This window comes from Astyanax mexicanus, chromosome 1, assembly GCF_023375975.1.
Source record: "Astyanax mexicanus isolate ESR-SI-001 chromosome 1, AstMex3_surface, whole genome shotgun sequence".
NCBI lineage: Eukaryota > Metazoa > Chordata > Actinopteri > Characiformes > Acestrorhamphidae > Astyanax > Astyanax mexicanus.
In genome coordinates, this window is record NC_064408.1 from 51,779,869 (window position 1) to 51,924,047 (window position 144,179).

At 37.7% G+C, this 144,179-nt stretch overlaps 5 protein-coding genes and 1 pseudogene across 6 annotated transcripts; 3 read left to right on the top strand and 3 right to left on the bottom strand.

The window, feature by feature from the left end:
• Positions 1-1,397: 1,397 nt before the first annotated feature.
• On the bottom strand, positions 1,398-5,926 carry kcnf1a (potassium voltage-gated channel, subfamily F, member 1a). The gene has a single exon (XM_007240735.4). It carries the CDS (start codon positions 4,833-4,835, stop codon positions 3,387-3,389), a length of 1,449 nt encoding a protein of 482 aa, XP_007240797.3. The 5' UTR covers positions 4,836-5,926; the 3' UTR covers positions 1,398-3,386.
• Positions 5,927-6,487: 561 nt separating this feature from the next.
• Positions 6,488-14,978, bottom strand: drc1 (dynein regulatory complex subunit 1 homolog (Chlamydomonas)). Of its 2 annotated transcripts, XM_007240737.4 has the most exons (16): positions 14,715-14,977; positions 14,516-14,603; positions 13,866-13,978; positions 13,588-13,771; positions 12,779-12,916; positions 12,346-12,432; positions 12,103-12,225; positions 10,531-10,670; positions 10,160-10,294; positions 8,827-9,166; positions 8,573-8,662; positions 7,875-7,961; positions 7,510-7,628; positions 7,066-7,218; positions 6,787-6,889; positions 6,488-6,679 (listed from the first exon to the last, which is right to left on the bottom strand). In XM_007240737.4, exons 1-16 carry the CDS (start codon positions 14,825-14,827, stop codon positions 6,623-6,625), a joined length of 2,070 nt encoding a protein of 689 aa, XP_007240799.3. In that variant the 5' UTR covers positions 14,828-14,977; the 3' UTR covers positions 6,488-6,622. The 2 variants fall into 2 exon arrangements, with proteins under 2 accessions (XP_007240799.3, XP_049335745.1); XM_049479788.1 differs by lacking the exon at positions 8,573-8,662 and having other exon boundaries at positions 14,715-14,978.
• Positions 14,979-33,385: 18,407 nt separating this feature from the next.
• On the top strand, positions 33,386-50,070 carry paplnb (papilin b, proteoglycan-like sulfated glycoprotein). Its single transcript, XM_015601389.3, has 15 exons — positions 33,386-33,472; positions 38,076-38,167; positions 38,667-38,723; positions 40,071-40,180; positions 40,268-40,328; positions 42,356-42,458; positions 42,966-43,096; positions 43,242-43,333; positions 44,071-44,266; positions 47,252-47,428; positions 47,557-47,707; positions 48,035-48,115; positions 48,279-48,417; positions 49,072-49,147; positions 49,363-50,070. The coding sequence occupies exons 3-15, from the start codon at positions 38,667-38,669 to the stop codon at positions 49,633-49,635; spliced, it is 1,647 nt and encodes a 548-aa protein (XP_015456875.3). The 5' UTR covers positions 33,386-33,472; positions 38,076-38,167; the 3' UTR covers positions 49,636-50,070.
• A 999-nt stretch (positions 50,071-51,069) lies between these two features.
• erh (ERH mRNA splicing and mitosis factor) lies at positions 51,070-55,244 on the top strand. Its single transcript, XM_007233635.4, has 4 exons — positions 51,070-51,185; positions 53,080-53,167; positions 53,253-53,373; positions 54,164-55,244. Exons 1-4 carry the CDS (start codon positions 51,183-51,185, stop codon positions 54,264-54,266), a joined length of 315 nt encoding a protein of 104 aa, XP_007233697.1. The 5' UTR covers positions 51,070-51,182; the 3' UTR covers positions 54,267-55,244.
• A 952-nt stretch (positions 55,245-56,196) lies between these two features.
• Positions 56,197-79,159, top strand: smek1 (SMEK homolog 1, suppressor of mek1 (Dictyostelium)). Its single transcript, XM_007233636.4, has 15 exons — positions 56,197-57,258; positions 57,357-57,412; positions 57,988-58,086; positions 58,293-58,910; positions 64,143-64,220; positions 64,507-64,623; positions 71,717-71,833; positions 71,975-72,106; positions 73,127-73,229; positions 73,456-73,614; positions 73,873-74,042; positions 76,245-76,387; positions 76,702-76,892; positions 77,083-77,294; positions 78,014-79,159. Exons 1-15 carry the CDS (start codon positions 57,117-57,119, stop codon positions 78,131-78,133), a joined length of 2,457 nt encoding a protein of 818 aa, XP_007233698.2. The 5' UTR covers positions 56,197-57,116; the 3' UTR covers positions 78,134-79,159.
• A 44,780-nt stretch (positions 79,160-123,939) lies between these two features.
• LOC103036906 (annexin A1-like) lies at positions 123,940-124,551 on the bottom strand (annotated as a pseudogene).
• Between the last annotated feature and the right edge of the window lie 19,628 nt (positions 124,552-144,179).

Sequence of the window (144,179 nt, forward strand, 5' to 3'; positions counted from 1 at the left end):
TATATATATCGGCTTTCATTATATATATATCAGCTTTTATTATATATTTCCTGTTTGGCTTGCCATAACATACATATATATATATATATGTATGTATATATATATATATATATATATATATATATATATATATATATATACATATATATATATATGTATATATATATATATATATATGTATACAAATATTCTGGATCCCAGGTTTTGCATCTATCAGGATCCTTCGCTGGTCCTGTTGTGGCTCCCTCTTCCCCCTCCTGTCCATCAGTTGGTTGTGGCAATGTCAGTCCTGTCACTATCTGTCTGCCTACCACGGACTCTAATGCTCCAGAAAAAGATTCCCTTTCCCATGATGCACCTGTGCTCAACCCTGATGCTGGATCACGTGACACATCTGCATTCCAGTTCGCCATCCTATTGATTGTACACACCTGGACTCCTTACTATAAATAGCTCTCACTTGCACCCATTCCCTGCCTGGTATTGAACCTATTATGATTTCTTTTGTGTTTTAGCTTAGCCCTTTTTTGTTAGCCTTTTTCGGTTCTGACTCATTTTTGTATATTGACCATCCCTTTGCCTTGCCCTTTATTTATGCTGCCATTTTGTTACTGACTCTGCCTGCCCTGACCATTCTTATCTGCCTTATCCCTTATTTAATAAATGATCTATATTGTATCCACGCTTGTCTGTCCCGTGTTTGGCTCCTGTGACAGAAAAGGCTTAGTCATGCATGACGCCAATCAAGACAACTGAAAAGAAAGGGCTGGAGTTGGCTTCAGATATAATAAATAATAAAAAGTAATAATAAAAATACATAACTTTTGCCTTTAGGCTTTTTAGAAATTTACAAGTAATCATTACATTAGAAGTTTGTCAAATAACCAATCAAATCTGGAAAGCAAATAAGTAAATTTTCTCAACACATACTGTAGTTCTTCCCTATATTCTATTTCAAGCATAATGTATCATCAATAGTATCAGAAGTTTAGTGTCTATTGTTAACTGCACTACTTTTGTCTGCTCTGTCTAGTTCAACTGATTCAACTGATTCAACAATTCTGGCAACTGGTCATAAACCTCCACACTCATTTTACCCATCACTTTGTCTGCTAGGTGGCACTAGGTTACAAACCTGAACCAGGAGGAAAACAGAGCACTTTGGGAGGCCAACTAAAAAAACAAACAAACAAAACAACATCCTCACAAACTGGAAATCAATGAAAAACATCACACTCGATGTTTGTGAGCCTAATGTGGGTTTTCTTTTTACTAAAACCTTTTAAGGAATATAAGGAAAAAACTTAATGTGGGTTATTTTACTAAAACAATGAGTCAGAAACACCAAACTTCTCTCATTTATTTTACTGCATTATAAACTTAATTCGAATTAAATTAAACTGTAATTTTATTTGTTTAGATCTTAGAACTTGTTTAATAACAGATATTTTTTTATAAATCAGCATTACAGAAAAACAGCACCTAAATGAAGAAAAACACAATAAAAGCCTGAAGAAGAAACACTGAGAGTAACCCAGACTCAGACATGAACTCTCTTTGCCTCTGTAAGATCACGATGATTGAGCTGTAATAGTCACATCACAGAGTATGACAAGTTTTTTTTACATTTATATTAATTTGTGTTTTCATAAGTCTTAAGCCCTGGTCTTCCTGGAATTTATCGGATTTTATCTGTTCTGGAATTTATCTGTTCATATGCAGAAAACAACAAATATAGCAATTCTGGCTTGTATCAAGTTATGATTAAACCATCTGAACCTGAATCATCATTTGATCATGTGAACATGGCTTAAACCTGACATTTACATCTAAAATGTCTTTAAAGCAGCATTTCATTTAGCCTATATGATTTAAAAAAAACGATGACACCAACTTGATTCCTGCTGTTATCAGAAGAAAGTTCTAGATTGGACATCTTTCAGAAAAAATCAGTTGAATGAATTGAATCCAATCATTTAACAAAACACACCCCAGTGGGTTCTTTGAGTGATACCACAAAAGCAATAATTATATAAACAAACAGGGAATAGTTAAATCTATGTGTAAATTAAAGTAATTAACTGTACTGAATAAGATATTGATAAGGCAGAGGTTAACAAACTGGTGCTTGATAATAATTATTCTTTCAATACTGCATACAGTTGTTGATTAGGGGTATACACTGTATCTTTCCAAAGTTTTGTGGACACCTTTTCTAATGAATTCACCTATTTTAGGTTTTTCCTGCTACTTATACAGATGTGAAACTGCACATACACAGCTTGTCTAGTCCCTGTAAATAACTACCCCAATAGACTAGAACTCTGCAGTAAATATACACGTAGATAAACCTGTTGGCACCATGACCATTATATGCATGGAATTAATGGGTATAAAGGTCCCCAGCATAGAGGAGTATAACTGTTTTATGTGAGATGATGGCGATCATGTTGCTGAATGCAATCAAATGCTCACAGAAGTGTCACAAATCTAGTCTTCCCAAGACAGTAAAGACAGCAGCATTTTAAATACTTTTGAATTCTGAGTATACGATGGAGGAGCATACTTTGTTAATATTTGAACTAGTCTATACCTCATTATTGGTACATCCCTACATTTTGCAGTGTGATATTGAATAGCCAGTGGAATCGGCCAATACTTAAGATGTCAATATTGGTATGAGCAGATATGTACAAAAGCACCAGATTTATTTGCATTGACTCACAGTTCTCACATCATCACTACATTTTAAAGCGTATATACACTCTTCAAAAAATGGTATAATATTGTCACCGGGTTGGTACCCTCGAGGATATGTCTTCAGTAACTTTCGTTGAAGGAGCATATGAGCCCAGACCTATTTTTGAATACTGATACTAATTTTAAGATTTAATCCGATAAACTCAGTGAGCAACTTTTTTCTTATTGTGGGAAGATGACTGTAAATATTTTAAGGCTAAACCATTCATTCATTTATGTGTTTGAATTGTTAGGTGGTTGGAACAGAGCTGTACACAGGAAATTTGGCAGTGTTAAATCAACACTGTTAGTTTTAATTTAACACTGAGAGTGTAAAGTTTTGATTTAACACTGCCAAATTTCCTGTGTAGAAGCTTTAGAAGACTTATCTCCAGCATTTCTACATTCTGTAGCTAGATAAGGTCAGATGAACGAACACACACATTCATACACTGTCCGATAGTGATGCGCTCAGGATGTATAGTATAGGTCACTTATAAACTTCATGAGTTAAAGTAAAAGACCTTTAGACCCTAAAGAACTTTACACAGCTTTTAAAGGGTCTGTGACACACACATCACCCTGGGGCTCTTCTTTTGGGTTAAAATCTCTCAATCAGTAAATCTCATTCAGCATTCGGGGTGAAGTTAATAAGTTTCAGAGAAGCTCTGGCAGGGATCCTCCAGTAAGGGAATGTTAGCGTAGCTGTGAGAGGTGCAGACTGGCCCGTGCGTCGCCCTCTGGCCTTTGCCCTCTCGCTTCTCCTCCTCCTGGGAGCGCAGCGCCATGAGCTCGATCTCGTGCTTGGCGGCGCTCTCCAGGGCGCGCTGCTTGTTGTAGAAGGTGACGAAGTTGTTGATGATGGGGTGGATGGGCAGAGCGATGGCCACCACGCCGCACAGAAAGCTGACGGCGGCGTTGCAGCGGCCCAGCGTGGTCTTGGGGTAAACGTCGCCGTAGCCCACCGTGGTCATGGTGATGATGGCCCACCAGAAGGACTGCGGCATGCTGGTGAACATGGTGTCCGGGTGGCTCTGCTCCAGCGTGTAGGCGAGCGCGGCGAACAGGAAGATGCCCACGCCCATGTAGGTGAGCAGCAGGCCCAGCTCCTTGGCGCTGCTGCTGAGCGCGTGCGTGAGCGTGCGCAGGCCCGACGAGTGGCGCGCCAGTTTGAGCACGCGCGCCACGCGCAGTACGCGCAGCGCCTGCACGCATTGCTGCGCGTTGGCCAGCTCCAAAGCGCCGAGGCGCGCTCCCACGTGCGTGAGCGCTAGGAGCACGTAGAAGGGCACGATGGCCAGCACGTCCACCACGTTCATGAAGGAGAGGGCGAAGCGCGCGCGGTCGGGCGCCGCAGCCAGGCGCAGCACGTACTCCAGGGTGAACCAGGCCATGCACGCCATCTCCACGGCCTCGAGGACCGGGTGCTCGCGCGCGTTGCCCGCCTCGTCGCAGCACACGTGCAGCTCGGGCACGGTACCCGCGCACATGGCCGCGGACGACAGCACCACGAAGAAGAAGGAGGTGACGGCCACGGCGCGCGCGGCCACGGACGACTCGGGCTTCTCCATCAGCTTCCAGAGGAAGGCGCGGCACCGCTCGCGCCAGGACAACGCCGCCGCCTCGTCCTCCTCCGTGCGCTCCAGCATGGCGCGCACCTTCTCGCTGATCTCCTCTAGCTCGTCGCGCGCCTCGCTCACGCAGCTCTGGCAGCACTCGTCCAGCAGCTCGGCGTCCACGCGCCAGAACTCCATCTCGTGCATGAAGCACACGGGGCACATGCCCCTGCGCATGTGCACCTCTCCGTAGATGTACACCTCCGCGATGCAGCGGAACGCGTCTGGGTCCCGGTCGAAGAACAGCTCGCCGCTCGCGGGGTCGTAGTCGTCGCACAGCTCGGACAGCTCGTCGGGTCTGCGCGCGCACAGCTCTGCCAGCTCGCCCAGGCGCGTGTCCGGGTAGCGCTTCAACAAGTCCGCGTGCAGCACCTGCTTCACCCCGCCGATGTTGAGCAGCAGCTCCGCGTCCTCCCCGCTCTCCTCCTCCCAGGAGGAGCCGCTCCAGTCCCCCAGCCGCGCCCTCAGCGGCCCCCACATCGCAGCTCCGCCGCGCGACACTCAGCAATACTCGCGCGCCTCCGGACACCGGAGCGCACCAACCAACACTGCGCCAAGAACCAGCGCTGAAGCGAATTTAGCCAAGAGCGTGTGCGCGAGAATGTATGGAGAGAGAGGGAGACTGAGAGAGAAGAGAGGAAAAAGACAGAGAAGAGAGAGAGAGAGAGTGACAGACAGACTATGTAAGGAGAGAGTGCGGGTGATGTTGAGACTAAGTGAGGTGAAAAAAGATGGAGAAAAAGCGAGTGAGGGAGAGAGAGGTGGGACTGAGGAGAGAGAGGAAAAAAGGAGAAAGATGATTGGCAATGAGAGTGGAGAGATAGACAGAAAAAGAGACAACGTAAAAGAAACTTAAATAAGGAGAGATAAACAGACAGAGAAGAGAGAGTGTGTGTGAGAGATTGATGAATAAGAGACAGAGAGAGTGTGTAAGAAGAAAAGGGGAAAGAGATTGGGTGGGAGATTGAGACTAAGGGAGAAAATGTGGAGAAAGAGGGGATGAGAGAGGGGGAGACTGAGGAAAAAGTGGAGGGAAGAAAAAGAGAGGCATGATTGGCAATGAGTGAGAGTGTAAGGAGAAATATACATAAAGAGACTAAAAGAAAAAAATACAGAAGAGAGAGAGAGAAAGAGAAATAGACGAAGAAAGGATAGGACATGGAGTTAAACTAAGTGAGAAGATAGGGGGCAAGGGAGGCAGAAAAGAAAGAGTGAGACTAACTGAAGAGTGAGAATGTGAGAGAAAGAAGAAACAGAAAAAGAAGAGAGAAAGAGAATGTGTAAGCAGAGAAAGAGGAAAAAAGAGGACAGAGTGAGACTCAGTGAGAAGAGAGACGGAGAGAGAAAGTGATACAGAGAGGACGGAGAGTAAGTAAAGAGTGAGAGAGAGACTACATAAGGAGAGAACGACTGAGTCTTAGTGAGGAGATTGTAAACGAGGTAGAGGGGAGTGAGGAAGAGGGGGAGACCAAGTAAGTTAATTTTGCCCTCTTCCCAATTGGTGCGACAGGCTCTGCTGCAGTTTCAGATGGCGAGACCTCCCTCTAGCGTCCACCAGATTCCAGTACACCACTCTCCCACACTGAGCAGACTTTAACACAAGCAAACTCACAATTTACCTACTTTAAGAGACCTGATTAAAGCTCAAGATGATCTTGGTCTCCTAATTCCTCCCAGCACAAACAATATTGGTAAATGGTAGAGAAAGCAACACAGAGAACACTCTATCTATCAATCAGGGTGATCTTGACTAGACTCAAGATTAACTGGGCCTTAAACATTAGCCACATGACAACTAGAAAACTAGACTAGAATATCAAAAAACTGGACTAGGATACTCTACTGCTGTTTGTTATCTGTTGTGCCATCTAATTCAGCCAGAGGAGGAACCTTTTGAGTCTAAGGGAGTCTCAGACCCAGATCTGTGTAAAGCTGCTTTACAATTGAAACAGGAATTGTGAAGTGGACAAAATCAGAAATGGATATAGTTATTTAATTCAGCCTTTCCCCCAAAAACATATATTGTCTCAAAAGCTGGAAGTTGTATAATGAAATTATGGCATTTCCAGTACAAATAAGAACTTAAATATAAATAAGAAAATGATAATATAACACACATACTGAGAATACAGTGAAATTCAAGCTCACATTTATTTATTGCTGTTTTCAAACATATACAGAGAACTTGATAGTTAAAGTGATAATTAATTTATGCACAAATACTGGAGTTTAATATTTTTTTGTGATCTGAGGAAGGACAGGCTGCATCACTCTGAGGTCAGCTGCATCACCAGTGTGGGTGGAATCTTCAGTTCAGTGTTGCCCTTTAAGGAGAATTAAAGAGGTTTAGAGACTGTCAGCAGAGCACAAAAGGTATTTCAACATATCTCACATTTACACAGACTACAGAATACCTCACACTCACACACACCTTTTGGCTTAAGTATTGGTGCAGAAGTGCCGTGAGCTCTGCATTCTGCTGTTTAAGATGGTGGGTATCAGTCAGAATCTTGGATCTCTCAGTCAGCACAGTGCTGCGAAAGAAGTACCATTTATTTAACACAACAGCAAAGACATGAAGCAAATCCTTAACATTACACATAAAGTGCAGCTGAGGTGCCTAATTCACCCATACGTGACAATGCCAGAAATGTTTTGATATTGCTGTAACTGTAAAGAGTTAGTCTCTAGTGGAAGTATTCTCACTCACTGATATTTACTGAGAGCATCCTCCAGAGCATTCCATACTTTGAGTTTGGACTCAGGGATGACGTTGGCCATGCTCTCCCAGTACGCAGCGTCCTCAGAGTCATCTCGCTCCTCCAGTGAGAGCACACTGCTCTGCTTCTGGGACTGGAGATCTCTGTCACAGAGCAATCACTCTTATTGTCAAAGTCTGCCCACGGAGGTGTATGCTCTTAATGGCTGACATGGTGAAAATCTGATCATATCATTTAATACTGATGACTATTATAGGGAGGTCATTAACTTTAATGCTGAGTAGTAATCTTGAATTCTGGATAAAATGCTGGTATAAATTGTGACATAAGCTATGTAACACCATGAGGGAGCATGATGTAAAACAAAAATGTTTTTCTAAATACCATTACTGCTCTATTGTCTATATCTTGTGTACTCACACATAGCAACATACCTGGGCCTGCAGTATTGAGCTGTGAAGGCATGGAGAGCCTTTACTACATGATTAGGATGGACGAGTTCAGAGTCCATCTCTCGCACCAGCTCATTCTCATTACTGACAGAAATACCCTCCTAGTAAGCAGCAGTTAAGAACAAGAGTTTTAGTGCTTGAATCTCTTTCTATATTAGAGATTAATTTTAATAAGTCACATACATTTATTCATTTATCAGACAATGCCAGGTTAAATCAAGTCAGGCTAAACTGCAGTATCAATGGTGAAACCCCATTTAAAAGATATTTTAGACTAGGCTTAGGTTCCTTCTGGGTCTGAAAAACAAATCCTTTTAGTATTAGGTGAAATAAAAATGCACTCTTACCTCTGGCTGATCCTTCTGCTGCTGCTTATATTTCTCAAAGAACTCTGCCATTTTATAAACATCCTCTTCATTCTCAATCCCCAATGCCTGCAATCATTTTGCAAATTCTGAATACATTTTTCACTATCGACTATGGCTTTTAACACAGATCACAGTGCTTTAGGGTGTTACAGTACCGAGGGTGGACAACTGAGGTCAATAACTGATACATTTTAATATTTTTATTGGCACACTTTTATTGTGATGATAAAGTGGTTTGATAAAGATGGGCCTGTCACAAATGTTAACATGAGTAATTAAAACTGTAATGGATCCTGGTCCACCAGTCTGTTACTGTGTGTGCATGCATGCATATGTGTGTGTGTGTGTGTGTGTGCTCATGCTCATGTGTGGGCTTGTGCTTGTGCTGTAGATGACTGAGCGCAGTTGGCCGTATTACAGAGTGCGTTTCCCTGAGTTCATATGCAAATTATCTACTATTCCACTGTTTTGCGGAAACTTTCACTGGTTCTCAAACCATTTAAAGTATTAAAAGCTGAACCACCAAGATGTTTTTAGTGCAGAAAATTAAAATAGGATATAATTTGGTCACACTGGGTGCATTTGTGTTGGTTTTATATGGATCTGGATTATGATTGTGAACAATTTATGAACATAATTCTGCAGATGAGGCTGATGAGAAGTTTTGCTCTACTTACAGAAAAGATTAAGTGTAGCTTTATAAAAGACTGCGGATCTTTCTCCAGAGGTGAGAGCAGCTTCAGAAGCTTGCTCTCTATCAAAAAGCCCTGACAACAGAGAAAATCAGAACGTTTCTGTCATCTAAAATGTGGTCATCACAGACAGAACATAGGAATAATATAACAAAATTTTACTCAATTTTACACAGAGACATAAAACACATTCACTGTACAAACACTCCATAACTCAAGCAAATATACACATTCCTCACCGTCTCATCACACAGCAGCTCCAGCAGTTTCTTTACTGTCCTTCGGTCCAGTCCTGCGACCTCTGCGGTGCTGCTTTCTCCTTCCATCTCTCTTTTTTCCTCCACTTCTCCAAGGGCTTGCATAGCAAACTGCTGTGCTGTCCTCTGGGCCTGATGCTGGGGCTGGATGGGGCCTGAGTTCTCCATAAACGGCATGTGAGGGGGAGCCCATGCCAGACCCAAAAACTGTTCATAGATCACCCGGTCTGTCTCTAAAACTTTGTGCACCAGAGCTTTGGCCTCATTTTCATTCATCAGCCAGATCTCCTCGAAACGCTCGGCATCAACTGCTGCAAAGTGTCTAAAAACAAGAAAATCATTTATAGGAACAGTTTAGAGTGAGACTGTTCAGTATTGTGCATATCCTGCCAGTGCTGGTAGATGGAAAAGTATCGCATTTTAATAATGTAAGTTCAAGGTTCAATAAGTGGTTGAAAGTTTTAAAAAAGTGGTTATACTAGCATACATAGATTTGTTAAGACTGTTGACTGTGCCCACTATATTGTTATTGCTGCACAAAACCTTCACCAAAATTTTAAATAAAAGCTTTTAACGGAAGTCAATATGAAAGGTTTATACTAATTTTGAAGCATTTTATTGGTACATTTATTCAAAGAACAACAACAGAATAAAATTAAGACAAAAAGTGAAAACAACAAAAATGGAGATAAAAGCTTTGTGTGAAATTAATTTTATATATTTGAAAACATTTGGCATGTTTAACTCTTCTGTAAATTCAACTGTCATTTTTCAATGTAGCATTGTGCATTAGGAGACTCCTAGCAAGTGTAGGGAAAGTAAACGTCACAAAATTGAGAAGATGATTAGTGAAAAGAAAAATGAAAACGTTCTAATTATGAATGTGAAGGTTTTTCTAATTAGTAAAACAAGTAAATATTACTGTAAACAAATTATATTTTTCAAGGGAAATTATTATTTGGTTAGATCAGCTAGATGCTGATTCACAGGCTGTGTTGTCTTAGAAGTTACAAAATTGGACAAAATTGCTTGGATCCATACAATCACTGGCAGAGTGAGTGGGGCAGAGTCATGGTTAAAAAAAGCATCACTAACATGCCCTCTACAAAGGCCAAAAAGAGACAAAAACCCCTTTTGGTTGCCATTCTTGTGTCCACTATGTCTCTCTTTTTGGAATATGTACTCTCTAAATAAAAAAATGACATGTAAGGATGCCCCAATTGATAAGGGTGACATTATAATATTTTCTGATCTTTTTGACCCATACCTCTCACATGTAGTGTATGTGTCTATATACATAGGTCTAAGTGTTTACCTTAAGTGCTTCTGCATGTCTTTGTACTCCAGCATGGAGCGCTTGTAGCCATCAGTCAGCGACTGGTTTTCTTCCTGAGCCTGCTTCTCCTGACTGGCACACTTTACCTTCAGGTTTTTGAGACTATCCTGTAATCTGGAAGAAATATGTTTGAAGAATAAAGTAGCAGTGCAGTAAGCTAACCATGGATGTAAGAGTTTATAGACCATCTGTAGACGACAAATGCATTACTGACTCTGTTTGTTTAATGAAGTGGCTTTAGTCTTTAAAAGTGGGATCATGTGTGCTTCTGCTCAGTCAGATCAAAAACTAGCAGTCACACCAATCTACTACAGATAACACTAAGCCCCCGGTACAGATATTAAATTCACCTTAGGATCCTTTTTCTCTGCAGGGACTCGATGTGGATGGTCTCCATCTTGCGATGTGTAATCACATGGCGACTGTATTCTAATTTCTCTTGATTGAGCTGGTTGGTAGCCTTTGTCTTTTGAATGTTCTGCTGTAAAATCTATACATAAAAAAAACACAAACATAGCAGACCTAAAATGATTAGTAGCAGACCTACTAATGGATGGAGGCATGGCCTACACTCTCAAGCGACACTCACACTGTGGGATGATTATTTTCAAATTCCTTTTCAGAACTGAACTTTCCAGTTCAAGGTCTGTTCGGTCTAGCCATAGCCCTGTGGGTTTTCACCAGATGAATTCATGCTGCCCTACCCCCCGGTGGTGTCAGGGACTTTTAGAGCATGATGGGTCTTAAATACACCCATCACATGTGTGTGTGCTTGGGTAGCCATTGACAACAAATGTTAACATACATTTATCTTTGCATATCTACTTAGGTGCACACAAGCTGATCTGCAGCTTCCTTGGAGGTGCCATTTTGGTACAAAATACCTTTTAGTCCACAGCAGGACTTACACACTGTGTTGGACTTTTTTCTGTGGTCCAAGGTTTAGGTCTTTTTCCCAGAAGAAGCTGAAATAGATTTGGTCTATTACGCACTTATTTTTATTAAATATGGTATCGGCCAAACGGGTCAGAAAACGTCATAAGCCCAGTTTATCTGTGGTGATGGCCTGACTCTTCCGGTCTCACACTCTGGCCTTAATTGACCTTCTTACATCAGGTCTTGACTTGATGACCTTTTGTGAGTCTGATGGGCAGCCTTACATTCCGTCACAGATATTATATGATGGCAATGAAGCCTTACCTGCATTTAAAAACAGCTGTTTCCCTTATTTTGTCACTGCAATATGGCCGGTCCATTCTCTAAACAGCGACTTTCCCACTGATTGGATAAATTCATTAGCCATTTGGCTTACATTAGGCTATGATAGTGGGTTACTCCTGTAGGGGAATCTCAGCCTCTTGAGCTGATTTACAAGGGGTCTTGCTGGTTGACATATGCACAGTGACAATGTGGGCATCCCCTTCAACCTTTACACAGTCCTACAGGATGAACGTCGCCCAATCTTTAGGCCTGACTGCTTCCGACCTATCAGAGGCTTTGCTGAAGTTGTGGTGTGCCTGCCTTCATGACTTTGTTGGTATTCATCACGCATAAACCTAACCGCTCTGGAGGTCAGGAAGCATGAAATAAGTTGAGTTGCAAGTCACTCCGGCAGACCTCCATAGTTTCCCATTTGACTTTGTTTGTATTCAAAGTCTCTAGATACATGCTACGCATAGGTATGACATCCACTACCTAGCTGACCTGGTAATTGTCCAGTATTATATACCCATACACATGCATAACTAACATTTTATATGCTGTAAAATAGAACCATCTGGGACATCATAAAATATGCAAATTCAAACTTTTACTTAACATTTCCAAATAGTTTGTGCATTAGGACAAAATTTTATAATAAACATAGGGTTTAATGAATCAAACTTCCTTCTCTATAACAGTTGAAGCGTAATATAGTATACCTCGCTTTGAGTCTCTAGATTGAGTTTCATCATGTTGTACTCCTTTATATTTGCAACTCTTAGTCGATGCAGCAGAACCTCATTCTCCTCCTTCTGTTTAATCCTCTGCAGTAGGTGCTCCAGCTTCTCTCATACATAGAATCAGAGGGTAGACACGTATATTAGCACCAATAGCATTATTGAATCTCTGATGTATGCATTGTGTAGTAAAATAATGGCTGTTGAAGTCTTTTTGCCTTTTACCTCTCTGTCGCTCCGCTCTTTCCTCTGCTGCTCCCACTTTTTCAAGTTGCTTGTGAGCAGAGTCTTTCGTTCATCATCAAATGAATTCTGTAACATCACCAGGCAAAAAGATAAGTGAGTCCAAGAGTCCTGGATAACTACATATTTGGTGTAATGATATAATGTAGGGCATTATCTTCACAAATATAAGTATCAAAAGAACATTTTCTGCATTCTGACCACAAAAATAGCATAGTGTTGTATTTTCCATAACCTTTAAATCTATACTGTGTTGTGTGTTTTAATATAGAAAATATTGAAAGAATTAATATATCAAGTGATTCCTGTAGATTCCTGTGTTACTGTTGGATACCAAGCTACTAGATGTATGAACTATGCTGACTTATGAATATGCTTGTTGCTGAACTCCCAACAGCAGAAAGTATTACCACACCTCGATCAGATCCAGCTCTTGTCTATACAACTTCATCAGAGACGTCATCTGCTCTTGCATTTTCTCTCTCATGAGATCCACGTCTTCTGCCTGCTTTTTCAGCTCTTTCACATAACGGTCATCACTTGATTTTAGTTCCTTCACAAACACAAATGTATTTATGATATCTTTTGAATCTGTGATGTTATACGCCATGGTATAAAAACACAACATTTAGAAACAAAACATAACATTAAAACATGCTCTTGTCACATCTAGTCACATTTTGAGACACAATATTTTAGGTTGAGGATTTATGAATTTTGTGAACTATAACACTCTTTGTAGTTCTTGTAAAGTACCTACTTTGATTAATCACTGCTCTATTAAGTTATATCAGGTGAACTGCTGCTGCTGGTGAATTTTAAATCATAGCATTGAGAAGAAATCTGGAAGCAAACCAGTGTCCTTTTAATAAGCTCACAATTGTTAATGTAACACTGTGTTTTAAAAATGCATAAACACATTGTTGTGCAGAATAATGATTGTAAGAATTTTCTTAGGCACTTAATGGTATATGCCAAATGCATTATATATACGTATTTGCACATTTTAAAACTTAACTTCAGGACAAACTTAAAAAGAAAACAAACAAAAGTCTTTTACAAGAGCATTATTTTACTAATTCCAATGTAGCTAAGATTTTTTTCCTTCTCTTAATATTAGTCTAATTTCTGTCATTTCTGTATTACTCCCATTGTACTGTATAATCCAAAAAATGTTCTCAAAAACATGGTTATATCTATGTGTGTGTGCATTTGTTTTCTTACGTGCTGCAGTTCATTGATGAGTTTATTCTTGTCTTCAGTGATCAGCATGCAGAGCTGCTGCTGGCTTTTCAGAGCATCTCTCAGATCCTGAGGAATTTCCTTTGCTTTGGCCACAGGCCAATTTTGAGTGACCTCCTCGAACTTCTCAAGGCTGGATTTTGCCTCGTTCTCCAACTTTTCATTTCTGTGCAGTATTATTAACATAAGATGTGTTATCATGAGACACGCATTTATATGAGTATGTGGAATCATCTCTGGATGTGTGTTTGAGTGTTTACCTTAATCTACGTGCTTCCGCTAGCTGTGCTCTCCTCTTTGTCTCTCTGGCATCTGCTGCCACCAAGATGTTGGTCACTAACTCTGTGCCATCAGTTTGCAGTTTAAGCATACGCTGCAGAGATTTACAGATATGTAAATAAGCACAAAGGTTCTGTACACTTGATAAGAGATTCACATCTAGACAAGCCAGATAAGTAAAAAAAAAACAAGTGCTGTAAAGTTAAGTCAGAACTCTGCAACTGAACATTCAGCAACAAAAAAGAAGAAGAGAAAAAAACACCTTTTACGGGTCTCTTCCAACCAGTTTAACCATTCAAACACTTTAATTAAATATTTTACGTTTCATACTGCCATTTGGCGTTTACAAAAGGCCAAAAAGATTTAATTTAAATAGGTGCTTTTTGCATAAGGCTGAATATGGCTGTGTACTGTATAATGTTTTCTGCAACATGAAGGACACCTTGTGGTTTTTTGATGATGCTACATCGTAGTGTTCTTAAAAAAACGGAGAGATAACTTTGTGTGGGAGATATCTGCACGAATCAGCTAGGTTAACTGATGTAATAACAGATATAATCAGATAATCAGAAAAAAACCCTCCTGAGGGTTAATAAACCTCTTAGTCATCAGGTTGTTCTGATCTAATTACCTTCTCACTCTGATCCACTTGTTTCTGGCTGGTCCGGGGCTCCTCTGTGTTCTCCTCCTGCTCCTGAGCCTCTTCCCCGAGCTCCAGTCTGTCAGACACAGTTCAGAGAGGATCAGAGAGGAGATCTCTGGAGAAGACAGTTAGTTATGTTAAGGTTATTCAGTTTAAGAAGAGTCAGTGAAGGTCAGGCTGGACTCACCGGGTCCTGGCCTCGGTCCGCGCGGCTATCCGGAGGCGGCGCGCCGCTATCCGCTCCTCCGGACTGTCGGACTCCACAGCGGGGCTCAGCTCGCCCGGGCCCGCCCGTGACATCTCCCCTGTAACTCAGCGGAGCAGAAGAAAAGAGGAAATGAGGGAGAGGACAGGTGAGTTTCACAGAGTTGGGCTGAATTCACTGTTGTTACCCGCGTTGCTATGAAACAGTCAGAGCCCCCCTCTATCAAAACATTACTGAGGCCCGCTAGAGGGAGCCCGCGAGAGAGAACTCAGTGAAGGGGGGGCTGTGGGCTGTGACCAAACTGGCTCCCTACTCCCTTAAAAGTGTCGCACTACATAGGGGTACACAGGAGTGAATTCGGACACTCAGTTTCATTATCAGGCGCCAGCACCGGTAGCATTAACACACACAGGTGGGGGTTGAGCCATGTTTAAAACTCCATAAACTCACTGAACTGAATTAAGTTAAGTGAAGCTCTGAGCTGATCATGGAGTAATCTCTGCTATATTTACACTGTTTACAAACATTAATCCTCATTAATTAACTACATGGAGAGACACCTCAAATTAACAGCGCACACCGGCTCGCAGTGTTGCCAGATTGGGTGGTTTCATGCTAAATGTCGAGTGTAATGTCCGTATATGCACTCTCTAAAAGTGACAGTGTTCAATTTCTGTATGCCACACATTACATCGAGTGTGCTTTGACGGGTGAACAAAACTACCAAGTGTTAAGAGTTTGTAAATTTAACTCAGCAGTGTTATAGATAGATATCTAACCTTGCAGGAACAGAGCCTTTAGTCCTGCTGATGGATATTTGAATAAACAACAGTTTGTTATTGTTTGAGTATTTATTTCTTTTATTTCTTTCACGTTTATTTTTTATGTTCTGTAAATACTTTTCTTTGGTTCCTACGTATCATATAATCAGTGATGGTATAGTTACTTTGAAAAAGTAACCCGATTACTGATTACTCCTTTAAAAAGTAACTTAGTTACTTCATGGATTACTTGATTTTAAAAGTAACTAAGTTACTTTAGAAGTTACTTTATTAGTTACTTTCAGCAGCTGCAGACACCACCTCCTGCCGCCTTAACATAAAAATTATAACCAGTTTTGCCAATACTCCCTTTAATAGAAATGCATTTTTAACAGCAACAATGTATCTCTAGACATTTAAAGTTGAACTATTTCCTGAAAAAATAAGTTTTTTTTTATAAAAATAAAAAGACCATTTATCTTGAATTAACTTAATATATATATATATATATATATATATATATATATATATATATATATATATATATATATTTAATAAAATATGGTCTTTCTTGATTTAACTTTCTTGATTTAACTTAACATAAATACTTGCTTTATAAAAAAATATTAAATAAATGAAGTCTTTCTTGACCTGCAATATTTAACACGGTAAAACTGAACATTGAACCTGTTTCTCTGCAGGGCAGCAAGGAGTGGTTTTATAAAACAAAACCGTATATGATCTAGGCCACATATATGCGGACTGCGGTCCGGGTCTGGACCCAGACGTTGTACAATGCGGACCCAAACCGATAAACTACTGAGAAGGATTTAATTCTGACAGCGTTTATTTAAAGCGGTGGAACGTTTATTGTCTTATTATAGTCTTTTAGAACAACGTTTGTGGAATTACCTTTAATAACAAATAAACCATTATTTTCTGTACTTCTGTTTATTATTAGTTACATCCAAGTAAAGGTCACTTTACAAACTAAACATGTTACTCCACTTTACATTTACAGTTGTTAGAAAACAATATGCGTGCAATGTCTGAATTAAATACATATATGAGAAAAAAAACTGATGAGGTATCACCTAATGTTTAAAATAATATAATAGATTTTAGTTTAGTAGCTAATGAGCTGGATCTGGTGAAAACACACAATTTTAGTCCAGTGATCAGGGATAAGAAACTGCTTCAAACTACCAACATAAAGTATTGTACTGAAGTCTGGCTGTCCACTAAATCCAGTTTTTAGCTAAGTAGTTAAGCTAGCTAAAATAATTGTTCTTCATTAAAATTTACAGTAATCCTGCAATCCTAATCTACAAATCACAATGACTATCACAAGCTCACAGAGGGTATGATCTGTGGGTTTTGATTCGTTTATTTTTAACCATCTATCAGAAATAATCTCAACACAGTTTACATGGTTAGATCCGTTACTTTTCTTTTAGAAAAATAGCTGTATATCCAGATATGTTTTATCGTCAGCCCCGCTGCACCCCTTAAAAAGAAAACATTACAAATCCTCCACAGCAATCCTCCGCGCTTCGCAAAACCAGCGAGCTGATTGGCTGTTTCTCTTAAGAGGAGTGACTTTCTTTCTGAACCGGCGGCTCCGTGATTAGCGCTAAGAGATTTTCCATTTACACAGCATTCTGTCTACTCATTAAAAACACAGCTGAGCTGAGAGAAACGATTCGCTCCTGGCGACGCCATTGTTCTGCGGTATAATGTTTGGGGGAGGACAAATCCACCTGTTTCTGATATTGGGTGGGACATGTCCCCCGTTCCTACGCCTATGGTCTTTATGGTTTACGTGCTTTACAGCGCAGTAAATTTACTGACCAATCACGTGTGCTGTAAAAAACGCTCTCCTTTGCCAATCCTATGCTACGGTGGCCGAGAAAGCCCAGCGCAGTGCAAATTGAAAAGCGCTGCAAAAGCACAAAACACATCCATCAAAATTACAACACAGGCGCAGCAAATAGAAAAACGCGCTGCAAATAGAAAAACGCGCTGCAAAAAGAAAAACGCGCTGCAAATAGAACCACAACACAACGGAAGTGAGTCACAACACAACGGAATTTTCCCGGGGGACCTTAAAAGATGCTGTACCAGCTGTATACAAAGGACAATAAGTGGCAAACAAGCTTCTGAAAAGTAAGTTATGTTTATTAAAAGTTCTGCTTCACAAAACGCCTTGTTTGCCACTTATTGTCCTTTGTACACATAGTGAAGTCCGAGACATTACTGAAGACGCAGCTTAGCTGGTACAGTACCTGGTACAGGTCCCCCGGGAATATTCCCTTGTGTTGTGACTCACTTCCGTTGTGTTGTGGTTCTATTTGCAGCGCGTTTTTCTATTTGCAGCGCGTTTTTCTAGTTGCAGCGCGTTTTTCTAGTTGCAGCGCGTTTTTCTAGTTGCAGCGCGTTTTTCTAGTTGCTGCGCGTTTTTCTAGTTGCTGCGCCTGTGTTGTAATTTTGATGGATGTGTTTTGTGCTTTTGCAGCGCTTTTCCATTTGCACTGCGTTGGGCTTTCTCGGCCACCGTACCAATCAGATCTGTGCAGATATGAGCGCGCGGAGCCACACAGGCGAAGCAGGCGGTGAGAAGTGGGAGAATAAAGCGAGAAAAGATGAGAATACAGATGGTGCGCACCAGAAAAATACATTAAGATACTACCTTTATAAAACATATTAGCAGTAATGTAATAGAGCGGTGTTACTTGGAGGAATTAAAGAGAAACAACCGAGACAAGAGTCCAAAATATTCCACTTTACTCCACCTGATCAGAACTCCTCAGAAAGAAAAAAACTCCCTCGCTCGCAGGCGCGCTCTCTCTACTCCCAAAACAACCCTACCTCAAAACTACGGCAACGCCCAGGGTACAAAAAGCATTGGCAACTTCCCCCATCAGTTTTACCCACAACATAATTAAGTCTGATACAGTAATAATATTAAATAAAATAAAACTACTGTTTTTTTTTAAGCTGATATTTTGGCCAAGTTCAGCAAACATTTCTTCATATATTGTATGATTTGCCATTCACGTAATTATAATGACAGGCAGGCCTAAATCTAATATAAATACAATCAAATTGAATAAATATAGCATTTTTAAACAAAGTTAACATACAGATTCACATTCTCGATAAATTTAGGGTGTTTCCATTAATTTTATGATAGGGTGATAATGTAATTATTGTGACAGGTCTATTTAAAACAATACATATTGTTGAAATATACTAGTATGTGTAATTTGTTTTGTCTTTCAGTTGTTGATGACATAAAACACTGACAGAAGTACTAGGCTTCTTCAGTATACAGTATACAATACTAAATCATAACACAAGTTAAAAATGGCGACGGTCCGGACCTCAGCCTGGCGTAACTGGACCAAACTGAATCCTAATTAAATACCCCTGCTGTAGTAGATCAGTCCAGATCATGACAGTGCACTGATTTATGCTGAATTTTACTTCAGAAACATTTGCTAGATGTAAAGCATTACCCTGCTCATGTCAGACTGTGACTACTGTACAAAAAAACAACAACAATTTCAAAAGATGGAATGGACTTCAGCCATGTGTGTGTGTTTGCGTGTGTAATTTGGAAAATAAAAACCACTGGAGAGTGTCTTCTGTGTATTGCTAATTAAAAATTGCATATTAGGAAGTGCAGTATGGTTTTGCAAATGGAAAACAGAGTGGAGAATAGTCATTTTAGTACATTTTAGTTATTTTCTGTTTCTTTGCCAGGGTTTTTGTTCAATGTCTAACACTGACATCAAGTGCATGTAAGTGGAATAGCAGACCTGATACATTATCAGAATATTGTGCCTTGTGACCCTTACAAATATGAAAAATAATTACTTAAGGAAAATTACCATGCAATTAAAACGTGCTTGATCTAGAGGTGCAGCAAACGATTTTAATTATAGTGACATTGTTTATTTTATTTGCCATGATATTTGACCAAATTTTGCCTTGACAAGATGCAAGGTAAGTATGGAGACAATATGACAAATATTAGGTGAGTTAAATATTATTCATTACTGAACATTTAGTACGTGTCTTCAGTCACTTGAAAATAAAACAGTGTGAAGGTTGTGATTTCACTGGGATGTCTTTATGGGGTGAGTTTTCCCAGATGTGCACATGAAATTTTCACACACTTTTAAATAAATTATTTTGATATCCCGAGAGCTGTGAATTCTTAGACATGGTTTAATAAATTGCTTGATATTTTTATGAATATAGCTATATTCAGTATACATACATATTATAGTAATAATATTTTATAATATTATATAATCTTCATCATCATTTATTATTATTAGATTATTATTATTAGTAGTAGTAGGAGTAGAAGTAGTAGGAGTAATATATAAGGCTATAAACTATATTTCTTACTAAAAAAAATATTTATATCTTCCATTTAAAAAAAACATACGGGACTTTAGTGATGTCACTAAAGTCCGTGGCGTCACAATATATATTTTTAAGGCTATAAACTATTTTCATATGAATATTATACATATATCTTCTATAATAACAATATATAATGTTTTTTTATTATTATCATTGTTATTATTAATAATAATATTATTGGGAAAAACATACGGGTCTTTTAGCCGCGGGAGCGCGCACGGTGTATAAGATTCGATTTAATTGTTTTTATTTAAACTGTTTCTGAGCTTTTACGGCCACAGCAGCAGTTTTTCCGCTCCTGAGAGAGATTTCACTACTACTACTGACCCACCGCCTGATTAATCCTTTATACTGTTTAATTATCTCTATATTTCTTTAATTATTCTGTAATTGTTGTGTTTTCTGTGTTGTTGTTGTTTTTTTGTTTGTTTTTTTGTTGTGTTTTTTTTCTCTTTCAGGTAACCGGATCCGTTGTGAGGACCGACGCCCCGCGGTCGGACATGGACTGTCGGCGGACATTTAGCGTCCATCCACCTGAGGTCAGTAAGCTCGAAATCTCCCGCGTTTTAGACCAAACTCACCATCAGGAACTAAACTGAATAAAACTGAATAAAAGTCAGAAATAAAGCTGGAGATGGATCAGCATGAATTAAAGTGAGTATCTGTTCTGCAGGCGGAGTCTGGAGCTCCAGAGGCTTCATCTCATCAGACTTCGCCTCTTTCTGTAAGTATCTATTCAACTGCTACACCTCTATCAGACCCAGTATAACCTCACTTTAACACTTTCAGACTCGCTTATAGAATCCAGCTCAGTTTATTAATATCAGAACCACAGATTTACTGATATGGATGAATTATAAACCATTAAACCTAAACGGGTTGTTATTGAGTTGTGATAGTTTAGCTGCAGGGTCATAGCGGTTTATCTCAGTAACGAGTGTGCACTAAGTGGAGCTGACTAGTGTAACACATTATTTAGCATTTATTTTATTTAATAACGGTAGCAGACTGTGTAATTGTCCCTGCTTGGGTTTATGTGCTCAAACATCATCAAATAAGCTCATAAAATATCTACTGGGCAGTTCAAAACATCCGTGTTAGCAGGGTCATACCCAGCTTTGCATAAAAAATACATTTTAATAGAAATACTTCAAACTGACTTGACATAAAAGGTTTTTACTTTGTCTTGTAATTTCTTTTTTTTTCTTTTTTTACATAAGAACACAGTGGCAGTTTTATAACAAATATTGTTAAATATATAGTAAACTAACTAAGTAAAGTATATTTATAGAGTACATTTTAATACAAACAAAAAATGGCTGAAAAACAATTTGTGTCATTTGTGTCAATTGCAGGTGGATTCTGCGATGGACAGCTCAGATGACTGCAGCGTTCTGTCGCTGGGTGAGGTGCCAATCTCCTGGGTGGAACCGAATGCCTGCATTAAGGAGGTGAGAAAAACACAATGAAAGATTAAATTACAGTGAAGCATCACTGTCACACAGCTACATCCAAAACCACATACCACCTAAAGTACTTAAAGATTACAGTACCGTATATAGTATTAATTACAGTCATACAGTATATATAAAATGGTAAAGTTGAGATGCCTGCATCCCTCTCCTACAGGTCTGTGTTCAGTATTATTTAAAACAACACACACCAGCTTGGATGTAAACTCTTGTATATGTTAATATTTTTTTGGGTGTTTGTATTAGAAAATGGTTAGTATACATTTTCCTATGTTTCAATTACAGGTGGTTTCTGATCCGGAGATCAGCCCACAGCAAGTCGACGTTCTTCTGCCGTTTTGCGTGAGTCTCTATCAGACTGTTATTGTTGAGCAGCCTGAATTTGAATAGATGATTAGTCTACATTGCAACATTATAGCGCTATAGAGTTATTTTTTCTTGGGGAAGGGCCCAGTGTGTAGATATAAACTGCCTGGTGCACATGATGTTGGGATAGTGGTATAGTTGGGCGTAGTGAGCTTGGAGGGGAGTGAGTCTGGGACGCCAGAATTCACTGCTGAGCCTTCTGGAGGTGTCGTAGGCCTAATTCAGCAAAACACTGATGAAGGGAGGTGCCTACCTGATGACCCCTGTGAAGAGCTTGCAGCATAGTGATTAGTGATTTATTGTATGGGTAAAGGGAAGGTAAGATATTTGATGGTTGGGTTAAATGTTGCAAGGGAAGGTAAGATATTTGATGGTTGGGTTAAATGTTGCTAATTGGATCATAAACAGCCACAGCAACTTAGTTGTCAGGTGTAGGTGCTTGTCATTTTTGTGTTGTTAAATTTAAATGAATGGGAGTGTAGAGTATACAGGAAAAGGACTGGACTGGGTGTTGTTAGGTGCAGTATTATGCCATCCTCCTGTATTATAACAGACACAAACAAACAGAAATAGATAGATGCATTGTGTATAGTGTAGAGCAAGTGCAGGGTTTAAATATTAGTGTCGATTGGTTGTTGATTGGACGATTGTTGTTGGCAGGTGTAGGTAGTGAACTATAGGTGATATCTTATGTAGCGAGCTTGGAGGGGAGTGAGTCTGGGACGCCAGACTTCACTGCTGAGCCTTCCGGAGGGGTTGTAGGCTTAATTCAGAGAAACTCTGATGAAGGGAGGTGCCTACCTGATGACCCCTGTGAAGAGCTTGCTGCATAAAGGGTGATTAGTGTATGGGTAAAGATTAGATGATTGATGAATATTACTGATCTGACCATAAACAACCAAAGTAACTTAGCTGATCAGCGCTAGATAGATAGATACATATATAAATATATGAGAGAAATGAAGATATATGATAGATTGATATATATATATATATATATATATATATATATATATATATATAGATAGATAGATAGATAGATAGATAGATAGATAGATAGATAGATAGATAGATAGATATAGATATAGATAAACAGATACATAGATAGATAGATAGATAGATAGATACATGATAGATAGATAAATAGACATGATAGATAGATAGATATAGATAAATAGATACATGATAGATAGATAAATAGACATGATAGATAGATAGATAGACATAGATAGATAGATAGTTAGATAGATATAAATAAATAGATAGATATAGATAGGGGACAAAAAGCATTGGCAACTTCCCCCATCAGTTTTATCCACAACATAATTAAGTCTGATACAGTAATAATATTAAATAAAATAAAACTACTGTTTTTTTTTTAAAGCTGATATTTTGGCCAAGTTCAGCAAACATTTCTTCATATATTGTATGATTTGTCATTCATGTTATTTTCATGACAGGCAGGCCTAAATCTAATATAAATACAATCAAATAGAATAAATATAACATTTTTAAACAAAGTTAACATACAGATTCACATTCTCGATAAATTTAGGGTGTTTCCATTAATTTTATGATAGGGTGATAATGTAATTATTGTGACAGGTCTATTTAAAACAATACATATTGTTGAAATATACTAGTATGTGTAATTTGTTTTGTCTTTCAGTTGTTGATGACATAAAACACTGACAGAAGTACTAGGCTTCTTCAGTATACAGTATATAATACTAAATCATAACACAAGTTAAAAATAGACATGATAGATAGATAGATATAGATAAATAGATACATGATAGATAGATAAATAGACATGATAGATAGATAGATAGACATAGATAGATAGATAGTTAGATAGATATAAATAAATAGATAGATATAGATAAATAGATACATGATAGATAGATAGATAGATAGATAGATAGACAGACATAGATATATAGACATACCGTAGATATATAGATACATATATAGATATATGATAGAACTGAGGATATATATAGATAGATAGATAGATAGATAGATAGATAGATAGATAGATACATGATAGATAGATAGATATAAATAGATAGATATAGATACATGATAGATAGATAGATAGACATAGATATATAGGTACATATAGATAGATAGATAGATAGATAGATAGATATAAATAGATAGATATAGATACATGATAGATAGATAGATAGATAGATAGATAGATAGATAGATAGATAGATAGATAGCTTGATAGATAGATAGATAAATAGATACATGATAGATAGATAGATAGATAGATAGATAGATATAGATAAATAGATAGATACATATATAGATATATGTTAGAAATTAAGATATAAAGATATAGATAAATAGACATGATAGATAGATAGATAGATAGATATAGATAAATAGATATAGATAAATAGATAGATACATATATAGATATATGTTAGAAATTAAGATATATAGATATAGATAAATAGACATGATAGATAGATAGATATAGATAAATAGATACATGATAGATAGATAGATACAGTTGTGGTCAAAAGTTTACATACACTTGTAAAAAAACATAATGTTATGGCTGTCTTGAGTTTTCAATAAGTTCTACAACTCTTATTTTTCTGTGATAGAGTGATCGGAACACATACATGTTTGTCACAAAAAACAGTCATAAAATTTGGTTCTTTCATAAATTTATTATGGGTCTGCTGAAAATGTCACCAAATCTGCTGGGTCAAAAATATACATACAGCAACATTAGTATTTGGTTACATGTCCCTTGGCCATTTTCACGGCAACTAGGCGCTTTTGGTAGCCATCCAGAAGGTCCTGGCAAGCTTCAGGTCGAATGTTTGACCACTCTTCTTGACAGAATTGGTGCAGTTCAGCTAAATGTGATGGTTTTCTTGCATGAACCCGTTTCTTTAGCACTGTCCACATGTTCTCAATGGGGTTTAAGTCAGGACTTTGGGAAGGCCATTCTAAAACCTTAATTCTAGCCTGGTTTAGCCATTCCTTTACCACTTTTGATGTGTGTTTTGGGTCATTGTCTTGTTGGAACACCCAACTGCGCCCAAGACCCAACCTTCGGGCTGATGTTTTTAAGTTTTCCTGCAGAATTTGGAGGTAATCCTCCTTCTTCATTATCCCATTTACTTTCTGCAAAGAACCAGTTCCACTGGCAGCAAAACATCCCCAGAGCATAATACTACCACCACCATGCTTGACAGTAGGCATGGTGTTCCTGGGATTAAATCTCCTCTCGGCAGCATGTGATAGCTTGCGTTTTCTTCCTGATCGTGGCAGTGACACAACTGTTCCATGCACTTTATACTTGCGTATAATTGTCTGCACAGTTGCTCTTGGGACCTGTAGCTGCTTTGAAATGGCTCCAAGTGACTTCCCTGACTTGTTCAAGTCAATAATTCGCTTTTTCAGATCCACACTGAGTTCCTTTGACTTTCCCATTGTAGCTTTTGTAGCTGAGTCTAATCACTGGGTCAAATGAGCCCTATTTAAATGGGCTCATGAGAAGTCAACAGCTGTAGTCAATCAGAATCACTTACAAGAAGTGAAGAGGCCATGACATGAAGCTAATTTGATTGACACAACTCGCTACATCACCAAAATTGACAAATTTTGTTGCTGTATGTATATTTTTGACCCAGCAGATTTGGTGACATTTTCAGCAGACCCATAATAAATTTATGAAAGAACCAAATTTTATGACTGTTTTTTGTGACAAACATGTATGTGTTTCGATCACTCTATCACAGAAAAATAAGAGTTGTAGAACTTATTGAAAACTAAAGACAGCCATAACATTATGTTTTTTTACAAGTGTATGTAAACTTTTGACCACAACTGTAGATAGATATATACATATATAGAGATAGATCTATATATGTATATATCTATCAATATATTTATATCTCTATCTATATATGTATCTATATATATGTATATATACACATATATATATAAATATATATACACACACATATATATGTATGTATATGTATATATATATATATGTAGGTACATGTATAGATAGATAGATAATACATTTTATTTGTAACGCACTTTACATATAAAACAAATGTCAAAGTGCTACATCGCAGAAGCATCATTATAGGAACATCACTCTAAACCTAGATAGATAGATAGATAGATAGATATTGATATAAATATATATATATATATATATATATATATATATATATATATATATATGTATCTATCTATGTATCTATCTAAATAGATAGATAGATAGATAGATAGATAGATAGACAGATAGATAGATATGGATAGATAGATAAATAGTTATATAGATATATAGATATATTGATAGATATATAAATAGATAGAAAGAAAGATAGATAGATATATTGATAGATATATACATAGATATACAGATATAGATATATCTATCTATGTATCTTTCTATGTATCTATCTATCTTTCTATGTATCTATCTATCAATATATTTATATCTCTATCTATCTATATGTATCTATACAGTGCTGCTTGAAATTTTGTGAACCACCCAAACATGGTCATTGTTTTCTAAAGAAAAATTATGATAAGCATATGAAATGAACATCCAAATGCCAAATTGTAAAGCAGACCTTCCAAATAATGGGCATGAAGAAAAAATATATATATTGTTATTATTTATTCAACAAAAGTATTTTATGAAAAAAAAAGAATCTGCCAAGTGCAAAAGTATGTGAACTATTTCAGTTAGTAGCTATATATATATATATATATATATATGTATGTGTATATATACATCTATATATACATATATATAGATACATATATACAGATATATAGATAGATAGATAGATAGATAGATAGATAGATAGATAGATATATAGATATAATACATTTTATTTGTAACTCACTTTACATTTAAAACAAATGTCAAAGTGCTACATTGCAGAAGCATCATTATAGGGACATCACTCTAAACCTAGATAGATAGATAGATAGATCGATAGATACATACATATATATATATATATATATATATATAGATATGTATAGATGTAGATAGATAGATAGATAAGGCACAGAAGAACACATTTAACTAAAACACAACGATGCAAAATAGAAGATGCAACTTAAAAAAGCAATGTTTGTCATATTTACATTGACTTTTCATTTAACTGCAGACAGTAATAACCCAAAATATTTCATGTTTTGTCTGTTCAATATCTCTTTGTCATGTGTGTGCAGCATGTGGTTTTGCATTATCTTGTTGCAAAAACATGAAGTTTGTAGGTTTGTAGGCCTGAACTGCAGGGACTGATGTAAATGACAAATTAAATTGCTGCTTTTTTAAACTGCATTTTTTATATTGTTCTAACTTTTTATTAATTTCAGTTGTAATTTAAACTCTTTCAAGCGAGACAGTGAATGAGTTTGTGTCTACAAGCTTTTAAACATATACTAAATAAAAAAACATTAAAAGATTAAAAGATATTACTTTTTTCATTAATTGCAATGTAATATAATTTTTTTTTTGACTGGACCAAACACAGAATTTTGCACAGAACTGTAGCTACATTTTTCTGTATCATTTGTATCATTCGGTTCATTTTGCACAGTGCCCTGATGATGATTTATCATCTTTTCCTTATGTGATGCATACTGTTTCTAAATTAGCAGCTTTACATAAACACACATAATCCACAGCTCACAAACTGTATATCTCAAGTTCCTTTGTACTTTGAGAAGATTTTTAGATTCAAGCTCATAAGAAATGGAAAGAGGTGCATATTTCTGGGAGTAATTAATAAAATACAATTGTGCAGTGTGGCTGGTGAGCTCTTGTCTGGAAAGGACAATAACTTATAACTCAATGGAACTTCAGATGAGACCGTTACTTTGTCAGTGCAGTACATACTGTAGTATTATGGCTTTTGCGGCTCCAGTAAGTCAGTTGGTGCATCCACAGACACAGAAACGTATGGTTTTACTTCATCATTATCCTAAGAAACGCTGTCTCAGTACTGTGTTGCCATGTTGGTGCTGGCTGTAACACCTCAGCACAGCCTAATGTATGCTGTAGTACAGGGGTCACTAATAGGCGGACCACGGTCCGGATCCGGACCCAGACGTTGTCCAATCCGGACCCAAACCGATAAACTACTGAGAAGGATTTAATTCTGACAGCGTTTATTTAAAGCGGCAGAACGTTTATTGTATTTAAGGTTTACGTGCTTTACAGCGCAGTAAATTTACTGACCAATCACGTATGCTGTAAAAAAGCGCTCTCCTTTGCCAATCAGATCAGTGCAGATGCGAGCGCGCGGAGCCACACAGGCGAAGCAGGCGGTGAGAAGTGGGAGAATAAAGCGAGAAAAGATGAGAATACAGATGGTGCGCACCAGAAAAATACATTAAGATACTACCTTTATGAAACATACTAACAGTAATGTAACCAAGCGGTGTTACTTGGAGGAATTAAAGAGAAACAACCGAGACAAGAGTCCAAAATATTCCACTTTACTCCACCTGATCAGAACTCCTCAGAAAGAAAGAAAAAAAAAACTCCCTCGCTCGCAGGCGCGCTCTCTCTACTCCCAAAACAACCCTACCTCAAAACTATGGCAACGCCCAGGGGACAAAAAGCATTGGCAACTTCCCCCATCAGTTTTATCCACAACATAATTAAGTCTGATACAGTAATAATATTAAATAAAATAAAACTACTGTTTTTTTTTTAAAGCTGATATTTTGGCCAAGTTCAGCAAACATTTCTTCATATATTGTATGATTTGTCATTCATGTTATTTTCATGACAGGCAGGCCTAAATCTAATATAAATACAATCAAATAGAATAAATATAACATTTTTAAACAAAGTTAACATACAGATTCACATTCTCGATAAATTTAGGGTGTTTCCATTAATTTTATGATAGGGTGATAATGTAATTATTGTGACAGGTCTATTTAAAACAATACATATTGTTGAAATATACTAGTATGTGTAATTTGTTTTGTCTTTCAGTTGTTGATGACATAAAACACTGACAGAAGTACTAGGCTTCTTCAGTATACAGTATATAATACTAAATCATAACACAAGTTAAAAATGGCGACGGTCTGGACCTCGGCCTGGCATATTATTCTCTAACTGGGCCGAACTGAATTCTAATTAAATACCCCAGATTTAAAGCGTCAGAACTTTTCTTGTCTTTACGGTATACGCGCTCTGCTGCACAGTAAACTTGCAGACCAATCACATGTGGTATAAAATCTTCAAACGCTCTTCTCTGCCAATCAGATCTGTGCAGACCGCTGCCCTTTAGATAAAATTATTTAAATATTGTTTTATTTAGTAATAATTAAAATGTTTAAGGTATGTTATTTAAGGTCATGTTGGAATGAACCCTGTAACATTGTTGATATGCTGAAAATGTTTTGGCCGGTTTTCTCAGCATTTTGGCGGATTTGAAACACGTTTTACCCAGTGAATTTTATAAGAATCCCACTGTAACAATCTGGCAACCCTCGTGGCTCGGTGTCCGCTCCGTTCCGCTCCGTTAGAATAGATAGTTGCCAGAAAAGTAAAGAAAACTTACCAAAATAATTCAGTTTTTCTACAGCAAACAATTTTTGGACATCAGAGACGCCAACAGGTTTGTCAGACCACCAGAGGGTTGTCCAGAGTCCAGTATGAATAGGTTAATATGGAACATCTGAGCAAAAACAGAATTTATAAATATTTAATAATTTTTATACTGAAATAAATCACAAATTTCCTCAACGCAAAACTATATATAAATAGCTCTCTATCTAATACATTATTTTAAAAGCTTTAAAACTCCAGTTATAAACATTTCATACTCTGGCTGTATCTACAGCCTCAGTTTACTAACAAGTTGTTAGTAAAATACTCAGTTTGTATTTTAGAACTTTTTTTTTTTTATTTTTTTTTTTTTATAATTTTATTTCTAATTTTTCCCATTTTTCTCCCCAATTTACACGGCCAATTACCCAACCCACTCATTAGGACTCCCCCTATCACTAGTAATGCCACAACACACCAGGAGGGCGAAGACTAACACATGCTTCCTCCGATACATGTGAAGCCAGCCACCGCTTCTTTTCGAGCTGCTGCTGATGCAGCATTGCCGAGCAGCCAGCGCGCTTGGAGGAAAGCACAGCGGCTCGGCTCCGGTACATCAGCTCACAGACGCCCTGGGCTGCAGACATTACCCTAGGAGTGATGTGGGGAGAGAGCGCCATCTACCCACCCAGAGGGAGCAGGGCCAATTGTGCTCCCTCTGAGCACCGGCAGCTTGATGGCAAAGCTGCATGAGCTGGGGTTCGAACCTGCGACCTCCTGCTCATAGTGGCAGCGCCTTAGACCGCTGGACCACTCGGCGCCCCCCTGTATTTTAGAACTTATACAAACTAACACACAATATATAAATCCATAATATTAGGAATGATTGTGAATTTCAGCAGAAAATTGGAAATATACAGACACATTTTCTTTCCCTTGAGCTACATACTTTATTTTTCTTTCGTTTATTTTTGTAATACATTTATGGAATGTCCTGTACACGTGATTAGTTACTATTTATAATTAGAGTTTTTATCTGTAGAGCTCCATTTATCCCATTCACTGAGGACTCACTCGCGGGCTTCCTCTAGTGGTGAGCTGTCACTTTCTGGTGCTTTCTGGGTGAAATAGCTAGTGGGAAGGCTAGAAATAACACTGCAACTGCATTCTCTGGCAATTAAAAAAAAAGTACTGGTACTATGGGTGGTGGATCCATTATTCGCTCAAGCAAAAAAAATAAATAAAATACAATAAAAAGCTACACATGGATTGACCTCCACAATCTTTGGGGTGTGCTGGAGAGGGCTTTATGCAGCAGACTCTTTACTATCATCAATGAATCAAAATTAATTCTACTCTGGATTGAAATAAATCTTGTGACATTGCAGAAAGCTTATCGAAACAATGCCACAGAGTGCAGAATTCAGCACCCCTGCCAGTAAAGGCACCCCCTTTTCGGAGCGTATTTCTAAGTAAAGTTAAAGCATAGCTTTTATCAAGAAGACAGTGTGTACATGGTCCTGAGATGGGGTGCTTTTCAAGCCAAGTGGACGTACATGTGCGCTCCAGAGAGGGGGTGCCTTTTCTGGCGGGGGTGCTGAATTTGGCACAACACCCAGCAAAATCACAACAGGGGGGAAATTAAATAAAATTTCCATAATTTAATGCAATTAGTTATCATCAATTTTAATTGAAATGAGTGTAATAGAGAACCATTTGTCAGTTTCAGGCAGTTATATGAAAGATGCACTACCTTAATGCTCTGCTGGTCGTTAAAGAACCACAGTAACATGTGTAACTACTGTTTTACAGTGTATTATCCAGAGAAAAGAGAAAAGAACTGCAGAAATGAGCATAAGTGGATCTGTATTCCTGTCCTCTTCAGAAAATTTGTTTATAATTGTTATTTAATTGACAAGTAAAATGCTGCCTTATAGTATACTATAGCAATGCTTTTAGATATAGGTTAAAATGGAATTTGTTTTCATGAGTTAGAAGGGTGTATATTAAGCTGACACATTCGATGGTCTGAGTCTGAATGAGTGAAAAGCTTAATCATCATCACGTCAAAAAAAGAGATAGCTGGACAGACATAACTCATAAAGAAATCACCACACGCCAAAGATAGCTCTGGATCCATTGAGTTCCTGAACAAGGGAGTTTAGACAATGTGGTAATTTGGAAGAAACTGTCTCTCCTCCAGCTCAGCTTTTTGTCTCTCATTGTGGTTTTGATAGAGGAGTCCACACAGACAACAATGACCAGTATCGTGCGCTGCTGTTAGACTGGTAAGTGCACATGGCTTACAAACAAATCTCCAGACTGCCTTGGTACCACGCTTATCTTGCTGTTGTACTGGACAGTTACCCTGCTGTTTTTTTTTTTTTTTCTACCTGCTCAACCATAATCACCACTATTCTTCAATAAAACAGTAGTATATAAAATCAAGTATTGTTTTTAAACTGTAATTTTTCTGGGAAAATTTTACTGAATTAGGAACCTGTTTGTATTCAAGCACTTTTGTTCTAGTTTAGAGTGAACTTAAGTTGCACATAGTGTCCTATTTTTTTGTCTGTTTAAATTTTTTTTCCTATATGTGCAACATTTGTTTTGGTTCATGCACCAAAACCATTCATTTTTTAATAAAAAGATATATTCCATAAAAAGAATGTTGAGGTTAAAATTTATTCATGTTAAAATAAAACAAGAACCAATTATAACAATTACAACTTTTTGAGATACTAATTTAGCAACATTTGTTTTTTAAATAATTATTTATTATTCTAGTTACCACAGAGGTGTTCATCCTCACAGTGATTTGTAAAGAATGAGTGCCAATTTTTTTGGGCCAAATTACAATATACAATGTTTTATACCATTCTAACTGAAATTATCTACACATGACAATAATATATAGTTTGTATGTAACAAATATGAATAAATAAAAATAAGATAAATAGAAAATATTTTATAGTAGTCCCCAGAAGTCACTGGTGTTACCACATAGGCAAAGGTCTCTTTTTTTAAATTAAAACCACACTAATAGCATTACTTCCATGTACCTATTTCTAAACATTTACCAAGCACTGTTAGTATCTCTTTGTTAATGTAAAATGTTCTCATTTAGCTCATGATTTAATATGAAGCTTTTAACTGAAGTCACTGATGTGACCTAGTTTAAACATTACATATAACTTCAGTGGGTGGAAATAAAGCTGACCAAAGGTGAGGCAAAAACATAATGTATGTTTTTGTAACATCACAACTATGAAGGTCTACAAAATGGGCTATTTTTAACAGCTTGATTACCCTGATTACCCCATGATCTGGAGAGTCAGTGGCAAGAAGGTTAAACTCTTATTAGTACTAAGTCAAAAGAAAGAGATGACTTAATGTTTGAATCTAAATTCTTTTATTTGCTCAAATCCCTAAACTGACTGTTTTACTGACTGTGAATGTTTCTGCTGGGCAACATGACACACATGGAATGTAGCAAAGAATAGCCATGGTCTCGGAAAGCTTTACTAAGCAGATTAACGATTAGAATGTCAGGACGTAACTAAAAGAGAGACCGTTTGGAGGAGGCAGGGAGGAGGATGGGATTAAGTAAACTAGCTTAATGTCCAGTCTTCTAAGTGTTCTGAACAGGTGTGCTGCTTTTCTCTATCCCTGTTACTGTTCTTGTTTGGTTATACTGATTATTGTTTGTTTACACTGCTGTTTTTGATTACTCTCTGGAATTTCCTGACAGAAGCAGTATCACTGGTCACATGCAAAAATCCTTTGAAGCTTTGTCAAAGTGAGATTGATTGGAGAAGAGGACGACCATGGAGCAGAGGCAAGGAGAGATGAGTGCAGCAAGGGAGAGGTTGGAGACGCTGATGAGGAGCATGGAGGTGCTTTTGTCCGAGGTGGAGCAGCTGAGGTCTCACTGCACCCACTGGAACCTGGAGCTAAGTAGACATATTACAGAGCTACGCCTGGAGAACCGGGAGCTGACTATAAAATATGACGCCCTGGCCAAGGAGTTTCAGGAAGCTTTGGAGATTATTGAGGACCTGCAGGACACCAAATATGCTCTCGATGCCAAAGAAAGGCAGGCAGAGAAGCTAAACAGGCAGCTCTGAGGAGGTACTAAGCAATCACAGGCCATCTAGCATAAATTGTGAACCCAGTGGAGATGAGAAGGATTTAAAAATCCAGTATAGTAAGGTCTATAATTACAAATATGGAGAACAGAACAAAAACTGTCAATGTCAAAACTCTAGAGGACCCGATCAGGCAGTTTTTGAACATCACAAATAAGCAGGAAGATTAGCTTGATTTAAATCTTCTGGAATGGAATACAATGGTGCTATATGTGTATCCATTTTGGATCCATACCCTATAAATACTTTAACAAAGCAATTGAAAACAATTAAAACTGGTCATCATTGTAATTGACGCTGACAGAAAGAGTCCAGAAGTTGACTCAGGTCACAGAATTAGTAGGCACAAAAGTGGGACATGTGGAAAGCACCTGGAAAAGATTGGAAGATTTTATTGTACTGATTTTCCTCTTTCTGGTCTCATGTTCTCATTTGATTCCTTCATGTTAAAGGCCTACACTGTTTCTTAAATTTAGCAGCTATTAGATCCAGTGTTTTTGGGAAATTCAAGAGTATATTAGTGTTATTTTTAATACCTGGATTGTGTAAGTAACTGTTTATCTGCATATCATATGTAGCAGAAAGAAAGGTGCCATCAGGAAATACAGCAAAAAAGCTCCCTGATGTAGTAAGTAGACTGCTAATTAGGAGCAAATACCAAAAATTAAGTAAATAGTGAAGTGAATAATGTGTAGTCCAAATTGTTTTTTTTTTACTTACTGACTTAAACCTGGTAGGTTTAATGTATTTTTGGCTATTTACTAGTCATTAATTACAAATCACTACAATAATGTACCAAGAAGTAGTTGAAAATGGAAATAAATGAATAAATGAAAGGTTATATGTTTAAGGATATGTTTACTTAAGGAAACTGTACACTTGATTGGAGGCTGTAGTTCCCCTATTGTAAGTCGCTTTGGACAAAAGCATCTGCCAAATGTAATGTAATGTACTGTAATGTAATGAACTGTACCCTATTGTGCGCCTCTAGCCTGTGATACCCACAGATGTTGCAGCTGAACTTGTACATCCTGCAATCAAAGGTTGCTGAAGCTGGCACACTAGCTGGTCCCATGAGTGCTTGAATGATGACAGGACAGGCCGAAAAAGTGTTGCAATCTGGAGAAGACATTCCTGGGAAACCTTTGCTTTGTATGGCTCAGCATTATCTTGTTAAAAATGCTGAGATGAGCAGGGTGTCTTGCGCATTTCACTGAGCTGTTAGTGTCTTTCGTGTCACTGCTAAGGGTTACTGACTTCCGTATGCGTTGGCTCCAAAGATCACGACTATTGTCCCAAACAGAACCTGGATTTGTTGCTAGAGGTATGGTTCTAGTTCATAGCAGTCCAGGTTCACAACACCATTGCAAATGAAAGCAACTGTAGCTGCTTGACAGATGACAAGGATCATGGGCAAGTGGACTCTAGAAGTATGTCTTATCAGTCAACAATCTCGCATGAGACTATTACCAAACAAAATATCTGAGAAGCATTTTATTCTCCCTTCTGTCAAGATTAGTCTTTAATCAGACTACATATATAATAATTTATATATCTAGATTATTGTTTTTGTCAATGAGTGTATTTTATCCCAAATTGATTTATGTATTTATAGCAGTGCTATATTAAAACACTACATGAAAACCAAATAAAAACATGTTATTGATTTTTGATTGTATTCGTTTGGTACTACTCCAAAAACAAGTAATAAGTAATATCTATCATGAGATTTTCTTCAGGCATCATGATATATATATTTTGACGGAAAGCCTTTTGTTTCCAATCAAAACTGTATCTTGAATATCTTCAAGATTGCAATGATTCCAGAAAGGTTAATTTTAAGTTGTACTGTGGAGGATTCTGAACACTGAGACAAGTCTATTTACCAGAATAAATCTGATTGGCTGGTTCATGGGATTACATCCTGCATCCTAAAACCTTCACTGCTACACAGATATGTAAATAAAAAAGCAATGAGGGAGTCAGATTGTTTATTATAAGAAAGTTTATATCTCTTCTAATGCTTGGAATAAAGCAAATATTTTGTTTGTCTTTAGCTCTGTGTAATTACTTAGAAGGTGAAAAGAAACCATGTGTGTTTGGGCTAAGGCTGGCACAGGGAACATGGTCCCAATCAATGCCCTCCTTTCCAATCCCCAAATGAGTACCTGCATCTGTTTTTCTAGCTGTTGAAAAGTGAGAGAACCCAAAATAGCGCCTTAAAACCATGGAGCCTGAAGAGCCACTAACACCCAGTGATTTAATACGTTGTGTTTAGTGGCAATGAGTCTTGCTATAAGAAACATTTGTGGTGAGAACATTGAAAAACTCCTGACTGCATGAAGACCACATTTTCTCTGAGATCTTTCTTTCATAAACACGTATGCAGGCAGCGTGTGCATATTCTCTACACTTTTCAGCAAAAAGCTCCTAGAGTCCTGAGGATGCTTTAATGGATTTTCTTAAATGGGTGAGCAGCTCTCATTTAGCATATCAACTAGAAAAGTGATTTGGAAATATTTTTATCTACATAACATATACACATTCATATACTAATGCATCTAAAAATATATATATATAATTCAAAAGTTCAGTAATTCAGTTCAAAATGTGAAACTCATATATTATGTAAATGTATTACACACAGAGTGATCTATTTTAACCATTTATTTTTTATTGTTGATAATTATGGCTTACAGCCAATGAAAAACCGAAAGTCAATATCTCAGAAAATTAGAATATTAAATAAGATAACGATGTCATCTGCTGGTGATCCACTGTGTTATATCAAGTCCAAAGTCAGTGCAGTGTTTTCCCCCAAAATCTTACAGCACTTCATGCTTCCCTCTGCTGACTTGGCACATTGCCCACACTGATAAAAATACCAATTTGATACCAAATTGATCACTCTGTGTGTAATACATCTATATAATATATGAGTTTCACGTTCTGAACTGAATTACTGAAATAAAGTAACTTTTTAATGATATTCTATTTTTTTGAGATACGCTAGTACTTTATATATATCTCAGAAACAGAAATAAAAAAAACATTGGTTAATTAATATTGAATTAAGCTTTTATTTGAACCTCATCAATGTCACCCTGCATATTATATGAAATATTCGTCCTCATTATTACATCTACTCTGGGCAATGTTCCAGGTCCACTGGGCAAAAGGCAGTTAAAGAGCATAATGCTACCACCATCGTGCTTAACACTCTGTAAGGTGTTGTTGTAGAATGTCTAACCTGTAATCTTCTGCACATACAGTACCTCTGGTCATTGTGGCCAAAAATCTTTCTCTAATCTGAACATAAAATCCTAAAGGAACCGTTGAACCATGACCAACCAATTTCCACTCAACTTTTTTTCTGGTTAACTTTATTTTATTTATTAATCAAGAATGCTACAGTATGACAATTAAAACTTTACTGTGCTAAACAGAAGCCTTACGTTAACCATGCTCAGAAGTGGCCTTACTTCTTTGGGCACAAAGGCATCTGGGCTTAGCATTGTGGTTATACAAACTGGTTATTTTCAGAAAAAATGGAACCATGCATACTGTTAACTGCAACAAGCTCAAAGGGTCTCTAATGGTACGTGGTTGTGTCAGTACACTTTTTTTTGTACTGTGATGGCACCATTAATGCAGAAAAGTACATTGACAGCTAATCCAGACACGTCAGTAAATCTTCAAACAAGACAATGCAAAACCACACACTACCACACATATGAATGGCATGGCTGCAGAAGAAAGTACAGGTACTAGACTAGCCTGCATGCAGTCCTGACCTGTCCCCAATATAGAATGTTTAGAGATTTTATAACCAGTAAATGGGATAATGTTTACCCAGTACTCTGACACACCTTAAAATGTGTTGCAGGGGAAATGGGCTAAAATAAATTTTAAATAAATAAATAAATAATAATTTAATAAACAATAAAAAAATAAATAATTAATCATTGGGTATCCTTTGTGCTTAAACATGGTTTAAGAGAAGAAATGGTAACATTAAAAAGTGGTATATGCTTTACAGTCTAATGCTTTAGGATCCTTTAAGTTTATTCCATTAAGAAATGTACTGGTCATGCCAGTAAGTTCTGGCAAATAAACTGTTTTAATGTGAGCACAGAGAAGCTAACAGCTGTAGTAAATCATGGTCATTAAAAATGTTTATATATGTTGGCACATTAAGTACCATTAAATTGACTACGAGTTGATTTGAGAACCTACACCCCAACTTAAACATGTTAACTAAATTCTTGTTTAAAAATTTTCCAGGATAAAAAAATAGCGTAACTTTGTATATGTGCATTTTACAACTTTCCTACTTTTAATTTCTAAATGTTAGGTAGCCTCTGTATCCTCTTTATGCTGCTCTGTGTGAAGCTCATGACATGGCAGAATAAAACACCTTTTTTCCCTTTTTTTTTTGGGAGGGGTTAATTATATTTTACTATGTGTGGTGTTTGTGTGTGTGTGTGTGTGTGTGTGTGTGTGTGTATGTGTGTTGGGTGGAGGGGTGGGGGGGTGTTGGGCTGGGTTGGGGAGGCGGGTGCTTACGTATGTATGTATGTGTGCAGAAGGTATATGCAGCCCAGACAGAACAAAATCATCAGTCCATTCCTGCAGTGACTGGATTAACGTCTGACGCAGACTGAGACAGACGGACAAGGTAAGAGCCACTTCTCCCACACATTCAGTCTATTCATTAAACTAAATCTGAAATGTAGAATATTATATATCGTATGAGAACATTATACATATACATCTTGATGACTGGACCAATAGGGATATTTAATAAAATTAGGGTATAAGTGTTTTACTTCTATAAAGAGAATATCTGGTTGAGTGTATTTTTAATTATTTCTTTTTAAATAAATACCTTTACATATAACACATGCATTTGGCTTCTTAATTTTTAACTGGATTATGCATAAATATTTATATATAATATTTATGAATAATATAATGTTTATTTTTGTCACCCCCCCCCAAAAAAAAACAACAACAACAAAAAAAAAGATTTATGCATGTAAACATTTTTCAGTTTTTGCACCAATACTGTGTATGATTAATTAATACAGGTTATATAATACCTATACACTATATACATATACACTATATGTATTAACATTAATACACGTGTGTATATGTGTTCCTCCCTTGTGCAGATGATTCTCCTGTCACTCCTGGGGGTCCTGTACCTATTCACAGCTCCAGTGTTCTCTGTAAGTATATATTAAAAGTATATAAATTTTAGTGGTTATGTGTCTGATAGCTTTCTGCTCTACTGCTCCTGTTTGTGTTTTGTTATGCAATGTGTGTTTGTTTGTATGTTCTGATGGGACTCTCCAGTTCCCCAGAGAGCCTGATGGCTGACTGTGCAAATGTCAGTGTTTGCTGGTGGCTTTCTGCAGTGTGTCATTATGAGGTAAACCGCAGTGGAACTGTGGGAGATTATAAAGTTGCTTTTGGGGATGTGGACAGGGTGTTTTGCACTGTGTGGCATGGAGAAGGATGTGGAATCTGAGATGTTTTTTTATATATATATGTGTGTGGCGGTTAAACCTTTACCTCTGCATTGTGCTAAATGTGCCCAATGTTTGCTGAATATGCAAAAGGGATGATAGCACTTTTTGTAAAGCAGACTGATAGAAACCTACACTGATCAGTGCATTGTGTGGTTAAAAAGAGAAATCCTTATTCATAAAAAAAAATATGAAATTTGAGACAATGTAAAGAACAGCTGCCAGATTTACACTCTTTCAAAAATTGAAAAAGAAAGTAACAAATTATATGTCTTTATATTTATAGGTTTATTAGGCTTATTTTAACAAGTATTATTTATTTTTTATTAGATTTTTTTTAAATTGACAACAAATCAGCTACATGCACTTAAGTACTTAGGATTTAATGGATTTGTACATTTCTAATATTATGCAAAATCTTTTGTATGTATGATATGTAATTTCATAATTTTACATTGGTAAGAACATCTGTGCTGCTTCATGATTGGTCATTGGACTCTGGAGTTGTACTGGTTATTATTTTAAACTATTAGTGAAAGATAATAAAATGAAAGAGGAAGATAACATTTTATACTGACAGATATTTCCTCAGTAAATAGGTAGTTTTTGACCCCACATATTTGTACTTTTAAGGTAAAAATGCATTTTAGATGTAAAGTCACCTCACTCATTCACTCATGTTTAGCAGGCTCTTATAGTGCTCAGATAGTTTTAGTGCATCACACTAGTGACTCTGTGGCCATGTTAATGCCTTAATGCCCACTAGCCTTGATTGATCAGATCACCAGGCAGAACCATGTTTCAGTGTCAGTGTTCAGTTTTCAATCTTCTAGTGATGAGGAGACACACAAAGAATCTAAAACAAAACGTTTGTCCAGGCTAAAGAAATCTATCACTGGTGCAAATAAAGGACTAGAAATTTTAATTCAGTCATAATTAATTTAGGTTTAATTAACAGGCTTTTTATTCTGTCTCTAAGAATGTATGCCGAAGAGTTCAGAATGGGCATCACTTTTAGCAGTGTGTATGTTTATATTTTTGCTGTAGTTAAGGCAGCCGAGTGATGACCACTGGGGAGAATACGGCCCGTATGGAGAGTGCAGCCGAACCTGTGGCACTGGAGTAGCTGTAAGGACCAGGGTTTGCAACACTATGAGGTGTGTATATGTGTGTGCATGGATGTGTATGTGCATGCGTGCTCTCCTTTTTGAACTTTGTAACTTCTTTTCTATTGTTATTTACAGGACTGATGGTGGACATAATTGTGTGGGACCTTCTAAGTCTTACAAAACCTGCAACACTCAGGTATTGTACAATACAGAAAGAAAATAACCCGTTCAGGACAATTTATTTACAACACTGATACTTTACTTCACTGTTAGTCTACAAAATATTGCTGTAATCCAAATATAGAGGATGTTTTGTTATTTTTATTCACTCTAGTCCTTTGTACTGAGTGCAACGTTTTTTGCAGAAACCCTTTTACACTTTTAAATGACTGTTTATTATATCTTTCATACAGCTTTTAATCAAATGTACTGTTTCCATATGGCTACAGATAATAATTTTAATATAATCTTAAATATTCCATAGGAATGAATGCAAAGTGGAGTGCAAAAGTTTGAAATCATGTCACTCTTAGATAGCATTACCCTACAGACACTAGGAAACACTGTAGCAACTACACTAAATACTATACTAAGCACCTGGCACTATTACATTCATGTACCAACCATTCAGCAGCCCTATTGGACCCTTTTTACAGATTTAAATTATATTTTCGCTTTTCAATTTAATATTTCAGATTAATTTTAACGGAAAAAATGTATATCAATCAAATTCAGAACATACTGTAAATACATGTGGGAATTTCCTAATTACAGTAATTAACTGCACATAGCAATTGATGCTGGGAGATCAGCTTAGTGAGGCACACTTGTTCATAAAGAGGTAGTTTTCAAATTACACTGTATATTTATAGAGTTTCTAAAGTAATTTTTCTTACCTACCTTCCCCTGGGTAGTCAGTTATATTTTATTTATTGATTGACTGCCTGCTTGATCACAGTGTTGTAGGCTATAAGAGCAAGTTACCGTTTCTTTGCAGCAAATTCTTACTTAATTCTGACCTGCAATAAAGTATGTAAAAGGCAGAAGGGATGCAGGGCCATCTATTATTTACTAAGAAACAAACACTCAAGCTAATCTTTCCATGTTGAGTGATTCATAAAAATATGATGAAGCTAAAGAATTGCCTACGGGCAATAACATTTCTCCCTGTTTTTGAGTATTAACTGAATCCCCTAGGGATGGTAGCAAAACTACACACTGATGATGAGTTACGGGTGAAAAGGTAATATGCTGGAATTCAATAGACAGTAAAATACTTCAGAAGAAATATTACTTCAGAAACTCAATCAATATAATTTAAAATAAAAACGACTTATTTAGGAACAAATTATTAACTGCTCATCAAATGACCTGTGTTCCTCACTAACCAGCTACTCTCACTCAGGAAATTCTTACATGGGGCACTGTATTAATGTTTTGTTGATTGAAGCAGTGCTTTACTGGTAAAATTTCCCTGTAATATTACATCAGTTTGTTACAATTTGTTACAGTTTTCCCATACTGAAATAAATACTGAAAAAAATTGAATATGATGTCATATTTATTCAAATGTGTTTTTAAACCCTTAATATGGCAAGAATAAAAATGTACCCAATATTTTCTCCCCATTGCCAGTTTTCAACAACTAGCTAAGTCTCTCCCTAACATTTATGCTGCCAACTGGGAGGTGAAAGCAAGCACAGGTTTCCTCCAAGACACGTGAAGTCAGCCTTTATAAACTCTTGCTGACGCAACATCACTGGACAGCTGAACAGGCTTGTAGGCTTATAATAACTGCCAATTATGTTACGTCGGCTTACAACTGGCTAGCAGCATGCTGAGTGATTGGTGAGAGGGCTTTTACCCATTCACACTGGCCACAGATAGCTCTGGCATCACTGGAAACTAAACTTGCAATTTACCACATGAACAAAAGTAGATCCCTTTAAAACTTTAATTACTCAATATAACATAACTGAGATTAGCCAAGCTGCTCCCAGAATACACACACACACACACACACACAACAAAATAAACAGTATATAAAGTAAATATTATATTGTGGTCTGCAGTATCAGTATGAAGTTTTAATACGCTGATATCAAATTGCATTAAATTAAATTCAGTTTTTGAGATACATTTTTAAACCAATGAGTATAGACCCAAATGCTTTTAATCCAATAAAAATAAGCTGTTCAGTAATGTGTCTGTGTTCTGAAATAGGAATGTCCCTCTGGATCTCGTGATTTCCGTGAGGAGCAGTGCTCCCAGTTTGACAGGATGGATTTCCAGGGCAAACGCTACACCTGGCAGCCATACTATGGAGGTACTAATTGGCCAGACGTTTTTCATGCAGACAAAAATGCAGGCATTTTAAGAGGACAGTCACTCACTGTCAGCTGTAGAGAATGACCTCAAGAACATTGTCGCTGTCCAATAAAAAAGTATCTCAGTTTTTTGTTGAATTTCAGTTTTAGTACTAGATCATTTAAACTCACAAACTGTCCCTTACACTGTGTCAAAATGTCTTGATGAATGGACCAATAGAAATTCTCCAAATTTACCTGAAATAAACTCTTTTTACATTGAGTTAAGAAGTTTTTATTTCTCTTCTGTAAAGTTGCTGATTTGGTGAAACATTTGTACCACAGGGGCTCAGAGTCTTTGCCCCACTTTCCCCTCCCTTAACTTCCATTAACTTGTTCGCTTCAGTGCAAAATTGATGCAGACTGATTAACTATATTTTGGATAAAGAAATATTATGTCAATTATATTTTTCTATCTATTCCTTTTGTGTGTGTGTGTGTGTGTGTGTGTGTGTTTAATGGTATAGCTTCAAACCCTTGTGAGCTGGTGTGTGTACCCAGGGGAGAGAATTTCTACTATCGCCATCGTCCAACTGTGGTTGACGGCACTATGTGTTACGTGGGCCGCAATGACATCTGTGTGGAGGGTGTCTGCAGGGTAACTACGCACACAAGCACTTCAGCCACACACACACACACACATCCATATATGTAACAGAGGCAAAGGCTGATGCTATTACCCTAATTTACAGACAGTTAGTCATTAGACAGACACATGCTGATGCTGATGTCTTGATTTACAGGCGGTGAGTCATGGTGAAATTGTGGGCTTTGACCACACAACCCCTACTCGAGTCCAAAGACCTGGAATAACTCACTCTACAGAGGCTTACAGGTGAACACTATGTGTGTGTTTGTATTGCTTTTTAGATACGACTTTACATTAGAAGCTGTGAGTTTAGAGTAGCAGTGATTATACACTACACTGTAGTCATATGTAAATTTATCTGAGAGGCTCCTTTAACACCGTCTGAACCAGACAAACTTTTGAGGCTACATATATGTACAAATACACTTTACTTACCATAAATAGTGGAACATCTGATCATTCGTTGTTTCTTCTAAAATCAAAGGTACTAAGAGCAAGTTTATTCTGCTTTTATTGGAGTAACTGTGTTTACTATCAAGGGAAGATTTTCCAATAGATTTTAGAGAATAAGAGGGGTTTTGATTTAATTTAGCCACAATAGCTTTAGTAAGGAATGTTGGATAGTTATCACTTTATCTCATTCCCAACTTCCCAATTCATCCCAAAAATACTGGATAGAACGCCATCGTTCGACGTTCAATGCTGGGAGGGCTTTTTACCTTTCTAGCCCACCTGTGTCATTATGTTCATGTTTATCTGTTTCAAAGAGTCCTATTTTATTGACAGTACTTTTCTACAAAGACTAGACAAGCAGTGTGTGTGCATTTGTTCATTAGTGTAAGCAATGGGTGCAACTTAATGTAGATAATGTAGTCATTAAAAAGGAGTGTCCACCAGTATTTGGACATATAGTGTATCTGCCTCAAATCAAGTGGGCTGTGTGCTGTTGTGTATGTGATTTCTGTATGTTGGTATGTGTCCAGGTACTCTTTCGGTACATATTCTGAGTGCTCTGCACCATGTGGTGGGGGCATGCAGACTCGCAGTGTGAACTGCGCACTCAACGGACATGTAGTGGACGACTCATATTGTACCGCTCAGGGTCTACAGAGGCCAGCCGCCCAGAGAGCCTGCAACCAGCATGCTTGCGCTGAGTACAGTGTCGGCAGCTTCAGCTCGGTAATGTTCATATAAAAATCCATGCTGTAATACACAGAAAAATACTGTACTGCCTACTTCATTTCATTTATAGAGTGAATTAATTATTTGATCATATTGTCTAAATATGCTGATGGGCGTACATTTTTATCCTTTTGAGTGATTTATATGTAACCATGGGTAAAAATTCATATGTTCTGTGTTCAGTATTTTGTGGATTAAATGAGATATATGTAAGCTTCATGAGGGCTGACTATGACTGGTGTCAGCTTGATCGATTAGCCTGCTCTAGACTGTTAAGATACATACATCTCGCAAACATCTCAGATAGTCAGCAAAATACTGATTAAAATATATACATTTTCATACTAACTCTGAGAAGAGGCCATGAAGGCTATCTCACATATATTCATGGTTACATATAAATCATTTAAAAGAACAAGATATCAAAAAAGTAGAACTGGATAACATATTAATCTTGATAATTATTGATTAAGATAAAATACTGACTATTAATTAATCAAATAACACAATATACTATAGGAAGAAACTCCTCCATATTATTTCAGACCCCCCCTGTGATGTTTTGTTGACTCTAATGTTAATAAATTATCAAGAAACATCATGTATCTACTAAGGAGTTTTGTCAAAAACAAAAAAAAAACGTTGAGAAATGTAGTTAAACTTAACTCAAACATTAACCCTTCCTCTTGCTTGATCAATCACTTCAGATAACAAAACAAGACCACGGTGAGACATAACGGCAATATGAAAAGGACAGTGAAAATACATAATAAATAATCCCACGCTGTTCCCTGCCACAGTAGCGGCATGAAACTCACACATATCTCAGATAGTCCACAAAATACTGACTAATCGTACAGTTTTTGTACCAACTTCGAGAAGAGGCCTTGAAGTCTATTTCAGCCAAAGTAAATCACAGCATATATTTTTACTTATTGTTACATATTAATCACTGGAAAGGTCATAAAGTAAAACTAGATAACATACTGATCATGCAAAATATTGATTAAGATAAAATACTAATTATTACACAATATACTATAGGACATAAGACAAAACTCCTCAATATTCTTTTAAATACTACATTAAATACATATGATCATGGAAGAACAGGGTGAACAGAGGATATTAAAGTATGCGGAGAAACAGATGTAGCCTGTAACAGCCTGTAATTATAAACTACAAAGATTCCTATTTGATCAATGGAGCTGAAAAAAAGGATAATTGGTGTAGAAACAAGAAGGTGGTGGTCCTAATATTATGTTTGATCATTGTATTAGGGCTGGACCCGAATATTCGGGTATTCGGATATTCGTTCGTTGAGTAGGTATTCGGTTTTTAATTTTGGTATTCGGATATTCGTTTTTTTTCTCCTTTCCAGAGTTCCACCTCACTCTAACCACTTCTGTTCTCGCGGGTCCCGTCAGAATATCTTGCGCGCGGGACAGAACTGAACTGTTATTGGCTGGAGCGGGAGTTTAATCCAGACGATGCGGGAGCAAATTAATAAATAGTTAAGAAAACTGTAATAATTGTAAAAAAAAAAAAAAACCTAAAGAAAACTCTCAACGCGCAGGATGGACCGACACACACACGCACACACCGATGGTGTTTGGACTGGGGTAAGGAACGGGACCGCACTTTTCAGCGCTGCTGTTTTAATAAATATATAAGTAAATTTGAAGCATTAAATGTAGTTTATTTAATTTATATTAGGAACGTGGGGCGGGAGCGGCAGAAATGTGTATGTGGCGGGCGGGCGCGGGATTAAAAGAAGCAATTTTTTTGCGGAGCGGTAACGAGACAGAAACGCGGAGCGTGGAAGAGTGGGTTTAAAAATCAGTCTCGCGCAGACCTCTATTATACAGGATAAAAAAAAATGCAGGCTCTTCGAAACTGATTTATATAATAAAACGTAAGGGGTAATGTGGCAACAGTAGGGGCTAAATCGGTTACAAAAGCCTGGCCTACAAAAATGATGTCTGAACGAATTTCCTCTTATCTAATATAATTTAAAATGGTTTAAAAATATAAAATAATTTCTAAGCAAACGAAATATTTAATATTGAGCTTATAGCCCAAGTGCAAAAATACAAAATCAGTAATACGGCTATGCCCTGCACAATCCTTAAACCGAAATAGACCAAGTACAATAACGTCATTAACAATGACTTTCCTCTACTCTAATATAATTTAACATGGTTTAAAAATATAAAATAATTTCTAAACAAACGAAATATTTAATATTGAGCTTATAGCCCAAGTGCAAAAATACAAAATCAGTAATATGCCCTGCACAATCCTTTAACCGAAATAGACCAAGTACAGTTTACAATGACTGTCCTCTAATATAATTAACAATGTTTAAGAATATAAAATACTTCCTGAACAAACGTTTTTTTGTTTGTTTTTTTAAGCAAATAGCCTAAGTGTGAAAACACAAACAGCAATTTACTGGGCTGGCTTGCGCAGCGGAGAAACCGTGCAGCAGCAGCCTCCTAGCCTGCTTACGCAGCGGATAAGCCGCGGTGTGGGGCACCAGAAATTCCGGGATGAAAACACAAAGAAATCTGGGCTAAAAACACAGAAAAAATATGGGGTGAAAACACAAAAATATGGGGGATAAAAACACCAAAAATCCGCGGTGAATATGTCTCGTCGGTCAGAGCAAATTGAACATTTTTCAGTGGATTAAAGGGGCCGTGATTAGCTTTTTTTTATTATTTTTTTTACCTCTTTTTTTAAAAACGAATATTCGAATATTCGCTTCGAATCAGTGCCGAATATCCGGAGCTCAAAAAACGCTATTCGGGCCAGCCCTACATTGTATACAGAAATACATTTTAAAGGACAATTAATTAAATTACATCTTAACATAATCTTAAACGCCTGTGGAGTTTAATTTAATTTCAGTTTGTGCTCTCTTTAAAGTATTAATGGGGTAATATCTAATGGTACACCTTTTTCTGCACATTCTTCCAGTGCTCAGTGACATGTGGGGAAGGTCAGCAGGTGAGGGAGGTTTTCTGCGTCGGTGGCCGAGGGGAGCGTCTCCCTGAGCATGATTGCAGGGGTCTCTCACGTCCAGCGGAGGTCAGAACCTGTCAGAAACCTGCCTGCCACCAGGTCTTCCGTTACTTCGTCAATGACTGGAGTCTGGTAAGAAGAATGGACTCATGGTCCACCCTGATATTTAATACTTGTTGATATGTTTTCCTTGTAAATATTGAAGTAAAGTTTTGTATAGAGTTGGAGATACTGTACATTAACATGTTTCTGGCTCTCAGTGCACTCAGAGCTGTGGAACAGGGACACGGACCCGCAGAGTGGTGTGTATGGATCCGGATCGGAACCAGTATGGAGATGAGAGATGCTCCTCTCAGAGCAAACCTCGTACGGTGGAGAACTGCAACACACAGGCCTGCCCTGGAGCACAGCGTGAGTACTAGTGCAGTCTACTGTTAGTGCATTTACATATTTATATATTTAAATTAACTTATAGAATTAACTATGGCTCTAAGTATATATACACAAGTACATAAGTAAGTTGAAGGTAGATACTTTTACTTTTACTGCATCATCACAATGCTAGGTGAGGACAAAAAGAATTATAAAAGACAAAAAGACTCATTTGAAAATGTACTAATCCTGAGGTTGTTTTTATTGGGTAATGTGTGAATGGTCAAGAAATAAATTTCAGTGGACATGTTTTTGTGTGATATACATGTGTTGTGTTCCTGTGTGTGTGTGTGTGTGTGTGTGTAGAGGTGCCCAGTGTTCAAGACTCCAGGGGCCATGAGAGCACTCTGCGGGGATTTGTTCCCCATACCCACAGTGAACCCTCAGGTACACGCCTTCCTTCTAGACACAACTGTGGCACCACATACAGTACAACTGATCCCATGTATTTAAGTTTGATATTACTTTCACTGTAAAGACAGTTACAGAATAGAAATCAGCCACTTTAAGTGTTCATCTGCTAATTCCTAAGTCTTTCAATGCTCTATAGTTCATACACCATACGATCCATACGCAACTGTAGTCGGCCCACACTGTGCTCAGTCTTACTACGGTTGCTGTCCTGATGGCCACACCGCCGCTTCAGGACCACGAGGAGAGGGCTGCACAGATGACTGTGTCAGAAGCAGGTACTAATGCAGATTTCACATCAACTCATGCTTTCCAACACACAGGGCCTACTTATGTTAGTACATTTTTTTGATCATGTTAATTTTGTTAATCTTGTTGGTAGATGCTAGACTAACACTAATAAAAAAAATGGACTTCACTAATGTTACCAGTCTTGTGCCTCTATATGCATGTCAGAAATCTATCAAAAGTGACAGTATGAAAACTGGTTCATTTAAACTGGACAAAAAATGGTGTGTTGTATGATTTTTCAAATACATTAGCTGTGGTATTTCATGCCAGAATGGAATAAAATAAATGCTTTTTACAGTAATGTGGTATCCATAGAAAATAACTGTAGTAACTCATATTCATCAAAGAATTCACTTTTTTCACTAATTTAGTTCACTGACTGCTATTAGGATTTAATATATATTTCAAATACTCTTTTTCATACAAATCACCCAGTATACCTTTAAAAGCAGAGTATATTTTGTGTTCTCGGTTTTGCACGACAGCACTGGTAATTGCTAACATTTTGTCTCTTGTCCTATACTTCACAAGACTGCACTATGAAAACTACACGCTTTATGATTTATAGCTTTGTAATAGTCTAGCTTTATTCATAATGTACTGCATCTTGTGGCATGTGAATGTTTGTGTGCATTTGACAGATACGGCTGCTGTCTGGATGGAGTAACTACTGCTCAGGGCTTTGCCAGAGCAGGATGTCCCGAGTATACCCACAGGGTAACACCCTCTTCTATGAAAATACTACAAAATACATATGAAATATTTAAGTTGGTTTATCTGTTTATAGATGCTCATGCTCAAGTTTTCTGTCTCAAGATTACAAATATTCAAATGACATTGTAGTCGCATCACATCACAATGCCATCACATTAAAATCAATTTATACTCTGTTCTATTTCTTATTATGACCCCTCTTTCTCCCCTGTTGGTAGGATCATCCCTCTGTGCACGCTGAGGTGTGCTCTTTGCCCCGAGATGTTGGTTCATGTTATGAGTATAAGTCTCGTTTCTACTTTGACTCTTCTGCCCGTACCTGCACACAATTTTGGTATGGTGGCTGCCAGGGCAATGGCAACAACTTTGCCACTGTTGAGGAGTGCAGAAGAATGTGTGGAGAGTCAACCAGAGTCTCCACTTCTGCTCATGCCTACAGAGACCAGGCACCAAGAAGAGTCTATAGAGGAAGATATCGTGCCCGTGCTTGAAGAGGAACAAAAAATTTGAGTCAGAATCACATACACAAATGTATCCATGTGTAAAAAAAACAAAACAAAACAAAATAAAAATAAATCATCATTCATCCATTCAGAAAACATGTGGTCCTTTAAATATGAAGATGCTATTGGGAACTAAAGAATAATAAATAAAAATAGTTCTTTTAAAGCCTTTTAAGAATGTGTATCAAATGTAACATAAATGAACGTAACTTAATAGAGACTTCAGTCCTCTTTAATGCTTAGGCCATATTGTTCTCCTGTCTGTAATCTCCCTGCTAAAAATCCAGCTATAACCAGCTGGTCATTCAGAGACCATATCCTATGCAGCTGTTACTTAGCTGGATTTTTATTAGCAGGGCTACAGTATGTGCTTTTCCTGTATCTTCATCTAAAAGATTAAATGGATTAAGCTGGTCAAATCTGCTTCTGTTTTACTTGTGTTATTAATTTATTACCATAAGTGGCTATGTCTTTAGTGTTTACACAGCACCATTACACATGACAAATATCATAGAAAGGTTACGTGTTATCAGAAGGTTTGGTAGGTTCATGTTTATTTTATATTTTCATCATAATTTCTGCAGTTTTGTAACCTGGTTAGCATAGTTTTTTTCCTGCTATTTTTTGAGTTAATGAAAGCAACACATAGTAAACAACATCAAGCACGTAAAAGATATATATTATAAGTACATAGTGGTCATTGTGCATTAATATTGTATTAATATCATATTGCTGCATTTATGTATATAAAACTTTATAAAGAAATGTCTAAGATTGATTTTATATACACTGTGTTTATCAGTGTAATTTTCCTAAAGATCAAATAAAACATGATCTTGAAGAAATGGACCGTCGAGTCAGTTTAACACTTATTAATTAAAATTTCCATATCAAGCTAAATTCGAAAATAGAAAATTGGGTATAAAACTTTTTTTTTATCCAGTACAGTGAAGAAAAAAGGGGATTCATTCAAATTACTAATTATTTCGCTTTTCATTTTTAGCTTTTTGCAAACAGAATTTAAGAAAACTGACTGTTTCGATTTTCAAATTTGTCCATTTTTGTATCTTGCAACACAAATCTGCTGGTATAATCCATTTTGCAAAATGCAAAAATGGAAAAATCAGAAAACAACTTTTTTTTGTTTTGTTTTTCCTGACATTTCGATTGTGAGGGGCAGAAATGAAAAAAAAATGGATGAAAACTTTTTTTCTTCTACACTAAACTAAGTCACATTTTAAGAAATGAAAGTGTTTTACATCCAATTTTCCAATATTTGCAGTTATCCTCAGAAAAAAAAAACGGTCAGAAAAATTACTTAACAAGCGTTACACTGACCGTCTCTGGGTATTTGCTACAGAATGAGATTTTTTTACAATCTTTTTGTGACTTTTATTTTGACAGTGAGGGCGAAAAATAATGTCACTATAGGAAAAAGACTTTTATTTTGGAGCAGTCATTCATGCTTTAGCTGGTGTTGGAGCAGCGCTCTCGCCGTGTTTCCCCGCAGCTCTGCTATACTATTAGAGGTGGAGATGGTATGTACTGAAACTGCAAGTTAATCAGTGGTTTATGTTTAACAGTGAGGAGCTGGACGGATTTTAGCGCTTCAACATCAGGAAACACCTCCTGGCTAATGTTTGTGTTTAGCGTCGTATCTCAATTACTCACCACGGAGGCGGCGCTAGCTAACTGAGTAGCTTAGCTTCGCTAGCTTATGTTGCTAGTTTAAATGTAGCCAAATGTATCAATAACGTGGTTAAGGAAACATCATTTAACTAGATGTTAAAATGTGTTCACTAAAAAGCTTTATTTTCAATGTTTATTAAGGAGCTGGGTGTTCCAGTTCGCGGTTCAGTAATCCTGGTTTATAAGAGGGCAGAAGGTTAGCTGGGTTAACAGAGGAAACTAGTGTAGAGTGAGCTGTATTTAGACTCCACTGCTTTCTGGCAAAATGTTTACTAACATTAGGAAATCTCTCTGGTTCAGGTAGATAAAGTAGATAATTGACTGTGTGAGCTGCTTTTACCTTTACGAGCAATTCAAGCTTCAGAAAGTCAAGATGTGTGTCCATGAAAACCTCTTTCTCCCTCTCCATGCAGCTGTCGGTGTGTGGAGTGTTAACTGTGACTAGTGCTGGACGATATGGCCAAAATTTATATCACGATATATTTCTTAAATTTCGGTCGATACGATATAATTTCGATATTGATATAAATACTTTGAAGGCCTCAGAAAACTGCTAAGAAGCCCTGCAATCCCTGCAGCACTGCGAATTTAAATTATTATATAACTGTGTATTTGCACTTTTTGTATGGCTGGCATCACATACCCTCATTATATGCCTATCTATCTATCTATCTATCTATCTATCTATCTATCTATCTATCTATCTATCTATCTATCTATCTATCTATCGGAAACCTGTACCTACTACTGTCTGAAAATTTAATTTAAGCCTTTGAAACCTCCTTTCACAAAAGCTTTAATACTTTAGAAATAAAAGTAGTCAAAATAAATCAATGCTCAATTTTATTTGCATATAGCAAAATAATAACATGACATCCCTGTCAAACATAAGCCTATATAACTATTACCAATAAAAATAACTTTAAATTACAACAGAGGCAGAGCTTCTTATTCTTTGTGAACAAATTTAACAGATTAAAACAAAAGTGTTTCAACTAGGATATAGAATACAATAAGCCTTTATAAACATCAAAACAACAAGATTTTCCCGTCAAATAAACAAACCTACAGGCTTTATCAACTATGAATAACTTAGTTACAACATAAGCTGTAAAAGTGCTTCAGTCAGTATAAGAAAAATATTGTATGTAGTGGAGTTGCTTGAAGTGGTGGAACAGTTTAGATGTATTAACATTACCGCTGCTGGTCGGCTGCACTCTCCGGCACAATTTGTAGCAAAGCGGCCGAGCGAGCGGACCCGCGGCCGAGCGAGCGGACCCGCGAGCGGACCCACGGCCGAGCGAGCGGACCCACGGCCGAGCGAGCGGACCCGCGGCCGGCCTCGAGGATCCGGGGCCGACTGAACCGAGTCTACCTTAGCCTTGGATCCGCTCGTCCCGGCTCCGTTTGGCTCCAGCGAGAGACATTTTTGCTGCGTAGCGAAGCGGACCCGAGCCTAGCCATTTTAACCTAGCCTTGCCTAGCCTAGCCTATTTGGCTACGTGCCTGTGTGGTTACGTCATCACGCACTGACGTAGCCCAGCTACAGGGGCTGAATGTGTTGAGCTCTGCAGCGAGCTGACGCCAGTAAAAGACGCCTGTCCGTGATTCTAATACATATCGATATACCACAAAACTGATATCACCGTTATTGAAACATTTCTTATCGCGATAAATACCGATATCGAATTATTGTCCAGGCCTAACTGTGACCCTTCATGATTTCCTGCTTCTCTTTTTCAGTCTCACACAATTCTGCTGGTTCAGCCTACAAAAAGGCCAGAGGGAAGAACTTATGCTGATTATGAGTCTGTGAATGAGTGCATGGAGGGTGAGCTCTATAAAATCAGTCCATGGGTTTATGGGTTTAGGGTGTGTGTGTGTTTTACCTCTTCTTCCTCTTTTTTTCTTTCTAGGGGTGTGTAAAATGTACGAGGAGCATCTAAAAAGAATGAATCCCAACAGCCCCTCCATCACCTATGATATCAGCCAACTGTTTGATTTTGTGGATGACCTCGCTGACCTCAGCTGTCTGGTGTAAGTGTCCACATTAAATGAATCTTGTGTGTAAACAAGGCATGAATGTTAATCGCTGAAAACTTCACTGTTGTTTTCATGAAAGTGAATAAACATATTGCACATCTCCAAAAATTTTTTTAGGATAAGGTAAACAAACAAACCTTTTTGACTTGATCATGTAACAAGATTTAAAGTGACAGTCCATACATTTTGGTTGAGAATGAGTAATTGCACAGAATGTTAAAGTTCTTTAAAAATGTGCATTGTATAAGCACTAATAGCAGCACTGCAAATGCTCAGGTAAACAGCTAAAGCTACCAGACCCCCTGTTTTTAGAACTAATATCTATGGTTTTACAGTAATGTTTGCAGAAACCCATAAAAATAAAAATCTTAAGAACTGCTGCTTTAAACAAATCTGATATTTTGGACTATTCATCATTACATTACATCATTTCTGTAAAACAATTAAAAAGAAAATGTATTGAGCTACAGTGTTTTGCTTAACACTTACTATGAGTTGTTACTTGTTTGGCTGGTTTCTCTAATTAGGTTTGGCCCAAATCTGGATTAATGTACAGTGACATTGCTTATGCAGTTCAGTGCTACAATATGCTTAATCCATGTGATCTGAACTGTACGATGCTTGTGGAAAACTAGCCTACCAATTTGAATAAGCTATTATCTATATCTATACTACCGAACATCTGCAGCCTCTGCGTAAGTTTGACTGTGAGTACAATATTTTTAGGAATACTTAAAGGATAATACATGATTGTGTGGATTTCTCTCTCTGCTGATTTGAACAGGTACCGGGCAGACACACAGACATACCAGCCCTACAATAAAGACTGGATCAAGGAGAAGATCTATGTCTTGCTGAGACGCCAGGCTCAACAAGCAGGGAAATAGAAGATGAAGGGACATTTCACATTGGCTGCAGCAAATCGTCTGTCATTTGTTACCTTAATGAGAATTACACTGCATTATTGGGCAATGTAAACAAAACCCAGGTGGGTTTCCTAAAAGTACTGTAGGGTTAAGACCTTTTTATCTGTTACTAGGAAACTGATTCAGTTAAAACTTGCAGGTCTTTGCCACAGTGTTTTTGGGAAACTCAGTGTTCTTATGTTGATATTATGTTGATAACATTTGTGTACTCTTAATGCCAAGAAAGATTTACCATCAGAATACCTTTATCTGGCTCTAGAGTGCTTGGGGTGGGTGGGGGCATGGGCAGTTGGACCCATTGCAGTGGGGTTTATTAACTGGACAGGAGGGTTCAATTTGAAGGATTTTTTTTAAAGATATATATTTTGTATCATCCTCCCTCAAACTTTTTTAAATATAATTTCAAAAGTTGTTTTCTGTGATTCTCCAGTAGTTTACACTGAATCTGCATTCTGTATAACGATTCTAAAGCTGTCCATGCTTGCCGCTTAATAAACTTGTTTGGAGTGGTTTTAGTTTGGTTCTTTTCTCCTTTGTCCCTAAAGCAGTAGACGTGGTACACAAATTTTATATGGTTACAATAGGACCCACCAATCTGAGCCACTAAAACAACTGACTGATGTGTTTTTCATTGTGTGGGAGATTTTTCCTTGGTTGCCTTTGCATCCCTTTTTAGAACCGGTTTGTGTGTGCTTCCCTTTTTCCACAGTTTATATAAAGGTGAATTTACATTGTTACAGAGATGTTTGTGTTAAACGAAAGCATATTGTGTGAAAGATGTACGTTTAGACTTAATAATTTTCTGTTTTTGTTAACTGCTTGGAATGTTTTTTTTTCCCTTTTTTTAAATCCAATTTGGCTGTTAATGACTGTAACTTTTTAAGTGGCTCACCATTGTTTATTTTGTCATTTACTATAATAAACAGTTAAAATAACAAATTTTAACTTTGTGTGTGTTATTTTGAAACATATTAACAGGTAATCTAGCAAGTACATTTTGGGAACGTGTGGAACAAAACATGTCTCTTGTAAACTGCAAGGTCAGAGTTTCAATTTTTGTTGGACCTCTGTCAATGGAATGTGTATCACTTGAATTTTCTGACTTATGGATTTTATATTTTTATAGTGAACAAGAAATAGGTTATCATCTAGTTTTTTGGCACCTCCCCCTCATATTTTTTTTTTATTTGATTTTTGCATTTTGTAACAAAAGTAGGTCATCATTTGGTACAAGATGTAAAAAAGAACAATTAGAAAATTGGAGTACATCCAATTTCTTGTACATTATATTGAATGAGGAAGCAATATAATTACGTTTTATACCCTATTTTCTATTTTCAAATTTAATGTCATAGGTCAAAATGTTTTGTGTCGAGATTAACCAGTTTTTTTCCAATGTGTTGTACAGTGTGATTGTGAATAGGTTTATACTATGTTGTACAATGTGTTTGTGAAAGGTTAATAGTGTGTTGTACAATGATTGTGAAAAGGTTTATAGTGTGTTCACTGTAATGGTGAATAGGTTTACAGTGTGTTGTACACTGTGATTGTGAACAGTTTTAAAGTGTTGTGTACACTGTAGTTGTAAATATGTCTGTAGTGTATTGTAAAGTGTGATTGTGAGCAGGTTTGTAGTGTTGTACACTGTGATTGTGAATAGGTCTAAAACTGGTTTGTATGTGATTGTGAATAGGTCTATAGTGTGTTGTACACTGTTTGTGAACAGTTTTTTCTGTGTGAGTTTACTTTGTGTATATTGTGTGTTCACTGAGTTGATTTTGTGTGTGTGTGTGTGTTTACTGTGTGAGTTGATTGGGATTGTGTGTGTGTGTGTATTGACTGTTGCTCTGTGCCTTTAAACGGTGGCGGGCCGCCCTGCGCTCGATGCGTAGGAAACCCCGTACATGCTTTCTGAGGGGACCCAAGATGGCCGAACACTTACAGTGGGGCTAATAATTACTCTCGTCCAGACGGCGCGGTTTGATGGTGCTCGGCGGTTTGCCCGGGACGTTTGTTGTAGAGGGGAGTTTGTCGAGCTTGTCTGTTCAGCCGCTCCGGCTTCACACGCTCGTCTGCGTTTGAGGAAAGGCTGGTCCTTCCACGGCCCTCAGCCAGAACATGGCGGAACACTTGGCCAAAATATAAGCGTTAGCTAGCGGGGCTGCGAGCTGCTGCCGCTGCCGCCTACTTATCATGAGCGCACGGAGCTGTGCGGGTTCCTACAGCCGCGTTCACACTTCCACAGGCAGGGCGGGATTATAATGGGGCAGTAGAGGCGTTTCTTTCTCCTAAATCAACTGTGTTATTAGCGCTAGTCGGAAGAATGTTTGGGGAGAGCAGATAGCCCGCTAGCTAACAGCTAGCTCAGCTCGTTAGCAGTGGTGGTGGGCTCGGTTGGAGGAATTAGGGCAGCTGAAAACGAGCCCCCTCTTCTCCTGTGAGCTGTGCGCTCCACCCGCGCAGATATCCCGGGTTCAGAGCCGGAGTCGGAGAGGAGAAACGCGGCTGTGGTCGGCGACTCGGCGATACCGAAGGGCACTGACTAGCTAACTATGCTGCTGCGGACGGAGTCAACACACACACAGACCGCTAGCTTAGCCTAGCCGGCTAAGGCTAGACTGACTGGAGCAGCGCGCTAGCATCGACACCAGACGCAGCCGAGCGCTAGAGAGCTAAATGTCGCGTTTCTACAGAGAAGACTAAACAAGATACGCTTAAAGTAAAAGGGAGGGAGCCGCCTCCAACACCCAGATTTAACCAGGATAGTCTCACACCATCACCTGCTCCAGTGTTTACAAGCGACTCGCAAGAATGACTGACACTCGGCGGCGGGTGAAGGTCTACACTCTGAATGAAGACCGGCAGTGGGATGACCGAGGGACGGGCCATGTGTCCTCCGGATACGTCGAGAGACTCAAAGGCATGTCGCTGTTGGTGCGCGCCGAAAGTGACGGTAAGTTCATCTCAGAGAAACCAGCTGTGTGTCGGATTGTGTGGCACGGTCTGAAGTGATGAGTGGATACTGATCACCCCACCTCTTCAATTTCCCAGGGTCTCTGCTGCTGGAGTCAAAAATTAACCCCAACACCGCCTATCAAAAACAGCAGGTGAGTCCAAGTTTTACAGCTGGGCTATTATAATAATAGAACGACATTCACAATACCACTATAGGGCCGTCCAATAATTGGACTATACAATGTGTATCTCAATACAGTTGTTACTGTTCAACATATCACAGTGTTTTGCTATAATGTTTTGACATGCGGACAGCATGCATCATTCAATGTTTGCTGCACATAATCTAATTAAACATAATTGTTCACTCTCTTTACTGAAATGTAAAATTTAAAGTAGTCTTGAAGTACTGATCACCTCGATATGCTTCAAAAAGCATGTTGTCAATGCAATTAATACAAGTGCACATTTTTAACTGTCACACGAACATGAAATCCAGGACATTATGAGCTTGTGTGCAGTTTGTTTATTTACTTTTCAGTAAGTTAAAACTTTAGACTGCAGCTCTGTATGCAAGCAGACATATCCAGCCAGTAATTCTATCTCTAGCCTGGCATCATACAGCGGAAAAAAGTCAATGCCAGCCAAAGCTACGCATGACTGTTTTGTATCTTGACTTTTTTTTAATGTAAATTATATCTGATTCTTATGTTTTCTCTTCAATTAGGACACATTAATTGTGTGGTCTGAAGCAGAAAACTATGATCTGGCCCTCAGTTTTCAGGAGAAAGCTGGCTGCGATGAGATCTGGGAGAAGATATGTCAGGTGATTTGAACATGCAAACCAAATGTATTTGTCTAGCACTTTTGTAATGTTTACGGCAGTGCTGAGCCCAACATCAGTATTTTTCATATATTTGCTTCTTTCTTATTATTTTTATTTATTTTTCATTATTTTGCTCATATGTTCTATATTTTTGGATCCTCTCTCCCATATATTTTATTCTGCTTATTTGTGTTTGTTTGGTTCAGGTTCAAGGCAAGGACCCCTCAGTGGACATTACCCAGGAGCTCATTGATGAGTCAGAGGAGGAGCGCTTTGAGGACATGTCCTCCCCTGGGCTGGAGCTGCCTCCTTGTGAGCTCTCTCGTCTGGAGGAGGTGGCCGAGCTGGTAGCCTCGTCGCTGCCCTCGCCCCAACGGCGTGAAAAACTGGCCTTGGCACTGGAAAACGAGGGCTACATTCGCAAGCTACTTGAGCTGTTTCGTGTATGTGAAGACCTGGAGAACCGTGAAGGCCTACACCACCTGTATGACATCATCAAGGGCATATTCTTGCTCAACCGCACTGCACTCTTTGAAGTCATGTTCTCAGAAGAGTGCATCATGGACGTGATTGGCTGCTTGGAGTTCGACCCGGCCCTGCCTCAGCCACGGCGCCACCGTGAGTTCCTTACAACTACAGCCAGGTTTAAAGAAGTCATCCCCATCACAGACCCAGAGTTACGTCAGAAGATTCACCAGACATACCGGGTCCAGTACATCCAGGACATGGTGCTGCCCACGCCGTCCGTGTTTGAGGAGAACATGCTTTCCACCCTGCACTCCTTCATCTTCTTTAACAAGGTGGAGATTGTTGGAATGCTCCAGGTGGGTGTCAGTGGAAGGGTTCCTAACAGTGTAAGGTGTCTTGTTGATGCCAAGGTCAACAGTCTAAACCACTGTTTAAGTATTACATCAGATTGACTGTGTGGGATTTTTAAAGCTACGTATACACATTTAATATCAGTATGTTCATAATAAAAAGGCACAAACCTTTATGCATTTATCACACACTCATTCCTAGCAATGCCTGTGTCAGCAACAGAATATTACAATAGATAAATGAAGTTACAGTTTCTTGTGATGTCACATTTAGAGTTTAATAAACCAGGTCACGAGAATGTATTAACATATAGTAGTTGTTTACCACAGATTGGATAGAGAATTGCGTAGGACGAACTCCTCAGGATACTCTCATGGTTGAGTCTCAGGTTTGCATACGCGGGCGAGTGTATGTTCTACAGAACCAGTGTATATCTGAATTGCTTTGCAGCCACATAGACACTGTAAAAACAATACCCCTAAAGTATGTTTTTTTAGCGTCTTACAGTTTACTGTGAAGTCACGTAAGGAGCTTCACATACTGTGGTGATTATTTCTTTGAGTTTACTACTGAACAGAGCATTTGGGAGTCTTTCGTTTTTAAGTGACAAGTCACATAAGCTGTGTTTAAAAGCCTAGACTACTTTTCTTGCCCACTATATCATAAAAGGCTGTTTTAAAGTGATTGACCCTTCATATACAGCCAAGAAATGCAGGTAGTGTTCAGAGCAATTTTGAATATGATGCTGACGTATCCTTCCGGTGCTTGGTTACCCTCAATTTTGTGTTACAGTTACAAGAAATGTGACTTCACCACACAGTTTCGTTAGTGTTCCCTTTCCTGTGCCAATAGGCTGCATAGGACGGTTCTAACGAGAGCCTGCCCTAACTTGACTGCAACCTATACTGACACATTTCCTGTGCTAGGCATTTTAGGAGACTAGACGCAAGGTTCGTATATGTACATGATAAAATGTAACCAGCAAATTCTGCTAATCTAGAGTCCATTGCAAATGTAATGCAATGTGAATAAACAATATCTAAACTGCTACAATGAAATTAAACAAAGCAAAATGAGGTTGCCTTGGTTCGGTGTTCTGGAAGCTGTGTGGGTGTACATGCTGGTTAGCTCAGCCAGAACGATTAAATACTACACAAGGCGTTTTGGGATACTTCTGATAAAAGTGACAAGTTAAATAAGTCACATGGCCTGACCAAGTTTGCTTAACTTCATTTACCTAAATTGAACATTGGTAAGAATACTGCAATTTCAGTCTTTAGCCCTATCCAGACAGGATTAGTTTCTCAGGGGGACATCTGTAAAAAATTATTTCACACTTCTGCTCAGTGATAAAACTCGTGTCCGGACTGCAATTAAAAAAACAGGAGGACCATCGAGGTTTTTTGGCTTTTTCGGTCATGTGACATCGCCTTGTTATTAGTTTTTTTAAGAGCACAATGTTGTGTTTGCATGGATCTCCGTGGAAACACACGCCCAAAGTGTAATTACGGTGCGTGACAGTGGACAAATAGCTATTTTATTAAATGCAAGGTGACAAAACTCACCACAGAGTTCACTAAGAACAGTAGGCAATTCAGCCTGTAATTTTCTCAGAGGATGTCTGTGAAAAACCCGTACATGGTCGATCAAGACAGGAATAAAATCACGGACATGCCCCCCCCCCCCCAATAAAGAGAGAAAATTACCCCAGGACCCCCTGAAAAACTAATCCCGTCTTGATATGGCTTTTAAAACAGTTGATTTGTTTGATCAGTTGCTTCGAGCTTGACAATTTTCAGTTTAATTTGCAGGTTCCAGCGACAGTCCCACATCAGCTGCACTGTAACTATTTTAGCTTTGAAAACCTTACACATCGTAAAAAAATCTAGAGTTCCTTTTGTACTCTCTAATTTCACAGCAGCTGTAGTTCTTCTTTGCATTCACTCCATCTTTTATCACTCCACATTGTCTGTAAACTGGTTCTGGTATCATATGCTGCATCTGCCAAACATGTAGAAAACAAAATTATTTATAATAAGTAACTTGAAGAATCACAACAGCTTTTTCACAGCTCAGTTTTTTTAAAGAAAGAAATTTGCATGCTTATTTTGGCCTAGTTATCTAATCACCTAAATTAATCTTTCTCATTTGAGAAACAGAGAAAATTGAGAAACACTGCCTTTAATTGATGTGCACAAGTTAATGGCTTGCTGCAAACCTGCACTTACACCAGCAAATATTTGGCTCTAAAATAATATCACGATATTTCAGGGTATTTTTGCGATAACGATATACTTGGCGATATAGGAAAACAAAAATAATTCATTCATTTCAGGAATATAGTATAACAGTATAATCATAATGTGGCAAAATAAATAATATAGCATAACATAATATAATGCAGCAAATAATATTTCAGAATATTTAGTGCATTCATATAAACTGCAAACTAAAACAATTATACAATAAATAAACCTAAAGCTTCACAGTAAATAATAGACTACTTTTAAGACAGAACTGCACCATTATCACGATATGAATTTTTAATATCATGATATTTCTGTGTCACGATATATTGTATACGATATAATATTGCCCACCCCTACTGCCCACTAAGTTTTTTTTCCCATGTCTTTCACTGCATCACACATGTTACAAGGCAATTTTGTTCCTTTCTCAGCTTGTAAGAAATAAAGATTTAGTTTTGAAGATGAATATTTTATCACAATCTAGTTTTTACAAATAATTCTTGAATGTATTATGTAATATTTGTAATGCACAAAGTTTCATTCTTTTCTTTATATATATATATATATATATATATATATATATATATATATATATATATATATATATATATATATATATATTTTTTTTTTTTTTTTCCTGACATTTTTTCCTCCGAAATTTAATCGTAGCCAGTTATCAATCAGTAGCTTTGACTCCACCAAACGTGCTACCAGTGGTGTATAGGTGAAGACTAGCCTGTGCTTCCTTTGAGATGCACAAAGCCAGTAAAATACACATTTTTTAACTTCTACTAATGCATTTTTATTTTACAGCCTAATGTATTTGAAGGAGCACGTCAGCCAACAGACAACCAACCACACTGACTAGTGTATTGTTAGTTTATGGAGGTAGGGCTGATACTGTGGGAAATTTGAATTGCGCAGTCCTAAAGTTTTTGTCAGCCATCCCAAACTTTTTGTTGTTTGTCACAAAATATTTGTATATATTTAATATTATGGTTGCATTTATTTGTGTATTTTCCTAGTGCCGTAATGTCATTAGTTGTTTTTCTTTAAGTATCTTATCTCTTTTTTTTGTTGCCCTCTTTAGCTTGTTGACATCCATCCATCCATCCATACATCCATCCACATCTACTCGTTTTAGAAATGCAGTTCTGCCATTACCGGTCACATTTGAAGCTTCACAGTTGACGGACATGATCCATCAAACAGTTATTTCATTTTACCACTAGCAATCCTTCCTGCGGCATTTCCACCAATCCAATTGTCTTTATATTTCAAGGCGGGACTTTATCAGTAAACAGACACTGCTAGGCAATAGGAAAGCTCCAGTCATATTTTAATTAGTAAGCAGTTTCCTCATAAACTGCTTATAGCTGGATGCACAGTGTGTAGATTCTTCATCCCCAAAGCCATTTGTGATTTGTATAGTTCTTGCTTTAAGATTGCGTTGCCCTTTTGCTATAAAAAAAAAAACAAATGTAAAACTTGTCAAGGTGGGGAAATTTGCTCAATTGTAGCTCACTGGGTGAACCTGTATATCTATTTTTCATTGACTTTCTACGTAATATGCTAGTGGTCAGAATGGAAATGTTTTGTTACTAACTGACTTTGTGTGTTAAACACTTTGGTGCTCAAAACTTTTAGTTTGCTTAATGTGTTCTGTGTTTGATTTGAGTATATTGTAAATTCAATACTGTTAGCTTCCCTGATTCCCAGAATTTACTGGGTTTTTTTTGTTGCAGCAGCAGATCTCGTCTTTTTGATCTGTATGAAAACGTTCTTTTTAAAATGACTTTGTACAGCTTTATTTTTCCTTCTAAGAGTTAAAAATTGCTTTTTTTCCTTTAAAAAAATCCTGTCTATTCTGCCAGGTTGTTGGGTTGGTTTACTGCATCACAAATTAAACACTTGGACAATTTTTAGTAATTTTTTCCTATTTTAATAGTGGTATTTTATAATTCTTGATTTGGGATTCAGCCTTTGTGTTTGATTTACCTCGCACACCTTTTTCTTCAGTCACATGGCATAAAATGTATGCATTAATAATTTGGTAGCTGGTAAAACAGTGGCTTTTGAATGTATTAATTTTAACAAGCAGTGCACAAACGACATGCACCTCAAACTGGTTTCTCCTCTCCATCTGTATTTGGCAGCAGTAATGTAGTAATGAGATAATATAATATGTAGAAAATGTATATAGTGGTATACCATATACTGATGAAAATATTTTTACATTTTCCACCCTGTTATGTATGCATAAAAAATAGGTGTAGGTATAATTCCATAATGATTAAGCATGATTGTTTGATCAGGTACTTAATATTGGTATTTGTGCATTGCTTCAAATAATGCTTTTTGTCAAAGCTCACTTTACAGAAATATTGTATTAATATATATGCAGAATAACTACTATGATGAAACCCTGCCGCCGAAAACAGAATCTTCACATAGTAACACATATGGCCCAGGAGATATTGTTGGAACATTTTCTTTACTATTGGTCTGATGAGGCCAGTATATTTAGATGTTGTAGAATGGCTGGTACTTTCCTGCTCAGCTTCTTGCAACGTATAAAGTTTCAGATTGAAGGTTCTTGTTTCCATGGAAACACTGGGAACTTTGAGTGAACCACTTTGCTGGCCAGACTAAGTCAGACATCTTTGTATAAAGTATTTTAGAGTGCTATAGAGAAGCTATTTTACATAAGAAAAAACAAACTATATTACCTGTTTAAGAAAATATTGATAAAAATATACAATTTAACTATTGAGTAATAAATGACCTATGCTTTTCCTGAGAAGTATGTGTTTTTCCAGTATTTGGACTCTTGTAAGACTGTCAGTTTTGGCATTTTACACTAAGATTTTTCTTTTTAGACACCATCTTAATGAAGTGTCATGAACATTACATTCAGGTTTGAACACCTCAGAACAGAACTTATATAAAGGTCTCCTCCAATTAATTTTGCTTTCTGTATTTTGTTAGGATGACGAGAAGTTTCTAACGGAGCTCTTTGCACAGCTAACTGATGAAGCCACAGATGACGACAAACGGCACGAATTGGTATGATGAACACTCACTAGAAAGAGTAACCTCATATTGTTTTGTATGCAAATGGGAAAGTGGATGTTGGAATCTGTAGAAGCCGGTATAATGTGCCAGTTCAAATTAGAAAGTAAAACCTTGATTTTTTTACTGAGTTTGTGTGTGTAAAAAATGCAGTAACTTTTGTAGATTTTTAGAATTTGACAAATCATTTGACTTGTTAGATTGTGATAGTGTATAAGTGTAATACAACTTTATTTTATGCAATATATTTTTTGTTACTGACCTCACATTTTCTGTTTAGGTTAATTTCCTGAAGGAGTTTTGTGCGTTTTCTCAGACTTTACAACCACAAAACAGAGATGCTTTTTTTAAAACGCTCTCAAATATGGGCATTCTACCAGCACTGGAAGTTATCCTGGTGAGTATAAGTATGTTTTGTCAAATGTCAGTGATGGTAAATCCTGCAGACTAAACCAGAATATAGGTAAATACATGTTTGATGGTGCTCTGGATATTATGGGTTGCACACACACCCAGTGTTGTCATATTCAAATATTGTAGCGTATTTTGGTTTGAATATTCAAATAATCTTTTCTCTTGTAGATCGTAGTTCGAACGGGTGCTTGAAATCCTGGAAAATATTGGAATTTAACGTTTTCTAGGCCTAGAAAGTGCTGGAATTTTGGCGAAAGGGCTTGAAAATGCTTGAAATTGTAACTGCGTTTACTTTACAACAAATAACTATCTGACTAAATTAGGGCTGTCCCTAACGATTATTTTTTAAACGATTATTCTAACGATTATTTTTTCGATTAGTCGACTAATCTATTTATTGAGAAACATATTTAAATAATTATTATTTTACGTTTTAAAGCAAACGATAAATTACTATATTTATATATATAATAACAACAACAACAACACAAGCCTACTAAACCAAACCCCACACTTATAATCACTTACATGTACAGCACGTTGTTTAGATCTATAACGCTAAAAATGGATAAGCTCCCATACACCACAACCGTGTGTTGCACTGTTTTCTGTGACCGCTAGATTTTGTGACCACTGGCAAGTAGTTCTCAGCAGACCGTGAGCACTGGCCGATTCGAAACGTGTTCGTTTCTAATGTTTACCCCGACTGGCCAAAACGGTTAAGTTTAGGGCTGAGGGTAAGGTGTAGGTATAGAAAGCTTCCGTTTTGCCAATGAACGCTCATAACCGTGAGCACTGGTCACAAAATTCCGACGGTGACAGAAAACGGTGTAACACCGCAGCGCCGACGGCGCTAGCTAAAATAACTTAAGGCAGCTAGCTTAGCTAAACACCTGAACTTATGAATAATGCTACTGTTTCTGGAAACTGCGAAATGCCATGCACAAATATAAACCAAAAATGTATAATTTCTGCCTGTGGCAGGTTTAAAACCTTTGGTAGACAGTCTTAAGTCTTTTTAAAGACACCCGCGGAGACCCTGATGTAAACGGTAAGTTACTGTGTGACCCTGTTGACATAGTGCTCCTGGATGTTTGCGCTTCAAGTGCTCCTTTTGCACATATGGCAGAGTCAAATCAAATCAAATCAAATTTATTTGTATAGCGCTTTTTACAACAGGTGTTGGCACAAAGCAGCTTTACAGAAACATGATTACAGGACAAAGAATCAGGCAAAACATTACACATAGAAAATACAGAATACAGAACCCCCAGTGAGCGCGGAGGCAAGGAAAAACTCCCTCAGAGCTGCAGGAGGAGGAAGAAACCTTGGGAGGACCAAGACTCACATTAAAGGGGGGACCATCCTACCACTGGTCAAACGGCTTTTAAATAGAAATTTAAAAAGTCTTTTATACATCTATATAGGTTTTATGTACTCAGGAGTGTAATAGCGCCACTAATGGCTTGGATGTAATCTGTAGTGGAGAGTAAGATGGTCGATGAGCAGCTGATCTGTGGTGGTGGTGGAGAAGAGCTGACTTCAGAAACTTCCATCAGTCTGGCCGGACAGGAGACGCGAGAGCCTGAGGGTCCAACATCGGTATCGGGTCAGACAGGTGGGCAGTCAGTAACTCGGAGGAAGGCAGAGAGATGGAATTAGTTTTTACTGGATTTATGCAAAACTGAGAATATTAAAACATTATCAGAGTGTGGCAAATGACTCCGGCAGAACTGAATAAAACAGCCTAACTAAAGGCAGAGAGCCAGAAGGTAACATAGACATGGAGGCACCCTGAAACACCAGCATCCACCCACTCCACCGTCCACAAACCTGAGTGACCGTGTGCAGTGGGAGAACAACAGCACCAGCATCTCAGTTTACCACAAATTCCTCTGTCCATGAACCCCTGAATCTGCAGCCTTATCTAAAGGGAAAAACATTAATTACCAAAAGCTAAACTAAACAAGTAAGTTTTCAGTCTAGACTTAAAGATTGAGACTGTGTCTGAGTCCCGAACATATTCGGGGAGATTATTCCAGAGTTGAGGCGCTTTATAAGAGAAAGCTCTTCCTCCTGCAGAGCTCCTCTGAATTTTAGGCACTACTAATAAACCAGCACCCTGTGATCTGAGTAATCGCGGTGGTTCATAACAGGAGATGAGGTCTTGTAAATACTCAGGAGCGAGTCCGTGTAGGGCTTTATACGTTAACAGGAGAATTTTATAGTCTATGCGGAATTTGACTGGAAGCCAGTGCAGTGCTGATAGTACTGGACTAATATGGTCAAATTTTCTAGTTTTAGTAAGGACCCTGGCTGCAGCATTTTGAACTAGCTGAAGTTTATTTAAGTTACTGCCGGAACATCCAGACAGTAGCGCATTACAATAATCTAGCCTTGAGGTAATAAAGGCATGTACTAATTTTTCTGCGTCATGCAGTGATAGGGCATTTCTTAGCTTGGCGATGTTACGGAGGTGTAGAAAAGCTGTTCTAGTAACATTAGATATGTGTTTATCGAATGCTAGATCTGAATCTATGATAACTCCAAGGTTTTTAGCTGCTGAACCAGGGGTGGCTGAGAAGTCAGCCAGATTTAGCATTAAGTCTGATAATTTATTTCTAGCAGCTTTGGGGCCTAATAGGAGAACTTCTGTTTTATCACTATTTAATAGGAGGAAGTTGTGCGACATCCATGATTTTACATCTTCTACACAATCCTCGATTTTCTTTAATCTCACTCTGTCGTCAGGTTTGGCTGATATGAAGAGCTGCGTGTCATCCGCATAACAATGAAAATTCACATTGTGTTTTCTAATAACTTTGCCCAGTGGGAGCATATATAATGTAAATAATAACGGTCCTAATATAGAGCCTTGTGGAATTCCATATCTTACCTTGGTATAACTGGAAGACACATCATTTATCCTCACAAACTGATAGCGATCGGTTAAGTACGATTTAAACCATGCTAAGGCAGTTCCGGTTACACCGACCATGTTCTCTAGTCTTTCTAAAAGGATAGTATGATCTATTGTATCAAAGGCTGCGCTCAGATCGAGAAGTACGAGTAAGGAAACACAGCCTTGGTCGGCGGCTATAAGTAGATCGTTTGTTATTCTAACTAAAGCTGTCTCAGTGCTATGATAAGGCCTAAATCCAGATTGAAATTTTTCATAGATCTGGTTTCTTTGCAGGTAAGAGCAAAGTTGTTGGGCTACAGCTTTTTCTAAAATCTTAGAAATAAACGGTAAGTTTGAAATAGGTCTATAGTTAGACAGTACACTAGGATCAAGATTTGGTTTCTTGATCAGAGGTTTAATTACAGCTGTTTTAAAGGCTTTGGGTACATGGCCCAGGGTGAGCGATGAGTTTACTATCATTAACAGAGGTTTAATTATATCTGGCAGTATCTGTTTTAATAATTTTGTGGGAACAGCATCAAGTGTGCAGGTTGTGCTGTTTGAAGAGGAGATAATTTTCTCTAGTTCTAGCTGTGGAAGTGGGTTAAAGACTTCCCACCTAACTTCAGTAACAGGGTTTTGTTCTAGATCAGCCAGACCAGATGACAGAGAGGATGTAATATTTATCTGTTTAATTTTATCCCGAATGTTTTCAATTTTACTATTGAAGAAGTCCATAAAATCGTTGCTGGTGTAAATGGCTGGAATCTGAGGTTCAGTACCTGCCTGGTTTTTAGTTAATTTGGAAATAACACTAAAGAGAACTCTAGGATTATTTTTATTTATCTCGATCTGTGAGGCCAGATATGCTGAGCGGGCTTTATTAAGTTCTTTTCTATATTTAACAAGACTGTCTTTCCACGCAGAGTGAAACACTTCCAGTTTAGAGGACCACATTGTTGCCCTTTTGCGTGAAATGCTCCCAAACTTTAGATGCCCGCTGGCGTTTTTTTGTAGCTGGAGATTGCTCTCCGGAGTCCATGCTCTCTAGAGCTTAGATTCTCTGGTCCGAACCCGACATGACCCGAGGCCCGACCGGAAATCCGACCCGGGCTCCAGAAAATAGTCCGAGATGTAGGCGTCTGTTTTTTAATTATATTTTTATTTTAAAAAAAAAAAACGAAAATAATGAAAACTGAAAGTGAAACTAAACTAATTTATTTATAAGCGCTGTTTTCACTACCGCAGTTCTACAGCGGGGGTGTTGTGCCGATTCTGTCCGCGAAGCGGGAGTCAGATTCAGCAGAGAGTCGGATTCGGCACAAGCGCGGCGGCACCTCGCGGTCCGCGGTGTCAGTTGTAAGCTCTCGCGCTAGCCGCAAAATACGACAGAAAACACTGAGGGAGCTGCAGAATTATGAATGGGACTAGAATATGAGCACGAGGAGATCAAAGAGAACCTTCACCTGTGAGTAGCTCTCACCAGAAAACGCAAATCTCTCTCTCTCTCTGTGTCTCTCTCTCTCGCACGTGAACTCCTCCGCGTTTGACCTGCAGCACTGTGTTTAGCTGTTCTTAAAAATCATTTTAATTAAATAATAGTTCTATGCCTCTATGTTACAGTGTAATTTAACATAATTCTGATCATATTTCGCTCATTCAAACAGCCCGAAAACAGCCAGTCGGAATTTTTGGGACCGATCTAACCTCTAATGCTCTCCCCAGGCGCCGCCATGTTTACGACGCGCCGACGCACGTTATGCAAATCGATGTATTTTCGTAATCGATGACGTCGATTATGTCGACGCGTCGCCCCAGCCCTAGACTAAATAGGTTTGCTTAAAAAATTGCAGAGCATAAAATAAAAAGGCTTCGCTCGCGCCTCCATGTATGTGTGACAGTCCGGTTCATTCTCGTAATCCAAGAGGAGTTGGCTCAAGAGGAACCGGCTGTGTTTGCACTTCTGTGTTTTTTTTTATATCAGGGACAGCAGGAGAGTTAGCAAGCTATGCTTTGGATTTATCTAAATAATAAAATAATAAATAATAAAAGTAATAATCCGGGGTTAAACGTACAATTTACTATATGGCTAAACCCAGCCCGGCAATGTTAGCGTGGTGTCTCCGTCCTCCAACGAGCTGCTGTTGGAGCCCCTGTAGGAGCTCCGGCTGGAGATAGCTATACTAAAAGCCTGAAGCCGAGTTAACAGTGCTGCCAAGCGGGTCGTTCCAGACACTGAATCCAGGCAAACAGCCCCGGAGATCGGATGAAGCTGACACCGCGTTAACAGTGCCTGTGTTCTGCTACCCTGTCAAACCGTGCTACCCTAGTGTATGTTTAACTGTAAAAATATGTTTTAAATATTTTTTTTATTGCTTTATTAAACGGTTGTAACATTCAAGCAAACAATGACAATGAGTCCAGATTGTACAATGCACCCGGAAAAATAACTAAATGATCAGGAAAATATTACAGGTGGGTAACCCAGGTCCAGAAAGTAAAAATCCACCCAGGGTTTTTTATCTGCAGCAGAGCCGCCCAGGGGGATGGTACAAAGCCCTGGGTTGCATTTTTGTATTACGGACCTGGGTTACCCACCTCTACCTTTTCAGTAAAAAATTATTGAGTTTCATTATTGACCCAACCAAGTTGAATTGCAAGCAAAGTCTACAGACAGGTGATATATTTTGAAACATAAAACTTTTGATTTAATTTCTTCTCTTCTGCAATTACCAAACACAATTCTGATTGAGTTTACATCAACATAATACCATCTCTTGCAGTGTGACAAAAAGCAAATCAATAATTTTAAGTTAATGTATGTATAAATGCTTTCAACTCACCCCCTTATTTGACATATTACAGTAACTGCTCAATTAAAGGAATAGGGAAAACATATGGTGAAGAACATTTAGGCATTTAAATAGTGTGAAACTGACACCAATAAATCTAATTTCTTCTATTTACTTTTTTTTCTCAGTAGCATAGTCGCTGTAAAGTGTGGAAAATAGTTTTGCGATATATTAAATATCGTTGAATCACAGTTTGGAGATATTACCGTTATTAATTTATCACAGCTGAAAGGTGCTGAAAAAAATGTATAATTTACCTTGTAAAAGATGTATGAACCCTGTAGTTAATGACAGATTCCCTGTGCTGTAGATTTGTCAGTCATTTGTCAGTAAATCTTTCAGTTAGTTACACTTGCAACAATTTTGGAAAACAATGATATTTGTATATTCTGTATACTCTTCTGTAAACTTATTCAATAACTTACCAAGAGTCTAATTTTGTATAAAAAATATGAAAAAAATAAAGCTTACATAAATCGAATACAAAATAGAAGAAATGACCATTGTGGAACATTTTGTTTTTAATCAAAAACAATACGATATGACACAACGATTATGAAACAGAGTTTAAGCTAGGGGTGTATGTGGTTGAAATTTACCCTTAGAACCCTAGCCTTTTTGGTGTGTTTTTCTGTTTTTGTCAGTTCCTTTTTTAGGTCTTATAACACAGTAATTATAGTCAGTCAAATGTCAGAACCCATATGGCTGCCTAAAAAAATTTAACCATTTAAAATGTAAAAGGGAGCAGAATTGTTATATATTTTGTTTATATTTTGAACTGGCCATGTTTTGGTCAAAATTTTACCAAGCTTTTTTTTTTTTTTTTTTTTTTTCCCTTCTTTTTACTAACTTTTGAATGTGTAGACTTCAAATATATTCACACCTGAGAAATATCCTTTCAGACTAGGTTAGAAGTAAACAATATTAGTTGGGAAAAGGCAAATTGCACAGATTTTTTGTTTTGGGGAAAAAGTCCCTTTTTTCAACATTTTGAGGAATTTGTGGCAATGATGACATTCAGAAGCCTGAGAGTGAAATGGAAATACAACTAATTATGTGTTTTGAGCAAAAAATGGTTATGATGGAAGAATAAAACCAGGAACTTTAAAGGTGTATTTTTTTAGGTGTATTTCTGGAAAATATCTTTCAAACCATATGGTTTATGCTGATGAGTACAGGCATTCCTGAATAATTAGGCTGAAAAAAGGTACGATTTTGGAGGTAAAATCCACCCGTCGGGTTCTAAGGGTTAAGGCATGCTTGATGAATGTATCATGCTGTGTTATTACTGAGAGTTAAGTGTGCAATATTTTGTGTTTAAGGGGATGGACGATGTGCAGGTGCGAGGAGCAGCCACAGATATTTTCTCCTATTTGGTAGAGTACAATCCTTCTATGGTGCGTGAATTTGTCATGCAGGAGTCCCAACAAAATGATGATGTGAGTGTCTCAACCACAAACCCAAACAACTAATACATTTATATTATGAAACCTCACATTATGGGTATCTTTTTCCTAAACCACAGGGACATTTTGTCATAACAGGCATTAACAGGCTTTGTTTATATTATTTGTTTTTAGGATATCCTGTTGATAAATCTGATCATCGAACACATGATCTGTGATACAGATCCTGAGCTTGGAGGAGCTGTGCAACTAATGGGGCTGCTAAGGACCCTGGTAGACCCTGAAAACATGCTGGCAACTGCTAATGTAAGACCGGCTTCCTTGTGTTTTTGTAATTAAAAACCTTTTAAACATGAATCGGATCTCTCGCCAAAATAATGCAGAATATCTGTTAAAATACTAATTCTTGTATTGTAAGTATATCAATCCAGATAGCCTTGCTTTTTGACTATGAATCTGGTAGATTTTCTTTGCTTTGTCAGTCCGGTAAATTTTGTCTGAAAGTGACAATAATATATATTTATTCACAAATACTATACAGCTCTGGAAAAAAGAGTCCACTTAAAAATGACGAGTCTTTTGCACCAGGAGCGGAATAAAGTTATCCAAAAGACTGGTGGAGTAGAACATGCCAAGAAGCATGAAAACTGTGATTAAAACCAGTGTTTTTCCACCAAATATTGATTTAAAAACTCTTAAAACTTTGAAATAGGAACTTATTTTCTTTGTAGGTCTAAAAGCTTTGCATCTTTTTTGTTAATTTATGCTCTAAATGACCATATTTTTATTTCGGATTTGGGAGAATTGTTGTCCATAGTTTATAGAATGAACAACAATGTTCATCTTACTCAAATATATACCTACAAATAGCAAAATCAGAGAAACTGATTCAGAAACTGAAGTGTTCTCTTAATTATTATTATTTTTTTATTCTAGAGCATTGATTTGTATATGGGCCTACAAAAATGTGAACTGCAATTTTCCACAAATTTAACACAGAAAACCTCAGAATAGCCTTTATAGACACCAACATTACTACTACTACTACTACTACTACTACTACTAGTTTGTAAGCTGTGTGATTGGTAATTGACATTGGCCTTTTTCTGTGTTTATGTTGGTTTTCTTAATCATTCTATTCGTATAACCTTTTTGTCCAAACAAAGATGTTGCTCATACCATTGAAAGTCTGCTGATTTTTACTAAAAATGTTGAAACATGTTATGACAAATTGATTTTATGCCCTCCCTAATCTAATTCAAACACACTTCTTTGAGCTTTGACCTTTGTCACTTTGCTAATACTTCCCCTCTTTGTCTTTTGCAGAAGACTGAAAAGACAGAATTTTTAAGTTTCTTTTATAAACATTGTACGCATGTGCTATCTGCTCCACTTCTGGCCAATACCACTGAGGAAAAACCCAGCAAAGGTAAGAGAAAGTGAATTTGTGTGATTGTGTTGCAGAAAGTGATGAATATGGTATTTTTCCATTTGTGACAAATCGTGTCAGGGAGGAGAGTTGGAATGTGTGATAAATGTGTGGGTTGAGTTGCACATTTAAATGTTCTGTACGTTATTGGCATTTCTAAGTACATAGACGCACACAGATGCTTAGTTTACTTTGCATGTCTCAATCTCTGGGTTTTCTTTCTTAGATGATTTCCAGACATGCCAGCTGTTGGCTCTGATTGTAGAGCTCCTCACCTTTTGTGTCGAACATCACACGTATCACATAAAAAATTACATCATCAACAAAGACATCCTCCGTCGAGTGCTGGTGCTCACTGCCTCCCAGCATGCTTTTTTAGCACTATGTGAGTACGCAGACTCTATCACGCTTGCTCTCTTTAGACAATCACACATCTGATCATTTTAAATATTTATTCTCCAGTATTTTAGTAGTCTACAATTTATGCTGAAGGATAGGGTTGGGAAACACTGCATTTTATTATTAACAAGTTCTCTTTAGCCCTTCATGTGTTAAATTAGAAAAGTTATTTGTTCTGTAGCTTTGAAATTTCTGTTTTTACTCGTTATTTAACCTGTATTAATCTGAATACTCTGCTGTCTAGGTTCTTTGCGTTTCATGAGAAAAATTATAGGACTGAAAGATGAGTTCTACAACCGTTACATAATGAGGAACTTCCTCTTTGAGCCAGTGGTCAAAGCGTTCCTCAACAACGGCTCGCGTTACAATCTCATCAACTCAGCCATCATAGAGATGTTTGAATATGTCCGTGTGGTGAGTAGAATAACTTTTCTGCCTTGATTGTGCTCTACATCTCATGCACATTCAGTCCTGATTGGACTGCTAGTAGGGATGCATTAAACACCTTTTCATTGTTTTGTTATTTAATAAATTAAATTAGCCTAAATGGATTTCTTTCTTTAAAAGAAAAAAAATTGCAAAAGTATAATTTAAAAATGAACACCTAACCTTTTTAATATCCAAGCAGACAAGCCAACTAAATAAAATACTTTTACCTCCATTCTAATTATGACTGTACTTTAGCCATGCTTTTCTAGTCACACATTTACCTCCACAGTGCTTTTCCAATCATAGTACCTCAAGTCACATATCAATAAATGTTTCACTGAGAAAGGCAGCCAGTGTTTTAGTAACCAAATGCTGATGTTAGTTTATTATGGATAACAGTGTACTAGCACTTCCATGTATTTCAACTGCAAAACACAGTTTATGAAGAATTGGCATGTAAACTGACACTTTGTTATAAGTGATGCTCAAATTGATTTATGCACTTTAAATGTGCTGTTTATCTGCAATCCTGCTATCTCTCTTCCTCAATATATGTTTGGGCATTATATTCTTATTTTTTATTATAACGAGTAGTGTTAATAGCATTTTGAACCTCCTGAGACCTGGACTTTTTCTTGGCATGCATTTAAAATTTTGCATATAGGGTTTGTACGGGTGCTTGAAATCCTGGAAAATGCTTGTTGTTCTGTTTTCCAGGCCTGGAAAGTGCTGGGATTTTAGAGAAAGTGCTTGAAAATGCTTGAAATTGTAACTGCATTTACTTTAGAACAAATAACTGTCTGACTAAAGTTCGCTTACAGAAAAAACTGCAGAGCGTAAAATAAAAAAGGCTTCACGCCTCCATGTATGTGAGACTACAAAGTCCGGTTCTTTTTTTGTAATCCGAAAGGAGTTGTCTCACGAGGAAACAGCTCTGTTTGCACTTCTGCGTTTTTTTTAAATACGGACAGCAGGATATTTAGCTAGATATACTAAAAGCCAAGCTTTGTGTTTATCTAAATAATAATAGCAATAATCCGGGTTACACGTACAATATACAATTAGGCCTAACCCAGCCCGGCATTGTTTACACTGTGTTACCGTCCTCCAACGAGCCGCTGTTGTCTGCGCTTCACCGCCGCGAAACGACACGATCTTCGGTTGGAGATAGCTATACTAAAAGCCAGGTTAACAGTGCCGGCAAGCGGGTGGGTAACCCAGGTCCAGAAAGTAAAAATCCAACCCAGGGTTTTGTATCTGCAGCAGAGCCGCCCAGGGGGATGGTACAAAGCCCTGGGTTGGATTTTTACTTTATGGACCTGGGTTACCCACCTCTACCTTTTTTAGTAAAAAAAATAATTGAAAGTTATTTACTCAGTGATCTTTTTGCCTCAGTTTCATTATTGACCCAATCAAGTTGAATAGCAAGCAAACTCTACAGACAGGTGATACATTTTGAATCATAAATCTTTTTATTTAATTTCTTCCCTTCTGCAATTACCAAACACCATTCTGATTGTGTTTACATCGACATAATACAATCTCTTGCAGTGTGACAAAAGCAAATCAATAATTTTGAGTGTATGTACATATAAATGTTCTTAACTCATCCCCAAATTTGACATATTACAGTAACTGCTCAATTAAATGAATAGGGTAAACATATTATAAAGAACATTGGTATTGAAATTGTATGAAACTGACACCAATAAATCCTGCTATTTACTTACCTAGAAGTATTTTTTTTCAGTAGCATAGTTGCTGTGAAGTGTGGAGAATAGTTTTGCGATATATTGAATATCGCTAAATATATTGAGGTTCAGTTTACACCTCAGTATAAACCCCACGGTTCGGTACGGATTGTGGAAAAAATAAAAAGGCTGGGTATTCTTTATAGCCCTTACCTTTTATTAACTTCAGAGACACACAGACCGAGACACTGCCCTATTGCCAGTCAGAGTAAACATCTCAACAGTGCTACAGCTACACTTTCCAGGTGCAACGATCCATTAGTTCCACATTACGTTCATTGGTTTCAGAAGTCTCCTATAGATTGTCTGTACCGTGCATTCTGCGTGCGCTTGTGCTAATCTATACTTAGAAGTACTGTCATCATTCAGTCAGTGCTCATAATAGTACACTCTTGTTTTCTGCCCTTTACAAAGTTTTATGTTTATTTGTCTATAGGAAGATGTGAAATCCCTAACGGCTCATATCATAGAGAACTACTGGAAGGCCCTGGAGGATGTTGACTATGTACAGACATTTAAGGGTCTCAAGCTCCGTTATGAGCAGCAGCGGGAAAGGCAGGACAACCCCAAACTTGACAGGTCAGTACATGCTATTCTTACTAGTTCTGAAAAATGTGTGCTCTTTTAATACTGTACTTTCTCACATAGTTGAAGCTAATGATTCACAGCTGGCACTGTGCTTTAGCTAAAGACAAGGATTAGTCGGTGTGCAGGAAACCAGTCCAAATTCTGGTATTGTCATCCATAATTGCATAATTTTCTAAGGGCAGAGTTCCAAGTGGTGAAAAACAATTCTCTGAATGTTTTGATTCTGAAAGCAATAAAATGAAATCATTCGCATAGTTTGTTTCATAAAAGAGATACTTTATGTTTTACTGCTTGTTTGTCATCAGCATGCGGTCGATTCTGCGGAACCACCGGTTCAGACGGGATGCACGGACGTTGGAGGACGAAGAAGAGATGTGGTTTAACACAGATGAAGATGACCTGGAGGACGGTGAGGCAGTGGTGCCCCCTTCGGATAAGATGAAGAATGATGAGGATCTGATGGATCCCATTAGCAAGTTCATGGAAAGAAAGAAATGTAGGAAAACATTCTTATTACTCTGCTAATATAACTGCTTAAAACTCTAATAATTAAAAATTAATTATGAGCTATGAATTGTAGCAACAGATGGTATGAGTAAATTTTGAGTGATTTTTTTGGCACACAAAGTCTGCTAAAGAGGTACCCTAATAGTAGATGAAACTCAGTGTCTGTCTCTCTGTTTCAGTGAAAGAATCAGAGGAGAAAGAAGTTTTGACGGGAAAGTCAAGCCTGTCCGGGCGACAGAGTCCTAGTTTTAAGCTATCTTTCTCTAGTTCGCCTAAGTCTAGTTTGTCCTCGCCGCCCACAGCCTCTCTCCACCCTGGCTCACCAGGATCTCCCGGATCTCCTGGTACGGGGGCCAGAAACTCCCCGCCTATGGCAGCTGTCACCACTAAGGTGAGTTACTGCTGACAGGCTGAGGTGTTGCAGTTGTGGGGAAAAAACATGGATAATTAATGAATACACCTTTTATCTTTTTTATATTGTTACACACCTTGGGACATTGTTACAGGGTACATTTTTATTTTTTTATTAATTTATTTACACAATAATTAATCACAACACTGACCAAAATACTCATAAACCTGTCATTGGTCAGAATTCTTTCCATGCATTGTAAAACCAGTTGTTCGGTGTGCTATTAGTACTACCAACACCAGTATACCTGTTTTTATAACGGTAAACAAGAGTGGCATATTATTGCGTTCATCTTTTTACGTAAAGTGTACAGTCTTACTGTAAGAGTATGAAGAACTGTCTTTGAATTGGTAAGGGATTCACAAAGCTGTTTCATTCATCCTTTGTCCTGGATGTGGGAAAGGCATGGCGTTCAGTATTTCAGATTCTGTTTATGTTATAAGTTGAAATGTTGTTTTATAAACTGACACTACCTTTTAAAATGCAGAACATTTGTCTTCTAAACTTAAGACAAATATACTTTTAGAGCAGGAGAACTAAGGGTCTGAGTCCAGCAAAGTTTGCTGCTGTCTCTGCCCTAACACATCTAATAAATCTTGTGATTAGTGAGGTGAGCCTTTCAGAATCAGCGTTCCCTTTGATATCATTCCTGATGGCTTGTAGATTTAATAATTTTGTTGTTTGTTTCTTTGTCTCAGAGTGGTTTGGTGGGACTGGTGGACTATCCGGACGACGATGAGGAGGATGAGGATGAGGACGATTCAGACAGTAAAGAGGGGAGTCCTCCACTGTCCAAGAAATCAAAGCTGAGCTCTTAAAGCACTCCCTGCCCAAATTGCCATGGTAAAGCTCAGAAGGGAGCCTTATCCACAGATTTCTTTCAGCGCTCAGCCTCGAACTCAAAACTGAACCAATATGAATGAAAAAAAAGAATGAATGGATTAAAAAGAACGACTGCTGCCCCCCACCCCCACCTGCCGGAATCCAAGGGGTGCAATGTGAGGGATGGAGAAAGGGAGAGCTAGAGAGAGGGAGGAAAAGTAACGACCTCCAACCGAATAAAGGTGAAAATCTTCATGTGGAGAGTTAAAGTGCCAATTGGAGACAGAAGCAGAGGGAAAGACTTGAAGTGGACAGAGAGAGAAGACAAGGAGATAAAACTGGTTTTGGACAAATGATTTAAAAGGATTTAATAAACAAAAATAATAATTTCAAAAAGCTAAAGTACTTGGGGGTGAAAGACCTCACATACATTACACACACGCACGCACACTGAGACTGGCGCCCACACACAGAGCGTCCCAGGCTCGGACCAGGACACACTGCCCCCCGCCCCTCTCAGGGAAGGACGTCACATGACCCAAATGGGCCAGCCAATCCTGAACCACCACCCACCTTTGCTGACTCCATCTCCATTTCTTTCTCTCCTTCCTCTACCCCTTTTCTGCCCTCCTTTCCCCTTATTTTTCTTTCTGCGTTCGGTCTTTTTCTTTTCTTTATTTGTTTCTGGAGCCTGACAGCAGACTAGAACAGCAGAGCAGTCTGGGTTGTCATTGTTAATGATGTCATCGTTGTCCTCGTGGCTCAGCGGAAATTCTTCCTCTTTCAAAGCCAGCGGTTTCCTCATTTTTTTCCTCGTTCTGTTCTTCTCTTCCTCTCCCTTTTTTTAAATAAAAAAGAGACCTGCCTTTAAATGTTCAGGACGTTTTCAGTCGCACTTGAACAGGTTTTTAAAACCTCATTAGGGGGAAGAGTTAGTTTTACCCTTTTTTTGCCCTTTGAAACTGCAGATTTTTTGGAAAAATTTGTAAGCCCGTCTTGATTAAAGATTGAGTGGAACTCTAGATGTGATTTGAATTTTTTTTTTCCCCTTTTGTCATATCTTTATTTTTTTTCTTTTACATAAGTGTACTCTTAGTTGGTGGGTATATTTGGGACCATTAAAAAGATCTTTGCTGTAATATATCTTGCAGTTGTGCTGGCTTCATGAATGGTGTCTATATTGGTGGTTATTCTGTGCCTGCAATGATTTTTATTTTTATTGCTAAACAAATGTTGCCAAATTTAAACACCAAAAGGGATAATATTTCACATTTAAATTAATATACAATTGATATAAAAATGGACCTGTTTGACAAAGTTTCCAATAGATTTCAGAAGTGAAGTGTGGAATGCAGTGTCCACCACTTGGAGGCACTCAAGGGCTACTATGCGTAGTTTGTAACATGAAGGAAAGCCTGCCAGTGACATTTGTTTAGACCACACACAATGGGTGGCGTGTGTGTGTGTTTATTTTTATTTATTTATTTTTACTTTTAAAATTTGTATTGAACACAACAGAACACAAACACTAAACAAAGCTGGCATTGCCAAGCACAGAAGCACAGATGACAGAAGTGGCTGCCATGCAATAATGTACTGTGCTCATGTCCTTTATTCCAACCAAAGACTTTCATGTTTTATCTGTCCAACTTCACTTTATTAACATGCATCCATTCCTGTGTTTCAGGCATGCCAGTCAGTTAAGGGGGAAGTTTAGGGATAGTAATGAGGTATATAAACAAAATGTGAAAAAGTGATTTTAAACAAGATGATGTCAACAGGTGTTATAATAAGCTGTATATATGACAAGCTTAATAATTTAGGAGCAATGTTTATAATATTACAGCATTCAAAGTATCAGGAGAAATTCCAGTGTGAAAAGAAAAAGGCAAAAGCCTAAACTGAACACCCATGATCTCAAATCCCTCTGACAGCACTGTGCCAAGAACCGTTATTAAGCAATATATGATAGATCCACATGGGCACTTTGATAAACCTTTGTCAAGCATTACAATACAGAGTTACTGCATTCACAAAAGCCAGTTAAAACTTTACTGTGGAAAACATATGTATATATTTATGAATACATTTTTTTATATTGTCTCAAGTTCTGTTGATCTGTGTCTGAACCTGTTTTGCTGCTCTCTGTTATGTCTAAATGCCTCTTTTAAGTTCTTGGAGACAATATGGCTGGGCTGTGCTTATGGAAAGTGCCAGACACTAAAGCCTGTTTACTCCGTTTGATGAGCATTTTGCCCGTGACAAATCACTTCACCTCGACCCTGTGTTTTGGCCTTGTCACCATTAGATGCCAGTCAAATCCAAGTGGCTCCGCACTGAGAGAGAGAAAGACAGAATGAAAAGGCTGGCCATTGCTCAAAGGGAAGGCAGCTGGCTAGAATGGCTCCTCGGGCAGAGGGAGTCTCCTTACTCTTCGTGTGTGGTTGTCTGTCTGTCTCCGTTTTGAAATGCCGGCTAGTTCATTTTCATTATCAACTTGAGGCCGTTGTACAGCTGCCTTTAGCCAACAGCATTTTGCCTTCAGGGTGTCTTCTGAAACTTTTTAAGTTCAGTATACATGGTGTCAAGACAAATTCAAACAGATTTCACACATTTTAGCCATAAAACCTTACCTTGAGGTAATAAAGAGAAATTTCGTTTTTTTTAATAATAGTTTACTTCACTATACAAAATTATTAGGAAGTTATCCAAATTACGGTAGAAACTTCCCAAACTGAAACATTATTTATTGGATATTAACCAGCCTGTCTGTTTTCTGGTGTGTTGTTCGTGTTTGTTAATTTGTTGTTCTGATTACAGGACCGTGTCTGGATGTGTGTTCTTTCATCTCACCTTTTTTAGCTTTTACAGGTCAATCATTATTGAAATGATACATTATGAACTGATTCTTTTGTTTCCAGGATAAAATGTTAAACTGTAAGTTAGGCTACGATCTAATTACCAGGCTGAAGTGACTTCAATCAGATTTTTTGCTTAATATATGGCTCAGATCTCATTTTTCTCACTTTCATATGTGCTTCTAAACCGCGATTCCTTTACATAACACACAGATACAGGTCACTTACATTTGTAAATGTGAACCGCCAAGATAGCCAAATGCAATCTGAGCAAAAAAAAATCATATTTGAGGCTTGTAATGTAAACATGGATTTTAAATGTGCCCTCAAAAAGTATATAATATATATATAAAATATAAATTTGGCATCAATATTTAGCAATGGGTATGAAAGCAATATTATGATATTGCAGTGTTGTCTTTTTTCATGCAAACTCAACTTTTTATCATATAATAAATGTATCACTGTTTTACAGTGTTCCAAATTATTATGTTATATATGTAAAATTAAGTTCTATTTTTTTTCTCAGATTTTCCTAAACAGTCATTGCAAATAAAATTCAGTATAATTTAAATTCATGACCCTTTAAGTATGAATTGCATTTTATTGAACAAACGCTTCATTGAACAAAGGTTTTTAAAAAAAAGAACTGCAAATGATCATTTTTAAAATTTGCAGCATTAAGTTAAACACATTTGCTAAAATTAAAAACTATGTCATCAAAAACATCTTAACAACAAAGTTACATGTTAACATAGGAAACCTTTGATTTCACCTTCATGTATAACAATTCTTGCATAACAGTCACCTCTGATCAGGCCTGCATTTTCGTCCCTGGCCAGCAGATGGCCCAATCGCGCCACATTCAGTGGATCAGGATCAGAGAGTGTACTCTGTGTGTGTGTGTGTGTGTGTGTGTGTGTGTGATGGATGAGGGACAGCGTGCTCTGCTGCTGAACAGGAAGTGCAGCACGTCGTTGGTCGGGTTGTCTAAACAGTCTCACAATGCGGACTTTCATGCGCACCGCCGGCGCTCCGTCTCCCGGCCCAACAATCGCTTGTGTTCCCGCACAAAGTGTCCTCTGTGCCGCTCGCCACCTCCGGCCAACCGGGGGCCACGCTTAGCGCGCCGTGTCCGCCCGTGTGATTAATCACCGCGGTACAGCGGAGCGTGTCGGTCTCGGTCGGCGGGAGAGAGAGAGAGAGAGAGCGGGGCGCCGCGCCGCAGAGAGACGCTCGTTTATGTGTCGGCGGAGCTGCTGCTAATGTTTCAGCCCGCCGTCAAAACTCATCTCTATAGAGAGAAGATAGACTCAAAACATATCCCCTGACTTTTCTCACTATAAGAACCAGTGTGATGGAAAATCAAATGTCCCTTACTGTTTATAAAATAAAAGAGCTTAATGTATCGTTTCTAACACCCCCCAGCCCAAGCCCATACACTCCTCACATGTCTGTCTGTCTATGTTCTGTTTAATCTGAGAGTAGAACATCAAAAGTGTTCCCATTTTAGAGGCTAAAAAAACAACACCACCTGGTATAACAATGATAACCTGGGAGCTTATAGGGCCCTATTTTAGAGATCTATAGGCAAGCTGTCAACTGCGCACCCTGCAGCTTGATTTAGGACATTGCAGTGTGTCTTCACTATCATAACGACAGGATAAGTATGCCTTGTGCAGGTTGAAATGCGCAAAAAGTACTAATTCCCTTAATTTATCATGGGTGTGTTTTGGGTGTAGCAAGCAATAAACCAATCATTCACTTTATGAGCCAGGTGCATTCTGACTTTGGCGGATCGCTATTTTAGGGGCACAGCTACCTGCACATGTCCAACACTTCTCAGCAGAGGAGCAAGGTTCTGCTGCTATATGATTTGTAATAGGACATTTTAAACAAAAAGCTAACGAATAGCTAATTTCAGCTCCTTAATACAGAAGCTAATTAAGCTTGTTTTCTTTTTTAAATTTATTTTAAGGATGCATCGGGTTTACAAAGGAAACACGATTTAACACAATTTAACAAATGCTAATTTCTGAAAGTTTTGAAGATGTCAAAGGATCATTTAGCTAATTTCAGTTATCCATTTAGCTATTTTCTTTAAAATATTTATCTATTTATACATGTCCAAGGATTCCCTGTCCACCTCACCTCCTTCAAGAAAGAAACCTTTTATATCAGTCACATCACAACTTTCACACTGTTTTATATTCACAGAACTGAAAACACTTGCTGAATGCTCAGCAATTACCAATTTTAGTTTCCCTTTGTATTTATTGTATTGTATCAATTCTTAACTAAAGTTAGGGTTATTTGTAGTATAATAACTTTTTTATGAGTTATGAGTGCCAAAAGGCACAGTATTATGATAATGAGTGTATTAGTCTGTGCAAAAAATAACAGTCATAACCAACAAAAAAGCATGTTGTAGTCTACTGTGTCTGCTGTTGTAGCAACAACAGTTTAAAATGGATAAATCCTGAAAAAAATTAAGATATGCGCCTTTTAATGGAAGCACAGCCAATGAAGAAGCAAAAGTCTTCGTTATGAGCTGCCTGTGACTCACTTATGCTGAAATGAACACACTCACTGTGGCTGGGAAAGACTAAGTGTTTCAGCATATGGTTGAGATTAAGGCGCTACAGTAACCAGTTGATGCCTGTGTTTGGGACTTGTAGGCCAGATGACTGGGAGCCAGTGATGCTACATTCTGTACTTTACATTCTTGCTTCTGTAAAAAGGGAACATCCAACATTCCAACATCAACAAAAAATTAAAACAATAAATATGGTTAGTGTTTTGTTCTGAAATGCATGCTTTTAAAATTTTTAGATGTTTTAGATTTGTGTTATTATTCCATATGTTTGATTCACATCTTAAGGTCTAAAATGAATATAGAGTTCTGTCACCATATTCATACAGCACAAAGTGAATATGGGAAAGTCAGGGTGTACCTTGTACCTTGAAATAAACAAAACTGTTTCAAACGGGGTATTGTTAATTTTGTTCTTTGTTTCTGAAAGAAAAATGAATACTCTTAGTAAGTGCAATATGAATATTGCTACATACGAAATAATACTGCTGAGCACTGTACTAACTGCTTTTGTGTTTGGATCAATGGACTGCAGAAAAAACAGCTGTAAACCCAGCCAGGTACAACAACGCATATGCTCATGTTCTTTTTGTAGAAAGTGAATTTCCTAGAAACACATTGGAGACAAACTTAAGTGAAAGTTGTAAATGAAACCAAACTGTGTTTCCAGACACAACCCAGACATGAAATACATGTTAGTGCAAAGTGTAAATAGGTCCACTTTAAATAAGTGTTTCAAGTGTCAGTAGGGAGTGTTTAAAATCTCATCTAACTTTGTGTGTAAAGAGAAATGTAAAGTTTAATGTGGTGATAGTATATTGATACTTTGAGTTCATATATTAATTTATCATGTTTTATATTTATTTTAATGTTAATCTTGAATGAAATAAGGTTGTAAAACTTGTTTGTTTCAAGCAACATTGATTTCAAGCAATGCAGATAGCAATGCACCACTAGAATAGACAGACTTTGCATTTTAAAGGTTAATGCATTAAGCATAGATCTGAACCAAATGAATATAGCAAAGTCTACACTCAGGAGAAAAGTGCACTAAATATCCCGGTTTAGTGTATCACTGTCTGTTTACATTGAGGTTTCCTACAACACACCACTGTAGTTCAGCCCAACGTTCCCTTTAGATGGAGGTAGGAGCTGCTGAACTGATGTTGTGCCTGAATGTTCATCCTGGTGAAGAAAAGGGATGGTCTTCAGTGGGTCTATGTGTGGTCTAAAGGCCTGCGGGAGTTATTATTGCTTTCACTGGAAGGTTGTGTTTACTCCAGTCACATTTACAGTACAGACTACAGTAGTGAAGCGGTCTCTTGTTTCTGTGTAGTATGAGACTGACAGTGTGCAGCTGGCCGAGGCTGCAGGAGCCGGAGAGTCCAGCGTATTACATTTACTCCAGGAAAGCATTACGTGAATGAAGTTGTGGGTGTATCTGCTCCGATCAATAAACACATCAGGACGGAAGGAGAAAGGATGGTTTTGCCATATGTATCCCCCACACACACACACACACACACACACACGGATTCTTGCCTTGAGCCCATGTGTTAAATATAACCTGTGCTGCTGTGAAATGCCGCTTGCTTTGGCAGAGGCTATGTGGTTTTAATATTAAAACATTACCGTTAAACTTTACAGACTTTACATTTAATACATGTAAAAGCAGTAGGTGACCGACTTTGGTGCTGTTCAGTGAAAGTCATGACTGCCCTCTCTCTGTTTCTTTCTCTTTCTTTCTATCTCTATGTCTATCTCTCTCTCTCTGGCTAAATGCTCAGAGGCCTTCCATAGAACAACTCCTTTTGGTTCCATTTGATTCCAGTGAAAAGATTTTATAACTTCATAATGTTTTTTATCACAGTCACACAGCTCCATTACTATAAGCTTCTTTAGAGAACATAAAGTGGTTCTTCTATGTTATCAGTCAAATATTACTCTGGACTCCTAAATACTATAAATAAAATCCTTTAGAGATATATATATTTTGCATTGTTGTGTGACTCCAAATCCCATCTGTGCTTTAAAAATATATATTTGTTCATAATAAATCCATAATATTTAAGTTCAAATACACATTTTAGTTGTGTCCCTGAGTTTTACTCATTCCTTTTACTGTAAAAACATGGCCACATCTGAACAATTTAGAACATTCTACAAGCTCTTACACATCTACAACAGGAAGTGACATCAGCTGCTTCTTCTGAAGATCATGGGAAGACCAACATTAAGTTCCCTCCTTTGGTTTTCTGTATATTGTATCTTATTGTAACTATGAATAAGGAGGTCAATCTCAACACTCATTCCTGTTACCTAATTTAATTCTTAGATTTTATTGGTTTATTTCTGAAATACTAATTTTGAGGATATCAATAGAATGTGTTCAGTCTCCTAATGCTATTAGCATAGCCGCCATTTAGTCAAAGTCAAAGTCAAAGTCAAAGTCAAAGTGGTTTTTATTGTCATTTCAGCTATATACAGAGTACACAGTGAAACGAAACAACGTTCCTCCAGGGACCATTGTGCACATAAACACAGTGTAGACAGAACAAAAGTGCAACAGTACAAAAGTGCAGACAGACAATACAACACAATACAGACAAAGAATAATAAATAACAAGACAGTGTGCAAATTATGCAGTGTGCAAAAAGTGTGCAAAAAAGACCAGTGAGGTAGTAATTACCTCTATTACACAGTGTGCAATAGAATCCTGTGAGGTAGTAGGGTTTTTAGTGCTTTCCATTTTCTGGGGTAAGTGGGGTAAGAGTGTGTGTGCATGTACAGAAAAACCATCAGTTCAGTCTCTGCAGTTGAGGAGTCTGATGGCTTTGGGGTAGAAGCTGTTGCAGAATCTGGTCGTGCTGGACCGGATGCTGCGGTACCTTCTTCCCGAAGGCAAGAGGGAGAACAGTTCGTGTGAGGGATGGGTGGGGTCATTCACAATGCTGGTTGCTTTGCGGATGCTGCGGGTGGTGTAAATGTCCGTGATGGAGGGGAGAGAGACGCCGATGATCCTCTCAGCTGTCCTCACAATGCGCTGGAGGGTCTTGCGGTCAGAGACGGTGCAGGTCCCAAACCAGGCAGTGATGCAGCTGCTCAGGACGCTCTCAATGGTCCCTCTATAGAAGAGTGTGAGGACGGGTGGAGGGAGACGGGCCTTTCTCAACTTCCGGAGGAAGTAGAGACGCTGCTGGGCTTTCTTGGCTGTAGAGCTGGTGTTCAGGGTCCAGGTGAGGTTATCTGCTAAGTGGACACCAAGGAACTTGGTGCTCTTAACAATCTCCACAGAGGACCCGTCGATGTTGAGTGGAGAGTGGGTGTGTTGTGCTCTCCTGAAGTCAACAACCATTTCCTTTGTCTTGTCCACATTCAGGTGAAGGTTTTTGACTGTACACCAGTCTGTCAGCCGCTGCACCTCCTCTCTGTATGCTGACTCGTCGCCTTTGGTGATGAGACCCAGCACGGTTGTATCATCGGCGAACTTGATAAAGCTGTTAGAACTGTGTTTTGCAGCACAGTCATGAGTCAGCAGGGTGAACAGTAGAGGACTCAGGACACTGCCCTGGGGGGCCCCAGTGTTCAGTGTGATGGTGCTGGAGGTGCTGTCCCCGAACTGGACTGACTGGGGTCTCCCCGTCAGAAAGTCCAGGATCCAGTTGCAGAGGGGGGTGTTGAGGCCGAGCGAGCTTAGCTTCCTGATGAGGTTCTGTGGGATGATGGTGTTGAATGCTGAACTGAAGTCTATAAACAGCATTCTGACGTAAGTGTCCTTCTTCTCCAGGTGGGTGAGGGAGAGATGAAGGGTGGTGGTGATGGCATCGTCCGTGGAGCGATTGGGACGATACGCAAACTGCAGGGGGTCCAGTGAAGAGGGCAGTTGTGTCTTGATGTTCCTCATGACTAGCCTCTCGAAGCACTTCATGATGATGGGTGTAAGTGCAAAGGGACGGTAGTCATTGAGGCAGGACACTGTGGACTTCTTCGGCACGGGGACGATGGTGGTGGACTTGAGGCACGTTGGGACAGTGGCGCTGCACAGGGAGATGTTGAAGATGTCCGTGAGAACATCTGTCAGCTGGTCTGCGCACTCCCTGAGCACTCTGCCGGGGATGTTGTCTGGTCCTGCAGCTTTTCGTGGGTTGACTCTGCGCAGAGTGTTCCTCACATCCACTGCAGTCAGGCACAACACCTGCTCGTCCGGCTTGGGCATGGTCTTTCTCGCCATCGTGTTGTTTTGTGCCTCAAACCGTGCATAAAAGTTGTTCAGGGCATCAGGGAGGGAGGCATCACGTTCACAGGACGGTGGCATTGTCCTGTAGTTGGTGATTGCCTGGATGCCCTGCCACATACGCCGCGCGTCACCCGTGTCCTTGAAGTGACTGTGGATTCTCTGGGCGTGTGCACGCTTTGCCTCTCTGATGGCTCTTGACTGGTCGGCTCTCGCTTTCCTCAGGGCCACCTTGTCACCCACTCTGAAGGCGGAGTCGCGGGTCCTCAGCAGCGCACGTATCTCAGCAGTCATCCAAGGCTTCTGGTTTGGGCGTGTAGTGATGGTCTTGGAGACAGTGACATCATCAATACACTTGCTGATGTAGCCAGTGACTGATACTGCATACTCCTCCAAATCAACAGAATCGCCTTCAGTAGCAGCCTCCCTAAACATGTCCCATGCAGTGCACTCAAAACAGTCCTGAAGGGCAGAGATGGAGCCTGCCGGCCAGGTTTTCACCTGCTTCTGAACTGGTCTGGAGCGTCTGATGAGTGGTGTGTATGTTGGAGTCAGCCAAACACACATGTGGTCCGAGAAAGCGAGGTGGGGGCGGGGCTCCGGGTACGCGCTGGGGATGTTTGTGTAAACAAGATCCAGCGCGCTCGCTCCTCTCGTTGCAAAGTTCACATGTTGGTGGAATTTAGGGAGCACTGACTTGAGATTTGCGTGGTTGAAATCTCCGGCGATAATAAACAGTCCGTCTGGGTGTTTGTTCTGCAGATCGCTGATAGACCGATAGAGTTCACACAGAGCCTCTTTAGCATTAGCACCAATGCTAGCGCTGGGTGGGATGTAGACAGCAGCTATTAGCACGGCGGAGAACTCCCGTATTAAATAAAAAGGTCTGCACTTGACTATCAGGAACTCCACCAGCGGAGAGCAGTGTTTGGCGACAGTCACAGCGTTGTTACACCATTCCGTGTTGATGTAAACACACACGCCTCCACCGCGGGTCTTCCCGGATAGAGCCGCGCTTCTATCCGCTCTGAACGCAGTTAGCCCGTAAAATTTTTCTATAAAATTTATCTAAATGTATCTATTTGTCATGTTTTTGCTAACTCTATGCTAAAAACTCATTTCTGTTACTCAAACCATACAAAGTAACAGAAATGAGTGCCAGCAACAGGAGTGAGTTCCAATAGCAGGAATGAATGCCAGTAACAGAAGTGATTTTTATTTGTCATAAACCTGCAGTCAACCATTTCTTTAAAATAAAGACTTTCTTGAGAGAACATCAAGGGGATTAGTGGCTTTTAAACATGCTTTTTAAATGTCACATGAGTGTTGTAACCATATTTGGCTTAAAAACCTCAAAACAAATTAAGTAAGGCTGCCTGAGTTTCACCAGTACATGTTTTGAATAGTTAAATACATGTGTTATTAGATTCAGAGATTCAGAAAAAGATTAAAAATAAGTTTAATTTGGAAGAGTTACAACAAGCAAATGGCATCCATTTGGCTAATTTCAAAAGCCTTTCAGTTTGATGTCTGAAGGGCACGATATGCATGTTTAAAAATTATTTTTTATATTTTCGAATCATATTCATACTTCTGGCTTTGGTGTGAGAAGCGGTGGGTTCATGGACATGCCCTCTGTTTATATAATACCTAAAAAAGTTTCATTGGTAAACTTTTCTTTTCTGAGCATTTCGTTTTACTTAATTTTTTAAAGCATATGTGGGGCAGGGGAGGTGACTTATGGGACTCACACCAGTAATGTTTTTTTATTCAAAAAGCCCTGAATCTTAAAATAATTCAAAATAATAAAATTCTAAATCATTGCCTCAACAGGTTTGGGGGATTTATCGCCCTTTATTTGTCCTGTAAGAGTTGTATTCAGCCCGTCACTTCAGTGAAATAGCTAGTAGCTAGCTAACTGTGGATGTAACTAACTTGTTTTTCAATAGCAGTCACCCACAGCCCTCAACCACAGCTTTAACAGCTTCAGCAGCTCCAACATCCACCCAAAAACAGCATAGAAATGATTCAGGTGAGTCAGCAGTGAGCGGGTGACATAAGAAGCATAATTAAAAGTTAGCTGTGGTTAGCTCACAGGCTAACATCAGAACCCCTAAATGGGTTGTTATCAGTCTTATGTGTTTACTGTGCGTATTGTCATCTAAGCGATGTTTAAGGAAGTGTAACCGTGAGCTGTGTGGTGAAAGTAGTAGCAACAAAGTTATTTTTATAATCTTTGGAGAATTAAAAGCAATAAAAGTGAAGAAACAGAAGTAAAGTGAGGAAATAGAGCCTCCAGACGAGATGAGCGAGGACTTCAATGATTGGATTAATTATCATCTGTTAACAACTCTGATAATAAATACAGCCTGACTACAACTAACTGAAAAGCTATTTCTGCTGCATCCAGCCTCATTATGTTATCTGGATTTTACAGATATTATCTTATTTACAGCACAAGTGTTTACACCTGTTAACACTAGTTTAAACTAGATTTGAAAACCTACAGATTCTTTGCAAAAACAACCGATCCAAAACAACACAATCCGACTCTCCTACAGTGAAAGTAAGCTGTAACCAATGAATTTTGTGCTCAGCACTGCAGACTTTGCTGTTTTTAAAAAAAATCTGGACATGTGTGGGTGGGTCTGAACAAATATCTTGTCTTTGGTGGCTATTACTTGTACAAAGCTCTGCACGTACTTGTGTCCACTATTTTTATTATACTGGATTTAAGAACATATTTAAGAGACAAAATCTTCTCAGAACTTTTAAAACTGTGCCAGGCATCAGGCAGTGTATTCATAACCGTTTGGTGGTGTAATAATTGTGAAACCATTTTTAGAGAAACTTCTACTTAGCACAGCAGGACTTACTTTTGTAACATTTTCATCCCAATTCACAAAGAGTTTTATAATATATTACACAATGTATCTGTGTAATAGAGCCCTAAAGGTAAATCTTTTTTTTATATAAAAACAAAAATCAGTGTAAAAATCATGAAAAATCTTATTGTCTTGCGTACAGTTTTATTGAGTCCACATTAGCTTGTTTCTGCTGTCCTGCCTGGGTATCTGTGTGCTAGCTTGGATAATCGAAAACATCGCTAACGTAATGTTAGCCAGCTACTTTCGAAAAAAGAAAAACAGCCCACATTAGCGCACCATTGGAATAGACGCATAGAACCTGGCTGATTTGAATGATGTGGCTTTTCAGACATGTTTGGCATAAAGGACATTTGAGCTAACAATGTCTACTTCTATCCCTAATTTTAAGTAGCATTATGCGAGAAGTGGTATTTCTTGCATCTGCTCTCCCCCTACAAGTGGGAAATATATTTTTAACTTTGATCCACTTCTAAAGGACACACATTTCTGGACATGCTGAGAGATAGCATCACTTAAAGTGAAAGAAGCATGTGGACTGGGATTGCTAATAAAGTTGCAGGATTTTAGACAAATACATAGTTCTCTCAAATGTTATTCTGCAGCTTCATCAAAGTAACATAGAGTTGTTAGCGGTGTGTCGTGCCTGGAGTAGCAATCATAGAGACATCATGATTCTGTAGCTAATACTTTGAGGTAAAATGCTACCCAGCATTGCAAAAACCTTAACTAAAAAAGGCTTAACTAGAAACTATTAAAAAAAAATATCTTCTCTGTCTGTCTTTCTCTCTCTCTCTTTTTTCTCTCTCTGTCTTTCTCTCTCTCTTTTTCTCTCTGTGTCTATCAGAATCCTGGGGGCCTCAAAGAGCCTGGGCAAAAGATAAGAGAAACTTGTCAAACGCCTCTACAGTCTCTACATATCTGTCTGTCTCTCACAGGCTACTGTGTGCAGGCTCTCTCGCTCTAGCCCTCTCTCGGCTGGAGGCTCTCGGTGTTAAGAGTAGACTAGAGATAAACACATTGCCAGATGTCAGTAGAGTGATGTGAATGAAGTCAGAATCTTTGGCCGTCAGTGGGAGGCTTATTATCTTCAGTCTAGCTTCCCCATTTACACCGTTGAAAAATGTTTGATAGAGCTGAGGTCTGGATACAGTAGGCCAATTGTTCTCCAGCACCATGATTTGATTATGAGAGAAATCCCACTGCTGTGTCATTCTCTCAAAGACACCAGATGCTGGACATTAAGTTTGTACTATAAGGGAGCATTTCAGAAACACATTCAGTTCAGCTGTAATTGCTGTTCTGAGTAGACATTAATCTAAATCTGTGAGATCAGAAAATCTAATCAGTTTAAACTGCAATCAAATTACTGAAATGAACGAAGAATATTACATAATGTTTTAACCTAATATCTGTCAGTCATATCTGAATCAGCTACCATGCAACAGAAATAAAACTTGCAAAGTCAAACACACTTAAGATCTAACTGGATTAGATAATTACGTATAAATGTTTTCTATATTTTGTATTTTTTTATGAACTCAAATGTCTGCCTCATATATGCAGTCATCTTCATTTTTTAGTAATCTAAAAGTAAAAAAAGTGCATTTTTTGCTACTTTTACAAAATATTTTAGGTAGGTAGAAAACAAACTGATTTCCAAAAGCCAAAGTTAAAGATCATTTTAAAAACATTTTAAGCAAGAGTATTTGTTTAATCTTTCAGTTTCCATCTAAATATCCAAAAAATATAACCTGAGTAAATATAAAAATTACTTTTTAAATTATGTTTTAATATATTAAAGGGAAAAACTACCCAAACCAATCTAGCTATTTGTGAAAAGTGCTTGCCCCCCTGTAGAATCAAGAAATCACTTAAACAGAAACTGGTCTGACAACATGAAGTAACTAAAAGATCTCACAAAAACAACACAGAAACAGATAAGAAAACAAAATCATTGATAATCTTTCAACTTATCCAGGAGGTCACAAATAAACCCAGAACAACATTTAAAGAACTGCAGGTCTCACTTGCCTCAGTTAAGGTCAGTGTGGTTGACTGGTTGAAAATGGTCTCCATGGAAGAGTTCCAAAACAAAAAATCACTGTTGACCAAAAAGAACACAATGACTCATCTTACATTTACCAACAAACATCTTGATGATCCCCAAAAATTTTGGTAAATATTATTTTGACTGATGTGACAAAACAGGGATTTTTTGGAAGGTGTGTGTCCTGTTACATTTGGTAAAAAATTAACACATCATTTCAGAAAAAGAACATCATACTGAACGTTAAACATGGTGGCGGTAGTTTGATGGTCTGGTGCTTTGCTGCTTCAGGACCTGGACAATTTACTGTAATAGATGGAACCATGAATTCTGCTGTTTACCAGACAATTCTGAAGGAGAATGTCTGACCACCTGTTCAGGACCTCAATCTCAGGCATACTTGGGTTCTGCAGCAGGACAGTGATCCAAGGCACACAAACAAGTCCACCTATGAATGGCTTAAAAAACTGAATGAAGGTTTTGGAATGGCCTAGTCAAAGTCTGATTGAGATGATATGGTATGGTATGATTCAAGTATCTTATGCTCAAAAACCCTCTATTGTGGCAGATTTAAAACAATTCTGCGAAGAGGAGTAAGCCAAAATTCCTCCACAGAGATGTGAAAGACTCCTTGCCAGTTATCACAACAAAGTTAATAGATTTAGGGGGAAAACACTTTTTCACACTGGGCTAGATTGGTTTGGATAGTTTTTTTCTCTTTATTAAATACAATTATCTTTTAAAAAATGATTTTTATATTTACTCAGCTTCTCTTTGTCTGATATTAAAGTGTGTTTGATAATATAAAAAATATCATTATGACAAAAAAAGCAAAAACTAAAGGAATCTGTAGGGGGCCAAATACACTGTATATTCTAATACCTAGACATGAAAATGGTAGTGATAGTTTCCCAAAACATCCAATGTCTTACAGTTCTTGAACATTCATGCTAGTAGACACTCATTCATGCAGCAAGCATCACCTTCAAAACACCCTTTTCTGCAGCCTGGAAAACTGTACAAATGTGAATCCAGATGAAGCTAATATTACCTGTTTTGGCCTGCAATTTGGCCGACACATTATAACACAGTTATTATAGATACTTATTGTCTGTGAAATTGTTGGAATGTCTTTGAATGCATGAAATGAGACTTTTTATCATTTAGTTTTTGGGTTCCAATGATGGATTTGAACATTTCTGACCGTTCAGCCAGAGAAACCTGTTTGGTGATGGACGTTCCCGTCCAAACAGATGGAATGGTCACATAATAGCAGTGACCTTTGACCTTCTAGAGTGACCAAGGAGTTTTGGTTCCTTCAACTGGCGGGGGACATAATGAGTGATTCGGACATGCATATAAATGAGAAGAAAAAGAAGACAGACTAAGAGAAAAAGAGAAACAAGAGGGTGAGAGACAGAAAGAGATGCTAAACATGAAAGCTTTCCTCTCTAAAAAGTAAGCGCTAAAGTGACACCTCTACTGTGTGCTGCCAGCAGTGATGTCAGTAACGCATTACTTAGTAACGCGTTACTCTAATCTGACCCTTTTTTCAGTAATGAGTAATCTAACGCGTTACTATTTACAATCCAGTAATCAGATTAAAGTTACTTATCCAAGTCACTGTGCGTTACTCTCTCTCTCTCTCTCCACCTCACACTCACACACACACACACACACACACACGCTGCTCCCTTTCCCATCACCTTTACAATCCTCCCCTGTCTCTCTCTCGCGCTCGGCGTGTCTTTAGTTTCCGCCTGTTCTCATTTTTCCGCCTGTTCTGGTGCTCCCTATCTCTTTATAAAATCGTTTTTTCCCGGCCGCGTCCCAATTCACTAGCCAGGGCAGCGGTCTGCACAGATCTGATTGGCAGAGGAGAGCATTTGAAGATTTTGTGCCGCAGAGCGCGTATACCGTAAAGACAAGAAAAGTTCTGACGCTTTAAATGAACGCTGTCAAAATTAAATACTTTTCAGTAGTTTACTGGTTTGGGTCCGCACTGGACAACGTCTGGGTCTGGACCTGGACCGCAGTCTGCATATATGTGATCCCTGGCCTAGACCATATATACGGTTTTGTTTTATAAAACCACTCCTTGCTGCCCTGCAGAGAACAACAGGTTCAATGTTAAGATTTACAGTGTTAAATATTTCAGGTCAAGAAAGACTTTCTTTATTTTTCTTTTTTATAAAAACAAGTATTTATGTTAAGTGAAATCAAGAAAGACCATATTTTATTTTTTATAAAAAAATAATTTATGTTAAGTTAATTCAAGAGAAATTGTCTTTTATTTTTATAAAAAAAAACGTATTTTTTCAGGAAATAGTTCAACTTTAAATGTCTAGAGATACATTGTTGCTGTTAAAAATGCATTTTCCAATAAAGGGAGTATTGGCAAAACTGGTTATAGTTTTTATGTTAAGGCGGCGCCGCGGCGGGAGGTGGTGTCTGCAGCTGCTGAAAGTAACTAATAAAGTAACTTGTACAGTAACTTAGTTACTTTTAAAATCAAGTAATCCATAAAGTAACTAAGTTACTTTTTAAAGGAGTAATCAGTAATCGGATTACTTTTTCAAAGTAACTATACCGTCACTGGCTTCCAGGTATTAATTTGATTATAGAAATGACGTAGAATGATGCAGATTGATGGCATGTTTTCATACTACTGGTATTCTAACCATCTGATGAAGAGACCCTTCTGGACATGGTTAGCATAAAGTTCTCTTTTTCACAGTAAGGTTTTTACTGGCTTTTGTAAAATTTAGAGACTCTATATTGTAGTGCTTTGTTGTAGGTTTACCAACATCATCCTTTGCCTATGTGGTTCTATCAGCTATTGTTAAATGACGATTAGTAATGCGGTGCCATGGGATTGAAGATCATGAGTGTTCAGATTAGACTTGTACTTGTTCTCTTTATGCACTGAAATTCCTTCTGATTCCATCAATGGTTTAATTTCATTATGTATTCTAGAGGGAGAAATATACAAACCCATTCCAATATATGTTTAAGAGACATTTCAAACATTTTTACACAACTACTGATAATGCTTTTGCACAAAATCACAATAACAATTACCTGTTGGCATCACCTGTTTGAAATTGCATGATTGCTGCTCATCATTATTAAAAGTAAAAGTAGTCGACTGAAACAGTTTTTTTGTATAGAGCACTCGTATTTAAAACAAAAGAGAAAATTATGAACAACAATTTAAAGCAACAAACAATGTGAGGGAAAAACAGGAAAAACCTTAAGCTTGCTGTGACACTGGTATTGGCACCCTTTACACTAAATTAGTATGAAAACACATTTTCACTCACCTGTGGCAAATCGCAAAGGATAATCACCTGTGACAAATTATCAGTGCCCATGTGACATGAATTAGCCAATGAATGATGACTTCAGAGTTTTAAAAAGCCAAACCTTGGGCCATGTTCTTTTGTTACAATGGTGAAGACAAAGGAGCTGTGTGAGGACATCAGAAGTGCTATTATTAGCAAACACAAGACTTCCAAAGGGTATAAGGCCATCTCCAAAGACCTTGGTGTCCCTGTTTCAACAGTGCGCAATGTTATTAAGAAGTTTGCCAAGCATGGAACTGTCAAGAACCTTCCTGGACGTGGAGGAAAGAGGAAAATTGACGAGAGAAGTCTTCGAAGGTTGGTGCGAATGGTGGAAAAAGAACCAAGGCAAACATCCAAAGAACTGAAGGTCAACCTGGAACAGTCTGGGGTCATGGTTTCAACAAGTACCATACGCCGCACACTAAACCAAGCAGAGCTTTACGGGCGAAGGCCAAGGAAGAAACCATTGCTGAAGAAAAGACATAAAAAGGAACGACTGATCTTTGCCAAAGAGTACCTTGACAAACCACAATCCTTCTGGGAAAATGTTCTGTGGACAGATGAAACAAAAATAGAGCTTTTTGGCAATGCAAAGCAACAGTTTGTTTACAGGCGGCGCAATGAAGCTTATAAGGAGAAGAACACCCTACCAACAGTTAAGCATGGTGGAGGATCCATAATGCTGTGGGGTTGCTTTGCTGCGTCTGGTACTGGAGCACTTGACCGTATCACAGGAATCATGAAATCTGAGAATTATCAAGAGATTTTAGAGCAAAATGTCCTACCCAGTGTAAGAAAACTTGGTTTGAGTTGAAGGTCATGGGTATTCCAGCAAGACAATGACCCAAAGCACACGTCCAAAAGCACACAGGAATGGTTTAAAAGGAAAAAATGGACTGTTTTAAAATGGGCAGCAATGAGTCCTGACCTCAATCCCATCGAAAATCTTTGGGGTGAGTTGAAATCTGCCATTGGGAAAAAGAACCCTGCAAACATTCAAGAGCTTGAACAAACTGCAAGGGAAGAGTGGGAAAAAATACCAGCTGAGATGTGCAAGAAGCTTATAGATGGCTACAAGAAACGTTTGAAGGCTGTAATCACAGCCAAAGGGTGTGCAACTCAATATTAACAAGGGGTGTCTTTATTGCTGCACATGCTGTTTATTCTGTTTTGTCTTTAAAATTGCAACATGCAAATTGAAAAACAATGTTTTATTTGTTGTATTACTTTGAACCTCCAATTAAAAAACCCTGAATATATAACTTTGGTACATTTATATTTATTTCTGTAGATATTGTCAGGTTATGCAAAATAGGAAGGGGTGCCAATAATGGTGAGCAGGACTGTACTTATTCTTGTTTTTTTGTATTGACTCATTACTAGCTGTACATTTTCCCCATTACAGCTTTTTTGCAGGCCTTAAACACAAGAATGGATGTAAATTAATAAATGAAATGAAGTTGACACTACATGAAATATATTGGCTTTATACTTTTTGCAATTAAATAAATGTCAATAAAGTAAGAAACACAGTTTTTTAGTATTTGCATTTTCCATACTATCCCAGCCTTTTCTTGTTTGGGATTGTACAATGAACACACAGTCATTATATAGCTTGATTTTTGAAGCCCAGAACAGAATGGCTTGTGTTTAGCAAAGCTTAATAAAACTCTTCTACCACTCTTAAGCTCTGCTGCATCCCTCATTCATTTATAGACAGGAAGCACTCCCAAATCGTGGTTTGGGCGTTCTACAAATCAACCTCACTCAGCCATAAACTGATGTAAAAGCAGAGCTTTCCAGAGTGGAAGTGCTGTGATTTATCTGATCCTGCTGTAACAGATTTAAAATCAGTGGTTTGCTGAAGAACAAGCAGCCACTGTGTCTCTCTGTGGTTCTAAACTGACAGTAGATTAGTGCACTACAGGGTGGAGCTGAACCAAATGAGCCTCCTCAAACATTACAAACCATTTACACACTGACTGAATCACAGCCTGTCAGCTGGAGCCGAACAGTCAGGGCTGACTCTCGAGTAAAGTGGAATCAGGAAGGTTTATTATGTGATATTTTTCAGTAAATGCAACAACTACTCTAACCAATAAAGGTCTGAATGGGAATACAGTAATGTGCATACATAAAGAGGCCTTAGGTCCCATTCACATAAATTCCAGATATTTTAAAAATATTTTTTTTTTTTCCTTTCCCAACATTACACCAAAATGGCCCTGTACATTTATGTCCAACCGGATAATTGTCAGGTTGAGGTGCTGGGAAGACGTGGAGGCGGACGTAAACGCAGGTAAGAAATAAATAATTTATTAAATAAATAACAAATAAACAAAGAAACAAGGAACGAGTAACACGAAACAAAGATACACAAATAACCAATAACCAAAACAAACCAGAGAACATAACCAGAGATAATGATAATAAATAAACAGGGAATACATACAAGGGAATAAACTAAAAATAAACAAGGAAATAAACTATAAACGTGAAAACAAGAAAAAAAACGAGAAACAAGGGACTAAGGCTATAGGAGACAAGAAAACACTGAGAGAAGCTCTGGAACACTGAGAGAGACAAACAACAGAGGTTAGTGCAAAGACCGACAAAGACAACGTGGCACAGGGGTTCTATTTATATGAACCGGAAACACACTAGAAGTGGAAATACCTGGGGAAGGGGCGGAGCTACAAAATGAGACACGTGGTGGAAAACTACTGAGACAGGAGACACAGAGGGGCATAGGTCATGTGGGGATATAACACACAATCAGTTATATTTAAATTATTTAGCAGCAGCAGCACATAAAAGCTTTAATCTATAATCTTATTTAATGGCTTACTCTCGTTCACACATGATAAAACTAATACAGTACTGATAGTATTTGTTGAATAACACATTTTGTGCAAGTAATTCTAAAAAGATTTTTCATAGGATGTTGTTTCAAAACAAAAAATACAGAAATTACATAATATTCTTGACTTAAGTGGGAAATTCAGAGAAGGACGTGAAGGCAGCATAAGTTCTGGTTGCCAGCTAAATGTAATCCCAAAAAAACAAGAAAAGTTTCTTCTTAAATTTGGTGCCAAAAGAAAATAGAAACAGTTGCATCAGCCTAGTAATCACAAAACTCTGTCAAATACTGTCACTGAGATCATTTTTCACTCAAGCTTGCACTGCATTTAGTAGTGCATTTGCAGTTAAGCACAAATATTTATATTTTAAGTGATTTCTGATTTTACATTCTTAGCTAATGGCCAAGATTGGACCTCAATTCCCTTGTGCATCGTTTCTGTTGTCCTACGATTAGAGTAAAAGCATGTGTGATGCAAACACAGGCTCTTTCAGTTTCTAAACTGTAAGTAAAATTTTTATTTCCAAGCCTCCATTTTTATTGTTCTATGAGGGGATGTTTTTGTGCCTTTGGTCAGCTTGGTGGCCATTTTATTATGATTTTCCGCCGCTTCCCCTCTGGGTGCCGTTAAGCGTACAAGACGCTAGTTAACAGCTCTGAGCGAGAGCAGGCCCAGTCTAAATACTGCAATCTGGGGACAAGAAGCTAGAGCTCACACCACAGTGAGAGGGGGTTTTAGGTGAACGGGAAATCACAGTTCAAGCCTAAAGTGGAATTTTAGAAAGTTTACTGTTATCACAGAACTCTCAGTGTTAAGCTTCTGGTCTTAACTTTCATCACTAGTTTCTAATGAATGGTTTTCATTGCATCAGGACTTATACAGAGTCATGCATTCAGTACATAGTTTGACTGCATTATCTGACTGTTTATTTGTCCTCAGAAGTTTACACTGTACGTGATTTGGTGTGGTTTCCTATATTGAAAGATGACAGTTAGTATCAAACAACATGACCACAGCAGGGAAGCAAGCCATCAGTCTCTGTCATTCCTCCAGTCCTTCACACATATTGCATATATAGAATCTGCAGTAAAAACACTCATATCAAATTTACATCCACAAGGGCAGAAGAGAAGAGTAGCGCTGGAGGTGTTAATTTAACACTTCTAAAGAGCAGGCAAAGTTCTTATTAGTCCTCTTGATTTCTCTCCCTCGCTGTGTGGCTTGATACTCTCTGTAGAATCCTAGTGAACACGGTGAATAAAATATTTTATGATAATACATTTAAGTGAGTACAGATGATTGACATCTCTCAAGACAATCTTTCTAAACTGTGGCATTGTTCAGCACAAGCTGTGAGAAATTAGCAACTGGCTCTACAAATCATCAGTTTTGTAAGAAAATCAATTATTCGCCAAATTATATAACAATAATTATAATAATTTAATAAGCAAGGGAACCTACGAAATTGCTTTTGTATTATGATGCCTTAAAGAATATACCATTTACAAACACTAGCTGGCTAGCTCAGTCATGCTCACTGGGTTAGTGTTTTTCGTGCAAAGTTGCTCAGACTGAGAGAGAGCTTTGTGTCAGTCTTGTTATTGGTCAGAGTAAAGCTTACAAACTTATTATTTGAGAGAAGAACAACACAGTTTACAGTGAAAGGAGGATAATTAGGGAAAATACATTATATATTGTGACATTACAAATAAGTTGTGTCACTTAATAGGTAAATCCAGAATATAATGCTTTTATTTCCAGTCTGTTTGTGTTTCAATTTATCAGGATTTTTGACAAATTATAAAGGGGGCTTGTCCTTTTCAAATTATGTTAAAACATAAATATGACAACAACAGGCAAGGGATGTTGTCCAGCTTTAAGTACAAAGTTGCCTAGACTCAGTCTTGTGATTGGTCAGATTAAAGCTTACAAACTTATTATTCGAGAGAAAGGTCACACAGTTCACAGTGAAAGGGGAGAAATTAGACAAAATATATTATATATTGGGACATTATAAATTGTGTCTAGTTTATCTAGTATCTAGTTTAGACCTACAGCAAGACTGGATTAATTAGCAAGAAAACAAATTAAAGTTCTTTGAAGAGCTTTCCACTCCCATAGAAGCACCAACTGCCATTGTATGGTCACTCTAGGAGATCAAAGGTCACTGCTATTCTGTGACCTTCCCTTGACCGGTTTGGACAGGAATGGTCACGTCCAAAGAAGTTCATTTGGTTGAATGGACAGTGACGTCCAAATCTAATGTTGGCAGGTCAGGACCAAAGCACGTAAGAACGTCTCCATAAGGGTTGTAGGTCAAAGGTCATTGAGTTACCACATGCTTCCAGCTCTGTCATGTGTGAAAAGCAGGGATTCTGGTTTCGTGTGTTCAAAGACATCCATCTACACTCATGTTTCTATAGATGAATTAAGCTGACCAGCAGGTCGTGAGCTGAAGAGGAATCAGTGTAATTTGACTCAAGTCCAGCGCCAACGCTGTTATTCTGTTGTGTTTGTCTATTTGTAGCTTCAACCAAAATAAAAACTTTTTTTTAAACATTGTATCAACCAAAATAAGCAATGACAGATTTCATTATTTGCACCTCAAGTAATGACATAGTTAAGATGACTTTCTCTTTCAAAATGGAAATGAAGGCTGTGTCTAAACAGATGAAGGAAAATCTCTTATTGTTGCTTTTTTTCCTGATCTTTATTTATTTAGATCCATTTACTAGTCATCTGTGAGGTCAGAAGCTACAGATCTGGTAAAATAATATCAGACAAAAAAAAAACAAGTTTCTTGTATACAAGTTGTGGGAGTATTTAGGATACAGAAGTTTTGGTAACACTTTCTATGAATGTCATCTCTATAAGACTCTATAAACATATTCATAAGGCATTATAAACATGGCTATACATATTTATAAAACTCTATAATTTATCATAGCCATGTTTATTATGCATCATGAACTGTGATTATAATGCATTAATAGCTGTGTTTATAACATTTTATACGTCAATACCAAGTAACTCAGTCACATCTTGTAGACTTGTATCATGACTAAAACAGCTTCCAACTTATAAACACACCCTCAGTAATCCTGAAAAAATATTTTTAACCACTCATGAATTATACTTGTCTTGAATATAATATTAGTTATAGTCAATTATAATGTATTATAACAGGTCTTTGTGCGCTCAAAGTAAAGTGACAGACTTTCATTGTGGGACTAGATTTTTAATGAAAGATATACACTATTTTAACATCTATATCATAAGCATAGCTTATAATGTATTATGATCACAAGTCATAATGCTTAATAAACATGGCTATAGTGGGTTATGCATTTTTATAAATACATATAGTCTTGTTTTAATGCTTTATGATTGCATTATAATATATTATAAATGTAGTTATAGAGTCTAATAAAGATGACATTCATAGAAAGTGTTACCAAAGTTTTTCACATCTACATATGCAAGCTGTTATCAGTAATACAATTTTTACCCACATACTCACCTAACCTATATATATATAGTCATTTATACCATGTTGCTGTTATGATAGCACTAAAATAATATATAGCGTAGGATGTCTTATCTTAGATGCATTTACATTATATGTCCAAATGTTTGTGAATGCAGAAAGTGAATGCAGAAAGTGGAGTAGTGGAACCGAGTTAAGGAACCTGGGATGAAGTGGGGTGGAGATCATTCAAAATCCTGACCCAATTAATGCCACTGAATTTAATCAGATTCTAAAACGTAATGCACTAACATTAAGTAGAAAAGCATCACTGTGTCTGTGTCAATACTTTTGTTCATACAGTGTATTTAAAAAACTGAAACTTTTCAGGATGTTAATTTACTAATATTTACTACTATTTATTTATATATTTTGAATCATGTATTCATCATTGAGTGATTGCACATTTAAAAGCTGGCATTTTTAAATGTTGTAAAAAAAGGCAAAACCTTAACTGTTTTAACTGAATAACTAAATTGTGCAATAGATGCTTTTAGATAAATAACATATGCATACATACAGGTGCATGTGCTGTATGCATGATTTAAAACTGCATATTTTTATTATTGACTATTATTTTAGGTTGGTTGACTCACAGTAGGACAAAACATAAAATAAAAAACAGCTGTATTGTCAAGGTCATTGAGTATAGAAGAGATGGTGTAGTGGACGGAGTAGTGGATGGAGTAGTGGCCGGCCGTGTCAGTCTGGCTGAAGTGGCAGATGTCCTCTGGGTTGTAGAGGTCAGTGTGAACAGACAGATCTTAGACCTCCAGCACACTGAGCAGGTGAAATTTAACCCCCCAATCGATATCACTCATTGATTGCCTCCACTTTGGGTGTGTATACGGTTACACACACACATGCACACATACATGCACATGTGCATGCCGAAATAATATCAGTCTGGTCGGGAAGCTGCCTCCCCTGTGTCAGGAACCGGGGGAGGCAATAAAACATCCTAAAACTCCATCAGTGTCTCTATCGCAGAGACTCCAGTTACTGCACATTAAGGTCTCTGTGTGTGTGTGTGTGTGTGTGTGTGTGTGTGTGTGTGTGTGTATACATTTGTGTGCATGTAAAGGAAACCAATAAACAAGAAACAACCATATTAGCTGAATTACCTTTTATTAGTTTCATGTGTTTTTTACATCAATATGTTGCCATGCTATACTACCATACAAGAACTGTGATATACTCCTTAAATATAATTAAACACGTTTTAATGTTTTACGTTACAATAAGTAAATATTCCTAAATGGGCCTTTACCCTAATTTGACATTTTCCACAATTGTTAGAGACCAATTTCTATTTATTTATTTATTTATTCATTACATACAGGTGCTAAACTTTTGCATATGTATTTTACATGTATTTACTTAACTTACCAATAATCTGTTTCAGTGTCAAACATTGATTAAAGAAATGGCAAAATTAAAGGAAAGCTATTTCAGTGTGTACATGCCTTTTGTATTCAGCTTGGAGTCTCTCTGTTCTTGATGTTGAAGTCAGGGAGGGGATATGAGTATGAATATGAGTAAAGCTCCAGCTTGTTTCCAGAAGACCTTTATGGTGTGCACAGCTGACACCTGCATAGAGCATAGACAGTATGGATGAATAATAGGGGTGGCATCTTTCCGTATTTTTTACGATTACTTTTACAATTCTTTTATTTATTTAATGTCTTAATGTTACAAAGAACCCACTTTTTTATATCTTCACACTTCACACTCTGCATGATATGTAATATTTTCTGTAATGCATGTGCTGTACATCATCTCCCAGCATTGTTGAACCCCTTCTGGTACACACTAAGATTAGCATATTTGGGTGTCAGTATAAATAGTCATAATCAGTGTGTGCCCATTAAGGAATTTAAAATCTCTTCTTGAAATTACATTTGATTAATTTTATTTGATATTGTAGGTTATGAAATATGCATTTACCCATATAAAATATTTGAAAAATACTCTCATCTTTTCCAACATAAAAATTAAAATTCTAATCATATATTTTCTTTCTGGCTAAATACTCTAGTTTTTAAAATCTATTTGAAAGCACACCAAATTATAGATTAAAAGTAATTAATGAAAGTTTTGAAAAATCATAAAATAGAGTCTTATAATCTTATAATGTCCTATTGCTCAGTTACTTATCAATTAACTGCTCATTTACCTACTGTTTTACAAACATCGTCAAATAAAAAGAAAGAGACTCGTTGCTGTACTACTCTGTGAACTCATGAACAGCCTTGTGAACAGTTTTGTCAATAAAACAAAATCAGGATCTGACCTGAACCTGGCTTTACCCCCAGGGGCTGGGCTTATGCTCTCTGGCAGCAGTGTGAACCTCTTTGCAAGAACTGATCCAGGAGCAAAGAACTCCCACAGTTCAGTTCATGAGTAACTGATATACTTCAGTCTTCAGGTCTGAACTCATGCAAAACAAAGTAACGCATATATACTAGGTGAAGCACATCAGAATCACACTGCTTTATTTATCAGTCCCTCTTGCGTTTCATTAGTTGGCAGTTTTGAGATATCTGATGCTTTATCGTTGGAGTGGATTCTGGATGTAACAATTACTGACTTCTGTCAAAATGAAGCCCAAAGAATTGTCAGTTAACAATCAGATTTGTGTCAAATCTGATTTATATTTATTCTGATAGCAACAAATGTCTTAATGTTGATAAATATTGTCAGATTGAAGCTGATGCTCTATACTGTGAAATCACAGTCGCTGTATTTTTAAATGCAATGCCAAAATACCAGCAACTTTGTCCAGTTAGGTACTGCACTGCATCTGATTTTCTTTATCGTGAAGCTGCGCAGCAACCCTGTAGCTGGAAACAATAAGTTAGCTGTGAACTAGAACTGCCTTGGAGATTACAGGATAAGGAAATGAATGTAAAAAGATATGGGACCATAAATCCAAACAGCTACGACAAAATATGCTGCACTCTGTAACAAAAGGGAGGGAGGTCTTTAAAAGCTCTATATAGCACCCTGACAACTCTCCTTCAGAACCTCTGAATGCTTAAAGCCTTCTTTGTCTTGTTAAATTCTTCAAATGCAAGGAATGCTTCTTCCAAATAAACTTTTTTGGTACTGTATAGAACCTGTTTTATTACAGTTTATATACAGTATTGGTTTCCCTATATAATCACACTTAGCAAGTCAGAAACTAATTTGAACCTCTTTTGAACCTGTTTGTAGGTTTTAAAATATCCCTGTAATGTCCTTGTTAAGTGTAAGCACATGTGTGTGTGTGTGTGTGTGTGTGTCCTTCTCTCCTGCTGCTTATGCAGTCTTAATGAGGTGAAGTCCACTGGAATCCTTGCTGGTGTGATTTTAGAAGGTGCCATACAAAGAAACACTCAAAATAGTCACTTTATTGATTATATTTATTTATAGATTTATTTATTTACCCTTAATTTCTTTTTAAATGTATAATATTTGTTTAATCACAGGCACTTGCTTTGCTGAACTTTATATCACTGGCTAATATCTTTAGAACAAAACAAACAAACAAACAAAAAACACACTGCATTATAATGCATGTTAAGTACTAGAAGTAATTTATTATTTGAATGCTATAATACCAAAAAATCAACACAGTATAGGAAGTATAGGAAGGAGGGAGTATGCCCGTTCTGATTCACCGTTTAGTTCAGTGATACTCTATCTGTGCATGTGGACAGTGTTAGAAGAGGCAATAAATATCCACTCAGGAAGATAAAGAGAGACTGTGTGCTTCATGATTGTCCTCAGATGTGCCATATGTGTGAGTTTACACACTGTTACTTCTACAGAAGAGAGAGAAAGAGAGAGAGAGAAGTTGGGAAGTCTCTCCACAGCGTGGTGGAAGAGGCACGTGTATATTTTTCGGGGCCGTATGTGGTGTGTTTGTGCTCTGTAGGGATAATACGAGTCATTAATCATTGTGTCCCGGCACCGAAACGCCCAGCCTTTTGAAATGTCTCCATGATCTGCCAGACTCAGTACAGGCTACTGTTTGCCAGGTCCGGTAAGCTAAGATTCAACAGTAGCTTTAAAGGAATGGTTTGATGGTTTGGTGAAAAATCTAATTGTTTTCCCTTTGTGCAAAGGTTGTCAGGCAAGACGTGTTTGATGTTCATTGCCAAGCAATGAAAGGATACAGCACCAGTTAATACTGTGCAAGTCTAGATACACCCACTTTCCTCAAATTGTGGTAAACTGGTGTGTAATTGAAAAATGGATAATAATTACTAACATGGACTAAGACACTGTAATACAGCTATAAGGTTGGTTTTATGCTATATGATGCTTTGAGGCTTAAGGAGAGAATCTTACTTAAAAACTCCAAACTACATGTTGCTGCTAACTGATTTTAGATAGTCAAGGTGTATTGATTGACAGGCTGAAAGGACACCCAGGTAAAAAAAAATACCCTAAGCTAGCTGTTTTTTTACCAGCATAGTGTATGCAGAGCTTTTTTCTTGCCTGGCAATGCTGATCATATTGGTCACAACATGCTTGGTCATGCTGGTTGACTAGCTTGGACATACTGGTTAAGAGATGTCAATCAGTCTAATCAGACCAACTAGTAATGCATTGAGCCTCTTAGCATTCGAATAAACTAGACAATTATTTGAATGGAATTTGATGGATGTAGCTTTCAACACTTACAACTGAGCTTTTCAATCAGTGATTATGAAGCCCTCTAATCTTAAAAGCTACTTAAAAGCTGAGAGGTTTGTACTTCAGCCTCATGCAGCTGATGTGACAGTCATAACCAGATGCATACACCATAATTCTGAAAAATTCAGAAAAAAAACACTTCAGTTTCTGAATCAGTTTCTCTGAATTTGATATTTATAGGTATAGGTTTGAATAAAATGAACTTTGTTGTTTTATACTATAAACCACAGAAAACATTTCTCACAAATTCCAAATAAAAGTATTGTCATTTAGAGCATTTATTTGCAGAAAATGAGAAATGGCTGAAATAACAAAAAAGATGCAGAGCTTTCAGACCTCAAATAATGCAAAGAAAACAAGTTCATATTCATAAAGTTTTAAGAGTTCAAAAATCAATATTTGGTGGAATAACCCTTTTAATCACAGTTTTCATGTATCCTGACATGTTCTCCTCCACCAGTCTTACACACTGCTTTTGAATAACTTTATGCCACACCAGGTGCAAAAATTGGTTTGATGGCTTGTGATCATCCATCTTCTTCTTGATTATATGCCAGAGGTTTTTAATTTGGTAAAATCAAAGAAACTCATAATTTTTAAGTGATCTCTTATTGTTTTCCAGAGCTGTATGTCCAAATCATTGTGGACACATGTTTTAATTAATGCATTCAGATACTTGAAGTTGCACCCATTGCAGACACAGAAGTGCAAATGCACACAGATAGTCTAGTACCTGTAGAGAGGTTCTGCCAATGGAATTGGACTCTCTGGATGCCAGGCGTAGGCTGAGTTGAGCAGCAGTGAGAATGATAGTATTCCATACAACACTTTAGGGATGAGGTGAGGTGGTATTCATCCAACATCCTGACCTCACTAACGCTCTTGTCAGTGTAATACAAACTTCAAAGCAGTGCTTAAACTTCAAGTAGAAAGTCTTCCCTGGACAGTTATTCCAACAAGCAGGATAAACCCTTGCTTTTGAAAAAACAATGAATAAGCAGGTGTCTCAACACTTTTGTCCATATATCACACATAATTTGATCGTCTGCCAGAGTATTCCTTTAACGCCGGGGACACCTCCTAACAACCCCCAGGCTGACCTCTCGTTTCTCGCTTGTGGTTTCACTCACTTGGACCCCTGCCAGCCGCCTGGGATATTTTTAATTCCGCTTTCCCTTGTAGCTCAACGCTCAGGAATCCTCCTCCCAACCAGCCTGCCTGCTTACCATTACTTTTATTTGAAATTCAGATCTATATTTGCTCATCAGAAACACATGTTGAGGCGGGCTGCCCATGTACACACACACACACACACACATCCCAGCCTACAGACGGAACCCAAAACCATGAACTCCCTGTAAAATCCCTCCAAGGTGCGGTGCGTGTGTTCATTACAGGAGCACAGGAAATACCTGTCAGTACACAGGAAGCTTGTTTTTATTAGCTATTGGGCCGTTTGATGTGTGTGACCGGACGTGCCCCTGTCATATGGAGATCAGTGCAGGAATGATGGGACGGTTTGGATCAGAACCAAAGCTCTTGCTAACTCTCAGGTAGATGAGTAGAATAAGGTTCAGATCCGGGTCAGGAAACACCGACACACCACCAACTAATAAGAAGATAATGCATATTATTTGCACTGAATTACTCTTTAAAAGTTTAAAACCAATGTATAAAAGTATAAAAATAAAGTATAAAAGTATAAAATAAAACATATTATAAATAAATTAAAGAAATATGGTGACCACATGATAAAATAAAAAAGCAACAAAACAACAAAAGTGTACATTGCTGTTATTAGTTTAGATTTAAAGTGCGTATTAAAAATACTAAAATTGTAATTTATGAGGTAAAGAAATGGTGTTTATTATGCCAATTCCCCATTAACACGGTGTCATTGATGTGATTATTAGACTCTCTCTCTAGTGGTGCTCTATTTTGAATGTTCAGTGACTTTGTGTTGCATTTTAAGATTTTTCTAATCTGGTGCTTTTTAAAGTGGGTTCAAACACCACAAGTTATGAATTAGTATTAAACCATTCCAAAATCTGATAATTTACTGTAACAATACGCAAAAAACTCCAGATGTTTCAAGCTCTGACTAATATCAAAAATGTATTAATACAACAATAGTTTTAAAGTAAGTAAGAAAACTTTTGATAAAAATATGGTCAAATATCTAAAATCTGTTAATTGTAGATTTAATGTTTAAAGTATTTTAAGTACTTTAAACAGGGCTGGTATATTTTATAATTTCAAATAACATATTTCAGATATTTATGTAAAAATGATTGTAGATTGTAGTCAGATTGTAGTTATCATTTAAGATGTATTTTATTATTTTAGAATCTCCTGAAAATAATCTTTTATAAATAGTAAATTAAGGTGCATTAAATTATATAAAATTGGTCTGGGGTTGTAAGAGATACAGTACAGTACAGTATTTACAGCATCTGGCACTGACTTTTTACAGGGAGCTTTTAAGTCTATAGCAGTTATTCATTCATTCACTTGTTTCTCTGCTAAAGTTTAATTGAACTGTACAGTTTAAACTATTGTCTTATTGAAAAGTGATTATTGTGATTAATTTAGATTAATTAATCACAGAGGATATAATTAAATAGATTAATTTCTTAAATTGCTTGGCAGCACTAGTAGCAACTATAATTTTACTGGGATTTGCTTACTGAGACATGTACTCTTAGAAGTATCTGGAAAGCTCCCATCTTTGCTTCATAAAGACATTAGTCTGCTGCCAAACCAGTGACATAACGGTCTTAAAGTTTCTTGGCTTCCTCGGCTTGTTATGATTGCGGAATGGCAAAAGCCAAACTGGAGCATGAGGACCACTCTTGGATAAATTGGAAAATTGTGCATTTTCATTTTTTATTTTATTTTGAGGAATGTATGGTTTATTGACATCCCATCCACTCCAGGATAACAGAGTGTTTAAGATTTAAATACAATCTAGGCTTGCAATTAAGTCATATTATCAGCTACTGAGAAAATATTCTGATCAAACTTTGTTATTTACATTATTTACATTACTAATAAGTATGGACTCCATAATACAACTTTTTTATATGTGTGTGTGTAAACAGGCAACAAATAGAACCAGTCAAAGTGTATGTGTGTTACACAGTGTTTCCTTTGCCCGTGGATCTTAAAGGATTAAAGTTACTGGAAAAGCCACGGCTGAACTCTCATCGGATCGTTCATGGCATCACAGTAGGGTCTCTATTCTGCTGACTGGAGAGTAGATATATGAGGCAGACGGCGGCCGCAAACTCGAGAACAATCTCACCCTCACAGCAGTCATGTTGTTCTTCAACTGGAAGTGCTTCTGGCTCTAATCGCTCCCTGCGGAAGCCCTGCTTTTGAGGAACTGGACATTCTCTGGAGGTAATGCATAATTTCCACATTGAGCTCTCTCTATGGCAAACTGTCGACTGAAGGAACAGATCACTCTTCATTCTCTATGTCTTTGCAGAAATTACAATTTAAGCTGCATAAATAAGGCAAACCCTCTTCTTTCCTTTGAGACCTGGTTTTATGCGAGCTTGGTAAATGTTCCATCGACCAAAAGGTCAGAAATGGTGGATGGAGGCTTCCTTGAGACATGTTTCTGTTTAAAGTTCACCGGTCAGCTCTCCCTCATGCTCCTCAGTGTTTTTAATGCTCACCTGAGGAGAGACCCCTGAGCTTTGGCGGTTATGCTAAATTCCATTGCGACCGGGGCAGTTCGGGGTGGTCTGTGTGTGCCTGTATGTCCTTCATAGGCCCCTTGTTGATGCTTAGGTCATCCTTTCTAGTCAAATATGCCCCATTCACTCTCTCAAAGACCAGAAGTCTGATTGATTTCTTCCTCTGAAAGTCTTCTTTAATATCCCACAGCCAGTACATGTGTAAGAAATCCACATCACATCTAGGATCTAGGAATGAAAAGCTGTGTGAAGCCTAAAATGACTAACTTTATTTCTCCAGCCTAAACATTCAGACCTGCATATACATGCAGTAGATGTTGTTTTAACCTTTCAGCTGAGCTTTCTGACAGTGGGTCAGATTAATAAAAGTGATAAATGGGCTACTCGCTATACACCCACCATCCTAAACACAACATGAATGGAACATGAACAGGAATGCTGTTCTAATATTTATTATTAATACATGTGCAACAAAGTATGTGATCATATCAATGTACTTCTACAGGCTGCATAGGGTAATATTTGCTGGCTGCACTCTTTCTTGATGCAAATTAGCAACAGGTGTAGCAGATGTGCAGGGTAGTGAATGGTGGTTTATCTGAATTAATTTGGTAAATTCCAATTACTATTTAAGGTGATTGTACATCTTTACATATATAACCTACTAGACTTGTGCTCATATCAGAAACCTTTAAGTGATTTGCAGTGATTTTCTTATTTTGCACTTTTCCTTAGCTGAAAATATGGTGGTTATTTTTGCACCTTGTTAACTGTTAACTATAAAAGCTACTTGTAAGATTGAAGGGAGCCTTTTGATATTTTTTACAAAGAAGGTAAATAAATGTTGGTTTTATTATTATTTTGTTATTGATTTCATACAAGTTTTATTGTACTTTGGTACTTACGGTTTTGACTCCCTTGAAAATAAATCTAGATTAATTAGTTTGTGTATTTGACAGCCATAAATGGTGCTGTATGTTCCTATTATATCACATCTATAAATGAAAAATAAATAAATAAAAAATAATAAAAACTTTTTTTTTGTTTTATATAAAAACTTTATAATCAAAACTGTATAATTTCCCCCACTTTATATACATTATATCTAATGTTAGATCCTGAAGCTACTATCTAACACATAATTACTTCTTGTTTGTCTAATGCTCTGTCACTAAAACCTTACCTTTATCCTCAAAATTATCTGCTAAAATATGATAAAATGAAGGAACAGAGGCTACTTAATTATTCAAGTTAAACAAAAAAATCTGCCGCCAAAGAGATTTCAAAGAATGCTACGAAGGGACAAATATAGACAACAAAAAAGATATGCCCTAGTAAGTAAACCCACATAAAGAAGTATGTACACCTTCCATTCTTCTTTCTTTTTATACACACAGATATTCCATCCTACCTTTTAAGCCTCTGCTCAGTTGGGTTTTTCTTTCAGAATGTAACTAGAAGCAATACAAAGTTAAAGACGGTCAATAAGATATCAGCCTCACAATCCTAGATTACCACTGAAGAGCTCAGGTCTCGTCTACATGGATACAAGGTTTAATTTTCTTTGAACAGAGATATTTTTTCCAAATTGCTTTTAAAACATTTTTTCCTGTTTTACTTTCCCCTGTGTTGCATCAGAAACTACAAGCATGAAATTCTTCACTGAGGGTGCCGAGTGGTCCAGCGGTCTAAAGCGCTGCCACTATGAGCGGGAGGTCGCAGGTTCGAACCCCCGCTCATGCAGCTTTGCCATCAAGCTGCCGACGTCAGAGGGAGCAAAATTGGCCCTGCTCCCTCTGGGTGGGTAGATGGCGCTCTCTCCCCACATCACTCCTGCGGTGATGTCTGCAGCACAGGGTGCCTGTGAGCTGCTGTATCAGAACCGAGCCGCTGTGCTTTCCTCACATAGTGATCACATAGTGATTTATGTTCCATTGTTTTCATTCCATGTTTTCTAATTTCTATATTTATATTCATTGTAGTCAAAAAAGTTCTTGTTGTAGTTAGCATGAATGCTAATTTGCATGTGCATAGTATAAGCATCTTACTGCTAAAGAAAAATTATCATGACCTTTTTCTCCCTCAGGCAACCATTAAAGTATTTGTTTAAGCCAGAAGATTTTTTTTATTGTAATGCAAATGTGATGCATATTTACACACTACCTTTAAAAACAAGTGGTTGTTGATGGTGGTGCTTTAGGTGAAGTAATGAACGAGTTCATAGGATTTCTGGCAAATCTAAACTGTTTGCTTTATGATGTATGGTGTATTGATGCATGTACACTGTTACATGTTAAACCTCAAAGGCAGACTGCACGTGACATAACAGGAGTAATGAATGTATGAAACTGTCTGTGAACAAGTGACAGAAACAGAGGAAACGGTTTGACGTCTGAAGATAAAGTCACGTGTTTTTTTTAATGCACCATGTGGCTGTGTCACATTCATATTTGAACAGATCTTGCTTGGCTCCCTTGTCTCTGTGGGGTAACTCTTCAGTGATGTAATGATTATATCATCATTATTTTCAGTGACTGAACTCTGAGCAGAAACACATGAGAATAAGCAGACAGTTGTTTTTAACTGAACAGTTTGATGTCACCTCATGCTGCAGAGTCAGGGATAAATTATACAGATTGTAAGTAATTTCACAAATTACGTGTCATTTAACTTTTACAGCTCATGCCAGGATATCAATTTAAAAACATTGGTCTAATACGTTAATTATTATTAGTATTTAGTGTTTATAGCACAGGATTAGCAAATACACACAAAATAATCCAATATTTTAATTGACTGAATTAAAATAATCCTTTAAAGAAGATTGGGCTAAAGTTTCTCCACAGAAGACTTGATTGCAGTTGTTGCTGTCAAGATATCAGATTTAGAGGGGAAACACTTTTTAGGTCTAGATTGGATTGATTTGGATTTTTTTTCTTTAATAAATAAAATAATTATTTAAAAGGAGCTTTTTATATTTATTCAGGTTGTCTGTCTGATAGTAAAGACTATTTGATAATCTGACACATATCACTATGACAAAAAAGGCAAAAAAAACAATCTGTATGGGACAAAATATTTTTACGCCATTGTGAATTTTGATTGTGTCTGATTGTGGACAAACAAGAAAATAGATTGAATATAGAGGGTTCCTCTTATAAATAAAGGTACTTCTAAGTGTTCTTTCAGTAATGCCATAGAAGAAACACTTTTGGTACCATTCAAAATAAGGCTTGTAATAGAGATATGATAGTAAGAAGAAAGAACATGTTAACATGTTAAAGAGTTAAAGAACTAGCTCCCTTTTTACTTAAACTTAAAGAAAAGTTTAAAGTACTTTTATTGTTCAGAGTGAGGGTTTAATGATTTAGGGTTAACTTATTTTTCTTAAAGGTAATTTTCCCAGACAGGGGTTAAGCCTTGGATTATCTACCTTTCTGAGAGCATATTTGCTATTTAGAGAAAAATATAGACCAGGACCAGGCTTAATCGCTATCCTGGAAACCAACTCTAAGAAAGCTAAGAAAGAAACTGGATTTAATTGAGTTTAATTTATTATTATTTTTCTTTCTGAGCTACTCATGTGGCAGATTCATTCAGCAGAGGTACTTCAGAGCAATGTGGTGATGGTGACAGTGATGCCGATGGTGTTACATTCCTTTTCAGCACACTGCGGCAGGTTTAAGCAGGTTCGCCCGCTCGGCCTGTGCGGGTGAACAATACGCACGAGAAGGCCTTTGATTGGCCCATGGCTCCCGGCGCTAATTAGGATCACTTTAACAAAACCCCCACTCCTCCCTCTGTTTTACATATGTGATCTTTATTCAGATTGGACCTCTCATATGCAGATGAGCACCCACATTGTTGTATGGAAAAGGGAAAGCAAATTCCCCGAGCATGTGTGTGTGTGTGTGTCTGTGTGCTGAAGAAGATGAGGCCTCACTTGTGACTGAACAAAAACAAAACACATTAACTGAGGGGAGGAGGAAACTGCCAATTAAAATCTACAGCCGTGTCGCCTCGTGTGAAATGATTGGCTAATTGACGGCTTGAACAGCGTGTTCTCCGCATCTTCAGGCTGCAAATCTCTGCATCTTCAGCTGCTTTAATTCCTCTCTCAGCCTGTAGCCGCGAGCTACGCACTTTCAGACCATTCTTTATTCTGTTTGTTTTACAGATTAGAAATGTATGTGACTACCCCCCCACTTTACTTATATTATTTTCTCTCTCGCGCTCTGTTTCTCTCTCTCACTCTCTCTTTCTGTTTCCCTGCCTGTCTCTTAAACTCTCTATTACATCTCTCTCTTTCCTTCCTTCTCTCTCGCTCTTACTGTCTGACTTTCTCTGTTTACATCGTTGTCTCTTGTTCTTTCTTATCCTCTCTTGCTCTCAATCCCTCTCCACACCCCATCTCTCTTTTTCTTTCTGTCTTTCTTTCTTCCTGTTGCTTCTTTCTCTTTATCCAGAACTCTCTTTGTTTGATTTCTCCCTCTCTACCTACTTTCCATTTTCTTCCAAACTTTGTCTATCGATCCTCTCTCTCTTTGTCTGTCTCTCTCTTTTCATTCTTTCTCTTTACTTCCATCATCTCCTTCTCTCTTTTTACCCCTCTTTCTATTTCTTTACCCCTATTTCCCTCACTGACTCTCTTCCTCTCTCCCTTACTCTGTAAGTCCATCATGTCTATGTCTCTATTTTTTACCCCTTTTTCTCCTTTTCTCTCAGTTTCCTGCCATCCTCCTTTTTTGTTCCTCGTTATGACCATGATTTCCCACTGTCTCCCTCGCACTCTCACTTTTCTACCCCCCCCCCCCCATTCTCCCATATATTCACTACAGTACAGATCATGATCTATTCTGAGTAGATGATGTCACCACAGTGGGGCAATCAGTGATGATGCTGCTGTCAATGCTAATAGGTTTTACTGTATTGATGTTTAAAGCTTTGTAATACTGTAATTCTCAGGAATTGAAGCCCATATAAATATATAAATACGTTTATATAAAGCATATTCCATAATATCAATAAAACATGGGGTTTCAGAACACTAAAAAGAAGCACAATTTCAGAACACAACAATTTGATATGGGTTGCTCATGAGATTGATGTGCGCTTGCATCATATGGTAATTTTTCAGTCGTTACAAATAAAGACCTTTCTTCTTGTTTATAATTTCTCTCTCTCTCTCCTTTCCTCCATCTGTTCTCTCTCTCTCTCTAGATTCTTACCCATCTATGTCTTCCCTCTCTCTTCTCATCTCCCCCATTTTTCTCTTCTCCTTCCTCCCTCTGCAGACAGAATGCACTCATTCACCCCGGCTATAAATAATACATCCACATACACCTCTCCTAATGCATAATGCACACCATCATCTCTGCTCCTTTGCTGTACATGTGCGTATGTGTGTGTAGCAGGATATGGTTGATCAAAGTATACACAGTCGGGGGGAAAAAGGTGTGTGAATTATGACAGGGCCAGCGTGGAAGTCACCATTCCAGTGTGTAGCATCACAGGTCATGTGACAACTAATGGAAAGATGACAAGATGAAAGAAGGATAATGGATGGATAAAAGGGGCTCATTCTTTCATAAGGCTATTTTTCAACTTTTTTGTTTTACTCTATTTTGAAGTAAAAAAAAAAATAGACATAGAGTATCCATAGAATTCTTTTGAAATAAATTACATAATGTTTATTTAATCATTACTGGATTGTGAGTCTATTGTGAGTCTGCCTTTTTGACTCTGTCCAAGAAAAGTTGTATAATGTTGCCTGTACTGTACTGCAACTGTCATTGATTTGTGAAGACTAGTTTGGTGTCTAAAGGCTAATGTAACTAACAAGCAATTGGAGCTCATTTACATCAATTTGCATCATGTAATCTACATTACTTAATTATAATCCACATAATTAAATGTTTATTGTTTCCCAACTGGACCATAGCAACTCAATACTGGTGCGATGGTCTATTCATGTTTGGGTGCTGGTGCTACTTATCAGGCTCTTCCTGCTATGTAAACCATTCACCATTCTTTCCCACAATCTTCTTAACTTTGTTTTTCATTTCCTTTCTGTGTTCTAAATGTTCTATTTCAATTTTTTTTATGTGAGGAGATGCCCTCTTTATAATGTTCTGTCCTGGTGCTGCCCTGATGCTCTATGTGGTTCTGTGCCTTGGATCAGAGCATTGATTCATTCCTTCGTGGCACACTAGATACTACATATCTGTGCATGTGACCATTTAACTTGCATAAATGTACATTCTACACTAATTTACATTCTTATAATTTCTTATACCTTATAAATACTTTGTTACTGTTTTTTTTAAGGTTAAGGTTTATATTATTAAATAGAAGCTCTGATGCTATTTTTTTTTTGTGTAATGGCCTGTAGTTGTCATTTTACAACCTCTTTCAATTGTAAGCCAGTTGTTTTCTCATTAGAGCAATATCTTTCATCAATATCTACCTTCCACAATAATAATAATACTTTTGCAAACAGCATTTTTTTACTTACTAATCTATTCCTCACATGTGAGCTCAGCTGGTGTTGGAGAAGGGAGAAAGTGGTGGGAAAAAGAGAAAGTGCACAGTGTGAGAGAGGGAGGGTGAGAAAAAAAGGAAAGAACGTTGTGATAAAAAAAAGAGCCCTCTCACTCCTGTAAAGGAATTCCCTTCAGTTCTGTATGGACTGCATTGAGATCTGATGACTTTTGACAATAGTCTCTCCCCTCCCTTTTTCTGCCTTCACAACATCTATCCAGATGCCTGCAGCCCCTGGGGCTGGCGGGGTGTTCTTGGGGCCCCCTTGCTCCCCCATGGTTGTACAGGCATCTAGATGAGCTTGAGTCACCTATAGTGCCCCATGGGCCCCTGCACTGAGCCACCAAGGTTCATTAAGGAGGGAGGGAGGGAGCAAAATGAGAGATGACAACAGTAAACCTAAGCAGAGCTACAATGCTGTGCAGACAATGAGAGCAAGGTCGAGGAGCTGTCCAAACATGTTATGGCCAAGCTAACACTCTTTCATTTCTGTGAGTTTGCTGATTCTTCGCCTATCCTCCACTGTCTCTCTGAAGCTTGTGGAATTCTCTTCTCTTCTCTTCTCTTTTTTTACCACATCACATACAGTATATAAGTCACAGATCACTGTATGCTGTGTGTGAAAGTATGTGAAAATGTATACATGCCTGTCATTCTCTGGGTGGTCTTTCAATGGCAGCGGCTTTCACTCAAATCAGCGCGCCACATTTTTGACTCAAATTAGCACTGGCGTGTGATTGGATGGTGAAATTACGCATGCTTGGCTTGGCCCCCTCATCACAACCTGCGGCACAAATTACGGCAAGCATAGTCCATCTGCCACCCAACCAGAGCCGTTGCCCCCCTCCGGTGCCCCGCCATTGTTTCCCTGCCCTCCTGCGAGGGTCCTACTGCCCCTCCTGACGTGCTTGAACTGCCCTGCCATTCTGGCCACCCGTCACTGCTCATTCAATTTAAAACTGAAACATTTCCACGCACACAAAGGCTTCAAGCGCAGGCAGGACAATGGAGAGAGGTCCACTCTTTCTTTCTCCTTCCTTAACTCGCCCTTTCCCTTTCTTCTGCACATTGTGTTTTTTTAATTGGCCGCTAGTTTCCATCACTTAGTGACTATAGGTGAAGCAACGGCTGCTCTGACTGAAGTGGATGTGTACTGAAGGGTGGTCCACACTCAGATATAGTCCAGTATGAACCAACCTGACCCACAGCAGCAAATTTTAATCCAAATCTTCACTGTAACCAGATTAAACTTTCTGATCTGTGTACTTAAACCCAAAATTCTCTATGAACCCATGTTTGAATTTAGATGAACTTCTGAAAGCAAATGATGCTCAACAAAATTCTGTACAAACTATATCGTACTGTACTTTGTGCCGAAATTTAAAACTGAACTGTAGTTTGACCTACATATATTTTTTTACGTTTCTACATTTATAGACAAAATGCATGAACAATATATATATTTCAGTTTGAGTGACTTAATGTATAATTTGGATAGCATCTCAGTTGCACCAGATACAACTGAGAAAAAAAAAACTATTTATCCTTCAGTGTTTTTATAGGCAGCATAATTAGTCTTTCTTCATCTTATTGAAATATTGTTAAACTCATACACACTTTCTCTAATGGTGCTAAAAATCTTGACTGCTGCCTTTTTTACATCAAGGTTAGACAAGTGTAATACCTTTCTGTAAGTAGTAAGTAGTCCAGAACACAGCAGCATACAAGAAGTCGACAATTTGACTATATTGCTGTTGGTAATTTGAACTGATTTCATGTCTAGTTTGCTGCCAGAGAAAGATCAGCATTGTCTACATGTCTCTTCATCTTCTTCTGCATGTGTTAAGCAAGAAAGCTTATTCCACTCTTCCTCTAGATAAAACTGAAGTCTGCTTTTACTAAAACCACGACTGCTAACATACACTGTCTGTCTAAATATTTGTGGACGTGTCTTCCTGTGAACACTTTCATTTATCTCAGGTTGCACCCATAAATGACAAATGTAGCTTGTCTCCTTATTGAATAGAAGATTTGACAATAGTATAGGACTATTGCAGATAAACATGAACCTGTTGGCACCATGCCTAATGTCAGGTTTGGGCTAGAGAGGTATAAATCCCCCAGCACTGAGGTGTGGAGCAGTTGAATTGTGTTTTTTTGAAACAATAGGACTCCAATATCCAATGCTTCTGAGATGAGTTGGGTAGTTGGGAAAGAGTTGGGGTGGTAGTCATCCAACCTCCTGACCTTACTAAAGCTCTTAATGATGAATGCAATCAAATCCTCATAGCAATGGTAGTGCAGGTTACTCAACAAAAGCAGGATATTTTGTTTTTATTAATAAAAATTTGTATTAATGAATAAAGGCAATATAATCTTAATTTCTATTTTTGTATGGTAATCTCTATTTTTTATTATTTCAGAGCTAACACATGTTCCAGTTGTATTTTTGTATTATTTATTATAGTTTTCTTTAGATAGATAGATAGTTAGATAGTTAGATAGATAGATAGATAGATAGATAGATAGATAGATAGATAGATAGATAGATAGATAGATAGATAGATAGATAGATAGATAGATACTTTATTTATCCGGAAGGAAATTTACTTTATTTACTTTTCTCTAGATATGTCTTTATTTCACCTTTTCATTTTACTATTTAATCTATTATCCAGTGTGGACCATAAGAGGATGGGTTCTTCTCAAAGTTTTTTCTCGTTTTGAGAGAGTTTTCTTTGCCACTGTCACTAATGACTTGTACCGGAATTTCTGTCAAGCTGCTTTGTAAAAATGTACATTGTTAAAATTGCTATAAAAATAAACTTGACTTGACTTGACTGAGGTACGGGTGTCCCCTCCTGTGGGAATTGCATGGGAATGCCACTGGGAATGCAGTTGGAATGTAATTCCTTTAGCTGCTAAATGACTGTAGTGACCTTGCCGTGATGTGTTCACTCATTCCAGTCTGTCTTATGACTGATGATTCTTACCTCTTTGATATCAGATACATTAAAAGCTCGGTGGTGAACAACATCCATTGTCTTTTGTTTTCAGGGCTTTACCCTGTATGTGCATATGTGTGTCCTAACATGCCTGTGCATTTGTGTCTCATGGACTCAGTGAACCAGCATCCTTTTCTCTGCTTCAAGGTCGCAGCAGAAGGACTGCACGTGTGTGTGTGTGTGTGTGTGTGTGTGTGTGTGTGTGTGCATTTAGCTCTTGGGCATTTTAGGAGACAGCATCACATCGTAGGGACATTTGTTCCCATGAGTAAAAAGCTTTTTTTATAGTATATGATATATGAAATATCTTTATCTGAGAGTAAGTAAGTAAAATAGCTATAACACATTTGTGTATGCTTCTTGAAGTCTAGGTTACAGTTGAACATATATGTCAACAGAAAGACCTTACAAAGGCAGGTTTACCAAAGTGTGTGTATGTGTGTGTATACAGTGCACTCAGCACCAAGGGAGGGGGTTTATTACCTGTAGTCAGACATGAGTAGAATCTGACCAATCAGATGACTCTCCCTACTGCAGAACTCTCTGTATCATGTAATACACTTATAGGCCAAAGCTTTCTTTTGTTCACTCCTGCACACACACACACACACACACACACACACACACACACTGAACTGCTTTGTTCCAGACGTACACAATCTACAACCCTCCATATACGGACATACAGAGATGCACTAGTGTATATATGTATATATTTTTCACCTTCATCATGATCACCTTTTGTTTTAATTAGAGTCAAGCATTAATACCCTGACACAATTCTGTCTTTTTTGAAAAATGTATGTTTATGACATTTATTCATTCCATTTAAATAAACCAAAATACGTTTTTTTTAATAATCTAGCCAAAGGGCATACATTTGTCTCTGTGTTGACAAGCAGTTTCTAATAGCCTGAACAAGAGATGGCTCTTTAGGATTTCATTTTTTTAATGCATGCGTTTAGATTAGAAAATGATTGTATTAGCCTGCCAGCAGGATCTGAGTGGCAAGATTTACAACCTGCTCCTGGTAAAGCTGCCCCAGTGTTTTTGTTCAGGAGCTGGACACTGGAGAAACCTACTTATTTCAGCAAAATGAGCAGAGTGCAGGTGCGAATGGGGGACATGAATGCATGTTTTGAGCACACTACATCTCCATTGTTTAGGACAAAAAAATATTTAAATAGAAAATTAAAGAAATCAAAGGGGCTAGTTACAACAGTACTACTACTATTAATAATTATTATTATTATGATTTCTTCTTGTTCTTCATTCTTCTTCTTCTTCTTCTTCTTCTTCTTCTTATTATTATTATTATTATTATTATTATTACTATGATTATTATTATTATTATTATTATTATTATTATTATTATTATTATTATTATTATTATGCAATATCTTCTCAACCCTGGTACAGATGAGAGATAGAAGCAGACAAAAGAGAGAGAAAAACAGACAGCGAAAGCGAGAGCATCTTCACATGTCCTCATAAAACCCTCATCCGTCCCCTGTCCCCTCTTCTCCATCTCTCTCTCTCTCTCTCTGTCTCTCTCTCTCACTCTCTCACTCTTGCATAACGGCAGGGGTGAGTGAGTGTAAGCTGGATGTATAGAACGCGAGGGATGATCTCACTGCAGGGCATGTTGCTGAAAAGAGGCCAGGATTTCATCATCCCTCCTCTTTCTTTCTGTCTCTCGTTCACTCTCTGCAGTACCACTGTCTGCCTCATGGCGGCAGCACAGCCCTGCTTAATCTCCTAAAGCTGTGTCCTCTTCAAGTCAGAGCAGACTGACTCCTGCTGAACGAGCCAGACTGCCTCAGACAAAGACAGCGTGGGGGTGGGGGTGGCTAATACACTGCAGGGAGAGAGAGGGAAGAGAGAGAGAGAGAGAGAGAGAGAGAGATTTACCACATCTTTGTTGTGCCAGTGTTTCCTAACCACTTCCACACAGATCATAACAGAGTCAACAGAACACAATAAACTCAGATCCATCCTAATCCATTTTTATTTTTTTTCATCTATTAAAATTGAATGATTGAATAAGTATAAAGAAACTGAGCCACATGACAGATCAATAGACCCCTTTACAACTGACACCTTTTTGAAATATTTATATTCTAGTTTCGCACGGGTATATTGACAATAGCTTCACTAATTAAGACTATTTTACACCATTTTTAAACAAATCATTTAACACACACTTTTCTTTTATAGAATGCCACGCTCCCTCAAATCGCAAACAACAAGTCTTTTTTTGTACATTTTCAAACCTAAAACTGTAAAACAAATCTATGAAAAATGCAAACAGATTACCTAACCGCTTACAACACAAAAACACAAGAGAGAGAAAGAAGAGAGAGAGAGACAGAGAAAGAGTGAGAGAATGAGAGTAAGATGGGGACAGAGAGCATCAGTGGCAGCTGATCTGTGAGTGATTTAGCTCCAGTAAAGAAAACGCCAATCCACAACAACAGCTGGCTCTCAATTCAGCTACTACACAGTAATAGGGGGTCCTGCATGGGTGTAAGTGTGTATGTGTGTGTGTGTGTTTGTGTGTGAGAGGGGAATAGGGTGTAGTGAATAATGCAGCTTTGTTTTACAGCCGGACTGTTCCCTCACTCTAAAGGTCTGGTTATGTAACCCAGTCTCTCTGTTAGCCGCTGCAGTCTGGCTGCACTGGGCCTCAGCTGCACTCCCCCGTCCCTCAGCTGCTAAAGAAACTCTGTGACAGTGACATTTCCACTGGTGTGGGTGTGTGGGTGTTTGTGTGTGAGTGTGTGTGAATGTGTGTGTGTGTATCTTTCTAAATATCCCGCAGATGATGATAAACACTGATAAACATTTTGACATTCTTTGTAGACTCAAGAAATGGTAGCTTTACATAACAGAGATTAATTATGACCCATACTAGTAAGCACTGGCACATTAACCTGTCCACAAATGCACTGCCACAGTAGAATTTGATGCTTCCTGATTCCTGTTTAAATCAATAATTTGCAATGATACAACACAACAGTTAAGAAACGTGTCTTTTGCCCCTCATCCAATTAGCTAATTTTTGCATCCATCTATTATTTGTGTAAATTTGTTCAGTAGTAGGAAATCCCTAAGGTCTTATCTAACTCTATAATTGTGGATTGACTTTAACTGGAGCTTTCTGATTAAACTTGCTTCTTTGAAGCGACAAAGAATGACCTCCAACTTATGCTGCTTGGCATCAGCAGCTGGAGTCCAAGAGAGCACAATTGGCCTTGCTCTCTTTGGATGTTCTTTCTGCGGTTTCCTCCGAGGCTACCCATTGATGATGTATCAGTGGCAGTGCGAAAAATAGGCTGTGATTGTGTGTCGGAGGAGGCCTGTGATAGTCTTCTAGTGTTGGGTCCTAATGAGTGGGTGGTTTAATTGTCCTTACATATTGGGAAGAAAATACGATAAAAAAAAAATTGTTTACAGATAATTACAGTCATTTTTCTGCACAGATGGTTTGTTGGCAGATATTTGGACTCTCATTGTTAAGCAGAGGATAATATGGTGTTTTGCTGATCATTTCTGCACAGGGCCAGCAGGATGTTCTCGTAGTCTGCTTTGGTGTCATCCAGAAAGGATGTCCTTAAAGAGGGTCTTGCCTTTATCCCTTTGTTCACCAGATTCAACTCAGAGTGGCTCACCATTATACAGGTCAGAATGTTTCCTCTGTAGCCCGATCCCTTAATTGCCAGGTTAAGTTTCTCAGTGAATTAGGCAGGTTTGCATCCAATATATTTCACAATAGCAACCAGGAAGTTCTCTATGTCTCCCTTCAGCTCCAGGTCAATCGCTTTGGCCATATCCGCCTTAGTATTGAGTATTGAGTATAGCTCAAAACCTTTTCTGAGCTGAGGAGTGCTCCTGCTGGTCAGCATGTCAATGAACACAGTGCAGTCTGTGTCTTTCCTCTTCTCTCCAGCCTCATACAGAGCCCTGGCATCTTTATTTGCCTCTTCCTTGAGTACAGCCCTGTCTTCACTCCAGGCACCTTTGGTAAGGGCCAGAAGAGCATTTCTGAAGTCTCTGCTTGTCTCATACTTGATGTAGGTCTTTTGATCTCTCTGATCCTCCTGTTGTTTTTTGGAGACCAACATCATGTTCATTTTTGTTTTATGTTAGTGTAGAGATAACACCAATGCACATTTTCTGGCCATTCCATACTTGTTGGACATCTGTTTGTGATAGACACTAATGTTATTTTACATGTATACTGTGTGAGAAGTGAGATGGCCATAAGAGGAGCTTGATTTTGTGCCTTGTGAAGCATTTTTAAGTAGAATTGTTCACATGTTTAGGGACATTATCTTGCTGAAAGACCCAGTGATAAAAGATCCTCAGCTTTTGGGCAGAGGCCACCAGATTCTGATTCAAATTGTCCTGATAGTTCACAATTCCATGCACCCTAACAAATATCCCACTGCCTTTGGAAGAAAAACAGGCTCACAGCATCACCAATCCTGCCCCATATTTCACAGTGGGCATGAGGTGCTTTTCTACATTCTTGTCTTTCATGTTACGCCAGACCCACTTATGCTGCATGTACACTGCTCTGTCACCTTCATCGTCCAGTTAAATCATTTTAATCGTTTTAATATAAGAATAAATGTTCGATTGAGCTTCATAATACTGTCTAGTGAGCAGCTTAAAGGTCAACAAAAACAATCTTTTCCAATTAAATTATATATTAATATTTTCAAGAACAACCAGAGACCCCAACAACCTCCACAATCTTTCTGCACGCTGTATTACGCGGATCTGAATCCCTGTAAATCAGCAGGGATTGATCATAAAGAACAGGGATGCCTGAAACCACAATGATTAGCTTTTCTGGAACGCTTAAAAGTGGGACTTAAAATTTTCATACTCTGTGCTGGGGATCAGGCTGCTGTCTGATTGGATAGTCGCATTGCGTTTGACGGATTCATTTGCGGATTCAAGGATTCAAGTTCACCTCGGCTCATCGCATTGCATCCCCCAGACTCGGCGTGTCAGACCCATGTGCCTGATGCAGCCGATGCTTCACATTGAAAATAAATGGGATATATCGCTTTGAGTTGCTGCGATGGAGCAGTGTAAATGCAGCGTTAGAGCGTTTGTTGCCAAAAGCACACCATTTAAGTTGAAGTTAAAGATGCTTGTAAGTGAGAAAAGCTTTTATCTGTGAATTCCTCTCACACAGCTTGTTGGCATGTAGATAGCACCTGAGGGTTGTTATGGAGACTTTGTGACCCAAAGAGAACTTTTTACTTCTCTTACCTCTTATCTTCCTCATTGTGTGTGGTGACAAGATAAAACAGGCTTGTTCACCTCTAGTCAGGGATTTACATCAGGAAGTTAAATTTTATATTTTTTTGTGTAAGTTTTCAGTGCAATTATAAATTGAATTTATTTTAAGACTTGTAACAATCTCAACCAGAGATTCCAATAGTTGTGGAGAGCACTGTTTATGCAGAGTTTACACTGACATGCCATGGGACATAGGACTTGCATCATGTCACATGACTTTTGCCATGCCTATAAAGGCCTATGAAGGCTAAAGAACTCTGCATTGGCATGCAGCAATATATGCATGTGGGGTCTCCCGCATCTGCTTGTGTTGACAATTCTGGCCAGATGCAGCAGGTCAGGATAATTACCACCTACTGCGCTGTCCAGTGTGGGTGGTAATGCCTTCTATGACATATCACTGGAACATACAGTCATATGAAAAAGTCTGGGCACCTCTATTAATCTTAATCATTTTTAGTTCTAAATATTTGGGTGTTTGCAACAGCCATTTCAGTTTGATATATCTAATAACTAATGGACACAGTAATATTTCAGGATTGAAATGAGGTTTATTATCTGTGTGGGAGAGTGATGCGAAAGAAGCCATTTCTGCAAGCACGCCACAAACAGAGTCGCCTGAGGTGTGCTTTTGCATAAATGCAGAAATTGGCTTCTTTGGCAGAAATGGCTTCTTTCGCATCACTCTCCCATACAGCTTCTCCTTGTGCAAAGGGTACTGTTGACCGATGCACAGCGACACCATCTGCAGCAAGATGATGCTGCAGCTCTTTGGAGGTGGTCTGTGGATTGTCCTTGACTGTTCTCACCATTCTTCTTCTCTGCCTTTCTGATATTTTTCTTGTCCTGCCACTTCTGGGCTTAACAAGAACTGTCCCTGTGGTCTTCCATTTCCTTACTATGTTCCTCACAGTGGAGACTGACAGGTTAAATCTCTGAGACAACTTTTTGTATCCTTCCCCTGAACAACTATGTTGAACAATCTTTGTTTTTAGATCATTTGAGAGTTGTTTTGATGAGCCCATGATGCCACTCTTCAGAGGAGATTAAAATAGGAGAAGAACTTTCAATTGGCCACCTTAAATACCTTTTCTCATGACTGAATACACCTGGCTATGAAGTTCAAAGCTCAATGAGGTTACCAAACCAATTTTGTGCTTCAGTAAGTCAGTAAAAAGTAGTTAGGAGTATTCAAATCAATAAAATGATAAGGGTGCCCATACTTTTGTACCGGTCAAATTTTGGTTTAATGCATATTGCACATTTTCTGTTAGTACAATAAACCTCATTTCAAATATTACTTTGTCCATCAGTTATTAGATATATCAAACTGAAATGGCTGCTGCAAACACCCAAATATTTAGAACTAAAAATGATTGAGATGAATAGGGGTGCCCGAACTTTTTCATATGACTGCATAATGCTGTGAATCTGGGAATGCCTGAACAACTTGAGAAATAAAATGTCCCTTCCATCTGGCACCCATGAGCAAGCTTCAACCCCACTCACAAGATAGCACCTCACAACTTATACACGGTATGTATGTGCAAAAATCACATTCAAAGCAGGAGGTCCCATATGCCCTAAATCAAGCTATCAAGCTGCTGCATGCGCAATTAACCGGTGTGATGTAAACCGTAAAATAGGGCCTATAGAGTTTTATTTAATTTAAAACTGTAAAAAGGTTCAGCAAAATAACTGGCACACATACTGATTTCTGAACAATGTCTGTAATATTCAATTCTGTTCAATAGAATCCTACTTTTGACTTTACAGTTTTTACAGTTTCAGTAGCACTGCACTGTTTTCAGTAGTCACTGCTTTGTTTTCTGTATTGACCACACTGTTTTCAGTAGTCACTGCACTGTTTTCAGTAGTCACTGCACTGTTTTCAGTAGTCACTGCACTGTTTTCATTATTCACTGCACTGTTTTCAGTAGTCACTGCACTGTTTTCAGTAGCACTGCACTGTTTTTAGTAGTCACTGCACTGTTTTCAGTATTGACCACACTGTTTTCAGTAGTCACTGCACTGTTTTCAGTAGTCACTGCACTGTTTTCAGTATTGACCACACTATTTTCAGTAATGTCTGCACTGTTTTCAGTGATGTCTGTAATATTCAATTCTATTCAATAGAATACTACTTTTGACTTTACAGTTTTTACAGTTTCAGTAGCACTGCACTGTTTTTAGTAGTCACTGCACTGTTTTCAGTATTGACCACACTGTTTTCAGTAGTCACTGCACTGTTTTCAGTAGTCACTGCACTGTTTTCAGTATTGACCACACTGTTTTCAGTAGTCACTGCACTGTTTTCAGTATTGACCACACTGTTTTCAGTAGTCACTGCACTGTTTTCAGTATTGACCACACTGTTTTCAGTAGTCACTGCACTGTTTTCAGTATTGACCACACTGTTTTCAGTAGTCACTGCACTGTTTTCAGTAGTCACTGCACTGTTTTCAGTAGTCACTGCACTGTTTTCAGTATTGACCACACTGTTTTCAGTAGTCACTGCACTGTTTTCAGTATTGACCACACTGTTTTCAGTAGCCACTGCACTGTTTTCAGTATTGACCACACTATTTTCAGTAATGTCTGCACTTTTTTCAGTGATGTCTGCAGTGTTTTTGATAATGTCTGCACTGTTTTTAGTAGTGACAGAACTTTTGTTGACTGCACTGTTTTGAGTAGATTCTGCAGTTATTTGCTAAGCACTACACTGCTTTTGTAATGTCTGCACTGATTTCATTATTAAATCAAACATTTCCCAGATTTTTTTGGCATCTCTCCTCAAAATAACTAATAGATATACACTAAAGAGACAGGAATAAACATGCCTATTTGTGTTTCTGTTTTTTGTAAGGTGCTTCTGAGAACATAGCTGGAGGCATGTGTTATGTGTACCACAACTAAAACATAAAAAAACATTATTACAGTTTTTCCCAAATGTTTACACAAAAAATGTGGAACTATGCACACAAATCCAAAAACATGAAGCTCATGTGTCAACATTGTGACTCCAAACTGCTAAACTCTAAACACAATTTTATATGTTCTCACTCATATATCATTCTAAATCACAGCTTTGCAAATCACTAAACACAAACTGCATCATTTAGTACACCTTGGTCACCTAAGAATCACTGCCCCTCAAATACAAAACCCTAATTACCAAGAAGTCTCATACAAGGTGCAGCTATGTAAACTCAATTAGAAGAACGTTTCAATCATTTGTCAGAGTATAAAAGAGGCCTCAAGTGACTGAGACAGCTCTCCTATGTTGTCATCTGGGATAATGTAAGTTTCCACTGGGCAGCTCTGGTCAATGATTGGTTCTCTAAATCCACAGTTTGTTGTGCTGCACCTTCCACCATATTCCCCATCTCTCAATCCAATAGAGGAATTCTTTTCTGCATGGAGGTGGAAAGTGTACAAACACAGACCCCACGAGCGTGTGGTGATACTTCATGTAATGGGGGAGGCATGTGATAAAATCCACGCAGATGATTGCCAAAGATGGATTTGCCATGCAAGGCATTTTTCCCCCGCTGTTTGGCGGGAGAATATTGCAGCTGATGTAGATGAGGTCCTCTGGCCTGATCGAGATCAGGGGTCTGATGAACAATGATCTGTTTCTTTGCATTTTGCAATAAATACATTTTTGTTTCCTCTTTGTATGTGAATTTTCCTTATCATGTTTCTCACTGTGAAAATAGGTGAAAATTACAGTTACATACAGTAAATATAGCTTTTATTTGTGTAGTACTGTAAATGGGGGGTCCTACACCACAACAAATAAATAAAAACAACAGAAAGACAACATATTTCCATGGAATTGAATGCATTTGAATTTGTACAGCGGCCTCATGAAGTCAAAAAAACAACCAAACACTTCTGATAACAGTGCTTTGATTTGATCTGGTCAGTGTTTATTTGATGCTCTGTAAGAGATGAGTATATAAATAGCTGTGTGAGGTGTTTTGGTGGAAGGAATCAGTTTTGCTGGAGATTTGTAGAGTTTCAACAAAGGAGTTAATAATTTTCAGTTTGTGTTTAGAGTTTTGAGAAACTGAGCCGAGTTTTTAGAAATGCATTTAAACATTTGGGAAAAACTGTAATGTAATTGCATGGTCTTAAAATGCCTATATTTCACATATGGAACAGCATAGCCCCGTGATTGAGATGTTTTTGTCTCAGTTTGGCTGAAGCATGTGGCGTTCTGACCTGTGGTCTCTCCAAAGAGGCCAATAAAAGTGCCCGACTTCATTGGCCTCCTTCACGCCTTTATTAGAGGAAGGAGAAAGAACTGAAGGATTTGAGGGGAAAAACGAGCGACTTTTCCTTTTCAGAGGCAAACAAAGATCGACTTTCAGTGGTGGAAATTATCCCTCTTTCTTTCTCTCCTTTCTTTCCCTGTTTCACTCGCATGCCAGGTTTGGAGCCCCCCCCCCCCCCCCATCCAGTAAACAGTCTTTTCTTTCGTGATGATGCCGTCATTCGGAAATCCCAAAAGTCATTAACAAATAATTAATTAACAACCCCGTAGGGAAGGGCTCGGAGACCCCCGCTCTCTCTCGCTGGCATGAATTAAAGGACGATAAAGCCTCAAATGAAAGAGAGAGAGGGACCAAGAGACATGTGTTATGCAGAGCTTTCGGACCAATTAGCATCCTAACGGTGAAGGTTAATATGATAATTTGATGAAATATAAAATTTACATGCTTTTATGAATGTTCACAATTTACACCTTTACTTTTATTTAGTCAACCAAGACGAGCAAGTAACATTTATTCATTATTGGCATTGGCAAAGTATTAGATAAATTAAATTAATAGGTTCTAGGTGCAAAAAGCCAATTTTGGAGTTGGTCTCATAAAGATTATGTGAAGGTTGTTTCTAGAAACTTTCAAAGGATGAAATTGTGAAGAAGTGAAAAAGACCCCAGAATTCTTCAGTATAACCTTAAACAATTATCTATTTAATTTAAAATATAAAAAAAATTGGTAACACTTTATAATACTGTTCCATAGTTAATAGGTAACTAAGCAGGAACTAAGCAGTAACTAATTAATAGTGCTGCATTAACACCTAAATAGTTTCTATTATCTACCAGGGAGTACTGAATAATTACTCAGTAGATAGTACTGAACTAATGGTTATAGTAGTTTACTATTAACTCCACAATAGTTACTGAGACTTACATATCTCCCAGAGAACTACTTACTAATTATGTCTCCTTTATAATAACTATTCATTAATTACTGCTCAAATCAACATTAACTACTGAAAACCCTTACATGCCACCTGGGGAACTATAGATCTAAATCAGTCATATTTGAGTTAAAGGCATAATAATTGAAGGCATTTTTGAGTTAAGCAAGTGACACCATTTGTAGTAGTGGTAACCTTAATTACCTTATTATCCTCAGTTCCTTCCAAATATTAGCAACATATAGTAAAATACTACAGTTATTACTCTGCTTAACCATCATTTTTGGAAGAAAAAAACAACATTATAACGTAATATTATTGCATAGAAGACATTGATGAAAGTTCTCCAGAAGGCATCTAAGACTCTAAGAATGACTGTAAGACTGTAATAATGTAACAATCATTGCTTTAATACTAGGTATCAGCCTTATAAAAGTGCATCTTCAGCGTTTGCAGTCTCACAGAGATTTTTTTTACTGCGCACTATTAGGGCAATTATGGTAATTTCACAGCGGACGCAGCTCTCCTGGTCCTTCGTGTAAATTCTCTGCTGTGCTGCTGCTGCTGCTGGAAGAGGATTAAGAGAGACTCTGCTGCTTTCATATTTCTGTATTTGATTGAAAATAAACTAGTAATCAAGATATTGAGATCTTTTACAGCTTATTTTACATCCGGATCAGATGAGGACTCTTTGTGGGTTGTTAACCAGCTTTAGGATGTGTGTTAGCTAGCTAAGTTAGCTAAGTTGTGTGTGTAGTTAGCGTTAGCCAGCTAAGTTAGCAAGGTTATGTGTGTGTTAGTTAGCAAGCTAAGTTTGCTAGGGGAAATGTGTGTGTGTGTGTTAGTAAGCTAGGTTAAATGTGTGTTATTATTATTATTATTATTATTATTATTATTATTATTATTATTAATGTATATTTCCCTTTATAATACTGTGACATGATCTGCAGTAACTCCTAAAGAAGAACACAGTAACTCCTCAGTAATTAGTAGTTACCATGTTTCTCACTTTATAATACTGTGACATGATCTACAGTAACTAAAGAAGAACACAGTAACTCCTCAGTCATTAGTAATTAGTTACCATGTTCCTCACTTTATAATACTGTGACATGATCTACAGTAACTCCTAAAGAAGAACACAGTAACTCCTCAGTAATTAGTAATTAGTTAACATGTTTCTCACTTTATAATACTGTGGTATGATTTGCAGTAACTCCTAAAGAAGAACACAGTAACTCCTCAGTAATTAGTAATTAGTTAACATGTTTCTCACTTTATAATACTGTGGTATGATTTGCAGTAACTCCTAAAGAAGAACACAGTAACTCCTCAGTAATTAGTAATTAGTTACCATGTTTCTCACTTTATAATACTGTGGTATGATTTGCAGTAACTCCTAAAGAAGAACACAGTAACTCCTCAGTAATTAGTAATTAGTTAACATGTTTCTCACTTTATAATACTGTGACATGATCTACAGTAACTAAAGAAGAACACAGTAACTCCTCAGTCATTAGTAATGGGTTACCATGTGCTGCTGTTAACTCCTGAAAAAAGAAGACAGGGACCCCTTATTAATTATCTATGAAGAACACAGGGATGCCTAGTTCGTTATCTAACACAAATATTTATTCATTTAAACATGATTCCCCCCAGAATAAGGATGTAGGACACAGCCTACAGTAAAGCTGTATGTGAGCCATCACTTCTACTGAGCACATCTCCAGGAGGACTGAAGAAGAGCACAGGTTTAGAATAAACATCTGTAACACACTGACAGAACATTACAAAAATGGGGGTTAAGCAGACTACTGCACATTTCAGTGTGTCTAACATTTGGAAGATATTGAGCATACTAAGGTAAGTAAGGTTAATATATGATAAGTGGTGTCACTGACTTTAATATCACCACTGATAGAATAACCTGCAGCAGCAGATAAACACACTGATAGAGGCTAGTGGTCCGGCGCTGTGGAATTACCATAATTACCCTAATAATGGGCACTAAAAGTCTGTGAGACTGCAAGGCTGAAGATGAACGTTTATAAGGTTGGTGCTGAAAATTAAAGCAGTAACCGTTAAAGCAAAATTGAGTACAGTCAGTCTTAGAGTCTTAGATGCCTTCTGGAGAACATAAATAATGTCTACTATGTAACAATATTAAGTTATAAAGTTTAAGCAGATTACGACACACTGTAGTATTTTACTATATGTTGCTAATATTTGGAAGATAATGTTGATAATAAGGTAATTAATGTCACTACTACTACAAATGGTGTCACTCAAATATGCCTTTAATATCACCACTGATAATAATAATTGTGTAGACTGATTTAGATCTATAGTTCCCCAGGTGGCATGTAAGGGTTTTCAGTAATTAATGTTGATTTGAGCAGTAATTAATGAATAGTTATTATAAAGGAGACATAATTAGTAAGTAGTTCTCTGGGAGAGTCTCAGTAATTATTGTGGAGTTATTAGTGAACTACTATAATCATTAGTTCAGTACTATCTACTGAGTAATTATTCAGTACTCCCTGGTAGTTAATAGAAAATATTTAGGTGTTAATGCAGCACTATTAATTAATTACTGCTTAGTTCCTGCTTAGTTACCTATTAACTATGGAACAGTATTATAAAGTGTTACCAAAAAATTGGACACAGTAGGGTGTGCCATCTAGATTATAAACCACGGCACACATCAAAGGGGGTTACATGAAGGTTTGAACCAACAATCTAATTTAACATAATATACCAATTCTGCCAAGAAGAGTGGTTAAATATCCAGAGTTAGAATTCTGTCAGATGCAGATATTTAACCAAATATTAGAGTCTATTTCAGAAACCTACAGTCATTTTGTATATTTCTGATAAATAAATAATTTAGATGAGATATTAGATTCCGGTACTTGTTGGCTACATTAGCCCTGTAGCTCCAGTGCATTTAGAAAGAAACAAAGCAAACATCAGAACTTCATCATGTTGCAGTCATTTAAATTTTTCAATTCAGATTTTTTATACAAAGTACAATTTGTAAGTTAACGTTTTCATTTAATTTTAATGCTACTAACCTACAAACACCTGAAACTGTTAAAACATTATATCCCCAAGATCTTTAAATTTTATACTGCAGATTAATGGCAAATTACTTAAGATCAAAGTCTAACACTTTTAGTTTGTTATGTAGCCAATCTGATCATCTGGGTTTTATTTTTTTATTTCTTAAAAGAGCCCATGGTGATGTGTGTATTACAGACCCTTTAAAAGCTGTGTAAAGTCCTTTACAGCACTCTGTCTTTCACTTTAACGCATGAAGTGACACATACTGCAGAGCATCACAGTTTATTAATGTGTGTTGGTTCATCTGACCTTATTTACAGAATAACTTATTTACAGAACATTTAAAAGTGTACTATTTGCTTCTACAGATCTGTTTCAACCAGTTCAATCATTCAAACATTTAAATCATTTTTTTTACAATCCATATCCTGATTTCAAGAATAAAATAGGATTAAGCATAGTTAAGAAATTGTCTAATTAAATTTAAATATTTTGCTATCAATTCTGGTCTCTTATGGGTCAAGAAAATCTATTCACAATCCTCATCAAATCAAATTAAGTGTTTACTTTTTTATCTCCCTGTCCACTTGGTGATCCATAACAGCCCGTCAACAACAGTGGCTTGACTTGGTGCATTAATAAATAATTCAGCTCTTGTGAGAATTGTGATGTGTGTGTATACTGTATATTGTGCGTCTGGTTTAAAGGTAGCTCAGGTTAGAGAACTTCAGATTCAGATTCAGTAAATTATTATTAGATCATGGACCTTTTTTTATCGTAAGCATCAGGTATCAAAGTATATATCTTTACCAGAAAACAGAGAAAGACTCGGCCTGCTCCTCCTCTCTGATGCTGATCCCAGTTTGTTACTTTCTCATAATTGCTGCAATTCTGACCGAGGTGGGAGTTAATCTTTAAGCGGGGGTCCTGATTAGACACCTTGTGTAAATGAGGCAGAAAAGAAGCGGCGAAGGCCCATAAACATTTACAAGAGACTTTAAAAGCCAGACATCATAAACACACAGACGCACACACAGGCTTGGCTTCAGGGTCACTGGGGTTCACCCTTGACCTAAGGAAACTCATCACATATGTTGATGAAGTCATTAACCACACACACTCTCACAAACACACACACACACACACACTCACACACACACAGCTCTCCTACTCGGTTCCTCTTTTGCTCACTTTGAAGATTGTCTTTGTTTTAAGAGCTGCTAAAGGACCGAGGCTTGTGAATAGTGACAGCTGTGTGTGTGTGTGTGTGTGTGTGTGATGACTTTGTCTCACTTTGTTGACCTCGTTTCAAGGTTTGTGTGCCCTTGCCTTTGCTGCCTTGCCTTTATGCTGCCAGTGGCAGTGACATCATCACATGGCAAGATTCAAACATTTGAGCAGCTGCTGTTCTTCAGTCCGTTCAGCCTTTTCTCTTCTGTTCATTTCACTCGTTCTGTTTCTTACTGACAGTGATTCTCTTCTCTCTGTGATGACTGAGTCTTAAAATACACCATGTGATCAGATGTCAGGGGTGTATGTTGAAAAACATTAGTTAGTCATCATTCTTATATACATGTATTTATGTCTTCAGATTTGATTTTGTATTTGTCTAGTTCTATTCTATTCTATTCTGTTCTGTTCTATTCTATTCTATTCTAGTTTTGTCTTTTATTGTTAAACCCTATTTTATACGTAAAAGCTCCTATCAGTTGACACTACTTGTTCTGTATGCTGTCTCATTGTCATTTATGTTGGACTATTTTTTATGCTGAGTTTTGTATTTGTCATTTGATATGGTGTTCTATTTTAATATAGTATATACTTATATAATTAGAGTATATATATATATTTAAAAGTTTTAATATTTTATTCTTATATTTTGTATTCTGTGCTATTATATCTGTGTGTTATCTATCACACATCAGCAGACACACACATGTATATGTGAACCCAACGACAGCACCAGCACATACACACACACGAAGGTGCGATCACAGCGAGCTGCCAATCCTATTAATAAGTGAATGTAATCATAATGAGTGAGGTGCTAACAGGGAACCTTGGTCATGGTGAACAACAGAGTGTGAGTGTGTGAGAGAGTCAGTGCCATGTCAGTGCACCTCAAGCTACTAATAAAGGACAAAGAGATAGAAGGAGGAAAGAAAGAAGTGAGGAAGGAAGGACAGATGGAAAGAAGTGAGGAAGGAAGGAAGAGTAAACAGTGGGAAATAAAAATGGCAATGATTGCTCCTTAAGGATCTAGTTGAACTGAGAATGATTGTCTCTCTATTCTTTTTTCATTTCACGCTCTCAGCCTGCTTTTGTTCTGCGCTGTTGTCGAGCATCGTCTGAGTCTTTAATTTTTGCTTTGCCTGCGTTCTGCTCATTTACATAATACCGCCCACTTAAGTAGTTGTCATGGTTCCCAGGATGATTGAGGTTGCTGCTTGGCAGCGTTCTGATTTACATTTGGTGGAAGCACACATTAGCATAAGTCTGATAAGAGGAATTGTGAGACAGTGAGACAGAGCCATCCCTCATTTTTATCACAAGTTGAGTTATTACGTAATTATTTACTGCTACTGCTTCACCTCGGTTGGCCTGCTGGTCTGCTGCGCTGAATTGATGCATTAGACACTGTAGCAATTTCATATGTTTCATCAAATATTTTTTTTGTTTCTCCTTTTTATTTGCTATTCTATTGTGTTTTGTTCCAATTTTGGTCTAGTCTATGCTTTTTGTTTTATTGAATTATTATTTGTATTAATTTTCATAGTTTTGTATTCGATTTATTCTAAACAATTCTATGTCATTTTTATTCTGACTTGTTCTTTTATGTTTTATTTTGCACTATGATATCTTGTTTTGTTCAATTCTATTCTTATTTGTTCTGATATATTCTGTTTTCTGTTCGAATTAATACTAATTCTTTGTTTCATTTGATTCCATTTATTTCTATTATTCTATTTTGTTTTCTATTCTAATCTCAGTCTATTCCTTTTATATTGCATTTTGTTATATTCCATTTGGTCCAGTTTTGTTTAGATTTGTTTTCATTTTCTGCTTCGTTCTTTATATTTCTATTTTTTTCTATTCTCTTAAAAATGCATTTTGTTGTTATTGCGTTGTTACATTTTATTTTGATTTGGTTTATTGTATACTATCCTGACTACACACACACACATACATATGAACACACACACACATACAGAGACATACACGCACACACTCACAATTTTACACTTACTTTGATGTGTCACTCGCCAAACTGTATCTGGAGGTTCATATACTCTCTCAGCTCTTATTCATTACCTCATTATCCTAACACACACACACACACTCCCTCTACACACAAACACACACCACACAGACACGCTTAGATCAGATGCCAGCACCACAACTCTTCACCGGAAATCAGACCACATTAATGAAAGGTACAGATTCACATACTGTCACCATATGTGAGAGTGCCTTGGCTCTGTGTGTGAGGCCTCTGTGTGTGAGGTTTTCTGAGAGTGGGGTTACCATCACTCGGTGCGCCTGTGTGTTTGATGAGGCTGAGTGGCGTGCAGCCAGTGTGTGCAGAAAGTCCACTGTCGGAGGCTGTGGTTATATACAGTTTATGCTGTCAGTGTTGTATACTGAGGACAAAAGAGGGGAGGATCTATCAACTGGAAAAGATGGAGAGTTTTGTAGAAGCTCAAAACAAACTACCACACAAACACTTATCTAATCACACACTTATCTGATCACATGCCAGCAGTGCAGTGCACGAAATCTGTCGGATTAAAAATGGAGAAAAACTGTGATCTCAGTTATTATGAGCATGTTACGATTGGTCTACTTTGAATATTTCAGGAACTGCTAATCTCTTGAAATGTATCTACTCATATTGGTGCAATAAAGAGAGAACATTCAGTTAGTATCCCAGAAATGCAAATGCAACCTTTATGTGGATGGCTTACAACAGCAGAATAACACATCAGGTTCCACTTCTGTGAGCCAAGAACAGAAAGCTGAGGCTGCAGTTAACACTGGCCCACCTAAACTAGACAGTTGAATATATGGGGTGTATACATAACATGGATATAAGTCCAGACTGGTGGATTTGGTGTGATGGTGTTGAATCAATTGTGTTTTCTTGACATATTTTGGGCTTGTTAATAGCAGTCAATCATTGTATGATTGTCCCAGACTATATGAATAATGTTGCTGACTATTTGCATCCCTTCATCACCAGCATTTGTCATCTTCTAATGATTACTCCCAGCATAAAGATGCACTTGGTTACAAAATAAGTAATCTTAAACTGGTTTCATGAACATGACAATGAGATCAGTGTTCTTAATGATCTCCTCAATCACCAGATCTGAATCCAGTGGAACACCTTTGTGCTAGGATAAAACAAGAGATTCTTATCATGATAGTGCTCCTGAAAAATCTGCAAAAACCTATAATATAATAATATAAATCTGACAGTGTTCTTTACATTGTGTGAAGTCTGCATTATGAAGGGACCAATAGAAAAGCTATAAAAAGAGATAATGTTCCTGCATGTGTATCTCCCTATCTGTCCACCCTATTTAATCTCTACTGCAGCGGTTCAGCGGTTTGGCCTGACGGCACTTAAAGTGCTGAAGTCACTGGAGACCAGTTGCATTGTGGGAGTTCTATAAGTCACCCTGCTTTATCTAGCAGCTGTTTCTTATAGATTTGGCGCAGCTCCCGAAAAAAAAAAAAAAAAAAAAAACTCCTTCCCCCTCAGCCCGAAACTGATCTGCCACCCTGGGCCTTCTGCCAAGACCCCCCAATACCTTAAGACACACACACACACACACACACCCACACAGCCACAATGCGCAACCCACATCACATTCCATGAGGCGAATGTTTAGCTTTAATCCCATAATAAGACTCTCAGCTGTCCAAGAAAAGAAAGAGGACTTTCCTCTGCCAGATTCTTCTCTTCTCCCCCTTTTTTCCTCCCTTTTCTCTTTTTTCCTCTTTCTTGTTCTGTCTTCTCTTTGTTCTCGTCTCTCTCTTTTCTCTTTGTTTCGATTATATAGGAAGAGAGCACTTTACCCTTTACCATTTGGCCATTGTGCTATTGAGTAACCCCCTTTTCTCTCTCACTCTCTCTCTCCCTCTTCTTTCTCTCTCTCTCCTCACTTCCAGTTGTCTGAGACCACACACTCAGAGGCGCGGATGTGACTGTAAGCAATATGCACTACCATACATCTGTGCAGTAAACATTATATTTCAGGAGTTTCTTCCTTTCTCTGTGACGGAGGTGAAGAGAGCACAGCGAGGTTCAGTTCACAAACAAAAAGGGCAGTATGCTGAGCTGATATCCACTGTGTGCTATCATGTGTATATGTGTGTGAGAGATGATGTGTTACATTTAAACTGGGATGTCGGGTGTTCCCAGTTCCAAATAGGATTTTTTTTACTATTGGAATGCTTCTGTAGGTCTGGTTTCCATTCAAAAAGTCGAGAGAGCCTCACTTACTCTGAGTTCAGAATTCAAGAGGATTGCTTAAAAGCAGTGTGTTACTTTTATATATGTGTGCCTCCTTAAATCATGTGGATATGTTTCCGTGGTGTTTGGATACATAAAATACCATTTAATGCATCGTTGTCTACTGGCTGGTCTGAAATACTTAGAGAAAGAAAGAAAGAAAGAAAGAAAGAAAGAGTGTGTGAGAGAGAAAGCAGCGCAAAAAACACAGTGTACTTGGCTTGTTCAGCAATTAGTAAATGTATGTTAATTGTGTCCAGTGTGATAATATAAAGGGTTTCACAGTGTGGACTAATAAAAGCGTCATAACAATTAACTACTCAATAATGAATCATTAACTGTCATTATACTCTATATTGTCATTATTAGGAAGCCCTTAGAAGTCCAGAGGGCAGACCTACCTAAAGAGAAACTAATTACAATTAGTTAACCGACACTCTGCTGGTGGGGGATGAAGTATCTACTCATTTATTGCTTTGTCTATAATAAAGTGTTTTTAAAAAAGTGTGTCTTCTTTTTGTTGGAGTGTTTTGACTGTTTTCTTACTAGAATTTGGAACATTGTTGTCAGGATTTAATTGCCAGAATATTAGGATGAGTTTAGGATAAAAATAAAAATCATAATTTCTGAGCGCACAGTCCACTGCTATTTAACCCATGCATGGCACTAGACATTGTTTCAGTAGATTCATGTTTATTTTCTCCAGAGGGTCCTATTCTATTGACTGGAACTAGATTAACTCTTTATGTGCATTTCCTTCTGTGTCAGCAATGAATGAAACTTAGAGGACAGCTTAAAGATGCTGAAGCCATTCATTAGGAGGGGTGTCCACAAACATATGCACATTTTGTTTATGTTGTTATTGAACTGGCATTAATGTTTTAAGGTTTAATTTATGAAGTAAATTGTCAAATATTCACATGAAATTCTCTATATTCTCTGTTCTCTATAAGTCAAGATATTATCTTAGAATGGCAATATATATATATATATGTGTGTTTAATTTTAGCTATTTTAGCAAAAATGTGTATTTTTTCTAACAAGTGACCAAGGCTGCTGTTTACATTATCATACTCATATCAAATCATCGTATCATACTCATTTTTAATTTTTGTTATTATTACTATTGGCAAGATAGACCAATAATAAATATTTATTTACATCACTCATTTTATGTCATTTTTACCCTCCATTAATAATGGCCAGTGAACTGTAAATGAAGATACAATATTATGTCTGTCAGCAATTATATTATACTAATAAATATGCTAGATATGAGTAGATATAAGTCCTGTGTCCTACAAAAATAAGAAAAAGGTTAATCTGTCACATAAGACCTTCACCTCTGCTCAACCATGTCTTAACCAATAGGAGAGCATGTCTGACTGTATCCACCCATAAAGAATTACTACAGAAAAAAGTGACTGTAAAATTTTGACTTGGAATTAACTATTTATTTGGCAAAAAATTAATGATGCAATAAGACTAGTAAATTCAGGGTCAGTTCCTGGTGTGGGGATTAAGCCTAGTCCTGGACTACAAAGTATTTTAAATGGAGATTTTAGATTCAAGAGACAATATTTAACCCCAGTCCAGCAAACTGTCCCACAGACCTTAAAGAAAACCCTTTAAATCTCTGGTGTTTCTTCACTGGTAGTAAACCAGGACAGTCAGTTTACCCCTAATAAAAGTGGTTCCATCACAATAATACTTACTTTTAATAATACACTATACTGTAACTGTTTATGTCAGGATATGTCTTAAATCATATAGACGGTTATTATGCTAGTCATTGTGTACTGTATGTAATTCGCTTACACTGACCATTAACACGCCGATGCTAATGGTTATGTGTGCTATGGTGTGAATAGTGAAGCGATCTGCTGTGAACTGGACCAGTGTGGTAATTGGGGTGTATGTGTGGGTCATTAAGCTACATCGAACAGACTAATGCTAGACGAGGGAGACTGATGGGCTTTATTACGGTGCGTGAAGTTACATCTCAATCAGCCCACAGATCGCATCACAGCATCATTCACAACACAGCTGGTCTGGAAAAGATAACACATACATCACACATGCGCAATGATGTTGGAAAAACATGATAAATGCATCTGCAAATGTTCATGCGCCAGCTTACATGTATGTATACACACATATAAGCCTGTGGTAAGAGCTGGCATGCTCTGCTTAAAAGCTTATTTAGAAGGATTTGTGAGTTTGCCAGGTTTTCTTTCATTCATGTTTGGATGTGTGTACTGGAGGGAGTGGGGAGGGATGGGGGTGAGGGAGGGTGGTCTACCGCTTTTAAACGGATACAAACACCAGATGGAGGTAGTCTAGCTACTGTCCCTTCACTGTCTATAACCTAGATTCCACTGTACTAATCCACAGGCCCCCATACATGCATGCACGCACATTCATACACTCTCTAAAGGAATGCCTATTATGTGGTCACATCAGTGTAGCTTAATTCAGGTAAATTTGATTGCTCAGCAATTTTCCAAAACACATTGTCATGAAGTGGCTTTATAGATATTAAGCACAGTCTAATAAGGTTTTACAAATCTAAAATTCGATTATCATTCTTTAATTATTATTTAAATTTGTTTTATTAATTCTTAAATATTTACACCTATACTGCAACAATTCTACATATTTCCGTTATTGAAATGTTTTTAGTGGTTCCAACATTGTGCAGTGGTTCAATGTAGAGAAACAAACTCATTTATTTACAAAGTCAGTAAGAAACCAGGGTTTAAGATGACACATATATCATAGGAATAACACAAACATAGCAGAAATATATTTTTCATTTACATTTACATGAGATTTACCGTATTTTAGAGACTATAAGGGGCACCGTATTATAAAATGCACTATCAATGAACGTCTATTTTTTGTTCTATTTTCATATATAAGGTGCACTGGATTATAAGGCACATTTTGAGCGACAATAGTAGGGAACAAAGGGTGTCGCCATGTTTTTCTAATGAGGAAGCTGTGGGAGGCTCCTAAGTAAACAAAACTGTAATTCTTAAAGCAAAACACTTTCTTTCAAAATCAAACAAGCACTGAATTTTAATCTACACAGATTTCTCTCCTGAAAACTGTTTATTTGGGTGAGTAAAGCCCTTCCGTTTACTTTACACTGAGCTAAGATTTTCAATTTTTTTAACAGTACGGTTAGCGGCAGCTGCTAGCTGCAGTTAGCAGCATTTAGCACTAGTTAAAAACCTATGGTAAAAATGCCATGAAACAGTGACTCATTTCACAAGCAACATATTTTTAAGCATTTTGTGGGGTAATGTCCTGTAATGTAGCTTTCAGAGGCTTTACACTTGTCAAAAGTCAGTTGCTTCCTAGCACCACTAACATTTTTTATAAAGGGACATTTACTCATTTGGTTACAGCATAACTATTTATTTCTTATTTTATGACATTTTTTTTCAAATTATTGAACCTCTCTGTTAATAACAGCACAGAACAATGAATTATTGACTTTTTTAAAAAACACATTTGTGTTGTCAGGCTCTAAATTAAACAGGACAGAGGTTTAAGGCCTGCGAGATCGTAATTTACTACAGAAAATGCCTCATACTGGAAAACAATGTGTAATTGCTGTGTGAAGAAAACAGATGTAATTGTTTCGTAATCAATAGAGGTAAATTAATAAAAGTGATGGGTTGTAATTAGGAAAGTCTGAAAGCAGCTCATTATTTACACAGATTCTTGTAAAAGTAGACTAATTCTGATGGGGGGGGGGGGGGGGGGGGCAGGGAGGCTTGACTTGCCTAATTTGACCTGGATGAGGGAAGACTGGGGGAGCTTTTCGTAAATTAGTTAATTAGAAATCCCTGACTACACAAAGCTAATCCCTGTCTGTAATGGCCCAGTGCTTAGCCACTCAGCCTAACTGCTAGTGAGTGAGAGAGAGAGAGAGAGAGAGAGAACGAGTGAGAGAGAGAGAGTGATTGAGAGATTTAAAGGCCAAATCAACGCCGATTTGAATCTATAGGCAGCGCTGAGCACTGGATTAGCTGTATACCAGCACTGATTAGCACCTGTTAATATACAGTTAGTGTTAAATTTTGCATCTGCTTGTCATATGCTGCGTTAATTTAGCTACTGTTTAGGGTTTAGCTCTGGCCTAAGACTTCAGTGAAAAGCATTTGGTGGATTAGGATCATGCTTAGAGGTGTTGTTGATGAAATAACATCAACACCTCTAATATAATGCTGATGTGTTGGATTAGGATTTAGCTCACTCAGAGATAGCATGCAGGCAGCCGAAACCTGCTGTTTTTCTGACAGAAATTCTGTTTTTTAATAGGATTTCATAATATTCTATATTTTAATGACTAATTGGTCAATAAAATGTCTAATCCATCAATGCCTGTTTGCTGTTGAGGTCTAAATCAAATGGGTCTAATGAGTATGTGGATAAATGTGTAGCACTCAACCATGTGATCAGTCACTCTGACATCTATGAATGTTTGATGGAATTGCTTGATATTTAATGGCATTTGCTGTGTTTTCAAGATTTCTAGATAGCATCACTTGTTAAGTACAGTTGTCCTAATTGCTTTTTGAATGAAATCCAACAGAGCTTAAAAATGAGATATCAAGCTATAAAACCTAAAGC

What these genes read in the sequence shown, in the direction of transcription:
- kcnf1a (XM_007240735.4), bottom strand. Translation starts at nt 4,835, where the DNA reads ATGTGGGGGCCGCTGAGGGCGCGGCTGGGGGACTGGAGCGGCTCCTCC.
- drc1 (XM_007240737.4), bottom strand. Translation starts at nt 14,827, where the DNA reads ATGTCACGGGCGGGCCCGGGCGAGCTGAGCCCCGCTGTGGAGTCCGAC. An exon ending in AAGAGCTGGATCTGATCGAG is followed by an intron (nt 12,433 to 12,778) that starts GTGTGGTAATAC and finishes GTGATGTTACAG; the next exon opens with AATTCATTTGATGATGAACG. An exon ending in CAGAGAAAAAGGATCCTAAG is followed by an intron (nt 10,295 to 10,530) that starts GTGAATTTAATA and finishes TATTTCTTCCAG; the next exon opens with ATTACAGGATAGTCTCAAAA.
- paplnb (XM_015601389.3), top strand. Translation starts at nt 38,667, where the DNA reads ATGATTCTCCTGTCACTCCTGGGGGTCCTGTACCTATTCACAGCTCCA. An exon ending in TCACAGCTCCAGTGTTCTCT is followed by an intron (nt 38,724 to 40,070) that starts GTAAGTATATAT and finishes TTTTTGCTGTAG; the next exon opens with TTAAGGCAGCCGAGTGATGA. An exon ending in GATGACTGTGTCAGAAGCAG is followed by an intron (nt 48,418 to 49,071) that starts GTACTAATGCAG and finishes TGCATTTGACAG; the next exon opens with ATACGGCTGCTGTCTGGATG.
- erh (XM_007233635.4), top strand. An exon ending in TGTGAATGAGTGCATGGAGG is followed by an intron (nt 53,168 to 53,252) that starts GTGAGCTCTATA and finishes TTTTCTTTCTAG; the next exon opens with GGGTGTGTAAAATGTACGAG. An exon ending in GCTGACCTCAGCTGTCTGGT is followed by an intron (nt 53,374 to 54,163) that starts GTAAGTGTCCAC and finishes TGATTTGAACAG; the next exon opens with GTACCGGGCAGACACACAGA.
- smek1 (XM_007233636.4), top strand. Translation starts at nt 57,117, where the DNA reads ATGACTGACACTCGGCGGCGGGTGAAGGTCTACACTCTGAATGAAGAC. An exon ending in GCATGCTTTTTTAGCACTAT is followed by an intron (nt 73,615 to 73,872) that starts GTGAGTACGCAG and finishes TCTGCTGTCTAG; the next exon opens with GTTCTTTGCGTTTCATGAGA. An exon ending in GACAACCCCAAACTTGACAG is followed by an intron (nt 76,388 to 76,701) that starts GTCAGTACATGC and finishes GTTTGTCATCAG; the next exon opens with CATGCGGTCGATTCTGCGGA.